We start from the raw sequence: 114,939 nt of genomic DNA on the forward strand, positions 1-114,939 counted from the left end.
TTTGTTCGCAAAACTATACTACTTATCTTGAAGTAAAAATTAAAACTTCAAATGCTACAAATCCCAGTTTTGAGCTATATGATACTTTAGGATGTCGCATAAAATATGTGCAGAGTCATATCATAGAGTATTGCCTCAAACAGAAGGCTATCAAGCAGATAAAATCCAAACTTAGTTGCAAACAATGTACTAAGATTTTAGAAAATGATTTAGAATTTAGTTGTAACAAACAACCAGTTTGAAGAAAAAGTCATTTAAAAAAATGCAAATATTTTTGGAAAAAATGGACACAAAAAAAAATTGGTAAATCCAAAAAGCCTAAAAAAGTCAAATTTTTTGTTAAAAAAAATATATCAATATCTAGATTAGATTTTTTTGATACTTTTCTTTTACCTCTATCCTCAATTGAGAAATAAGGTTTGTTGGTTCTGAATCTGGTTTATTTGCAGAACTAAAAAAAATTTTCTATTGTGATTTCATCATAGAATTCTTGTTTATTCTTTACTATTGGGTTAGTAGCAAGAATTTCAAAATTATCATCTACTATATCATTATTTGCTTCTTCATTACTAACACTGGTTGTATCATAGTTAAGCATATAATGATAATTATATTTTTGCAAAAGTCTTTTATGTTCTTCATAAAAGTTTTCTATAACTTGAAGATACTCAATCTGTTGTTTCGAATCATCTATTTTTTTCATTTTTATCTTAAAATTTTCAATTAAATATTTATAGGAGTTAAAGTCAAGTTTGTCTTGCTACTTCTTTGTTGAAAAAGATTAGGGTTTGTCATTAGCCATCATAATATTACCATAGTAAAGAGATCCAAAGTCTGTAGATGTATTTGGAGGAACATATCTCTAATTTATCTTTTTTGATAATAGGTCCACTTTATCTTCAATAGTATCTAGTTTCATAAATAACTTAAAAAAGAAAGAAGATGATAAATCAAACAAACCATTTATAGCTCTACTAATAGATATATTACTAGATTCAAACTTAGGATCTACATGCAAATTATGATTATAATCTTGATCTTTATAAATACAATTATCTTCTAGAGTCGATTCTATGTTTAAGGTGCTTAAAATCGGTTGTAATTCTAATCAGGTTACCTTAAGCTAGTTAACAAAGGCATACACAAGCCACAAATACTAGCAAATAACCATAGATTCACGATATGAGCTTTAAAACATGAAATAACAATAAAAGACAAAGGTAATTATAAAGACTTAGTTTATAAAATAAAATTACAAGATAGGTCAAAAAGTTTAAATACAAGTAATACAAACATATTATACAAACATAGAGTTCTGATACCATTTACAAAAAGAAGTGTGAAAAGGATCAAATAAAAGATTTGATATTTTTACAAGAGAAGGTAAAAAGAGAAATAGATGATAAGTTTTTCCTTAGAGAGTGTCTGGGAGAAAGCCTCCTTGTGCAACAGTTCATTTGTTTAACGAATCTATTATAAGGACTTCAGCTTTTACCTAGTTTGTTTGACCAGTTTTAGAAGTTTGTTTAATCTTATCTTTTTTTAGATGAGGTTTATGCTGTGCTAAAATTTTTGGATATTGAAAATAATCAGGAAAACAAAAAAATCATTAATATCTTGATTAGATATTTCTGATACTTTTTTTTTACTTATACTATTTACCCTTTGAAGATTTCCCGCAGTAGTTGTACTATGAAATCCTAAAAAAGAAAACTTTTGTGAGGAGTATAAAAAGATTGACTACTGGATATACTCTCAATATCATCATCTTTTTTATATTCAAAGATATTAGAATGAGGTAAAATTAGATTTGGGTTAAAACTAGTTGAAGCATAAAGATTTTTAAAATAAAGATTTTTTCCTGAAAAGAACAATTCTAAATTAGGTACCGTTTGTTTTTCATAAATATGTTTTAAAATATCTTCGAAACACCATCCTTATGGGATAGATAAATCCTCAAGTTTTACCAATTTTGGACAAAAGTATACTCTAATATTATTAAACAAATAAAATCAGAGCTAACCCATATTCTTAAAGTTTATTTACGTAATAGGGTGATCTTTTAATTTTGGAGACAGATGTCAGTGATGAACATTGAGGATGTGTCCTAAAAGTCAAAAATCTACATCAAAAGGATGAATTTATTTGTGGCTACAATTCTGATAAGTTTAAATCAAATGAAATAAAATATATTATTTTCGAAAAAAGAATTATTAGCTATAAAAAATGGTGTTAAAATATTTCATATATATTTAGCACCAGAAACCTTTGTTATCAAAACAAATAATCAAGCAGTAATAGACTTCCTTAAGAATAGAAAGCTCTCTGATAATCCTAGAAGAATTCATTGCTATAATTTTCTTTGCCAATATAGTTTTCATATTGAATTTATCAATCTGATAAAATATTTTGGCTAATTTTCTCTGTAGACCAAATGGATCGAGGCAAACAACTTCTAAATCCAAGAGAATGGAAAATAGTTAAAAAGAAACAACCTAAAAAAGGTTCATCTTTTTCTTCTACACCCAGATCTCTAGCTCCAAATTTTTTTTCAAATCCTAATCAAGGATTTATCAATTGTCTTAACTCAGGATTATTTTCTATCAACCAAATAGACCTCGTGGTTATACACTTGAAACACTACATGTTAAACCACCATACATGACTCAAAGAATTCCACTAGAATTCTTACAATTTGCTCAGGATCCTAACCAATTGACTCTAATGAGTTATTCTCAGAGAGTTTCTTCAGTAAAACAATTGCTAGCAAAAACCAGAGTCTCTAAACCAAAGATTAAAGATTTTTACAATCTTGAACTTGAACCACAAGTCTATGATATGTTAAATTATTTTTGGAAATCCTATCTTTCCCAAAACAAAACACATTTTAGGAACGGGATAACCAAGTTAGCTAAATTTCTAGCTAAACAAGCTCAAAAAATTCAAGAATTTAAAGAAGCAGCTCTCCAAAGTCTTTTGTCTATTAACTTGCTAAAATAACAAGATATAGATTTCTTTGCTTTGAAAGAAAATGCATATTCTCTTTAAAAAATAAATAATAAGTACATATAAATGGTTGCGATTTTTTTTTCTTTGAATCCCTATTATGTGTAACAATAAAATAGAAAATAAGTTTTTGATTTACTTTCCTCCTTCAATCACCTGCCAAATAATTTAAGGAAAAAGTTTTTGTGCTTTCCATTTTTTCACCTCAATAATCATTTGAACGAGGAAATAAATTATATTTTTATTTCTTTTTCCTTTTATTCACTCAATACTCTACTTCTTTTCCTTCTTCAATTTTGAGCAAACATCAAATATGCATAAATTTTTTTTTAAAATAATAAAAAAAAACTTACAAATTTTATAATTTTATTTAGATAAATTTTTATATTTTTATTGTATTTAAATAAATTTTTAATTTTTAATTTACACTCAAATGAATTCTTAACTTTTTATTTGTAACTAAACAAATTTAAAATTTTAATTTATATATAAATAAACCCTTATAATTTTTATTTTATATCTAAATAAAAATTTAATGACTTATTTAAATTAATTCAAAGACTTTTAGGTCAAATTAAAAATTCATTTAAATGCAATATAATATAATATAAATTATATTATATTACATTATATAAGATTATATGGTAAAAATTATTTATATGGATGTTTAGGTGGATAGTCTCTTTTAATTACACAAAAGATAATGCTTATATTATTTTATTTATCAAATAAGTTTTTTTAATAAATTATATAAATTTAATATTTTGGATAATTATTTAAATTCAAATCAAAATTTATCTAAAATTAAAAATTTTACTTAAATTTTGAATTCAAATATATTAAATCATAATTTATCTTTTCTTTTTAAATTTAACTACAATTCCAAATATATATACTCAATAAAATTTTATTTTCTATCAAATAATTCTATTTAATAAATTATATAAATTTAATATTTTTAGATAACTATTTAAATTCAAATAAAAATTTATCAATGATTGAAAATTTAGCACAAATTTTAAATTCAAATATATTAAATTTCAATTTATCATATTTTTAATTTAATCATGGTTCCAAATATATATACATATATATATATATATATATGTGTATATGTGTGTGCATAATAAGTTACCATCTACTAAAATTAAAATTTGAGAACTAAAATAAAGAGCGGAAGAGAGATATCATATTCAAGCCAAGATTATTTTATTTATTATTCAATTCAAAACTAAACGTTTTAATTTATATTATAAAAATTAAACGTCATCGATTTATAACAATTAAAAATTTTTTTTAACGAAAACTATGTAATGAATGATACGCATCATTAAATTTAAAAATCATTATAGATAATTATGACATGAAATTAAATTTCTCACGTGGAATGACAAATGAAAAGTATTTTGACTTTTGTTTAAGCCTATTTCATTTCAATTCTCTTTTTCTTTATCTTTTTCTGTTGGAGTTTCAAAGAAGTTATGTTTTATGAGCTGCAAGTTTACAACCACACTCCACAATCTTTACTTTGTATAACATCAAATTTTCAATTGCTATCTAGATTTAAAAAGAAAAAAAAAAAACCACAAACCCACAAAAATTATAATATCCACAATATAAAAAAACCCAGAACTAAATTACATAATTTTTTCATTATCATCCTACCATTTTAAATTAAAACTTATAATAAAAATTTCAACTCATCAAATTTCCAGTTTCCTTATACTTGGGTAAAAAATGAAATACATAGATAGATTAAAATAGTAGAACTTACGTTATGAATAGAATTGTTATAAAGAAAGAAGAAAGAGTAATAAAAAATGGATCAATTAACACATTAGTGGGTCAAAAGTTATAATTAGAGAGAAAATATATATAAAATGGGAGAGCTAAATCGAGAAAAGAAAAAAAAATTGGAAAAAAAAGGAAGTTGAGCCCACCTTCACAAATTTTGTTAGTGACGAAAGGTGAAAAGAAAAGGCCTCCACAATTGAAGGAAACTAGCATTGAGGTTGAGAAAATCTAAGACTTTGAATAAAGATTCTGGAAATTACAAGAGAAAAAAGTTAGAAAACGTTTCTTGTTCTTTTGAAAATTATTTTTCTATTATTATTTTGACTTTTTTCTTTAGTTTTTGTGAGTATGTTATACATAACATATCAATTAAATATTTAACAGATTAATATCATTTATTAATATCACTTAATTAAATTATACGTGTAATATATAAATAAATTTTTATCAAAATATTTTTTTAATTATAAACTTTCAAATATGTTTGATCTAAATTAACACAATTCAAACGTTTAATTTTTAAATGAGTAATTCATTTAAGATTTAATCTTAAATTAAGTATTCAACCGTTACAAATATATATTGATGCATCTATATTCAATTTATTTATAATTCTGTTGTTAATATATATAAGAAAAAAAATTTTGTGCATTCTGAGCATGGTCTATGACTCTATGTAACATCTTGAATTGATAGTCGTTGCCTGGCAGAAAACCATCTGGAAATAACACAGGGCGTTCGGGCCCACATCTACAGTCAAATGTCAAAGCACCTTCGGTCCAAGATTCCAATTATATCAACAATTTTGTCGTGCTGTAAGAGGTTATCCCACATCACCATCCTAAATTAATGCTACCTCACGCTAACTGCTAGCTGTAATCCTTCTCCTTGAGGCACCATTTATAGGTTGTAAATAGAAATTTTAGAAAATTAGAATTTGTTCAATCCTTTGGTTGGAAACTAGAATTCGTTTATCAACAATTTTGTTGTGGTGTAAGAGTTTTCACAATATAGATCCTGCCATAAAGCACCCTAGCCAAGGTTTACAATTTAGGTGTGATAACGTCGCTGTCCGATGGTCAATCACATCACAGATTTTTATTTCTAAAACTTTAATATTAATTCGAAAATATTTTAATTCTTACTTGTTAATTTATTTTATTTTTCATTATATAATAAATTAATAAATAAATTTCTTATTATATAAAAACTAATAAATAAATTTTATTTTAATTTTTCATTAATTTATTAACAAAACTATTATTTAAAATAATTTAATAATTACTTATTAATTTTATAAACATTAAATCATTTAAAATTTTTATTGCATATAATTTTTACTCTAACAATATTTTTAATAGTCATTTTTATTCTCGTTACAATATATCTCATAATTACTAATGTTTTTATATTTAAATACATATTTTATTATTAATTTTAATTTTACTTAAAGATAGTAATAGGTAGTAAGTAAATAGATATTTATCATTATTCGATCTATTTATGTTAAATTTAGATAATTATAAATAAATAATTAATGGATTCATATAAAAAAATTTAGTATTCATAAAAGAATCATAGTGTATACAAATAGTATTTTTTTAGATATTTAATATTAGAATCCATTTAAATTTAAGTTAAATGGTGCCAGGCATCGATTTTCAACTGATTTTTTTGCTAATGGGTTTAATTAAAAGAGTTTACAAATGTATTCAAATAGTTGGAATTAGGGATGGCAGCGGGGCGGGACGGGTTAGATTTTTGCTTTCCCCGCCTTCGACCCGAAACCTTAGTGCTTCTACCCGATACCCGATCCGTCCCCGTTCGGAGGTTTTAGTGAAAAATCCGACTCCGACCCGTTACAAATATTATTTACACTGTAGGGATTTTTCAAATTCTTTTTGTTCTTAAAGAAAAAGAAACCCGAAAAGATTCCTCGAAAACCTACAATCGTAGCTAAGGTTTTCCGATTCTGCAGGGCATTACTTTGTTCTTGAAAAGTTACAAAACCAATTTTTAAAACATAGCCTTTTTCAACTCCCTCAGAGACGTAAAAAGTTTATCCAAAACCCCTCCCATGGTTTGCAAGCACATGGTTTGCAACAGAACATGGTTTCGAACAGCACATGGTTTGCAACAGAACATGGTTTCGAAAACAGCACATGATTTGTAACAAAACATGGTTTGCAAGTTGCAACAGAACATGAACCAGAACAGCCGGTTAGCAGAGTTTCAGCTTTGTCTGAAATCGAAATTGAAACTATCCAGGTCTCTGTAAAAACTCAACATGCTTGACATAACATTAACAGTAGAGGGTAAGGAGATGATTTTGGCTTACCTCAAAACTGTTGTTTGCTGGTATCCTGGCATTGTGGAGATTACAAATGGTTGCGACTCGTCTGTCTTTCTGTCCTGTTAACTTTACTCTTTCTAGCTTGATGGCTTTTTTTGTTGAAATAGAGGAAAGATTCGAAGGAAGAAAGCTAAATAGATGGAAGTTAAATGGATGAACACAGGTGGGATGGCTGGAATTGGATAGGTGGATGAAAAATTTTGAACAAATCGAAAGAGATGAGAAGGATAGGACGGATGAAAAACAAAAACATTGAAAGCAATCGAAACTCAGAAACCCTAAAAAAAAATTACATATATATATTAAGGGTATTTTAGTAAATATCTCGAGTCGGGTCGGTTCGGGTTTCATATAAACCCGACCCCGACCCGAAACCGACATTTCAAAAATTAAATCCGACCCGACCCGATCCAAAACCCGTTTTTTAAGAAAAAAACCCGATCCTAAATTATCGGGTCGGGTCGGAACCCGACGGATTCGGGTAAATTTGCCGACTCTAGTTGGAATGCAAAATACTAGTAAATCTTTGTTGTTAAAATTATTGATTTTTTTTTCCCTTTCAATCAATTAAATAATTAGTACATATAAATGGTTGCGATTTTTTTTTTCTTTGAATCCCTATTCTGTGTAACAATAAAATAGAAAATAAGTTTTTGATTTACTTTCCTCCTTCAATCACCTGCCAAATAATTTAAGGAAAAAGTTTTTGTGCTTTCCATTTTTTCACCTCAACAATCATCTGAACGAGGAAACAAATTATATTTTTATTTCTTTTTCCTTTTATTCACTCAATACTCTACTTCTTTTCCTTCTTCGATTCTGAGCAAACATCAAATATGCATAAATTTTTTGTTAAAATAATAAAAAAAAAACTTACAGATTTTATAATTTTATTTAGATAAATTTTTATATTTTTATTGTATTTAAATAAATTTTTAATTTTTAATTTACACTCAAATGAATTCTTAACTTTTTATTTGTAACTAAACAAATTTAAAATTTTAGTTTATATATAAATAAACCCTTATAAATTTTATTTTATATCTAAATAAAAATTTAATGACTCATTTAAATATAATTCAAAGACTTTTAGGTGCAAATTAAAAATTAAAAATTCATTTAAATGCAATATAATATAATATATATTATATTATATTACAATGTATAAGATTATATGATAAAAATTATTTATATGGATGTTTAGGTGAATAGTCTCTTTTAATTACACAAAAGATAATGCTTATATTATTTTATTTATCAAATAAGTTTTTTTAATAAATTATATAATTTAATAGTTTGGATAATTATTTAAATTCAAATCAAAATTTATCTAAAATTAAAAATTTTACATAAATTTTGAATTCAAATATATTAAATCATAATTTATCTTTTCTTTTTAAATTTAACTACAATTCCAAATATATACTTAAAAAAATTTTATTTTCTATCAAATTATTCTATTTAATGGATTATATAAATTTAATATTTTTGGATAACTATTTAAATTCAAATAAAAATTTATCAATGATTGAAAATTTAGCACAAATTTTAAATTCAAATATATTAAATTTCAATTTATCATACTTTTAATTTAATCATGGTTCCAAATATATATACATATATATATATGTATGTGCATAATAAATTATCATCTACTAAAATTAAAATTTAAAAACTAAAATAAAGAGCGTAAGAGAGACTATCACATTCAAGCTAAGATTATTTTATTTGTTATTATTAGGATTAGAAATTGAAAAAAATAAAATTTTTTATTTGATGATTATGATTTATTGGTTATGACAGGAATTAATCAAAACTAGAAAGAAGTGGAAGTCAAGTTATACTTATAAACAAGTTATAAGTGCATTTTCTACCTTTATTACTTTTCAAAATATGATTTCTATTGAAATTAATAATTAAGCACAAGAAAATAAATTGAAATTTGAATTAGCCAGGTATTATGATTTATTTAGAACTTATATGATAGTTGACTCAAAATTAATGAATTATTTACTGGAAAGTGTGTACTACTAAAGTAATAAGAGCTTGCATCATCGTATGAAGAGATGATAAATTTGAATGTTGCTAAAGAAGTTAAATGAAAGTATGTTTTGTTTTTGGGAACAAATATAATGTTTTATTTATGTTTTAATTCAAATATTTTTATATTATATATTTGATTAATTTATTTGTTTCTTTTTAGTCTATAAATTTTTTTAATTTCGTTTAGATTGATTATAATTAACTTTTTGTATTATTTATTTCTTTAATGTTTTTATTCATTGTTAATTCATTAACATATTTATTCTTATTATGATATATTTTTAATTTCGACAAATTAATATGTAAGTTTATATTCATTATTTTCTTTTGCAACATTTTTTTATTATTAATTTTCTTTGTCTACAATTGAATGATAATCACTATCATATTTAACCAAACTAAAATACTCTATCAATTATATTAAAAATGATTAAAAATAAATAATATTTCAAAAAATATGTAATATTTTTAAGCATAACATTAAAATTCATTGTTTCCCTTTTATTTAAAAAAAAATATTTTGTTGACATAGAAATAATTGTTAAGCCAATATATTTGTGTAATAATTACTTGAAGTATGTCATAAATAAAAACTAATAAAAAGCAAATGGTTATAATCAAATTAATAATTATGATTTATTGTTCAATCAAATATATATATATATATAAGAAATTATAAAATATTATGATTCAATAGTTTAGGAATATTTTACTAATATAAAATGTCTTTCATAATTTAATCAAATGATATATATATATTAACATTATCATAAAAATAATTATTAATCTTAATTATTTAAATATTGATTTTTGTTTATCAAATAAGAAAGAAGCGGTAGTAAAATTTTTAGTGTTTAGTAAATGAATTGAAGAAAAAAAAATTTTTATGAAAAGGAAATAATTTTTATAATTCTTGAAAATTTACAAAAGCTTAAACTTCTTCCAGATAAACAATATCATTTTTAATATGTTATGTGTAGATTATTATTTAATTGTAGCTTAACATTTATGAATGTATGATTATATATTAGATCAATAAGAATTTACCTTTTTTTATTAAGATAATATAAAATTTTAAGTTAATTAAAAATAATTTAAAATGATGAAAATTTTAATAAAAAAAATCTCATGATTTGTACAGATTAAAAAAGTTAGTAAAAATATAAAAACTTATCTAAGTTATAAAGTTCAAAAATTTTATTATTATTTTAATTCAAAATATAAAAATTTATTTAAATAAATAAAAATATAAAACCTTATTTAAAAAAATAAAATAGTTCATAGGCTTTTTTTTTTCTTGAAAAAAAGGATCTAGAGATTTCTTTAGTATTTTAGCATAAATATTTCGTTAAAGAGACAAAAATAAAGCCAAAAGAATTAGTTTTTCTTTTTGAGATAAGTGATAATTTGAGGTACACCACTCTGTTTTATTCCTAATCTTTAATTAGCAGGGACTTGGACCGACGCCGTTGGGATGGTTCTTTTCCCGGACAGGTCTCTCATCGCACGCATGTTTTTAGGTATAAAAAATGAATAGCCGCGTAATATAACTCTGCCTCTGCTGCAATTACATCCTCATTTAACATCATAATCAAGGTTTTTTTTTATTTTTTTTTTCATTTTCTTTTGGTTCGCTGACATTGTTAAGACCCATAGAAACATCTTACTTTCGTTGATAAAACTCTACCAAATTATGTCTAAATTACAAGAACCTCGGTGAAAAAAATTGTTAAGAACATTGTTTCACCGTAACAAATTATATGAAAAAAATTACAAGAACCTTGGTGATAGGATCTTCAGTCAAAACTTTTTATTACCAGAGAAAATCAGGTATCTGCAAAGAAATTTGCTATCCGTGATAGAATTTTCATGCTAATTGTTATGTTTTTGACATTACAAACCTTCTAATTCTTGGTAAGAATTACATCCTTAGAGTTGAGTATCACAGCTATTCAATTTGTTTGATATTATAATTGGGTTCTTCATAACAGGTATTGTAAATATCTGTGGAACCGTGGAAGGATCAATTGATAATATCATTTTTTACAGGTTCTCTGTTCACCCAATGCTAGCATAGGAACTAAATCTATCAGGTTGAAAGAAATGAGAAACTTTCAATGGGGACTAATTTTTGGTACCAGCATTGGAGTAATTATTGGTGTGGTTTTGGCCATGACTATTATGTACTGCATTAGGTATAGAAGGAAGCATTCTGACCCTTTTGACAAAGAGGAAAATGTTTCTCCGAGAGCAGAAAGAATCCCCATCCGTGTTCATGGGGCAGATTCTAGCACAATATTGTCAGATTCTAACATTAGTCAAGATTCCCCTAGAACATCTGAATGGAGTAACATGCCCCAATGGTTGGAAGGGCTTAAGAGGAAGAGCGTGGCATCTGCATGTGGCATACCAAAGTACTCTTACAAGTAAGTTTATAGCAATTTGCAACAACCAATGTTCTAGTGCTGTTGTTTTTTGTTGCATTTCCATTTCCTTGCTTCTCCTGGAAAGGATTTTCTTGATTTGAGACTCCTAAGACTCTTCCTTTTCATTTATTTTCTTCTCTTCTGTCCAAAGTGATTTCTGGATGAATTGTTTTTCAGAGAGCTGCAGAAAGCGACTAGTGATTTTACAACAAATATAGGCGAAGGGGCATTTGGTCCTGTCTACAAAGCTCAGATGGCAACTGGTCAGACAGTTGCTGTTAAAGTGCTTGCTATTGATTCCAAGCAAGGTGCAATGGAGTTCCTTTCAGAGGTATTAATATATTATACTGCTAGATTGCAACTTTTTGTATGTTAAAGTACATATATTAGAATGTTTGGTTTCAAAACCTATGGGGTCAATGGATTGGTCCATTGATGCATATTTCATGAATACACATGACAATTGACAAATGTTAGGTTGACAAGTATAGGCCACTATTTTTAACCATGTCTGCCAAAATTAAAAAATATATATATTTTCCATGAATGATAACAGCAACTATGGTGATGAAGAGTACAAAAATTATTAATTTTTTCTCTGGATTACTGCAAAAAGAAAACTCATTTGCAACAGACTCTACAGCAGGCGAAGGCCTGCAAATACAGACAAGAACACTACAACTAGAGTTCTTAAGTTTTAAGCAGCTATCGGAAAACAAACACCAACACAACTAGAGAAGATTAATCCCCCTCTCAAGTGAATGGTTTTATTACATTAGCACCCAATTTGAAGCCACAAGTGACAATTCCAAAGTCAAGACCACTGAGCACTGACCACTAGCATTGGACTTAAGATTTGTGTCTCTTCTTTCTTTTGGGTCTTCCTAGGGGAACAGGGTTTGGGTTGGATAAGTACTTTGTTTTGCATGCTATTTGTTAATATTTTAGTCCTTAGTTGCAAAATAAATTTGTTGGAAACAGAAATAATCGTTTTCTCAGATAGCTAGCTGTATTTATCTTGTAGAAAATTAAACAGAAATTTTGGAATTTTAGTAGCTGTACTGTTGTAGAATGTCTAAAACCAAATTTCTTTCTAAACCTGCTACTTCTTGTGTTTTAAGGCTATGCTTTGTTCTCCTTACGTTTCTACTTCATCTTCAATATCCTTTCGCTATCCCTCAAAGGGGAAGAAGTTGAATCCAAGATGACTTTGCAACATGTCCATGTTTTTGTTGCTTTATTCCCAGGTTCTGTTGCTTGGAAGATTACACCACAGGAATCTGGTGAACTTGGTGGGATATAGTGCGGAAAGAGGACAGCATATGCTTGTTTATGTTTACATGACCAATGGAAGTCTTGCATCCCATTTATACAGTAAGAAAGAGTATTAACTTCGTGCAAGCAACATCTATTATAAATAAGCAGTCAAGCATACTTTATCTTGAAATCCAAATACAGAAGGAATTGGACTTTTGCAGTTATTTTTATCCAAAAATGTTTCTTGATTGATCTCACATTTCCACATAATTTTATAAGCTGGATAAATAGTTTACTGATGTGTAATTATCCTGCAAGTTCAATGGTTTCGATTGACCATAAGCATTTTCATTGTGCAAGAAACAGATTTGATTATCATGTTTGAATTGCAGATGAAAAGCATGAGCCTTTGTGCTGGAATTTAAGGGTTCAGATAGCTCTGGATGTGGCAAGAGGTTTGGAGTATCTTCATTATGGGGTAAGTTTCAGTCTCAGTCACTGAACCAGTAGGATCAGCTGGTAAAAATTTTGGAAAGAGGTGTATTCACCTTCGTTCATTTTATAACAGGCTTTTCCTACTGTTGTGCACCGCGACATCAAATCTGCAAATATATTGTTGGACCACTTCATGAAAGGAAGAGTAAGTGTTCAGTTTTCAGTAGCTAGTTCATTTCCCCCACCTATCCTTGCTTTGAAGCTCAAATATGTGTAACTACTATCGTCAAACTGCGCAGGTTGCAGATTTTGGACTTTCAAGACAGGAGAAAAATAATTTGCATTCATCTAATGTCAAAGGAACTTTTGGATATGTTGATCCTGAGTATATGTCTACGAGGATCTTTACTAAGAAAAGTGATGTTTATAGTTTTGGGGTGCTACTATTTGAAATAATGAGTGGCAAGAACCCACAACAGGGTCTCATGCAGTATGTGGAGATTGTAAGATCTCTTTCTTCAAGCCCTTTTGCTCTAATTCACCCGATTTGAGTGCCTATGCATCCGCATGTTATGTGCATGCAAAAACTATTAACTTTTAATTGAAGCTATTATTTGAATTTGATTAATTCTGGATTAGGAAAGTCCTGCATGATTCATTGACATTTTCATTTCTGTGATCATGAATAGGTGGCTATTAATGTGGAAGACAACATAGGGTGGGAAGAGATTGCAGATTCTCGACTTCAAGGAAAATTTGATGTTCAACAACTGAATTATATGGCTGCCCTTGCTTATAATTGTATAAATCCATTCTCCAGTAAAAGGCCATCAATGAGAGAAATTGTGCTGGCACTGTCTGAGATCTGTAAGCCAAGGAACTCAAGGGTGCATCAGGGGCAAAACCACCCCGCTAAAGCAGAAGAAACTACTTCCGAACTGGACCTACAAGGGATTGTTGATCCTTTAACTAAACGTTGAAAGAGATGCGCAAATGGTAGCATTGGACCAAGAAACAAAGTATCATAGTCATTGTTTTGTACACAAGAATCTTTTTCATAATTCAGTTTGTGATTTGAGCTTTGGTCTTCTAAAACTAATTAGGATAATTTGGTTTTTCTTTTTCTTCTGAGATTGAATTTTTGTGCTATGATCAATCAATGTAGAGTTCATGTTTTATATAAGCCTAGCTAATTATAATAAAAAGTTGAGATCATGTTTGGTGTATAAAGGTACTAATCCATTTGCTGAAGAAAAAGCAAACAATAGAGTAGTAATGGCTTTCATAATCAAAGCTGATGATTTTCATCATATGATTTTTGCTTAATTTGTAGAACATGAAGTTATTAGGATATTACCACAAAACCCAGCATAGATCTTAAGCAACCAAACACCACGATCATGAGGGAAAAAGTTGAGGACTCTTCACTTTAGCAGCCCCTTAGCCTTTACGTATTCCATAGTTTGGTCGTAGATTTCTTCAATCCCAAACTTAAATCTGAATCCTTCACTAATAAGCTTCTCTGAGGAAATGATCAACTTGGCTTTGGAGGGGAAATCTCCAAAACTGCAATTATTAAAAGTAAAAAAACTATGTTAACCACAAGTCTCCCAGAAAAGAAAAGAAGTTTAGCTGTGATATTGAATGCAGATCTTGAAAACGCATATTGGCTTACTCAGTAGGGACTTTGAACTCAGGATATCTTTTGTTGAGGAACTTAGCAAGCTCAGGCACACTGGAATTGACAGCACAGCATATATATCGACCAGATGCGGATTCTTTTTCAGCCAGAAAAATATGGGCCCGACATACGTCCTCGACGTGTGTGATTGAGATAACCTGACAGCATTTGCATGCCTTTCAAAGCATTTATGAGGAATTCGTTGCCTGCAAAATGTTAAAATTCCATCAGTTATAGTTTATGGTGCTCCAGTGTACTTCTTTGTTTAAGCAGTTTTACTTCTAGATATTAGCAGAACAATGAACCAAAGCCAGAACACTAGGTTCTAAATTCTAATTTAATACCTGAAATCAAAGATGTGGCAAGGCCTATGCTGCTGGGCACATCTGGGGTGAGAGAAGGACCCGTCATGAGAGAAGGAATAACCGTAATGAGATCAATGTTGTTTTCTTGAGCAAATTTCCAAGCTGCCTTTTCAGCCAATGTCTTGGATGCAGGGTATCCCTGCATATATGGATAAAGCTTCAGATTTTGCCGACCTAAATTCGATCTAAGAGAGATATTGCATTAGCATCATATTATTACCCAAGTTGGTGGCTTTGCTGATGATAAGAACTCAACATCGGTCCAGTCTTTCTCCGTCATGATCAGACCTCGCCCATTAAGTCTGATGATTGACACAGCTGCGGCTGTTGATGTCAAAAGAACTCGTTTAACTGTTTTTGCTTTGGCAGAAGCTTTCAAAACGTTCAGCACTCCTTGAGTTGCTGGTTTGATCACGTCATTCTACAACCAAAAAATTTGGAGAGAAATAAAGCAACCTCGCCGTTTCCAAAACCAGAAATAACTTGATTATCAATGGGTAATCGGTTAAATATATGGTGTAATAATACCTCTGGGTCTTCAGAAGCAAAATTGACGGGTGTTGCAACATGGAAGACAATGTCACAACCAGATATAGGGGCATGAAAACTCCCTTCATCAGTTAAATCTGCTTGAAAGATTTTCAAGTCTCCCAACTTTTGTAGTATTACCAGGTGGGGGGAATCCTCTTTTGGTTGTCTGCATAAAATATGTACTAGCTAAGTATTAACCCCATTCCTATTTACTCATCACACTTTTGATTAATTTGGCAAGGAAACTCTTCAAATCAACCAAAAGCTTAAAAAAGGATACAGTGAGCAAATGCAAAAACTATCCAAAGAAGAAAAAGAACGTTACATTAGAATGGCCCACCAAACCAAAGCGGTAGAAACTACTCCCCCCTTGTAAGAAGAACAGAACAACATTTCTCCCAAGTAAATATTGGTAAGTGGTGAAATTTCAACCATTGAACTCAATATTGGTAAGTGGTGAAATTTCAACCATTGAACTCTTCCCTTCCACCCTTATTAATGTCTTAATAACGGAGTTAAATGCTGTTTTTAATTATGTAATTATTGCATTTAATACTTATCTAATAACAGAACACATTTTCAACTACAACCGGATAGGCGGGTTCATTGCCAGCATTTGCTTACTGGGAGAAATATTGTTCCGGTGCAGTAACTGGTTCGGTTATTAAATCATTGGATGTAGCTATTAGAATTTCTGAGACCAAGCAACAAGATCAAAAGCTGAAAGAAAAAACAAAGCAAGAAGAAGAAGATCAACCTGGGTCCCTCACTGTAGTGTTAACAGCGCAACCCTTCTCTAGCAACAGCTTGACCAACAAAGATGCAACGAACCCGGTGCCACCTACGACACAAGCCGTCTTTTTCCCTACGATCTGGCTGGCCATGCTTCTATGTCTTATTTTGTGTTTTCTTTACTGGGTTTCTACTTTTTTTTCTTTTTGCTTGTTTTGATTTCTTGAAGAAATTGTTGCTCTTGACTTGCTCTGACGAAGAACCATTAGTGGGAATAAGCTTTGTTTTTTATAGACATGAAGTAGAAGCTGAGCACGTGACCTTGTGCAAAGCAACGGCTTAAAAAGCCTTCAGCTTGATGTCCAACTCCAAACATCCTTAAAATGTTTTTTCCTTCCTTTTTTTTTTTTTCCGAAGATACAGGTGTCATGTTTGTAGTATGGTACCTGTACAATGACCATCTAAAACGAATTTCATTTTTTTGGGTACGTTTGAAATGAGTAGTTTATTTTAGCGAAAATAGTAGGAATAGTTTATTTTGATTAGGTTATTCATCGGACTGGCAACCTCACTTGATTTACATCAGGTTTCAAAAAAGATTTTTAGACTTGAATTTGGTTTAAGATATCATTTAATTAATAAAAATTATTTTATCTTATTTAATTTTAATTTTAAAATTTATTTTAAATATTAATATAAAATAATTTGTTAAATAGTTTCTAACCTACTTCAATCCACAATTAGGTTAGATCTAAGAGGCCTTAAATGAAGGATTTAAGGTACGTTCAATTCAACTCAAGCCATAAACATTTTTAATAAATGTTTAATTGTTGCTCATGTTTTTTTGATAGCATTTGATGTTATTTTTAAAATTATTATTATAATTTAATTATTAAGATAATTTTATTATTAAGGTGATTTTATTATTTATGATATGAAATTATTTTATTTAGTTAAAATTATTAATTCTTAATAACTAAAAATTATTATGTTTGATATTATTAAAAATTAAATATTATTTTATTTAACTATTAAATTAATAATGTATATTATAATAGTCATATAATGATTTCAATATTATTTAAAAATAATAATTTGTATATAAAATATTAGTAATATTGTATTTGCTTTATAATAAATATAATTAAATTATTAAATCAAAAATAATTTATTGATAGTAAACTAGTTTTTATAATATAAATTATGTAAAAAATATTTGAATTAGAAAATAAAATTAATGTATAAAAATCAAAAGATTATATTATATAAATTTTATAAAATTTTAAAAATAAATCACACAAAATATTTTTAAACTTATTACAATGAATAGTAGTGTGAAAATATAATAATTATAATATAAAATAATTATAATAAATTTTAAGAAAATATAAATTTTTAATTCATATATTAAATGGATAATATTGACAATTATTAATTTATATATCATTTTACTCGATAATAAAAATTTTTCACATTTTTGAATGTGAATTAAATCACCCTCTAAAACAATAATCTAATAAATTTCAATAATTTAAAATCAATGTTACATTGGATTACTATATGATTACCAAACACAGTAATTTAATCATTATATATAAATTATTATGATTTGTTTTAAATGATCATCAATACCAAATATTACTTTAAAAAAAAATTTATAAAGAAGTGTTCTATGAGAAAACATTAAACATAATTAATTTACAGAGAATTGTTTTTGGATTAAGTTATTCATTCGACATGCAGCCTCACTTGATTAAATCATGTTTTGAATAAGATGTTTAGATTTGAATTTGATTTGAGATATTATTTAAGTAATAAAAATTATTTTGTTTATTTTTATTTGTTTTTAATTTAAAATATAATTTAAAATATCAATATAGAATAATTTGTTGTATAGTTTCAAACCTACTTTGATCAAATTAGATTAGTTCGAATCAGGCTTTACATAAGGGATCTAACGTATTAACCGAGCCTCGTCCAATTCAACTAAAGCCATAAACACTTTTAACAAAATGTTTAATTGTTGCTCGTGTTTTTCTTGTAAAAGAAAAACAATTAATTTATGGAAAAGTGTTATGTGAGAAAACATTAAATATTATAACATGTTGAATATATCAATTAATTTAGATTATATATGCTTCTATTTTTATTTTTAATTTATTTTTATAAATTTATAATAACTTTAAATAACAAAAACGTTAAAAAATCTACAAAACGAAACCTTAATTATTAACATAATTCTTTGGTCAAATAAAGATTTATGACTAAGTTCAACAAAATCTAATTGCAAAGATATTTTATCGAAAAAAGAAAAACGATAGCAAATTGTTCATTTTTAACTTTTTTTTTTTTGGGTATTTGAAGGTGTAAAGATTTGAATATTGAATTTGATCAGTTCTCTACCAACATAATAGTAAATTGTTCGAACAGATGTAGTGGTTTACTTAATTAATTACACCTCCTCTATCTGCTTTGAAATTCTTATTGCAATTGCTTGCACATAGGCATTAAATCATGCAAAGAGTAGGTTCTTGTTCCAGCTTTTCTCTGTTAAGAATGTATGGATTTGTCCAACAATGGTATAGATAAGACGCAAAAGCATTTAACTGAAGTTTGGAGTAGTAAAGGATTTTCAATGGTCCCAAATCAATATCATTACAATTCTAGCATAAATTGTTGTGTCTAAGAAAGGATTGGGAAATTGTTTCTGTAAATTTTTCTTTATTAATTCAAAACATCATATGATCATGTGATATAAAAATTATAAGAAATATATATAAAAATGATATAATTTAAAATTTTAATAAATAAATATATATCAATTTATTAAAAAAATATTTTTTATTTTTTATATTGATATGAATTATAACATATAATTTTTGTATAAAATATAATATAAATATATAAATTATTAATATTTTACATGATACATATATATAAAAATAAATAAAAGTTATCTCCTGTTATCTACAGTACAATTATTCAGAAATTTGAACTTCAATTTTGAGATAGATGAGATAGGAGATTAATTTTGATTTGAAGATTAATTGTGAAAGTAAATTTTATATTTGGGTTTAATAATATCATTATAATTAACATTTGTTTAGTGAGAAGTAGCTTTTTGATAGTGAAGTGCTCAGTTTGTGCTTCTCATTTTCTTTTTTGTTTGTATTCAGTTTTTGTTTTCTTTCTTTCCTTTTCGGCTTGTATCTCTGGAATTGTTATTTCTTTGTTTTTCCAGGTTTTTTTTTTTTTTTTTTTTGTCTTTGTTTTGTTTTTACTTGTTTTTCTATGACAATTTTTTTTTTTTTTTGAGATGATAGAGCAATGCTCTGATGAGATGAGAAAGGAGCTGAGGATAAAGAAAAGATAGGTGGATGGATCAGGGATTGGGTCGTGGGAGATGTTTACGAGGAGAGAGAAGGAAGGAGAAAGAGATCGATAAGTGAAAGTGAGGCTGGAGAAAGCATGGTAGTGGCGCCTTAATGGTGGTTACCTTGCATGTGGTATTGTTTGAATAAAAAAGAGATGGAAGGAAAGTGTAAGGCGAAGAAAAAGAGTAAGGAGAGAGAAAAAAAAAAGGAAACAAGAAATTTAGAAAATGATGACGTGGTTTTTTTTTTTTTTTTTTCACTTAAGAGATTAACTAGGTAAGCTATTATTAATGAATTGGGTAGTGCAATTGAGATACGTACAGAGGAATTAGGATAATGGTTATTGAATTGAGTTAGCGTATGCTTTATCAACTCAATAAGGTTCAGTTTAGTACATAGAAATTGAAACTATAAGTCACATTGGATCATGATTTGTCAAGTAATCAATGCTTGGTAGGTGGATTTTAAATGCCGGCAACCAAGAGTTCTTTTTTTTTAAAATTATACGATTATAAAATTGTTTTCTCAAATTCTCCATTCCATTCAACAAACTTGCCATTAATATACTATCATTTCTGGAGTCATGATATTAGAGAATGATGTGTGTGCTTATACTCTGCCTAGGTTTGTAGATCTCTGTTTATTTAAATGTGGTTAGTAGTGGATAATTCTGGTTTGGAATAATCAGATCTTTTGCACTTCACCTTGACCAGATTTTTTTTACCGACTTTCATTCACCATGCTGGTCTTGCAAACAGTTGTAAAGTTGGTATGAAATCTTCCTGAAGTTATGAGAGTAGCATATGCATTTATGGCAATTATGCTTTTATGGATAGGCATATAATATTTCAGAATAGCTGGCGTTGTAGCTTCAAGCTGGGGTGACCTTGGATGCTGGTGGCTTCTTGTGGTGAGTTGGCAAGTTTTGCTTTTTTTGGCCAAACTTTCGACTTGTAAAACTTTTTTTTAAATAAATAGGTTTTCAAAAATAAAAAAAGTCATTTGGTGATAAGCGACATTGTTGTATGAACAGATGAAGAAGAAGAATATATGATAGAAAATTGGGTATTTGACAAAAAAAGTAATTGTTGTTCAAACTTTCACTTTTTCTTCACTTGGATTTTTTTTATCTTTTTTGTTTTATCTATTTTCTTACTTTACTTTTTTATTTAGTTTATCTTTTAGGATCAAAATTTGTTTGTAGTAGTTTTTTTAGCGTAATTAAATCGAGCCGAACCGATACACTGAAATACTTGAGCTTGAGTTTGACTCAAAAATTAAAAATCGAAATTCAGTTCGAACTCGATCGAATTCAATTTTTCAAGTTTAAACTCAACTTGAAGTAAAACTCAAACCGAGCGTAAGCTCACTCGACTCGAGAAAAAACTCAAGTCAGCAGCCAAGCTTGAGCTTGTTCAGCTTGAATCATAATAGAAAATTTGTGATTTTTGGATACCTAATCCTTTGTTTTCTTCACTTTGACGAAATTGGACGCTAGAGGCCTTTCTCCCTTGAAGCCGAAAGATGATGTACACAGACCAGGGCGAGGCGAATATTTCACCCAAGCACTTAAGGAACCTGTAGTATTTTAGAAGCTGAAGAATGCACCATTTTATTATCATACCTCAAGAGGAAGTAGCGGATCAACATCGTCTTGTCTGTAAGTTAGCTGAGTAGAACTTTCATCCTACATTTGGATTAGATTAGGACTCCCTGAAAAACAAACTTCCTGAAACTTCCATTAACCTAAAAGTAGATTCCAAACTGCTGTATATAATTCCTTTTGCATTTTCAAAATCATAGTAAGGTTTTCGGAATCAGACAATCACATAAAATATAGATGGAGATACAATATCAACAAGCCTAGATGAGATTCATAATCAACAAATCTAGAACACCATTCTAACTCCTTGGACTCATCAATGTCAGAAATCCTTCAATCCCTTCCCCTGTTCATTGTCCCCTCTAGAACTGCTTTCAGACTCATTATCAGATTCCAAACATATCAATCTGCTTATTCCTGTTAGGAAAATGATAAGCAAAAGGGCGAATAACCCATTAGCGCTTATTTTTAACTAACAAAGGACTTCGAACAAAATCAAATACAAAATCAGATTATCACTCAAAATATGCCAAAATTACCAACATTATATAATTTTGATTTCAAATTAAAATTAAAATGAATAATAAAATCCAAATTAGAACCCTGACATTAAATCAAACTTCAACAAAAAACAAGTGAAATTAAAGGGGAAAGAAACAGACCAAAGAGCTTGTGATATTCAAGTTGAGGATCCAAAACCCTAACGGCAGGGCCAGCATTGGAGACCCTGATGACCGAAGGCTCGGAGACTTTTGCAGCAAGATTTGGAGGAGCATTGGAGCGAGATAGTGTTGGAAGACCTCACTTTGATTTTACTGAAACAAAGAAAAGTGTGGGATCAATTGGATGAAATTGAACGAGAAAAAATGCACCAAAAAAAAAAAAGACAGGGAATTGGATTAGGTGAGTCTAAGTGTCCACGTGAACACTCTTGGAAAAGACCCTCATCCCTATTCCAGTTCGCCATTATTCCTTTCAAAAAGAGAATAACATATGCTTACCTTGGGATGTCTCGGAAAGCACGGATATTGGAACAAAGTCTTTTGTCATGTCCATGGAATAGCACCTCAGAGAGGGGGAGAGGAAAGTCACGAAATTGAGAGAGAAGAGGAGTGTAGCGAGATTGAAAGAGATAGGATAGCGCCACTGGGGGAAGAGGAGAGTCGGAAGATTGAAAGAGGTAGGTTTTTAGTTTTAGGGATTTATATTTAAAAGATAAAATTGTAATTTACAATTAAAATAAAATATATATTAAAATAATAAAACTCGATAAACTCGCGAACAATTTGAATTAAATATTAAAATGCTTAAATTTAATTTATTCAATAAGTAAAATTACTTGAGTTCGAACTCAACTCGATAATAATCGAATCAAATTCAAATTTTTTTTCGAATTGAAATTGAATAACTTACAAATATAAATATATGATTTACATCTTTAATTATCATTGTACTTGATGCATGCATGTACATTCATGTTAATAGGAGTAATTTTGCTTCACTTTTTTGTATTTGTCATTATTTTGTTTCATTTTTAACAAATAATGTGGATAAATAGGTACGATGTCTTTGACAAATTTATATAACATATTATACAAAATTATTTTATGTTTTAAAATTGCATATATATATATAAGTAATTAATCTATATGCACCAATGTATTTTTTTTTTTTTTTCATTTTTATGGTATGATGCTAAGCACAAGTAGCAAATTTGGGTAGATTTTAGCATTGCTGTTGGACTATCAATACCTTTTTAGATAATTTCTTAGTCCATGCAACGATATTTTTACGTACACTTAAAAGGTCTATTGCATACACAAACTCAAATATGATATATTTACAAATCAACAAACTCATATTTCTATTCCTTTTGGCCATTTAGTATTATTTTATTTATTCAAGCTTTTCATCTCATTTTTTTTTAATAAATTTGATCACAGATAACCTGGTCAACAATTGTCTTATACATACCTAATAGTATCTTGCTAGGGACAATAGCTTTTGGTTTAGCTGTAGTAGTTGTAACCAAGTAAGATCTCTATATTGCTTATTGCTTATGATATTGTTACATTGTTAAATTTATATTGATTTAGTTGAACTTTTATCATTTATCATGAATGATTGATAAGCGATTAGACGCATTTTTTATTTATTTAATTTTAAAATATAAAACATATTTACAAAGTTACTACTTTCTTTTGAGTTAATTTTTTTTCTTAAAATTATTATTTAAATGATGAAATTCTTAAAATATATTAAAAAGTTAATAATGAATGAAATGTATTAGAATTAGTTAATGGATTTTTTTTTTTTCAGGAGAGGGTATAGCCCTTGTAAAGGAGAAAGGGGAGGAGATCCTGGCTTAAAATTAAAATTTCTATGTTCTTATAAAACCTCCTTAGCCACTAGACAAAGAGACGGAGGACTAGTTAATGGTCCGTAAGTTGTATCAATTTGTCATTTGCTATTAATATGTCTTTCAAATTTTGATCTTTAAATGCCTAGAGTTTTGATTGCATCTTTTTCATATCTAGAATTTTTAACATTGAAAATTTTCATGATTTGCACAATTACAAAGTTATTTTATCTATTTAACAAGGTTTGTCAATCTTGAATAAACTTTTAGTATGTTCATCACAAATCTACCATATACTTAAGATGCCATGGAGATCATGTAGGCTTGTAGCTACTAAATATACTATTAAGTCTTTTAGGTAGTATTAACTTTATCCTCAAATATTATAAAAAGAACTCTTCATCTCTATATGTCTACTTTTTTGTTTTTTAAATATCTATATGTCTACTAAATATATTCTATTTAATTGCAAGATTGTATTAATAAATATCTAAATTTATTGAATCTTCATACTGATAAAATTTGTTACATTTTAGGTTTATTTAGGACTTTCTCTTAGAGTAGAGAATTAATGATTTTTTTCTCATGTGAATTTCTAGACTTATACTTAAAAGCTTATAGCATATATGAACCAAATAAAACAAGTTTATAGCCATTTGTTATCATCTTTAATATTTGATACCTTATCCATCTATTCTAACAATCTAAATTTTTTAATTTATATTTTACAAAATTTTCTTAAAATATTTATGAACAGATTTTTCACAAAATTTATTCAAGGAAAAATTAAAAGTGCGGACTTCTTCGTCTAGTTATAATAGAACTATAGGAGTAATTGAAGTTGCTAAAATGTGGAAATTAACGTATATGTATTTTTTTTTTTTGTGTGAATTCTGAAAATGCAAAGCAGAGGGTACCAAAAGGGGGTAGCTGGCCACCTAAAGCCTGGCATGGACCTAAACTATGCATCATGTCGGCCTCTGCTCTCTGGCTGGGTGGTTTACTGCTTTTAATCACAAAAAGATCAGGTTAGGCAAGCAGAAGAGAACAGTAGCCAGGAGAGTTTTTAGTTTGATTTATTTTTTAAGTAGTACCTTTTTAAGGTAAAATCGGTTTTGAAACTAAAGTTAATTTGTTTAATGGGATAAAAAATGTTAATCACATGACTTAAACTGAAATATAAGTTTAATTTGTGATAAAAAATTAAAATTTTAATTTCAGTAATTAAAATTCAATTTTGACAAACTCATAAAAAAAAAAAAAAACCGTGTTTGATCAATCAAGTTATAATTTTTGCTTTTTGCTTTGATGGTTTTCTTTCTTTCTTTCTTTTTTTCATGAAACTAAAATCTTTTGAGTTTAGAGTGCGGGAAAGTGCTTCGACAAATTAACAAGTTTCAATTTCGTTAATAGATAAAGATTCCCTTTCGGATAGCATGGAAATGAAAGTGTATCCACAAACGATGAACAAGGCTTACATCAAAATACAACAATTCTCTTAGCCAAGCTTGGCAAGAACGTCGTTCAGAGTAGATACGGTCTGAGCATAATACTTCTCTGCTTCAGGGGTGCTCTTGATTTTGGCTGCATGGTCCAGCTGTAAGAAAAAAAAATCCTTATCAGAAAGACAGAGACTCGTGATATTAACCATGTATCGTTAAATAATAGTAATCTGTGGCAATTATGCAGCAAAAAAACCAAAGCAGACTTCAATACGTACATCGTTTATGGTATCAAAGAGCTTTTTGGTGAGTTCATTGAGAGACTTCTTCTCATCTTTGGGCTTGGCAGAAATGACTGTCTTAAGGTCATAGCGGAGATACTCAGCCTTGAGACGGAGATCATTCTTGACATAGGGCCAGGCCTTCTTGTCAATCAAACTCTTGACACCAAGAATATCCTTGGCTGACTCCTTTGCTCTCTGAGCTGCCTGAGCTGGGGTAAGTGGTTGGAGGAAGAACCTGTCTTTGTATGCAAGATCAAGGTCTCTTGGCTCATCAGAATTCAGAGTTCCAGCTGCCAACATGCCGATTTCGCAACCAAATTACTCAATTATATCACATATTTAACAATTTCCATGTTCATGTTCTTTATGGACCATGGCCTACAAAGCAATGTTGATTAAACTTGGGAAACTACATTGGCGGTCAATCCACTTTGCAATTTATCAGGGATTGTTTATGAATGACTAGTAGAAACCATGAACAAGTCTCCCATGCAAAATCATTTGCCTTTCATTATTCTTGCAAACGAAACCCAATTGACAACCATCCGATAGCTGATGATAAAAATCTTGTCAATTTCATCCTAATTTTATGTAGCTCTTTTTTACCATCTCGAATCAAAGTACCGTGCTGATTTATACATTTAAACAAACTACCATTCCAAACAGAACTGATTGCAGGGAAGAAAAATAAAATCTGTATAAATTGAAAAGAATTGATGACTTACGCAATCCACCAGAGGGTGGGGGAGGTGGGCCAACCTTGATGCTTCTTGCATCGGCAAGCACAGCTTGAACAAGGGAGCCTGTGGCCAAACCAGCAGCAACAAGACCCAGCACCGCTCTGCGTCCAGTTTCAGGCCCGGATGGTGTCTGTTGGGCTCTGACAGTGAAACCAGGCCTAGCCACAGCCACTTTATTGTTGCTAGCAATATTCAAGCGGGTTTGGCCACTGAGTTGCAGGCTGCCTTCCAGGACAGCCTGTGAGGAGCCACGTAAGCCAGCCATCGATGCCATTGCTTGTGCCATCTCTGCAACCAAGTGATCTCAATGTGACTGAGCCAAGAGAATAAATGTGGAATTATATTTTTGTTTTGGGGTAAGTATGAACTGTTGGACTACTGATGTTTTTCAGGTTTGTTCCCATTTTTTCTGTGATGTAGATTGGTTTTGGGCAGACACCTTATCTGCCATTTTCTACTCTGGATAAGTTGGATATAGTTTCAACCAATTGTTCTTAGACATGCGGCGGCCGGTGATTTTGGCATTTGACATGTTGGATTGGGTTTCATGGTGACCTGGTTTGTATTTTGACACGTGGATTCAGCAAAGATTTTTATACAGACTATCAGACTTCAACATATGGCACCAAAATAGGCAAAAAATTTTTGACGTCGATTCAAATCAAAGGCCCAATATTTGATTCATTGAAGTCCAGTCAAGATGGATTTATCAGTCACACCTGGGTTGAGTGGGTAATATTAATGGGCTAAACAACTAGACCCAATTGGCCCAAAAAAAGTTAACGTTAATATTTTTTCATAGGAGAGGCCGCCAGATCTAATTTCAAATCAATTCAAAACATTCCCGAGGCTCTCCTCCAATTTCACAACGCTCGCCCTTTCCTTTTCCTAACCCCTAACGTTCCAATTTCTTCCCCTAAATCCAAAAATCAAACTCCAGTTCTTCAACTCCATTTTCTCCCATATCAACGGCCCAGATCCAACCCTGCTCCAATTCCCTCGCTACTAAATACTATCAAACAACCCTAACTCACAGCTTCGACTGAGTTTCAAATATGGCTTCCCGCAACCAGAATCGACCGCCTCGCAGCCCCTCCACCGTAAGCGTTTTTCCTTTTTTAAAAAATGTTTGCAGTCTGTTTGTTTTAATTATTATTACTTCTCTTTGTTATTAATTTCAGAAAAAGGAGCTGGGAGATGAAAATCCATTAGACAAACGGAGAAGGCTTGGAGCGATAGGAAGAGGAGCGGGACCCACAGGAACCGGACGAACCCGACAAGCCTTCGCCGTTGTTAACAACCGTCAAGACGTTACAACAGCCGCTAACGCCGAGGAATGTCCTAATCATGAATTCACCAAAGAAGAAGTCGAAGCGATATTAAACGAGAAGCCGAAAGCAAAAAAGTTCGATCTCAAGGTAAAACATTTATCATAATTAGTTCTTTTTTTAATTATTTATAAAATATTATTTTTGTAATTTATTTGTTTTTGTTGTTGTTGGTCATTATTTGGTTTAGGCTAAATATGAGCACGCGGTGGAACATAATAAAAGGCTTAAGCTTTGTGTGAAATGGCTTCAACAATGTGATGAGAATCATGTACTTGATAAAGAGAAGCTTAAGAATTCATTGGAATCCGCTGAGAAAAAAAGCATTGATATAGGTAATGTTACTTCTTCCAATAAGTTAATTTTAATTACTGCTTGATTTTCTTAGTTAACTTTTGATTCTACAGAGTTAGACAAGAAAAACAAGGAGGAAGAACTGAATGCTGTTATTTCAGAGTTAAGGGACAATAATGCGTCTTTACAGGTGAAGCTTTCCAAGGAAGTGTCTGAAAAGCTGGTATGATCTTAATCTTAAAAATCTGTCATGCATATCTGTTTTTCTTTAATGTTTCACTCATATGTTTGTTTGGTTTCAATAACTAGGATGTTGTTGACCGCCATAGAAGTGAAAATAAAGCTAGGGTTACTGCAGAAAAGTCAGTTGCTTCTCTAACAGAAGAGCTTGAAAAAGCTCAGCAGGATATAGCAGCTGCTAATGAGAGGGTAATGTATATATAAAAAAATCTTTATTTTTTTGGATAATTGATGCTATTATTAAAAGTGTTTACTTTGGGGGCTGAATTTTTGTTGAATTTTGCAGGCCGCCTCGCTTGACAATACACACAAGCGATTACAAGAGTACATCCTGAGTCTTCAACAGTACAATTCCAAATTAATAACTGACCTTGAAACAGTCCGTGAGTCACTCAAACGAGTAGAAAAGGAGAAGCTAACAATAGTGGAGAATCTTAGCACTTTAAGGGGTCACTGTAGTTCATTGCAAGAACAATTAACCTTGTCAAGAGTAAGTTTTATATCAGCCTGTTCTATAATTTTTCTTTGTTAGTTTATTTGGTTATTTCTTAATAATTAAATGGAGTTTGGAGAACTTCAATTGGGGTCGTTGTATTTTGTCTTTTACAATCTTATGGTTGAGACAGAATTTTCATGATGATTAATTCTGAACTCACAAAAATTTTATCGGGGTCTTTTGTGCACATTTTCTGTTTTTCTTCTCAAGTGATGCGACCCTGGGTTTATTTAATAACTGATTTGCCTTAAACATGTGTTCACACTTCCCGCTTGTTCATTGCATTCTGTAGCACTTAGGTTTGCATGGAGACAAACAAATACCATATTCAGTAGGTTTTGAATCTTTTGGATCTTATTATTCTCAGGCTTCACAAGATGATGCTGTTAATCAAAAGGAAACATTAGTGAATGAAGTCAAATGCTTACGAGGCGAACTACAACAAGTGAGGGATGATCGTGAGCGCCAAGCGTCACAAGTGCAGGCCTTATCTACTGAAATTGTGAAGTACAAAGAAAGAACTGGAAAATCATTTGCAGAATTAGATATCTTGACAACAAAATCCAAGTCCTTGGAGGTTGGTTGGTTTTATTTCTTGCAAGTCATAAAATCCTTTTTGGCAAGCTTTCCTACATGCTAGGTTTCTTTTGCAGGAGACATGCTCTTCTCAGAGGGAGCAAATAAGAATACTGGAGCTTCAAGTTGCAGCTGCAAATGAGACACTAAAGGTATCAACGATGTTGCTTAAAATTTATACAGATTTTATTGTATTTTATCTTGTTTCGAAAAAATATCATCAACCTAGTTCTTGATATCATAGTTTGTTCTTTCTTTTCCTATCTGTAGATGACCAATTTATCAGCTTCGGAAACAAGGATGGAATATTTAGAACAAAAAAGAATCATACAAGAACTACAAGATCGGTTGGCTGATATGGAACACAAACTTATTGAAGGAGAGAATTTGAGGAAAAAGCTGCACAACACTATTCTGGTACTTGTGCTTCATTGCCCTATATTTGTTGCTCGGAATTCTGTAATGATACTAAGTCATCTTTAATTGCAGGAACTAAAAGGGAACATTCGAGTATTTTGTCGGGTACGTCCTCTTTTACCAGATGACGGTGGAGCAGAAGGTGCAGTCATCTCTTATCCTACATCAGTGGAATCTCTTGGCTGTGGCATTGACTTGATACAAACTGGTATGAACATTTGCGTCCTCTTTTGTTATTCAATTCTGTTTAGTATCAAAGGCAACAATCTTAATCATTCTTATCTTACTGTCTTCAGGGCAAAAGTATCCTTTTACATTTGACAAGGTTTTCAATCATGAGGCTTCACAGCAAGATGTTTTTGTGGAGATATCCCAGTTGGTACAGAGTGCCCTTGATGGATATAAGGTAATTAGCTACTTTATGCTCTTGTTTTTACAAATTTAAGCAAATCTTTTTCCAGCACTAGAAATATGATATATGGTGACTGGTCGGTAAGGATTCTTTTGTTCCAAAATCGAGGAAGATTTAAGTTTAAAACTAGTTGATTTATTTTGCACATGGCTTTTCTTCTTTGAAACTGAATTCTACAATGTCTAGTATTGCTATCTGATCTGCATCATTTGCCCTTCGATGCAAAGGAAATATGCATTCATGGATTGTTGGTGGTTTGTTTGGTTTCACAGGTTTGTATATTTGCCTATGGACAGACAGGTTCAGGTAAGACCTACACCATGATGGGAAGGCCAGAAACCCCAGAGCAAAAAGGGTTGATACCGCGTTCATTGGAGCAGATATTCCAAAGTAGTCAGTCACTGCAAGCACAGGGATGGAAATACAAGATGCAGGTAATTTAATCTGATCCTGATTTCCACTTATTACGTTGGCTAATCATGGTTTTAACCTTCTCTTTCTAAAACTTTAGGCTTCAATGTTGGAAATATACAATGAAGCCATCCGCGATTTGTTGTCAACCAATCGATCAGTTGGCTCAGATCCAACACGCCCAGAAAGTGCAGTTTCTGGAAAGCAGTACACAATTAAACATGATGCAAATGGTAATACATATGTCAGTGACCTGACCATTGTTGATGTTAGTAGCATAACAGAGATTTCCTCGCTTTTAAGGCAGGCTGCTCAAAGCAGGTAAAATTGCTTAGAGTCTTGGTGATTATTAACATAATATTGTGTAGATTATGTCTTGCATCATGCATCTACCCTAGTTTGAATATGTTTCTACAATGTTATGTTGGCATTATAGTTGTGCAAGAAATTATTTCCCAATTCAATGATTTTTTATGGAAAGAATTAGTTCCTTTTAAGTTACTTAATGTTATAAACTATCAAATATTTATGAATGATGGCACCGTTGAGTAGCAATATAACAAAATTTAAAGCAAAAACAGCAAAAGTTTGTCTCTGATGTATAACATATAATGCCTCATATGAGTTTTGTTCTCAATGACCATGTAGTACAATACTTTTCTGCTTTGCAGGTCTGTGGGCAGGACGCAGATGAATGAGCAATCGTCAAGAAGTCACATGGTTTTCACATTGAGGATATCGGGCATAAACGAGGTAATACCCTTCCTTTGATTGCTTTTTTTTTAAATATATTGAATCTCTTGATAACCTTCTTTCCTCTGTATACTGACATTTGTTTTCTTTGTTGTGTTAGGGCACTGAGCAACAAGTGCAGGGTGTCTTGAACCTTATTGATCTTGCAGGAAGTGAGCGGCTGTCAAGGAGTGGTGCGACTGGAGATAGGTTAAAGGAGACTCAGGTGTTTAATGTACCACCGGATTTGTCTGTTCCATAAATTGTTCTTTTAATGTTATTTTGCTGACCTCTTTCCATGCAACCAGGCCATTAACAAGAGCTTATCGTGTTTGAGTGATGTCATATTTGCTCTGGCAAAGAAGGAGGATCATGTGCCTTTTAGGAATTCCAAGTTGACATATCTTCTCCAGGTAAAGTGCGCTTGAAGAGCTCATTATCATCTTTGACTGATGCATTATTTGATGCTAAGTCTGTTTTCTGAAACCATCCATTCCTTCTGAATGTAGCATCATTTTCAAATAGACATCTCTTTTGTGAAGAAATGGGGGCCAAAATTTTATATCCTAGAATCATTTTGTTTTTAATGAATCACTGGATTTCCTTATAAATTTATTTCCATCAATAAACAGCCTTGTCTTGGTGGAGATTCGAAAACTCTTATGTTTGTGAATGTATCGCCGGATCCGACTTCGGTGGGTGAGTCGCTATGCTCTCTCCGCTTTGCTGCTAGAGTGAATGCATGCGAAATTGGAGTTCCCCGCCGTCAGATGACTTTGCGGCCAGCTGATTCTCGGTTGAGCTGTGGCTGAAGTTATGTTCATCAAATTCTTTTATAACAGAAGTAACTTTTTAGAAATTGAATAAGATCATGCTTTGTAATGAGTGTAACGACATGCCTTCGGTTTGTATCATCATCTGTAGAGGTTCTAATTGAGTTATTAGTACTAATCTGTATTTTTAGATTTATGCTGTTTCAGATGGTTATTGACTTTTGGCAGAAAGTAACTCTTTCATTGTTGTATGATAAATTTCATCTTTTGATGAACACAGAAACAAATGAATTCCGTGATTTATCAGAGTACAGATGTTCTGAGTTTTTAATATCCATGATGTTATTGAGAAACAGCTGATGTTCCTAAACAGAAGAAAAAGTGGGGATATTTTTGTAAATGAAGTGATAAACCTTGGCTGCCATCCATTGTTTTCAATCATTGATGACCTATTAAGAGGTTGAAGACAAAAACAAAACCAATTATCAGAAATATAATAAGTTTGGAAGGAAGGAAGAAGAAGACGAAATTCGTTTTTTTATTGGGAAGGGGGTAAGTTGGGAAGATATTTGTTGGGGATAGGGATAGGAGGGCTAGAACATTGACGCATCTCCAAGTTCGAAACAATAACAATAAAAATGTAAAATAATAATACAGAATAGGAATGATAGATGATACCAAAATTCAATAAATCTACATGAGCACCCTTTACAAAATTTCAGAGGGCTGCTTTTGTCTTTTCGTTCTACGTTCTAGCAAGTTTGATCGAGATACTGTGGGAAGAGGTGGGCCTAGCTTTTCATGTTTTGTCTTAGTCTAGAAGACATTTCTCTTTTGCGGGCAAAGCAACAAAGCATTAAGGAGGACTACCCAAGGAGGTGAAAGACAAGGAAGAAAGAGATGGAGGCACAAGAGCAGCAGAACAAGTCTAGAGTTGGGAAGGTTGACTCTGTTGAATCTTGGGAGTTCTCTGTTAATCAAGCTTTAAACCAAGGCTGCTCAGTAAGCTTTTCAATTCTTCACTTTTCATGTTAAAATTTCTCTAGCAGTAATATTTTGGTTTTGCCCCCGTCCCTTGTCATTGTTCTTGAAAACAATCCCAATTCCACAACTATCTTGTTAATATCTTTTCTTATAGGGTTTTTAGTTACCATCTGCCCCCTTCAGTGCTCCTTTAATGGGAGTCCAATAATCCCGATTCATGTCTTTTCATACATAGTCTGTTGATCTCAAAGTAAGGACTTCGTTTGGTTAATTTTCTTCATACCCTAATTTCTGTTTCGATGGGCGTGTTGTAGATTGTTGTACACTTCACTGCTTCATGGTGTATGCCTTCAGTGGGCATGAACCCCTTTGTTTGAAGAACTGGCCTCAGCTTTCCAAGATGTTCTGTTTCTCACTGTTGATGTTGACAATGTTAAGGCAAGAATCTTATGATCTCATGATATTGTGTTGAGACGTGAGTTTTGAAAAATGGGTTAGTGTCGTAACGTTTAGATATGAAAATTTATCGATTGACATTTATTTTTAAAAGTTGGTATTAATTTTTTTTGTTTAAGTACAATTGATCATTTAAGGATATAAACACTTAAGTTTAAGTGTTTTTAAAAAAATAAGTTTGGATCTATTAATCAGAATAAGATTCGAGAATTCGATTATGAGTGAAAAAAATTATAACATCTTCACAACGTCCATCGAAAGATGGTATCAACTTAATTCATGTTATTCGATAAGCCTTAAAAATTTTATTAAGTAATTAATTATTAAAAATTATTTTTAATTAACTTCAAATTTTTTTGACCAAAAATTAGAAAAAAATTTTCATCTCAAGAGTATACAAAAAAATTATTGTTTCACTTGCAGAAGTTTCATCATCGAATTATTTAACATTTTAAAAAAATTCAAAAAATAAAAATAAAATAAAAAAGAATAATAATTTAACTTTTGATATAAATTTTTTCTTTTCATTTAAGAAAAATTGATTGTTTTTGTATAAAAAAATTGATACTGTTAATTTTTTTTTAAAGTATTTAAGAGTTTTTATTTTAAGAAAAATTGATGCTTTAAATTTTTTTTTAAAAGGTTTTTTTTTTGAAATTTTGATTTGAAAAAAAAATTGATACTTTTAATTTTTTTTTTAAAAAATATTTTTTATTTTAAATTTTGTTGTAAAAAAAATTGATACTTTTAATTTTTTTTCAAAAATTATTATTTTTTTAAAATTTATCTTTAAAGAAAATTGATACTTTTTATTTTTCTTCGAAAATATTTTTTAAAAATTTTATTTTAAAAAAAATTGATAATTTCAACTTTTTTTAAAAAATATTTTTTTAAAATTTTATTTTCAAAAAAAATTTATATTTTTAATTTTTTTAAAAAATATTTTTTAAATTTTTTTTAATTTATTCATGCAAAAATACTCTACAAATAAATAAATACATAAATACAAAAAAAAAGGAAAATACAAAAAAAAAGGCTTGGCTAGAGAGTTGGCGTGGCATCGTTCGGCTTCAAACAAAAAAAATGGTTTGAAGGCTTGGGTTGAGGTAATCGGTTCGGCTCAATTTCACTCTAATAATCAGTTGGTAAACGGGTTAAAAGCGGGTTGGCGCTATGGGTGGGTCGTTCAGCGATAAAATGCTCAGATCCTAGGCTGAATTAAGACGTCAAAACAATGTCGTTTTGAAACTACTATAAAAGGTAAAGTTCAAGCTTTCTGCCTCAGACTTTCTTTTCTTTTCTTTCCTCTCTCTCTAGAAATCAGATGAATTCCGGTTGAATCTCCGTCAAATTCTGAAAAATGTTGTTGGAATCTGGATTAGTTCGCAGGAGATTTGTTAAAAAATTCAACTGGAGTTGGAATCTGAGTCGGATTTTGGGAAACCTGTAGGAAAATTCAATCAGCGTTGGAAAACTCATCGAAAAATTTCACCGATGCTAAAAAATTTTGTCGGAATCTAAAAATTTTTCAGAAAATTTTTTTTCTCTTTAACAGAACTTCAAATTTTTTCTTCTTTTTGATTGCTGTGTTTTTGATCTATCAATTTTCTTTTCTACTTCTAATTTTTTGCTCTCTTCTTTCTGTTTTTGATTTTCTCTCTTTGTTTCCACGTTTCTTTTTTTTGTTCCCCTATCCTTCCTGCGTGTGCCAACGTTTATTTATAGGGTTTGATCAATCCTAATTTTTTATTGTGATTGAAATTCAATCTTTGAATCTAGGTTAAACTCTACCAGTCCAATTTTATATAAACTCAAACATTTTTTTTTTAATTATTTTTTAATTTATCAAAATTGATCTTGTAAACCTCCAGACATAATAGGATGCCTACAGTTAGCATTTAAAATGATGCTCCACGCATACAAGGATTGATCATCCTCTTCCTTCTTGACATTATTTTGCAACTGTAGCTTGATGTGGTGAAGATGTGCTAGAATTCACGTCATATTCATTGAATATAATTTTGTGACTGCAATTTGATACGGTGAAGATGTACTAGGATCCTCTCTAGAAAGATATGGTATGACTTGTAGCTTTTAATATATATGCTAGTTAGATAACAACATGTGAAGCGGAGGATAAGCATCGTCCTTTTGCGATAAAGTTTAATTTTCTTATTATTGTGTACAATAACTAGTAAATAATCCTCTCCTCTGCGGACTCCCTGGTTCGAGGTGTTTCAATATTTTTCTTTCTTTTTTTGATTGATTGAGAAAGGGCAGAGTATTTTCTGGTTCAGTCCGTATTAGGTTTCTGGCTGGGTCAAGCTGTTTTGCGCAGATACCCTATCACTCTGTTCCATTGCTATTTTAGTGTGTGGATTGGTTGTTATGATAAAGAAAGGACCCAAAATTGATATCAGATATTTGCCATTTACTTGTTTGATATTTATTATGAAGGTGACTTGAATATTTCTTTGTGAGTGGAATCATTACGAGGTAGCAACGAGGATGGAGATCAAGGCCATGCCAACGTTTTAACTGATGAGGGAAAGTACTGTAGTTGACAAGTTAGTCGGTGCAAATCCTGAAGAGATAAGGAAAAGGATTGATGGTTTTGTGCAATCCATTCGTGTATATGTTGCATAGTATCAATGCTTGTGACTTTATACATATTTGAACATGTAAAATATGTGGTTGTCATGTTCATCCGAGAAAATAAAGTGTTCATCTTGGTGATTCATTGAAGCACATCTGTTGTTTTGGTAATTATGTATTGTATTGTAATTGTGATTTCAATCTTTGAAAATGTAATTAGGAGCTGTTTTACTTTGATTTATAGGTAAAATATTATATTTTTAGTTTCAATGATTAAGTTCAAATTTTTACAATTGTAAAAAAGGAAAAAAAAGTTGTTGGGGAAAGTCGAAGGAAGCAGAATTGAACAATAGCTTCAATTTCATCTTGTAACTCTGGAATATGCTATACTTAATCAAAACTTCTAAATCCAATTAGATTTCTAGCTAGTACAAGATGTAAAAGAATAAATATATATAAGAATTAGCTATTACATGCACCAGGCCAACAAGAACTAGCCGAGTTTAGTTAACTAGGTTTTTATTAAGCATACTACAAAAAAAAGTTGCTCCATGGTCCCAAAAGCAAGAGTCACATCAAGGGAGATTATCAACTAGGTTGTTGCTTGCTTCCCAAGCCTGGCCTTCTGAACTCAAAACGGTTTGAATTTGGTGAAATATCATGCTCCAAGTCATCAATCGATGAGGATTAGGAAAAGCAAATCCTATAATTGGTAAGAAATCTTGCCCTACCAAGGATTAATGCAACGTTCACTTTTCCTGGGCTACAAGTTTATTGGTGACGACAATCACCACTAGTTTGGAAGCCCATTTTCTTGAGTAAATGAAGCCCAATAGCAAACATAAAACCCAATTCTTGACAGTACTGTTTATGTGCCACTCTTGCCTGGCCGAACCGAAAGAAAGTGGCCCTGGTGTCTAGTCTTTTTGGCATCCGGTGGAAATGGCAATGAAAAAGAAAATACTTTAGAAAAAAAAATGTGGACTTTCTCTCAAATCACTTTCAATTCCCAAAACCAAATCCAAAGAAATAATTCCCCACCATCACAATCTTCTCACTAAAAATCTCCAAACCAACATAATTCACTCGTTCCATATCTCTCTCTCTCTTCTTTTCTTTTCTTTAGTTTTTATTTTTCTGCACTTCTGTATCTTCCGCCTTTGTGTCATAACTGAATTCTTGCCGGGCATATGATCTCTCGGCGACCAAAGGGAGGACCTGGTCTCCTCGGAAAATCCCAACACGTGGATTTTCGATGGTTATGGTTTGTTAGAAGACATTCCTCTCCCTGGTGGTGATCTGCTCTCAGTTGACCCTTCAACCCCAATCTGGTCATCTCACTCCCTTACTTGCTCTACTCCTCTTAGGTTCCTCTCTTCTCCCTTTGTCTTATTGCTTTTGAATTTTCCAACATTGTGGTACTCAAAGCAATTGTTTTTGACTTTTATACTTCTGTTTCCAAGTTGTCTGTTGCTTTAGCTTTGCTTAGTTTAGCATTATGTTTACTTATGGAATTGGGGAATAAGCTTAGTGGCTGGCAAGCTGTCGTGGCCCGGGTGCTCCCTCAAGCTAAGCTATGTTAACTTCTCACTGTACTTTAAACATGCTCCTGAGTCTTTCTTGATTTTTCTGCAGTGTTGAATTTAATGAATCGTTTGGGAATTCAGACAATCTTGATGAAACGGGCACGCGAAAACGGTATACTGCTACTCAATGGTTAATGTTTTATTGTATTTTCTTACTCTATTTCTGTAATGCAGTTTCTGCTCTGGCTTCTGCACCATTGCATTTTATTGCTTTAAGTATCTGTTAGTTTTAGTGTTGTTGTGCTTGGATTTGTTGCTTGGTTTCATACCAGGTCTCCTGTTTTAATCTTTTCACTATTCTATCACAGGGTGAGGTCTGGAACATGCAGTGCCTCTGGGTCCAAAGCTTGCAGAGAAAAGATGCGAAGGGATACGTTAAATGATAGGCATGTTTTGTTATCCCAATGTCTCTCCCTTCAACCCATTTTGCCTTCTCTGATGTTTACATTTTCAATATCTCAAGGTTCCTGGAATTGGGTTCTATCCTAGATCGTGGAAGGCCTCCCAAAGTGGACAAGGCTGTTACACTGGTTGATGCTGTTCGGATGGTTACTCTGTTACGGGATGAAGCCCAGAAACTTAGGGAGTCAAATGAGAGTCTGCAGGAGAAGATTAATGAGCAAAAGGTGAGCCTGGATTTTGATGTTCATTTATTCTACTTTTTATTGCAAAAATTTTATTTGATGCATCAGTTTCCTGGAGAATTAGGTGGCTTGAGTGTAACTCGTCTTGGTTGTGCTGAGTAGAGTTTCATTTTGTAGGCTGAAAAGAATGAACTCCGTGATGAGAAACAGAGGCTAAAGACTGAGAAAGAGAATCTTGAGCTGCAAGTCAGGGCCTTGGGTTCTCAGCCAGGATTCCTACCTCATCATCCTGCTATTCCAACTTCATTTTCTACCCCAGGCCAAGTTGGTGGCAAGCTGGTGCCTTTTGTTGGTTATCCTGGACTTTCCGTGTGGCAGTTCTTGCCTCCTGCTGCTGTTGATACATCACAGGATCATATTTTCCGCCCTCCAGTTGCATAAGCTGGCAGGCTGTTTTTTTTTTACTGCCTGATCATAATTTTATTTGTCATTGGTCTTGGTGGTTTTCTTTTAGTTTATACTCTGTACTTTTTACTCCCCACCTTTGGAAGAGTATGAGAATTGAAAGCCAAGTTGTGCGAAGCTTGAACTCTGCTTATCTATTACTCGGATAACTTTAATTTTGTTTAACTAAATTTGGTGAATTATGTTGCCAAACCTTTCGAGCTAGTATGCTAAACGTTGGAAACCGTTGATTACAGAGGTGGATTATCGGATCATGTAGTTACACAATTTGTGTAATTCCTACTTAAGTAAAACCAGCGTATTTATTGAAATTTGTTTCGTTTGCTGTGATCCTTGTGATATTTCACGAAAAGATGGTCCTAAATGGGAATGAAGTACAAAGAACTATTTAAAGCTGGCCCCTGTTTTAGGCCTTGGAAGAAAATTGGGCGGACGAGACAAATTTTGTCGTACAAGACTTTCACTTTGCAAGAAAAGTGCAAGCCTTCTAAAATTTGATGAACCCAATGACAGTTCCAAATGTGACTGTTTAGTTAATACCCTAAGCACAAGAAGTTATTTAATTCCTCCTGCTTTCAGTAAGCTACCTCTTCATTCCAAAGCACAAATAAAAACGTAGTTAGCTATTATATAGAAAAATATTTAATGTAATTCCTAACATCTTTAATAGAAATTAGTGATCTGATCGTCAATCAAAGAAATTCGACATCCTATATCTTATATATAAATTCTACTAATGTCATTTATCACGTGTCAGTCAATTTATTTCTTTAAATTTTATTTTATTTTACTTTGTATTTAATTTTTTTCTTTGATTTATATTGAATAAATTTTTATATTTATTTTTTTTGTTTGGGCCCATATATTGATTTATTTTTAATTTTCTTTTTATATTATATATTTTTTAATATTTTAAAATTTTTGTGTGAAACTTATTTGATATTATTAATTTTTTTGCTTTTTTTAATTTAATAAATTTTTAAGAAAATAATATTAATGGAAATGTTGACATGACATTTAAATTTTTTTAAAAAAAAATTGATCATTTCTTTTTTCTTTGTCATTTTATTGTTTTTTTTTTATTTTTTGTTTTTTTAAATCAATGATATAAATTTTACAATAAAAACTCATCGTTATCAATATCACATGACAACTCAACTTTTTTTTCATTTCTTTTTCTTTTTGTTAGTTTCTTTTTTTAATTCGATATTTAAACAAATTTGATGTGTACACGTGGTATCTTACTTAATTTTTTCTTTTTTTTACCTTTTGCTTTTTTTTTTTGTTTTTTACTTTTTAACTAGATAAATTTTGAGACAAAAGAAACTGATAATAAATTTTTTAAGAAAAGTGTCAATGAAAGTATAGATGATAAAACAATCTAATGGTTTTAATTTGTCCAAATTCAATAGGTGGGTTTTTTAATTTAAGATTGGATTGAATTTTTATTTTTTTTAAATTAGAGTTAGATTAGATAAAAGTTTAAAGTGTTTCACCCCACTCGATATAATCAATACATATTTTATTATTTATTTAAATTTAAATTTATAAATATGTATTATATTAATAAATTTATTATTTAATATTTTAATTTAATAAATTTACATGATATCTCATTTAACTTCATTTTCTTATTATTGTCTTTTAAAAGTTTTTTATTTTTTAATTAGATAAATTTTGTAAAAAATGATGAATGAAGAGATAACAAAACAAATTATATCCTATGAGTTTTTATTTGCCCCAATCTAATAAGTGTGGGTTTTAAAAAGATTCATGATTGTGTTAATATTTTTCTTTTTTTAAAATCGGAATCGAGTTGAGTTGAGGGCAGATTGAGAATGTTCCATCTTGTTTCATTTATATATAATTATATTTTTAATTATTCATTTAATTTGATACATATATATTATATTAATAAAGTTATTATTTAGTATTTTAATTTAATAAAAATATTATATTTATACATTATTAAGATGTAATCTATCTATCAATTATATAAATTTTACTTATTTTGGTTTTTATTTGACTGTCATTTAAAGTGTTAATATGACACCTTGTTTTTTTTTCCTTTTTTTCCTTTCTTTTGTTTCTTTACCAACTTTTTGGTTTTTAATTCAAATAAAAAAAATCAAATGGAGATGTTCATGTGACACCATAATTTGTTTTTCTTTGCCTATTTTTTTTTAATTATATAAATTTTACAACAAAAGAAGTTGATGGATAGAGATGGTAAAACAATTGGTATCCAATAGGTTTTGATTTGACTCAATCAGATAAGGGATTATCTATTTATTTATTTATTTATTTTTTAGTTAGATAAATTTTATAAGAAAATAATGTTAATGGATGTGTCCATGTAACACCCAATTTGTTTTTTTTTTTTTTGTATTTTTTGTTTTTCTATTTTTTAATTGAAAAAATTTTATAACAAAATAAGCCAGTCGATAAGAATATCAAAACAATTAGTATTCGATGATTTCGATCTATCTTGATTCGATATGGATATTTTTGTAAAAAATTGATATCGAGTCAAGTCGGTCAATTTTTTTTAAGGAAAATAATGATAGATTAAAAGCAAATGTAGGGTGTACTACCCTAAACCACATCATGGTATAAATAAAAGTACATTTATTATTCATTTAATTATATATATGTATTATATTTGTCGTAATGTATTGGTCTAGGGACTCAATTGCTAGACGTGAAAAGTTAGGAGTCATCATCAAATTTTTTTGTTAAGGTGCATTTGGCCACCAAGTTAAAATTATCTCTTTTAAAGAAATTTTAAGTTCAATTAGGACTTTATAAAAAGAATAAGTTTTTGTTTACATTGCAGAACTAAGTTCGAAAGTACAATTACGTATGGAGAATGATTAGTATCCCTACAATGTTTATCTGAAAATGAAACTAAAAAAGCTTTGTGTTTCACTAACTTGGTTTTTAATTAAATGGTCTTTTGTTTTGTTTTTTAATTTAATTATTTAAATATAAAAAAAATTTCGTAAGACTTTTTTATCATTTTGTTAAAATCTCTAGAAAATTTTTTTCACCTTAAGAATATTAAAAAAATCTATTTGTTTCTTTGAAAATGCTCCGTTGTCAAATTGATAAAAATTTTATAATTTTATTTAAAAACTTTTTATACTTTTATTAAAAATTTTCTATTCTAAATTTTTCATCATTCTAGTAAAATTTAGAATTATCTTATCCTTAAAAAAAATTCTTCTAAGGATCACTTATTCGTAACCTTTAGAATTTCATTAAGATTTTTTATTATATTTAAAAATGATTTAAATCATAAATTATCTATCATTCTGGAATAATTTAGATCGAAATATTTTTATTTTATTATTTTTTAGAAAATTACTTGTTTGTAATTTTTTTTAAAATCCTACTATTGTTCTTATTTTTTTGATTTATTGAAGTTTTATAACATTTGTTATTGTTATTGTTGTTATTATTATTATTATTATTTATGAATGAATGCAAATCATCAGCATAAAAATTTTCTTCAAATTTTTCAACATTTTGATAAAATTTGGATAAATTTTCAAACATAAGAACCACAAAAATCACTCTTTCTTGATTTTTTGCAATTCCATGATTTAGACAATATTTATTATTTCCTAAATCTAATTTTTTTTGTGATCTTTGTTGTTTTTTTTTTTTTTTCTAAAATTTTCATCATTTTGGTAGAATTTAGAAATAATCTTTTGTAGAAAATTACTCGTTCGTAAATTTCTAGATTTTTATTGTTAGATTTGTCCTATTTTTTATTTAATTTTATTAATTTTTTTATTATTTTTTCAAAATAAATATTTTTAGAATTTTCTTTTAAATTTACCATCATTTTAGAAAAATTTTAAAAAATATTTTATAAGTTGTATGTTAACAACTGTTTGAAAATTTATTGTTATTATTTGTTTTTTAATTTTTTTAAAATTTACTTCTATTTTATTTATTCCTTTTATTATATTTTTAAATTTTCTTAAAGTTTGTTAAATCTTTGGGTAAAATGATGTAAATAAATTTTAATTAAATATTTTTTATTTTATAAATATTTTATATTATAACAAATTCAAAATTTAAACATGCATTTTATCTAAATAATTTATAAAACATAAATTAAATTTAAAATTTAAAATTTTAAAAAATACCAAAACGGGCCGGTCAACAGCTAGTTAATGGTTTGCCACGGTTTGGATCGATTTAATAGTTTTCTTGCAGTTTTTTGCGGTCCAAGGCCGTTCAGCTGTTTTCGAGTAATTTACAACCGATTTAGTTAAACCAATCAATGGCTAAAGAAGGCATGGGTAGGGACGGCAATCAACCCCATCCCCGATGGGTTCCGACCCGACTCGACCCTATAGGGTCGAGTTTTTTTTTTTGAATTTAAGTTTTCGAGTCGAGTATAATTAAAGAATAATCGAGGTCAGGTCGGGGTTGGGTATGCCTAAAACTCTACCCGACCCGACATTATATAAAAAATTATTTTTAATTAATTATGTATTTATATAATGATATTTTTAAATATTTATATTTAAAAAATAATATTTTATTAATTTTGGATCGGATTGGGTACAGTTTACATAATATCGGGTTGGATAGGGTCGGGTTCGGGTATACTAAAGCATAAAGTCGGGTCGAGTTCGGGGCGAGCTTTCCCGACCCGATGTCATCCCTAGGCATGGGTCATGGGTTAGGTTGTGCAGACCCTAGGTCGAATCTGGGTCCATGAACAGATCCTCTAAGTTCTAAACATAATTGTTTTGTAGTTTTTTTTTTTTTTTTGCACTATAAAAGGCTAAAATAAATTTTTTTTCATTTCATTTTTTTATTTTTCTTTCTCTAAGAGAGAGCTTCTCTCTCTACTTTTCAAAAGAAACTAAAATTCAACAGCTTCTTACTGTCATTGGTATCGTTGCTGGTCATCACTAAGGATGGTCAAAAAATTTTCAAAAAATCACTTATTGATCTTTCTAACCCCTTAAACCTAGATAGTGGCTTTATTTTGCCAAAAAAATCTCAATCATTGTAGATCAACCTTCAAAATTTTTGATCAAAACTCTTTTTTTTTATTTTTTACTATTTTTTTTATTGATGCTTTTTTAGTTTCTGGCATTATTGATCCTTATTCTCAAAGGTTGTTTATTTGTGATTGGTTGTGGTTTTCTAATAGGCTAATTTTTTTTTTTTGGTTTTTTGGGTTTCTACTAGAGGTTTGGTTTTTGGCAAAGCTTTCTTTTGATTTTTTTTTTGTAGGGTTTTTTTTTTATTTTTTGGTTTTTTTTAATTCTCTTTGGGTTTTCTCTGAATTTTCTTTGGGTTTCTATTTGTAGGAAAATAACTTTATTTATAGAGTTTATGGGATTCAAATCTCAAATTTTTTAATATTTACTTGTAGAAAAATTGGAAATTTGGCCAATGACTTTATGTTGCCAAGTTAGTAGGTGTTTGCTGGTGGCTAGCGGTCAATGAAAACTTTTGGACTTTCAAACGAGATGGTACATGTGCATTTAATGCATGGTAATTTTTTTTTTTAAGAAAAGATTAAAAAAAAGGGAGAAAATAAAAAAATAAGACTATAAAAATAATTAAAATTATATTTAGGATAAAACTGGACAAAATGAGTATTTACAATATTAACAAAATTATTATTTTATACCTTAATTTAAGATATTAATATTTTAAACTCAATTGAATATCTACATGGCACTTCAACAATCTTTTTTTTTTCATTTTTTTTATTTTTTCTAATTTTTTATTAATAAATTTATTATTTGATACCTTAATTTAAAATATTAACATTTTAAGCATAATTGGGACGATTACATAATACCTTAATGAGCTTTTTTTTTTTTAGATTTTAGATTATTTTATTTTATTTTTATACATTTTTTATTAAATTAATTTTGTGAAAAAATAGGTCAATGGTGTCTATGTGCCTATTAGGTTTTTTTTTTTTTTTTCTTTTTTCATCTTTTTTTTATATTTTTTTATTAGATAAATTTTATAATAAAATGTGCCAATTTATAAAGATACCAAGATAATCCGTATATGATGGATTCAATCCATCCCAATTTAGTAAGAGGCTTTTTTTAAATTGCTTGATCAAGTTGGATGGGTTAAGTTATTTTAAAGAAATGAAATCAAGATGAAAGTGTGTTTAAAATATTCTATCTCAACTTATTTCGAGGTATATAAAGTATATATTTTATTATTAATTTAATTTTATATTTATATATATTATATTAATAAAATTATTATTTTTCCCTTAATTTAATAAATTAATATTTTAAGTTCAACAACAGTATCCATATAACATTCTTTATGAGCTCTTTTTTTACTTTTATTTTGTTCTTTGTTTTCCTTTTTTCCTTTTTTGTTCTTTTCCATATTTTCAATTTTTTGGTTTATTTTTTTAGATAAATTTTGAGAGAAAAAGAAATAAATTCAAATATTCATGTGTATTTTTCATTTGTATTTTTTACCCTTTGCATTTTTTTAATAAGATAAAAATTTCACAAAAAATGATGGATAGGGATGATAAAATAAAAAAATTTTAACTCATGACATTGCATGACAACGTAAGAAAATTTTAACTCATGGCAACACGTGGGTATCTATCTAATCTTATAAATAAATAATGCATATGTATGCTCCAAGTGTTGTGTCTTTTTTCTTTTTTTTTTTTTTTTACTCTTGAAAAAATATTTAATAATTTTTTTTGAAATTATAAAAATACATATTTGAAAATTTTTATTTTTTGTGCGTGGGATCTATTATATCAAACTTTCATTTTTTTGCCTTCCCATTTTTTACCTTTTTTTGAAAAATATTTAATAAAATTTTTTTAGATTGTATTTTTTATGTATGACCTACTTGATACCACAATTATGTCACTTTTTTTTAATTTTTTTTCTTTTATTTTTTTATATATTTAATAAATAATTTTTATAGTTTAATTTTTTATGAGACCCATTGGATTTTAAAGATATGTCACATATCAAGTCATTTGATTTTTTTTTTTTTACTTTTTTTTCTTATTTTCTTCTTCATTTTTTCCTTATTTAAATATCTAATAAATATTTTTAAAAATTTTAATAATATATATTTAATATCTTTTTATTAAATTAATTTTATTAAAAAACGACACCAATAGAAATGTTCATGTAACACTTCCATTTAACTTTTCTTTTCTCTTGTCTTTTATGTGTTTTTTTAATGAGAAAAATTTTGCAACAAAAAAATATTGATTGATGAAATATCAAAATAATTCATATTCGATAGGTTTTGATCTATCATAATCCGATAGAGGTAATTTTTTTAAATCAAAATTGAGTTTAAGTTTTTTATAAGATATGAGATCGGAGTAAAAACATATTTAAGGTGTTTTGTCTCAAATCATTTCAAGATATATATATATATATTATTATTAATTTAATTTTGTATTTATATATATGTATTATATTAATAAAGTTTTTATTGATACTTTAATTTAAAAATTAATATTTTAAAACCCATTAGGGTCTCCATATGGCACACTTTACGAGTTTGTATTTTATTTTTTGTTCTTTTTTAAAAATTTTTTGTTTTATATTTTATTTTTTATTAGATATATTTTATGATAATAGAAAGTCAATTTAAATATTCATGTGCCATCCTGTTTTGTGTTTTTACTTTTTGTTTTTTCTATTAGATAAATCTTAAAAAAAATTTTAATAAATAAGGGTGAAAATACAAAAAATTTTGACCCGTAATAATACAGGTATCCACCAAATATATATATATATATGTATGTATGTATTGTGCATTTGGATAACGCATCTATTACGAACAATGATGTGATTATACCGTGTTATAATTTTTTAAAGAAAAATAATTTTTTTTTTTCTTTTTGTCTCTCTCCTTTCCTTCTCCCTTTATTCCTCCAGCCCTCTTCGTATTGAGCTAGATCCAACCATTTTCAACCTAGTCTTGCCAAAAGCGGCTGGACCCGACGTTGGGTTGGCCTGGCCTCTTCAATGGGCGTCTGACCATTTCGACATTGGATCCGACCTCTTTAGCATGTAGCCATGTACAGTATTTCAATAAAATTTTCATTGATTGATTGTTGCATTACATTTTTCAAACGTGTTAGAGATTGAAGTCGCTTGATAAACTAATTGCAACTTTAAATACCTAATTAAACTTTTTTAATTTAGTTGTCATGCTGGATATTTTACAATAATTTAGATAGATATTATCCCTTTACAAAATTGATTTCAACAAGGTAGTTTGAATCCCATATAACTCCCTGACGAGTAGTCCACCCAAACATCGAGAGCACCAAAGCTAGTCATCAAAATGGCACTCATAGCCATCACTATACCAACTGAGAACACGATTAAGGATGCCCTTCCGAACTCTTTTATGGCTTTCTGCACTACCACCAATCCCAGAAGCGACGCGACGAAACAAATGAGAGAAAATGTAAGGGCAGTGCCAGTGTGCTCCATGCCCAACAATAAGTACTGGAATGCAGACATTGTAGATGAGAAGAAAACCATGAAAGAGCAAGTAGCTGCTGTTACCTGCATCAAATGATTAAGTCATACGTTTGGCTAGCATAGATAAAATCTCGAACTTTATAATGGTTCAATAAGGGAGAAGTGACAGTATTTACCTCCGGAGCTATCCGAACATGAAGCAGAAGTGGGCTTATAAGCATTCCACCTCCAATTCCAAAAACTCCACCCAAGCCCCCCGCCAATAGCGCCATTAAGGGGAAAATAAGCTTGTTAACCCCCTTCACAAATAAAGAAAAAAAAAAGGTTTTTAGATAATTTTGTTTCTCAATTTAAATTGTCTGGTAGGTAGCTAATTTTGTCAATAAATTTGTTAAGCACCTGCTCATTTGGACCTTGGCATGTAATGGCCTCTGTTCTACGAAGGATCCATGCAGTAAAAGCTATGGCAAGAGGAATTTGAAACAATGAGAGAGTCCAATATACTATTCCACAAGGCTTCATTGGTATGATACCCTGCATGTTTCTTCAATAGTCATAAATATTGAGCATGCCATGAATTACACATGGATTGAAGATCATCCCCATCATTCCATGCAGTTCTAATTTTTAAAATAAAAGCGAAAACATATAAAAACAAAGTGATAAAAGTCTGTTTCTTTTAAAAGATTGAAGCAAAGAAGGTTCCAAAGAAAATTCAATATATAATTTGATTTGATTGGATGTATACTTTTTCAGTGTAATAATTGAGATTAACATTAATAAAAAAAGTGGGTGCATAATCTCATAGCTAGTGCTCTTCCAAAATGGAACACTTAGACCATGCATAATTGGTATAGTTTATTCCTTATTTTCATAGTCTGAGTAAGTCCAAAGTGAGGTAGCTTTCATCTTCCTCTCCTCTCCGATTGTGGGTTTGGTGTAAAGAAAGAGACATTGCCTAACATTGTCGTTTAGATTAACATCTGGTTAATTAGAGTACATACGACGTATACATTATGTTCTATTTTTATATACATATATATACTATCTTCATTAAAAAAATGATTAGAAAAAACATGAAATATAAATATATATATTTATACTATCTAATAAGACTAATTATATCTCTACCATAAGGTGAAGGAAAGAAGGAATGAAACGGAGATATATACCAAGGGACCAAGAACTTTGTAGAAATTCCTGTAGGGAGAAAAAGTTTTTTCTTTTGGAAAGATTGAAATCTCAAAAAACATTATCATATATATAAATTCAATTGATTAGATGACATATCATCGTAATTTGTATTACTAAAAAAAAATTGAAAAAAGCAAGCAAAATTATAAAAGAAAAGTCATGACATGAGACAAAGGGAGGTACCTGTCCATAGCGATTGCCACGAAGGAGATAGATGATACAGAAGGAAAACCAGACCATAACTAAGACCACCAATTTCTTCCATGGAAAACTTGTTTTTTCCTTTCCTTCCATACCCACCAAAGGTTCTTCTAGACTCTTAATCTCTCCACTTTCACCACAAGTTCCATTTTTAATCACCCCATTTTCCAGTTTTTCATACCCATTTCTAGTTTCCTGATGTTGATCTGATTCCATTTTCCAATATCCGACCCCATTTCTACAAGTCTTAAAGGTAGACCAAATAAGGAAAATGGCAAAAAAGATGGTGATCAACCATTCTGGTAAGACAAGGTTGCAAACTACTCCAACACTTACTCCTAACAACATGCAGGGCTCTGACAAAAGCGCTATATCATAGTCAATCAAAGTCTTACCCCCAAACTCGGCACTTTTGGTGCGCAAGTTGTACATAACATTTGCAACTGACCCTCCTGTAACCATGAAAGCTGAAAAACTTGAGGCAGTTTTAAGGTCTAGACCTGCCACAATTGTCAGAATGGGAATAAACAACCCTCCCCCACCAATACCTCCTGCACTGGATATGGAGGAAGCTACGAAGCAGAACACTCCTGCTAGCGCAGTAGGGGTTGATAGATTCAGTTTGTTTCCATGGAATTTTCTCAGATGACTTCTCCATTGGAGAGTTTTGTTGATGAAGCTGTCAATTGTGAGATTATCTAAAATGGGTTGCGTTTGCGTTGCATGGAATTGGCTTTGGCTGATGAGGATGATGAAAATGGGAAGGGTGAGAGAAATCCATCTAAGCAAATTCTGAGTCTTCATTTTGCTGGCAGTTGTTTGGTGGCGGTGGTGGTGGTGGTGTGTGTGTGTCTCGGCGAGAGTTGTGTCGAAACAAGATTGCTATGAAATATTCTAATAGGAGGATGAGTTTCTTGAATTACCTGCCAGTTGTCGACAAAAAAACAAAAAGACGAATCAACTTCGAAGTGTTTGAGTTAAATAACAATATTATATACACTCTAGATTTGCTTTATTGATGGTTAAGCTCCATCTCAAACATCCTTTTTCATTATTTTAATTGGGCAATTTAATTTCATATGCTTAACATGACGGATAAAAAAAACTTTTTGATTACTGAATTGGATAGGAAAAAGTGATGTGTATTCTTATCCTGACATGTAAATCTGTCTGTCTGTTAATTTTGAAGAATGAAATCAATAATGCTTTAATTAGTATAAATTAAAAAGAAAGCACGTGACATGTAAACCAGGAGGGACCAGGGCCTAGGGGGTCATTAATTCATTTGTATTCATTCCGTGTTCTGAACATGGTAAGTTCGACGCAGGTTACATGAGAAGAAGGGAAACCCACAGGAAGTTCCCTTCCAATTACAAGTGGGACAGATCTCATGCACATGCAATGTAAAGGCAGAAAACTCCAACAAACTATCAACTGAAAGAATACAAATAAACGAAAAGCGAGCTGCAAGGGCAGGTATTACTCTCTTATTGTCTAATTTATGAAGGATGTTCCTAGTTCCATTATTAGGTCAGAATATTGTGCTAATAATTAAGATCCACCCATCCAACGGTGGAATTGGGCCCCAATTGGCTCTGGAAAAAGTCAATGCACGAATTTTAATAAAGAAGAAAAGTTTATGGGTTGGTTTAGGATACTGATGGCCACGTTTGGAAATGGGGATGTGTGTGTGGCATGTGCTGATGGGAAAGACAGCTAAACCTTGCAGTTGCTTCCAACAAGGTGACCAGGATCGAAATGGATAATGACTTGGAGATTTTAATCATTTCTATAACAGCAAATCTATCAAGAGATTTTGAATTTTTGGGTTTAATATCTACCGCAATTGCAACTAGGTAATGTATTAATTAGTCTTTTTTTTTTTTTTATAAAACAAAGTTCCTGTTTGTGTCTTCTTGCATGGAATATCTGCTTTCATGAGTTTAAAATTTCTATTTCTTGTTCTATCTGAACAATGACTTTTTCCCCTTACCTAGAATGTAACTAGGTAGCTTACACTCAGCCATGTGTTTTATAAAACACCTCCTGATCTTAGGCGAAAAGGCGAACAAAAATGGTATGAGAACTGATGGCATTTCATTCCTGAACAAGAGGACTTAGCCCCGTATCCTCTCGACTGGAATTGGCCTAATCCCCCCCTTGACAGGCCCATGAACAGCCTAATTCTCAGCAAAGGATGGAAAAATTCAAGCTAAATAGCTAACTATATGTTGATCTTCCAAGGGGAAGTCACTAAGCTAGGAAAATATCAGGCCTGACTGCCCTTATAATGCGTATGTACAGGGTTTGGATTGCTAAAGATTGCTGTTAAAGTTCAAGGTAATATTATAAAGATTTAAATGAAGTTTTTTATATAAAATTCGTGAAATTTTTTTTAGAAATAATTAAATTAAATTAAATTTTAAAATCAAATTTGATAGATTAAAAAATTTTGATACATAAATTATATAAAATTTTTAAAAAATTTGATATATTTTTTAATAGATATTTTTAATAAAAATATTAATAACAATTTTATTATTAAATAAATATTAATTAAATTTAAATTATAAATAATTTTTATTTTTTTATATATTATTAATATTTATATTAAAATTTATCAATTTATTGATTTAAATTTTATTAACTTATTTAAAAATTTCATATAAATTTTAGCTACTGTTATGTTCTTCTACAAATTAGATGATATCAAAAACCAGGCGACTATAGCCCCTTTTTAACTTGATACTAAAATAATATTAATATGTAAATTGTCGCAAGCGGAACAACTTTTTGGCGTGGATATGAATGACAAGAAACCAAAAAAAATGTCACTCTCATTTATGCTCATCAGGGCATAGATTGGTGGTGTTAAATCGATTTCTTAATGTCAAGTTGATGTTGATGCTAACCTATATTTTTTGTAATGCAAAAACAAATCAGTCTATGTCAGTGGCTGGGCAACTCAAAGACATTCACTTTTTATCTTGACTTTGTATGGCCTCCTTTAAATTCTAGCACTGTAAAAGATGTTTGATCGGTACTTGAATTATTATTGAATTTTTCTGTTAAAAATATAAAATTTAAAGTGTAAATTCGATAATTATACTTATAAGTAATTAATTTAACCGATTAAAATTATTTTTTTATGAAAAAATTTTAAATTTAAATTTTATAGATAATTATTTATTAAAATCATTTAAAATATATTATTTATAATAATTTATTTTAAATTATCAATGATATATTTTATTTTAACTTAAAAAATTAAAAAATTTATCTATTTTTAAATTTTTTTGAGATAAAAAATTCGATTATTATTGATGCGTTAGGCTGGATTAGATGGCAGACGTTTATACGAGGATTGTTTTTCCATTAGCTTTTGAGGCAAAGTAAGTGGAAAACTGTTTTACTCGTCATTTTTTAAGCAGAATTTAACATCGGAACATGTCTAAATAATTACAATAGTTCACACTTGTGTCGGGAATAAATATAGTTGTTAGACTTTCACACCAATGATGAGTACTCTTTTTTTGTTTTTTTTTAATAATGACTCGTTTCACATTTTCATTAGCATTTTGTTTGAAGAAAAATGCCCATAATTTAATTAATTCACCTTGAATTACAGGGTTTATAAAAATATATATTATTCTATTAACCTAAATTTTATTATTAAAAAAATATATAATTTTTTTAAAAAATAATCTGATCAATTTTAACTTCTAATTAAGTTCAATCTTTTGATTTGAACATCTACATAAAATTAAGAACAAAACTCAGTTGTTTTTCTGTTTAATTGTTTTAGACAGTGTTTGGATTTTAAAATTCAAAAAAAAAAAAATTTAAGAGTGAGGTAAGAAAAGATTGATTGTAAGGCCAAAAATATTAAAATTTAATTTTTTATTAATGAAATTTGATAAATCAATAAAAATCAAATAATTGGCTTATAAAATATAAAATTTTTACTGTTACCAAATCTAATATAAATCTTTGTTGAAATGAGATATTTTATTTATTTATTTTTATTTTAAAAGAAAAAGAAAAAATTTTTTTTGGCTCATTTGATCATTATATCCTGAAACATTGAAATCCACCGTACTTAAGGACTAAAGCTGATGGATTAGTAGACGGTAGATATCCTTGCTTCTTTTTTATTTTCCATTACCGGGCCACGCTTTAATGATATAAATCAAACCCATCTTTCTTGCTTTCACCTAAAAGCTAACTTATTTACGAAATGCTTAAAATACATGCTGACTAAGTAAGTATGTAATGAAAACATTCATAAAATAATGATGTGATTTTTAAATTATTAATTTAAAGTGTTAACTTCCTTTATTTTATTATTTCATGTTTTATCTTATAATATCATAATTTTTATTTTCATTTATTTTATAATTTAAAAAAAATCAATTCATGCATGGAAATAATTTGAGATCTTTCTAATACTTTTATTGGGACTTCAAAAATTATTCATGACCTAGGACATTTAGAAAATTATTACTTACAATTTACTAAAAGCCTATAATTATTTTTGAGTGAATTTTTAAATATATAACTATGTTTTTAATTTATTTATTTTTCTTTTTAATTATTCAATTAACAAATATAAAAATTACTAATTTTAATTAACAACATGATGAGAAGTAAAGTAAACTAATTTAAAAATGAAAAAAGATTGAGAAATAAAAAAATTAGCATTTTTATGACAAAAAAACAATTAGAATATTTTTAAACTTGTCTTTGATCTTTCAGTTTCATCAAATCAATACTCAACGAGTGAAAAAAAAAAAAAAAAAATCTGGACCGAATTGGTTTCCAACCATCTCTTTCTATTTTCTTTTCCTTATTTCTTTTTTATTTTGACTTTTTTCCTTTGTCAAACGACATAGTATTAACCTATCTAAAAAACCATAAATCCCTCATTTTTTTTCCCTTCTTTTTCTTTCTTTACCACTGCTCACCCTTTTCCTCTCTTTCTCGTTTCCCTTGTATATTTTTGGATACATATAAATAAAAAAAAAAGAAAAAAAAAGTTTCTGAAAGGAAAATGAATGGTACATGTACTCAATATTTGAATAGTAAAAATTAATAAAAGATAAAAAAAAATTTAACAACTATTATTTAGATAAATACTAAAAAAGAAAAGAAATAATTCATTATAATAATTTTTAATTATAGTATTTTTTTTTATAAAATAACATATAACATATAAATATTTTTATACTATTTAACTTGTATAAATAAATCTTTTTAAACAAAATTAAGTATGTTTAATAAGATAATATGTATTAATTAGTTATTTATTTACTCTTAATTTTATATTTAATTTAACCTTTTAATTTATTATGATAATAATTTGACTTGTTTTATTGTTAAAACTTAAAAAATCATAAAATATTTATAAACTGTAATGTTATATAAAATACTCATAAAAAAATTATTTTTGTAAAAAATATCAGTTATATAATTAAATCTAATATTATAATAAAAATATAGATATAATAGTTTTTTTTATAAAAATAAAATTTTTTATACTTTTTTTCCTTAACTTTTCTCCTAAATTAAGGTTTAAAAAAGTGATAATTAAAAAAAAATCAAAGGTTATTGAATTTTTATTTATTTTTTCTTTTAAATTAAAAATTTATCCAAACAAAAATTTTTTTTATTTTAATTACTTATTTTATTTTATTTTTATTTCCTTTCCTTCTCCTCAGTTTAAACATAGTGCTACTGTCTCTTGCCATTTTTTCAAGTTGTGAAGGTTCTGTACGTTTCAGAACCTTTTGATTTGTTTTTTTTGCTCATGATCAATTTTTTTGAAGATTTTTAATTAAATATCATAAAAAAATGAATAAAGACAGCACAAGACAAAAAAAAAAAACATGAAAACAATAACCGGTGTAAGCATTCAAATGATAAAGGAAAGGAGTTAAATTGGGTTCCTAATTTCCTATCCTCTCTCTTTCTTCTTCCTTCTCCCCTTCAATGATCTCTTCTTGTCTTCCTTTCTTCTCTTTTTCATTCCAAAACCTTTTCTATTTTAATTTTTTAAAATTGTACTCATTGTCCATAAAATTTCACAAACATCTTTAACAAATCATGTAATTCCTTTTCTCTCTCCTTCCACCCCTTCGATCTCCATTCTCTCTCCTTTTCCTCTTTATTTTTAATAATGAAAATTTAAAAATTTCCTCAACAAAATGAAAAATTTCCTTGATGTCCTAAAGTGGACAAGTGTTGGACGAAGAGTCTATGAATCCAAAAAATATATATATATATATATGATAATAAGATAATTAATATAATTAAAAATAATAAAAGTACGAAAAGGTAAACATGAGAAAATGCCAAATTTAATAAGGCTAGTCCTTATGAATGGTCTAATACATGTATATTCATTATTATAATTTTTTTTTGGAGCATATCACCTATAATTTATAATTATATGAAATCAATCAAAATATTATATATAATCAATACTTATAAATGATGAATCATTTTATAATATTTTATTATAATTAGACAATTATAAAATTATAATAAATAAAATTACAAGTGATATGTTCTTTCACATAAGATTATAAATAATCTGGGTATCAATCAAAAGCTTAAAGACTATGATTATTACTTACTTATTTAGCTAAATTGACAACTCGGAAAGTAATACATTTTTTTCATATCATGAATATTAATATATGGTAATTAATATACATTGTAGGTATCATATAAATAATAAATTATGATATTTTTTGGGTGAATTAAATTATGATATTTATTATTAAAAATTAAGTTACTTTTTTAATAAAATAATTATATTTTTAAGATTACAATTTAATTAATAATTTTATTTCATAATTATATTGTTATCATTAAAAGAAATTGACAAAATAAAAATTCACATATGTTTTGACATCATGAATATTGATGGTACAATAAAATATAAATATTTTTAAAAAATAAAATGATACAAATTACACCTGTAAATACATTTATATTATGTAATTTATGAGTAATTACTTTCAATATATTTAATTTTTATAGTTAAGAAAAATGTGAGTATATTTATATTAACATGCATTAAGTTATACAAAAAATAAAAAAAAGAATTAAATAAACATAAACAAGAAAATTATATTTTTTTTTTGCAAAATGTTCACTTAAACATGGAAAATTATCTGGGCCTAAACAGTAACGGGAAGTATATGTTGGTGATTGGCAAGTGATGAAGCTAATAAGCCCAAATATTGTGATCAAGAATAAAGGCAAGGTTTTGTATTTGCAAAGGGAGAGTCATTGTGTTTTTTTTTTTTTTTTTTTGTTTTTAATAATGTTTCTAATGGAAAAATGGGTTGATCAAGAATCCAGGATATGCTTTTAGTCTTTTATAGCTAGAGAATTTGTTTTAAGAAAATTTACGTTTCAAAATTTAGCTCCGGATTTGGTAAGAACAAGTCTCTTTTCAAAATTTAGCGCACAGAATCTTGCTGGAAACGCGAAACTGTTTTGATGGTTAACTAAGGCTTGGATCATTAAACAATTAAAATATATTAGTTTATCATCTGAATTCACAATTAAGCTTGCTTCATTGGGCTTGGACTTGGAAAACTAGCGTGGGTTTCATTTTGACACTAAGCTCTGCCTCGACCTCACCCACCACCACGAGTAAAATTTTAATCTCACCACAAGGACAAAGATAAGTACAATTTTGGAAATTGCAAGGCATCATTCACGTTGGTCAAATTTTAATATATTTTATTAAGTTTTATAATTTAAAACAAATAAATTTTAAAAATTTCTGTTTTAATATTTTTTAAAAAAAATTTATAATATAAAATTTTAAAATTAAAATTAAAAAAATTATATATATCTATATCAATTTTCACAATATGCCACATATCATGCAGTTATGTTAACTAATCTTTAAAATCAACTCAAAATTGTATTGGACTTAAAATGTAGGTGCTAAAAGTGCCATTTACTCTTGCTTTTTGAAATTGATTAGTATTACTTATTTACTTTGATTTAATAATGTTGTTTAGCAGTAATTCAATTTGCATCTACAAGTAGATTTGAGGTTCTTATTATAGGAACTAGTAATTGGGGCCAGTTTCGCCCGGTTTTTGGATTGATTTTTGGTATTGTAATGAATTAATATTTGATCGAAGGATTGTAATGTTAAGTAAAAAATGCTAATTGTTGAACAGAAAATATTATATAACTTTTAGCTAGTCAATACTTTAAATTTAAGGATTTTGTAAAAATTATGAACAAAATAAACAAAAAAATTTAAAATTTCTAACGTTATTATAATTATCGATGCATGTAGTGCAATCATTAAAATAAAAATAGCATAAAATTTTATCAAAATTTAAAAAAAAAAAAAAACCAACAACTTCAATATCATCATAACATTATATTATAACTATCCCTAAGGATTCTTGTGCTAACACCTATTTAAAGCATAAAATGACTATTTTAGCCTTGAATCTAAATAAGAAACAAATACAATTAAAACAATTCTAAGGCTTATGAAAATTATCTAATAAATTTAGTCTCCTAATTATCATTAACAGCTTAAGTATCACATTAAACTCAAGCAAAATCAATACAATTAAAAAAAAAAAACCAAATTGTTACAAATAAGAAACAAACACCAGTAAAATCAAATGTGCCCAAAATTGAAAAGAAGTTCTAGATTTTTTTTAAACTAAAATTTCACATTTTTTATGTCTCAACCTATCACAAATAAGTTTTTTAGGAATTGCTTTAAATACTTGCAATTAAAAAAATTCTGATAATTTAAGAGAAAGTTAATATTGTTAATTGCTAATTTTAAAACAGTTGGGCAGTAACATGACCCTATTAGAAAGCTATAACATAATATTATTGTAAGCCAAGAAAACCATTCCTCTATCCGTGGAAAAAGGAAGTATGCTATATTATCAAATCTCTAGATAATACTAAATACAAAGCCTGAAAATTTCCAAATGATATGTAAATAGGGTCCTTCAATTTTGTTTGCCACCAAGGGAATGAGAAATGGTCGAAGAAAAAATTACCTGGTACTTGAGAGACATTAGAAGCCGCATTTGATCTTCCATCCAACTTAATTTATGGTTTTTCAACCCTAGGATATGCAAATTGAATACAAATCCCTTCCTAGATGGCTAATTGGCAGTCCAGTGGACATTGTAGGCATTTTTCCTTCACTGAAGGGTAATTGATGCTGTAAAAGAGTTGAACTTGTTGCTATAACATGAGTAAGGGGTGAAGAAACTAGGAAGCTTTTAGAAGATATAGTTGCATGAATTGGTTGATCTGACGGTAAAATGTGAATTGCATGTGATGCTCCATGATTTTCAACTGATCAACCAATATTTGTTTGCAATGACTTGGATGTATATGTAGCAGGTGCATTAAATTTCTTGGGTTCTTCCATTTGGAAAAACATTAAGGTAATCAAACACTCAATTGTTGATGTAATCCTAAGTAACTTAAAGACCACGAACTTTTATATTATAATGCCTAACAAACATGTTCTTTTAATAAAATCAAGTTGAGTATAGAGTGAGATGTCTTTGCATGTTGCGATCTATTCTACATTTAACTATTTGCTTTGTACTTATTAATTTGTGAGAAAATAACCATTTCATGTATCAAATACTAACCTGTTACTCATAATTAGTTCAATAAACAATTATGGATTGAATGAGCCTAATACCAAATCTATATGTCTCTGTTAGTTCTATGAACATAACAACTTTCCTAAGCCATGTTCAACTTGCTGAAGTCTATTCTTTGGTCATGAATATGTTTTTTCTTTAATACATATAAATCACATTAAAAATAGGACAATAAACTCAAGTTTTCAAGTACACTTACAATGGTCCACAAAATCACATCACCAAAACTGGTTTTCCTTTCCATCACATTTAACTTAAAATCACGTGAAACTCACATTCAAAATCAAGGCTTTTAAATAGTACATATCAAACCTATACACTTCTTGGTAAAACTCTGAAACAACTCATAATATAATCAAAATCCAATAGTCAATTTCTTTGTTGTTTAAATTCATACAAAAGTATCCAAAGTAAAAAAATAAAGCTAATGAAAACAACCAAAATTCATTTTCATCCAAGATCATAACACGCAAAGATAAAATCTTCTAAAACAACACATTCACAATAACATGCAAACCTCTAAACCACAAACTCAAAACCTATTCAACAATTAAAGCCTATTAAAAAAAGTTACAATCTGTAACAACAAAATGATGACAATGAAACCCAAAAGAAAACAAAAACCCACTTTTAACAAAACAATAAAAAAAAACAAAAATTTGTACCTAAAAATAGCTAAAAAAATAATAACCAAAGAAAAATGAAAGGAAGAACTCATATAGAAAAGAAACCTTTCTTGAACACCATAATAGCTCATTTTCAAATGCAAACAGAAATAATAAAAAAAAGTTTCAAAAATAGAGAGGACCTACACCTATCAAATATAGAAGCATAAAAAAAAAGTTGTCAAAGAAACTTTTTCATCCTCTGGGTCAAACATAAAACAGCAAAAAAACTAAAGAAAATTACCATCAAGTAAAAACACATTTAGTATAAAAGGAGAAAAAAAGAAGATATGTGTTATATCTAGATCCCTTTAGGGATCTTTTTTACATTGGGTTATATAGATGTCTTGTTTATAAGCTATAACCCAAAGGAAAAAAACTAAATAAAAATTGTAATGTTTAAATGATAACAACTATTTTAAAAAAAGGCAATTGATTTGTAGTTTTAAGAAAATTAATTCTTTAGGGGAATGCTAGGGGCAGCTACATTGAGTATTATCTCTTAACACTCGATGTCTTAAGAAGCCACGTAATTTTATTTTTTTAAGTTTAAAACTGGTCATTAAATGTTTAAGTGCTTTTATTTTTTTATTGTACAGTGAAAGTAAAAGAGAGTTGGCTTTGGGAAGTTCTATATATACTCCTTTATTTTCACTATATGCCCAATCACTAAATACATTTAAAATTATAAATAAAAATTTCATTTTCACTCATTACACCCTAATTTAATATTTTAAAATTTTAATCATACCTTTTTACTCGTTCTTTCTTTCTTTCTGTTATTCATTCATTTTCTCCATTACACCCCAACTCAATCTTTAAATTATAAATCCACATTTAATTCAACCAAAAATCAGGTAGTCAACCTTTAAATCACTAGTTTAAGAACGATTTAATAGATCATTTAAATGTTTATTTAATTTGTATATTCAGTTGTTTATATGATTGTTCAAAATTTTTTTATTGAAATCAAGCACTTTCAGAACTTACGGATATTATTATCTGTAAGACTTAAAGGGATTATAAAAATTCAACCTCTTAAGTCTTATAGATAGTTATATCCGTAAGCTTTAAAAGACTTATGAAAATGAATTTCTATAAGTCTTTCAAATCTTATGTAGTTGGGATATCCATAAGACTTAAAAGGCTTATGGATAAAAATATTTGTAAGCTTATTCACTGTTTTTTTATTGGTTGATTAAAAATCATCTTTTATGACTATCTCACATCATTTATGACTTGCACGAGAGGTGGAGACATATGAACGAAAGGAAAGACATTAGCAGAGGAGATAGACATATCACAGTAAATCTTGATCCAAGTCAGAGGCATCCAACTACCTCTGAGAAGAGATATTGAGTCTAAGTAGATCACAGTGAGTCAGTTGAGGATTGTATAGGAAATGATATTCTACAGCCTCGACCTTTCACTCATGATGAGGAAACTATCACCTATAAGTATTATGATAGTATTGGAAATGATACGATGGAGAAAGTTTCTTAATCTTTTTTTTAAAGTTTAATCGATATGTCTATCCTTAAAAGTTTCAAATCTCATGTTGCAGTGTAAATATAAAATAGTCAAGTAATAAATTGAATCATATAATTTGTCCTTGTTAGTTTATTTTTGTAAAGTGAATAAGTTGATTGTTGTTTTTATTGTAGATGATGTTGATAATGATGCTATTGGTGATGTTATTGGTGATGTTGTTATAGGAGCGATATCTGTTAAATTGATCAATTATGGACTTAAATTACAGTAGTGGTATTTATATGCATCACATTCATTTATTCAAGCCCATGTACTTAAGTCAAAGTTGGATTTACTTATCGTTGCACCTATCATTTGATGAATAATATGATAATGTTAGCTTTGGTTAAAAGGTGGCAATCTGAGATGAATACCTTTCATTTAACTTTTAGAGAAATAACCACCACCTTGGATGATGTGTTCATGATTCTACATATTTCGATCATGGGAATCATGATTTCAATTAATTATTTGACAATTAATAAGGTGATCACTTTGTTGGTTAGGTTACTTGGGAGTTTCTGCATCTAAAGTTATGGCAAAAACTAATAGGGCTCGTGGACTCGCTATGAGGCTACAGTGGTTGTGAGATATTTTTAAAAATATAACAAATATATCAAATAATCAAGCAATAAAGTATGCATCCAAGGCTTTTTTACACCATTTGCTATGGTGTACCTTTTTAATTGATAAGAGTGAGACGAAAGTATTGGTAGCGTATTTAATCTTACCAAGTGATTTTAATGCTATTAGTAGATATGCTTTGGGAAACAACTTGCCTAACATATTTGTACAAACAATTTGGTATTGTGAGCAAAGCAAATGTGCATCAGATTGTTGGTTATCTGTCACTTTTATAAGTACGTATTTATAATTAGTCATAATATATGTTATAATTATTTGATTTATTTATTATTAAACAATGATGTGATTAATGATTACTCATGTATTTTATGTAGGTGTGAATTTACGAGCATTTTTCATCATTAAGTCCAGTAGCTATATTAACATACACAGATGATCAATCATGTGTTCAATGATGGAAAGCTTGTACTTGTGCTGATATATTACAAGCCTTAAGGAGTGATTAAATGTCCTAATGGTAGATGATGTGTGTTGGGAACCATATGTTGATCAATAAAAGGAACACTTATTACATGATATTGTATTTTTTATGAGATGTATCAAGTATGAGGTTATCGCAGAGCTATATTATCTAGAGAGGGTTTTAAACAATTTAGATTTATACAAACCATTCTTTTCACTCCTTTAGCCTTATCCTAAGCTAAACAAGGTTCATCATCCAACACGTATGATGTTGCATATAACTTTTTGAACTAGTACTAGAAGATATAGGATTTACATGTTGTCGAGGCCAAAAATATCAGAAATAGGATGAGTGTTTATTGGATTATAATGTTTGGTTTATGTCAATTTCTTATAATCAAATTCAAAATCCCAAATGTATATTTAAATTGTAGTCTCAACCGATAGATAGGGTGCTTATTAGTGATATTGTAAGTTATAACTTTATAAGCTTATGGTTATTGATGACTTTGTTAATTTTAATTATATATTATCGATATTGATTACTTTATTAATATTTTATGGTAGTGTTTAATCGCTTTGTCTTTGCTTGAGCATGTTTTGTTTAATGGATTAAAATAAGGTGTCAATGTATGAAAAAACACAATTATTAGAATACATGTTATATTGTTTGGGTCATCAACTGCAATAGCTAGTAGCAGTAGTCTAAACTGACAATATTTACTCAAACATCGACTCTACCACTATTATTGACACATGGTCCATCCAGACCACTTATGCCTATTTTCACCTACCACCAGTATCTATACATGCACTAGTCAGACTGTCAATGCTCGTTCTTAGCCCATTGCCCAGACCCCCAACATCAATGACAGCATCTGTTTTGACTTAAAGCTTACCATCCACTACATCGACTAGCTTTCCTTATTACATCAGTGATAGTATCGATTATGCTTAATAGCAACCTATTGCAATGATGATAGCACACCCCGTTTGTCCTTCACGTATATATCTTTAACTCAAGGGGCTGCGAGAGAGAGAGAGAGAGAGAGAGAGAGAGAGAGAGAGAGAGAGAGAGAGAGAGAGAGAGAGAGAGAGAGAGTAAGATATTATTATATTTATACCTCAAACATATGATGTTATTTTGTAAATTTGTATAACACATCCATTATATAACACATGTAATATAACACAATCCAAACTAACTAATCAATGTGTATTGTTTCATGAGTTGCCACATTAGAGATTTTACAAAAAATAACTTGAAATCCTTAATATGAGGTGCATATAGAACCTCTCATCCTCGAGTACAAGTATAATGAATCTTACGCCAGTTTTATGCAATTTGAGGAATTGATGAGAATGACTTCATTAATACCTATGCAAAATATAAATGATAAGTATAATATGTTTATCAATAATATAAACAGTAAGTATCAAATCAAATTACCAATAACTACACAAAATGACAATGATTAACAAATCCAATTGTAATGACTTTGTACTCTAATAGTGTCGGTGGTATAGATCTAATAAAGAGATAAGTCAAGCATTGTTTTAAATTCATGTGGACTAGCATGACGTTATACCATGACACAATCAAATAACCCATATCAGGCAAGGTCACCCATTTGTCGTATGGGGCACAGATGTCAAAATATGATAATATTTCTAACAATTCTTTTGTATGCTTTATGGATTCATACAAAGTCACATATTCACCTCAATATCAATCAAGCTTATTAATTAAATCTTGTCACATCTGTACCCAATCATCTAATCTCAATAAAAACAACTTAGTAATAGAATGAAAACTATAATGTCCATCTATCTCAACATCAATAATACCCTGTATATATATCTAAATATCGCATTTTCAGTTTACCATTAGGACGTTGAACATGATGTTTAATGATTTGTGTTGTCATTTTCACTGAGTTTGTAGTGGTTGATAATGATGTACTATCCCGAGTTGATAACATAATCTCTTGATGTGATGGATCACGTCGTATAGAGGTATCTGCTTTCACAACTTTGTGACTTTTTATCTAAGCCATCTTTAATGGTGGAATTAAGATAGTTGTTGATGGGCCGCCAAGTTCTCACAACTTTATTTTCATGGCTAATTTACAAATTTATCACATTTGTTGAACCGTTTTATGATGCGGTCAACCTTGCACACTATGGTTAACTTTTTAGAGACATCATTAACTTGGCATTAGATTAAATCCAACTTCTTCCAATGAAGATGCATTTTAGATAAAAAAAATTAGACTTTTCACCTTTATATGTTTTACAATTTCGTGAGTACAAAGTAATCTATGCGTGCCTTTAATAATGCAACCACAAGCTTGCTTGTCAATCCCAACATGATTTGCTTGCTTGGCCTCCGTCAATATCATATTTATTGTGTTCCTAGATACTAATTGTTATAACTAGGAAAAGAAGAAGAGAAGGAGAAAAAGATAAAAAAAAAACTTAAAAGGGTGTAACATGGTTAAATTTGTCATATACTAAAGGATAAATATGTCATTTCACTTAAAGATATTTTTGTAAACAAAATATAAGGTGTATAAAGCATATTTTGGGATGCATTTAGAACACTCCGTTGGCTTTTACTCAAAAGTTTTTTGAGACAAAAATACCCTTATGCTGTTTTGGTCTTCTAATCAAAATAACTTTCTTTGCCATAAAAAAATAAAATTATATATTCCTTTGCCAATTTTATCTTTACCCATTTTTAAAATTCTTTTTATTGCATAAAGTAGAAATAGAAAATTGATCACTTTTTAGTTATTTTTTTTCAATTGCTCAAAAATTTGTTTATTCAAGTCCAACTTTTCAATATGAATTTTTTCTTAAATTATTTAATCCTAAATAACTATTTTTATATATTATTTTGTATAATTACACCTTGATAATAATTTTTGTGACAATAAATTAAACACAAGGTTATGATATTTTAAAAATACCAACCAAAACCTTTAATTGGTATTTTTTTTAATCTTAAAATCATTATTACATTTTACCTCTTTTATGAGAAGCTATTAAATACATTTATAATAGAGTTTTTAAACTTTACAAACAAGATTAATAGAGTGATACATATCTCTTATGGTGTTATTAAAAAAAAAAGTAAAAATCATTAAAAATAGATATATGTTAATTTTTTTATTCACTTGTGAAATTAAAAAACTTCACTAATAATATATTAAATTATTACTCTACTTTTATTTAGTCATATTATGAATAAACATGTAATCGCTTTATTTATAATTATTTATATCATTAAAAGTACCACAATTTCAAATATATATAAAATTTTAAAGTGTTATATTATAGGTAAAGACGTACACATCTACTAAAATTTAGCATACTCATAATATGGTGGGAGTCATTTAAAAAAAAAAGGTTTTGATAAGTGAAGTTAGTATTTAAAAAAAAAGTTACCTATAATTTTTTTACAGGTAAAAGTGGTAGCTTTTGTAATTTTTGAATAAAAAATATGTTTAAAATGCAAAAAGATATAAATATTTCTTATTTTATGTTTATTATAATATTTTTAGATAATTTCTTCAAGTGAATTGATATCACGATGTAACACTTTAATAACACTAAGAATATAAATAAATAGTTAGATATAATTTATGTTCAAAATAAAAAATATATGAACATAAAATAAAAGTAAAGGTTTAAAGTTTGATAAATTGTTATATTTATTATTTATTTATTTTACTTTTTAAAAAATCACTTCAAAGTTAAAGAAGAATATAAAGTAAAATTATAACTAATTAAAATGTAACATTTATTTATAAAGTAAGTAATTAGTAAAAGTCAAATCAAAATAAAATTTTAAGCTAAATAAATTTCATATTTTATTTATAAATCTTAAAAAATATAGATTTTGTTATTTAAAAAAAAAACTAAAGGTAGGCGGAGGTGATAGTAATTCGGATTGATTTAAATTCGATTCAATTTTTTTTGAATAATATGTAAAATTATAAAAATTTAAAATTCAATTCAAATCTGAATTAAAATTTCATGTGTTTCAATCCGAATATAATTTTATCAGTTTGGTTTATTAATTTTTAAATTTAATTTTTTTGTTATTATATATTATTTTAATATGATGTTTAATATATTTAAATAAATTTAGATATTTCATAATTATTTTTATTTTATAAAAATTTAAAAAATATAAAAAATAATAAAAATATATAACTCGATTATTTTTTTTGTTTTTATTCTTAGATCCGAAATTCAATCCAAACCTAATGTGTACATTTAATATTCAAATTTAATTCAAATTGAATAATAAAAAAATCCAAACCAAACTAAAACTATAATTCCAAATTAATTTTTAGTTTTTTTTAAGTTTTTTCTTACATTAAATGTTGGAAAAACAAGACATATCATCAAAGCCTAAAAAATGAAATAAAAAATAGTATTATTTTCTTGAAATTTGGGCTTTGAAAGGTGAAAAACATGTTCTTTTCCTATTAAATTATCCGTGGAAGTCAACTTATTATCATAAGTTACCGGTTTACAACTTAGAAAATGAAATTACGTGACTTTTCATGGCCTTGAGTATTTAGAAGGTATATTTGTTATTGTTGCTCTAGCATTTTCCATTTCTTTATGTATAATTATTTTAGTGTGTATATATATATATATATATATATATATATACACACACACACACATGTCTTCTAAAATTGGTCGTTATTCCAAAAATGCTTGTATTATACAAAAATTTGAAATTTAATTCTTATTGTAATTTATAAAAATTTAATCTTACTATTTTGATTTAATAATATAATCCTATTATAAATGGAGCCAATTTATTACCATTAAAATCGATAACATGAATTTTGATTCACTAATGTGTATATTGGTCGGGCGTACTGACTGGATAACTAGTTAAAAGGGTTTATAATGCTAACATATAAAAAATAATGCCATGTAACAAAAAAGAATCAAACTAAGATTCTTTCATAATTTCTAAAAACAAAAAATAAAAATTTTTCTTCTTAATTAACTTCAAAAAACCTTTAAAATTGTAAACCACAATTTGAAAAAAAACCAAAATCCTTAACCTCATTTCCTAACTGATTGAAGATCAAATCCTTAACCCTATAACACTCTCAAACCTTAAGTTGAAATTTTAAAAGTTATCAATTGTAAATGAGGAAGCTTTTGATAGCATTGATTGAAATGAGTAAGGTTTCAAAAGTTGGAGATTATTTGAATGAATGTTGTCTTTTGTACTTAGGATTAGGTTTAGCTCATCTAAAACATCTATAAAGGTTAGATGGTTTTATTTCTTTAACATAGTCAATCAAATTTGGTTTAACTTGTTTACGATTGTGATTGAATTTGGAAAGTAAATATTTTTCTTTGATGGATATGTTTAGATAATTGATTAAAGGGAGTAAAATTGATGAAAAACTACAACAAGTCCAAGAAATTTATTTTTTAGTATTGTGTTATTTTTTAAAAAATTATAATATTATTTATTTTCCTGAAAATTTTCATAACTTGAAGAATGTGAAACCTTAAATTAGCAAAAATTCACATTTACTTTAATATGTTTGATGTTCAGATTGAATGTTAAATTAAAGTGACTTCAATTTAACCTGTGTTATAGTAATTTATGATTATAGAGGTGACTTAGTGTACTGTTATGGCAAATTGAATACTTTTTTAGTCATCTCGATAAGTGACGATAATCCTAGAAGGCGTTTATTTGACTGCAACAACTATCAGGTATACATGAAATAAATATGCATTTTTGTATATTGAAATTGTTTGTAAAGTTGGTTGTGATGTTTAAAGCCTTTTAGTTATAAGATTATGCTTGCTATGATAATATAATGTATAAATTAAAAGGTCGATATAGGTAAGGAAATTGGTGTCAATTTTTTTGCTTGACATAATAGACCAATTGTTGATGAACATATGGCAGTGTGGATTTTTTATTTAAGTGATGCTAATATAGGTTTGAAGAGGAAGAAATCAATATTAAAAAAATGAAAATAAAACATTGAAAAGAATGAATACTGAGTTAAATAATGAAAATGCTTGTAAAAGAATAGCCATTAACATTGATGAGTTACTTGACAAGGTTATCATGTTGAACACTAAGAATGAGCTATTACAAAAGAAATTGAAGAATGTTATGGTAGATGCAAGAATAGAAAAAAAGGCAAAAAAGATGTATAAAATTGCTTTGATGTTTACATTGTTAATGTTGTATTTTACATTTTGAGTTGGTAAAGATAATATGAATAGGAATGATGTATTGGCTTTACCATGTCTAAATAAGGGTGAATGATGTATTGTCTTTGCCATAACTAATTATGTATGAATGATGTAATGTTTAGTGCTATCATCATCTTTCATTCAAGTGATATCTATGGTGCAAATTTTTATTGCATTTGATTGTGGCTCTATTGTAAGGAAAAATAGAAACTCTTTGTTATGGTTTGATCATAAGATCGCATCATGATGTTTTAACACTAATCTGAGTGAATTTGATAATGTGCAACAAAATTGGATGACATCTGTTAGCATCAAGGTATATATGATCATTTATAATAAATAAATAGAAGATGAGTAAACAATAAAACTATATCTTTCCATTTTAATTTCAAACCATGAATCATAATATATGTAATTAAACATTGTTGTTTGCATATACAACAAAAAATGACTATGATATTTGGTACATAACTCTAGACCAGTAGTTGTTATGAATGCTATTGCATACAATTTATAATTCAAGCTTGGTACAAAAAAATGCTAAACTTGTACCAAAAACTTAAAAAGTAATATCCCACAAAAGCTATGCAAAAAGATTTGTATTCCGTATTTAGAGTAAAATAAGGTTTGTTGTGCAAATTGTCATTACAAAAATGGTGAATCCTCATCCTTAAGTTTTTTCTTTTCTTTTAGTTGGATTTGGTGCAAGATTTTCTTTTGTTGAGAGTGCATCAATTTCTTGTTTTTTTTCACTTGTTTTAACATGTTTTTTAGAACATAGTTCTTTTTTTTTCCTAAAAACAAAAATAGAATATGATTAATGGTAGAATAACCTTTTTCTTTTAATAATAGCCATGTTCTTCATCTCAAGGTTTAGGTGACTACTAGAAGTTGGTTTTAGTGATGTATTGACCAGACTTACCTTTCTTATAATCAAGTTACTAGGTCTTTCAAACTACTTTATTGAAATGCAATATATTAATGGTTCAAATCCTATCTTATAAAATACAAACAAGTTAGTATTAACTTACATTGAATATTGATATCCCACTGTTGAATATTGATATCCCACTACTTAGGTCTTAGTATAACACAATACCTTCACCAGGGTGGTAAAAATTATCTTTTTTTCATTTTTTCTTTCTTGTCTATGAACTTTTAGAAATGATCTGCAAATGCCAAGAAAAGTATGTGTAGAAATTGAAATATCGCAATAAGATAAAAAATTTAGATATGGTAACACATTTACATTTGTCTTAACAAAAATAGATGAGCTGTTTTGGCACTTGTAATGGTTGATTTTTGTTTGGATCTCCATAAATGTCTTACACAAACCATTTAGCAATAAGATAAAAACAAATTAAAAAAGGTTGTTTTGAATGCTCAGCATTAACAACTATAGTACACCATGGATTGATTAGCAAAAATAAAAAAGGTTATTTTGTCTTTTTGCTTTTGGTATTTTTTTTCTTTTAATGATGAGCAAACATCATCTTTTCAATTAAGTGTAATCTTTATATGCCAAATTTTACAAGTAAAGTTATGAATATAGCCCTTTGGATGATTGTTAAAAAAAATCTAAAGGTTTGCATTAATTACAGCACATTCCCTTAACTGTATATGGAGCTCTTCCACCATGTAACGTAAAATTATAAATTTACCCTTCTTCGAACAACTTAGGTATTTTCGCATTTTTCTTTTGATGTTTCTATTCCATATCTTTTGACTTTATTTTATTGAAAAATGATAATGATGGTCTTTAAACCTAAATTCTAGCCCACACCTAAAATTCGACCTTGTTTTTATCAAATTTACAAAAATGCCATCAAATCTTGTTTTTAGACTTTTGTGTTGTTTTTGGAGTCAAACATCAATTTTTAAGATCCTAATTAATATTTTTATTAATTCTAAGCCTTAATAGTCCTAATCAATACAAAAAGTTTCACACATTGTGTTATCAATGACATCACATACGATGTTATTAAAGAAAGTTTGGCACCAATATTTGACAAGCTATTTCTCTAGTAACTTTTCTTTTGCTCTAGACCCTCCATTAAAACCTTCAATAATATCTAAGTACTTATTTAACTCAGGTTGGTTTAGAAACCTAGTACATATCCAAAATTGTAATTATGGGTAATTTCTTTTATGACTCTTCTCACACCTAGCATAGATGTACCTAACATACATCTTCTGTTTCACATGTGACAATATTTCTTTAATAGATTTTATCAAATTCTAATATAGTAAAAAATAAAAAATAATTAAACTTATTAGAATACAACAATTATACCAATTAAATACATAATTCAAAAGACGTACATAATTTAATTAAATATTAAAGTATAAAATTTTTTTAAAAAAAGTACAAGTGTCATACCTTTTGCATGTCATTTATAATAGTGCATCCTAGTCCATTCTAGTCTATCTGTAATATTTAAATCATCATAAAATTATTGTATAAACCATGATCAGTTCGTAATATTCTCATTCATTGTCTATGCTATTAAAAACATTTGATTGTTTTCATTCATTCTGACGGATACAAGCAATTTACCCTTAACCGGCCTTTCAAGAAAATACCTATCAAATTCAATAATGTATTTGCATCTCTAAAAATCCTTGCTTCAATGCCCTAAAACATATATATATATATATATAGTTTGTTAAATGAAAGCATTGAATCAAAGGTGGGCTTTTTAGATGTAAAAAAGATAGTGCTCTATAGTTTGGTTGAATTCAGCTTTTCAACATAATCATTCGAAAATGTAAATTACTTTTTACACTTCTTTTCCATCCCTTAATAATAAACCTTTCAGCTATTCTATAAACATCATAGGTAACACTAACCTTTAAATCCTTCCTAGCAAGTGCCCTTGAATGCTTAGCTTTAATGAATGGCGTTGCATTAATATGTTCACCAAACCTTCTGACAATAATAAAGGTTATCACCTTTCTATTTTTTGAAGTGGGTAGGCATGAATGTTCAGACAAATGTTTTTATAATATATGTCATATTAATATTGCATCACGAGCAAAGAACAATTCAATTGTAGCATTTAGCACTAAATATAGCTCTAACTCTAATTTTTTCATTTTTTTTTACCTTGAGTTCAAATCCTTTTCTTATTAAAAAATCAAAAAGGGTTTCTTTAAACAATTTTAGATTGTCAAATTTAAGTCTAAGCATAAAATTTTTCAATGGAACTCTGTGATTATAATAAGTGTTCCTAGACTAAATTTTTTATGTATCATTTTCTTCAAATCTATCATTAGTGTCAGTGAAATGGTTAGGGTTTGATGAATCAATGTAGTCACTCTTATACCCATTAAGCTTATCAGTTTTAAAGTCTACCATTAAATATTCAACTATATCTTGTACTTTTTCACCATCAGGGCTAGCATCATCATTATTTAACTCATTATCACTTAAGCCATGCTTTTTCTTAGCATAAACCCGTAAATTTTGCCTAGCTTCCTTCAATCATCATCAGCATTAGGTTCATCATGACAAACCAAATTTATATCCAACAATCTCTTATCATCATCTTGATTTACATTTTTATCCTTATCATTAACACCACCTATATTCAATCCCTTCACATTCACTTCCTCTACAAATTACATAGGTATTAATCATATTTACGATGGCAACATTCGTTCCAGCATTCATTTTAGCCACATGGCATTTTTCAATAGTAACTTCATTAACTTCATTGTAGATATTAACTTCATTAATAGACTCAACTAGCTTTTCTCCATTTGAACCACTATTAAAGTCGGCTACTATAGGTGTAGAAAGTTTAGGTTGATTGTTTGGCTTATTATTACCAATCACAACCTCATCTTTATTGTCATTTGAACTATCACCGATTTTAATAGTTTTAAGCAGAGCATCTAAAATGTCATTATCAAATCTATCATTCAATTGTTTTACATAAATATCTATTGGCCTACCCATATTTAATTAGTTAGCCAAGTCTATTATATTGGTATCATATTTTGTTAACAACTTAAATATTTTTTTTTAATGTTTTACTAGACTCCACAAAGTAAATTTTCACTTTATTCTCTAAATCATAAACTAAAATCTTCATAGTCCTTAGTGTTTTCTGATAACAAATTCGATTTGGATTCTTATCAAATTTATTTACGAAGTCATTCATATATCTAATTAAAATACTAATTCTTTTGAATTATCCCTTATGGTGGTACTTTACTTGGCATGGATCCCAAGTCATACCAACATGTGATAATTAACATAAAAATAAATGAATAAATAAATGTCTATGTCACCATTATACAAAAATGAATAAACAAATACATATGCAACAAATGGTACACATACATGATTCAAGAGACAAATCATATAGTATAAACCAGACAAGTTATTTATTGTACAAAAACTAATGTTGCAAGAATGTTTAATGTGCATTATTAACTAATATAAATAAATAATTAATAAATAAACATTGCAGGAATTGTAGCCATTATAACAATACAATAGGCTATTGAACATGACAAATAACAACATGAAGTTATAGGACCACATAGCATTATTGATAGACAGATAGGACCACCATTCAACTTTTCAGTCAAACATGTTTAAAAGCATTTTTAAAAAATCAAACATAGTATGAAAGAGTGTAATCCTAACTTGTAAACCAACTTTCTCTATTTAATGTAGCAATCATGTTTTAGGATATTCAAAAAATCGCTTTCTTCAGTTCTATTAAAATATCATTAATAAAAAAAAGAGATTGTAGTCATTTGTATGAAATTATTCAATGATAAATAGATAAGAAAAATAGAATCATTGAACCTGAGTTTGAAACCTTAACGGAGCACGCTACCCTTGGACAAAAGCATATGGTTTCGCACTTCAAAATTGTAATGAGGAAAATGGGATCAATGGTTTCACACAAATGGTAATACTTGATTCCAATTGATGATTTTTGGTTTGTGATTTCTAGTATCTAGCTCTTAAGATTTCAAATTAGTGTGTATACTATTAGGGATTTAGGATCTTCAACTGGTTAGAAAATAGGGTTAGGAATTTGAGGTTTGTTTTTCAAAATTTGGTTTATGATTTCTGAGTTTTTTTTTTTTTTTTTTTTTTTAAGTTAAATAAGAAGAAAAAGTTGTATTTTTTGTTAAGGAAAATTATGGTGGTTTATGAAAAATAAAAGAAACAAGATTTGAAATGTGATTTGGAATTTTTTTGCCACATGGCATTATTTTTTCTATGTTAACATTATAAACTTTTTTAATTTGTCATTTACATAAATTTAGTCAACACATATGTGAGTAGGTCAAAATTCATGTTATCAATTTTAATGATGATAAATTAATACTATTTATGATAGGATTAGGATTGTTAAATTAAAATAATAAAAAAATAAACTTTTATGAATTACAATAGAATGAATAAATTTTAAAATTTTGTATAATACAAAATTTTCTAATATAAGTTTTATTAACCTCTGAACTTTTATACAGTTGGGTTATAAATACAAACAAACTTCAAAGAAAGTGAGAACAAAGGAAAACTTATCCCAATTGCCATGAACATACGTGTTTGCTTTACGTACTGAATGGTTTAGTATAGGAAGTTATATATAAGGAAAAAATTGCATGGCTTTAATTTTTTTGGTCAATCAAGTGCGTGACTTTAATTGCGCAAGTCTTTTTTCCAACTCAAGTCGAGAAAATAACAGGTCTTTTCAATAACGCATTTCAATTCTCTCAAATTTGAGGCCCATTTCAAACCTTTTGGCTTTCCGTACTGAATGGTTTTGGTATAGGAAAACCAAACTCATTGTAAGTTGGAAATCTGACAAAAGCACCCAATTTCACCTGACTGGTTCTGCTTCTGCAGTAAATCCTTCCCCCTTCGCAATCAATTGTTTGGTTTGGTATAGGAAGACTTTGACTTTGACAAATAAAAAAAAAAGCGCAAAGCCCAAATCCGCTGGTGTCATTGTGAAAAATCGAACGGCTCAAGAAGCAATCTGAAACGGAAAGTATCACCCTATAATTATTAAAATATAATTAAACAATTAGAATTTAATTTTTTATAGGATTAAAAAAATATATAAAATTTACACTTTTAATAATTTTTTATTATAATTAATTAATTATATAATTATAATAAAATATAAGCGAAAGGCACTCGAAATAACTCAAAATGACGGTCTCATTGTTGCGGGTTTGCCATGCGACATCACCAGGCTGGATTTTCAACTCACTAGACATCTCTCTCTCAGGCAAGTGACGATAAGATGTAATTACTGGGATTTGAGAATTTCACACGTTTTCGAAGACTAAATTAATTTCTTTTTGGCCAATCAATTGCGTGACTTTAATTGTGTAAGTCCTTTTTCCAACTCAAGTCGAGAAACCAGAAAGTAACAACTCCCATCTCCTTTTTTTGGCAACAAGGATTTCAATTCTATCAGATTTGAGGCAAATTTTTTTTTTTTTTTTAAACTGGCATAGTTAAGAAATGTGGGTTAAAGCTGTGTTTCAATTCTCTTCCATCTTCTTATAGGCATCAGTCTTGGCACTGCTCGAAAATGCTATGACACTGGTAATTTCACAACTAATAGTACATATGGCAAAAACCGGGACCTTATTCTCGCTTCTCTCCCAGGCAATGTCTCTGCAAAAGGGGGTTTCTTTACTGCCACTTTTGGCCAAGACTCCGACCAAGTTTACGCTGTTGGGCTTTGCAGAGGAGACTCTTCTTCAGATGTTTGTTTTAGCTGTGTCAATTCCTCAATTCATGATCTCACAGCTCAGTGCCCCAACCAGCAAGAAGCCATTTCATGGGGAGGGGATCCCCCATGTATTGTACGCTATGCAGATCGCCGGTTTTTTGGAATCCTGGAGCTAGAGTCTAGTGAGACTGGCTATAACGTGAACGATATCAAATCGACTTTAACACAATTTGATACGGTTTGGGAGAGTTTGATGGATAGTGTCGCGAGAAAGGCTTCCATGGGCTCTTTCAGGCTTAAGTATGCAACTGGGGAAGCAGTTCTTACAGCATTTCAAAAGATATATGCACTAATGCAGTGCACCCCTGATTTATGTCAGAAGGATTGTAATTCCTGCCTAAGGGAATCCGTGAGTACCTATGAAGGATGTTGCCAGGGGAAGCAAGGAGGTTATGTTCAGAAGCCTAACTGTTGGTTCCGGTGGGATTTGTATTCCTTCTATGCATCTAATGCTGCTAGTACCGCTCCATCCTTATCTCCTCCACCCCCACCTGGTAGTACTCCTCCGCCGCCAGTGAACTCCACAATCGCAAAAGGTAATTACGGTTCTGCTTGATGGCATGCAAGTTTCATGAAGAAATTGATGTGGATGAAAATTTTAATACATATCTTGTCAAAAAATTACATACAAATATTCTGCTTTTGCAGAGTTTGGAGGCAGTTCATCCCAAACTCTAGTCATTATAGTTGTTCCAATTGTCATCTTCGTGGCAGTTGTCATACTTGCAGTAGCTGTTCTCACCAAGGGGAGGAAGAAAACAAAGTAAGGATGATAAACGTAAGTTATTTTATTTTTTATTTTTGTTATATTCTAGCTTCACTAATTCACAAAATCAACCTCTTTGCAATGTTTAAGCAGGTTAATTTTGGTTTTATACTTCTTTAGAAATTAAATTTGAGTAACTTCATTGAACAAAAACAAAAGGCTGTAGTTAGCTTGAAGTAGCTATGAAGTTAGAGCCACCATTTAGTGAAAAATTTGCAAGTTCTTTCCTCTCCTTTTCATTTGTTATAACTTAATTGCTTCTTTTGTTAATCTGCAGATGACAAGAGTCTTGTGGAATCGTTGCAATTTGACTTCAATGTCGTAAGAGTTGCAGCAGAAAATTTCTCGGATGCAAACATGCTTGGACAAGGTGGATTTGGTTCTGTTTATAAGGTAATTTAAGATTTGGTGTATGAAAATTTTCAGTATTGCACGGAAGAAAAAGATAAAGAATTATTGAATATATGAAAGTGAAGCCTCTAATTTGATGGCTTCCCCTGCCATGGTACTGCCGTCTTGTATGCCACTCTGCCTAACAAGGCATCCATAACCAAAGAGACCCTTATATTAATAGGTCAAGACTTAGCAACAAAGTCTGGAAGGAATGGAGTACCTTGCGGTCTCTTTTTTCTGCTTAACACTATTAATGGTGTCTTGTTCACTCAACTTTCAAAATTTCCATTCATAACAAAATCTCAAAATTTCTATCAAAAGGTGCTAAATCTAGTATTTCAATCTGTGCCAGAAATAAAAAGAAAAGGAAAAGAAAAAAAAAAAAACTTGCTAGCATAACTACTCCCCTGAAAACAAATACTAGGAATTGGAAATTAGTCTTTTCGATCATTGTTTTTTGTTACATATTCTATCAGGGTAAGCTTCAAAATGGACAAGACATAGCCATTAAGAGGCTGTCTGGAAATTCTGGACAAGGAGAACAAGAATTGAAGAATGAAGTCCAGTTATTGGCAAAGCTTCAACACAGGAATTTGGTTTGGCTTCTTGGTTTTAGCTTGGAACGAAAAGAAAGGATTCTCATCTATGAGTTTTTGCCTAACTCAAGCCTTGACTGCTTTATATTCGGTATGGTTGCAATTCTTTTGAGTATACCAATTGAATTTTCTATTGATTTTATTTAGGTTGCTTGTCTTGGCAGAATGCAGTTGAAGACAATGTTTCATTGCGAATCTCTAGTTATTGTATTCTGTTCATGACTAATCTTGAGTACAAACTTTTTGAATGCATTTTAGTCTTAGAATTTTGTGAATTTTGTAGATCCAATCAAACGAGTACTACTAAATTGGGTGAAGAGATACAAAATTATAGAGGGAATAGTGAAGATATTTCTTTATCTTCATGAAGATTCTCAATATTGAATCATCCATCGTGATTTAAAAGCAGCCAATATATTGTTAGATGCAGAGATGAATCCTTAAATTTCAGATTTTGGTATGGCAAAACTGTTTGCAGTCGATCAAAGTCAAGCTGATAGCAGAAGAATCGTTGGGACCTTGTAAGTATAACCAGAATGAGCAGATTTTGTTGTTACACTCCTCAAATTGTGAGTCTAGAACACAAGATCCTTGCTTAGCAAACCATTCAAATTCATTTATTAATTTATTTATGGATTGATTTGTTGTCTTCAGTGGGTATATGGCTCCAGAGTATGCAAAGTATGGACAATTTTCAGTTAAGTCTGGTGTTTATGGCTTTGGTGTGTTGGTCTTGGAAATCATTAGTGGTAAAAAAAATCAATAACTTCTCCAAACAAGAAGTAGGAAAGTCTCTTCTAACCCATGTAAGCTGCCCCTCGCTGTTGTCTATGATATAACTGGATTAGAATTGGTAAAAAGGATAGTGTAGGTTTTACGGTTACCTCTGTGCTAAGTTCATATTCCCAAATCTTTTGCAGGCATGGGAAAACTGGACTGAAGGGGCTGCTTTGGAATTTATAGATCCAATACCGAGGGATGGTTCAAGAAGTGAAATAATGAGATGTATCCATCTCGGATTGCTATGTGTTCAAGAAAATATTGCTCATAATCCAAATATGGCCACTGCTGTCATTATGCTTAGCAGCTACTCCATCTCTCTCCCAGTAACAGCGAGACCTGCATTTTCTATGCATTCCGAGACAGAAATGAAGTCAAAGTCATCCATATCTGATCAATCTAAGTCTCGGTCAATGAGGCATCAGTTTCAGAGCTAGATCCTCGATAAAAGTTTGAACAAGGTACTTACATATTTTCTATCTTTGTCTACAAAATTCAGTGCTTCTTTGATATGGAACGTTACACAAGTTTTGCGTCTTTTGATTGATGAGGACTTGAACTGTGGCGTATTTGTTAAAGAATCTTTTATTTATTTAAAAGAAATAAGAAAAAATTAGAAAAAAAAAAGATCGAGAATTTTTAGAAATAAAATAGATTGGCTTTTGTATAAATTCCAAAATATTTCATGAAAATCATGTATCTCTTAAAAAAGAAAAAGAAAAAGAAAAAGAAAACAGATCTAGAACGGGTCAGTTTCCCCTTGCAGTCAGATTTAAAAGCCCAAGGGGTGGCCTTGATAGTATCCTCACGAACCCATGGGCCATTTTAAAGAGCCTTTTTCCTGGGCTAGATTTACACCAAAAATTGGTCCTAAGTCCAATGTGAAGGGGTGGACAACGAGCTGTAGGCCTTTGGGCTAGAGTTTTTCAGCCGATTAATGGCTAGTGCTTTAGTTAATCCAAAAGAAGAGAGAATTGTGAAGCCCAAAATTGATAGAGAGGAGTCCATTGAAAACAAATCTTTTGCTATGCCTAATGGCATCTTCAGTCTGTAGACGGTCTGGTTCCACTCTAATGACAAAACGCTGTTTATAAATCATACTTTCTTCACCAAAATGATTTGCCTTGTTGTTCGCCTTGCCTCTCATCATGCATTCTTATGGCCAATCATACGTTGTTTGTAAGCTGATATTTACCATATTTTGTTGATAAATATATCCTCTGTTAAAATCACAGATAGACACTCTAAAGTCACGTGGGCGGCCCTCATGATTAAATCAAAATATTATTAGTTTGAGAATTTAAGAAAATAAATATATTATAGATGGACTAATTAGCTGACGGATCGAAATTTGGTAACCATGAGCAGCCCACTTGTTACCAGTAATTTTCTATTTGGATTTTGGGGGGACAATCCACCATTGCTCTTTTGGTTTTCAACCATGGCAGGCATTGCTAATGCTCTTTTTCCGTCTTGAATAAATCTATTGCAAAAGTTTCCAAAGTGTCCGCTCCATTTGCGTTTTACGTACACATTAAAACTTTTAATAGAAGAAAAAATAATAATCAAGCTAGATTGAAGATCTCAGCTTTCTCTTTATTAATAATATTATTGTTGTTGTGATACATTATGCTAAAAAAAGAAAAAGAAAATACTAATTTAATATTCAATTCTGTTTGTACTTTTATTTTTATGTGTTAATTGACGTTATTGTTAAACTACGGACAACGATGACGGTTTGGAATCATTGCAACTTCACTTCAAATCAGTCAAAGAGGCAACAGACAATTTCTCCGAGGTAACATGCTTGGGCAGGGTGGATATGGTGCTGTTTATAAGGTACGTACGTAATTAGAGATTGACATGGCAGGCAAGTGATGCCTTCAATTTAGGGGTTTCGCCAATCATCGTTTTCAGTTTAAGGATATTGAAACATTAATTGTATTTAAAGTTTCTAATTTTTTTTTTTCATTTTTGTTAAAATTATTTCAGGTAGGCCTCATGACGGCCAAGAGATAGCTGTAAAGAGGCTGTTTTATGATTCTGGACAAGGAGGAGTGGAATTTAAAAATAAAGTTTTATTAATGGCAAGGCTATTAAGAAAATGGGGTCAAGCTTAATGTAATTGGTTTTGGACTAAGTAAAGGTTATAGGTCTTGATTTTTCGTTTTATACAAAGCTCTAACTACTTAAAAAGGAAGTAGGATTGTTTTAAGGGGTGTGTCGTAAACCAAGAAGAGAAAGAAGAAAAGCTAAGAAAAGCATAGAGAAAAAAGAGAAGGGAGAGTTAGTTGAACGGAAGTCGATTCGTGGTCCGATTGAGTTGAAATTTTGTCAGCAGGTTTATGATTCAGAGTTCTACATTCTAAACGGTAAAGATTGAGTTTAAAGCTCTCTAGAAAAAAATTCAGTATGTATTTATTGAGACATATTTTTGGTGAGATTTCTCTAATTGTCTCTCTAGTTGTTGATTAGCTCTAGTTTTAGCTAGAGAAGAATTTTGTATATCATTTATTTGATAGTGTAGATTTTTTTGGTGATCCATGATTTTTTTCTCTACACTGGAGGATTTTTTACGTAAATCTTGGTATGCTTTATTTTTTCTGCATTTTTGATTATTGATTGTTGTCTATTGCTGTGGGTTTATTGCGATATATTACTTTTGTATTATTGTGATTATTGCTTTAGGCGCAACAAATGATATCAGAGCAAGAGTTATTTTGAGACATCGATACAGAAGTAATCCAAGACAGAAGTAAATTCTGTTTGAGATCATGTAAGATGATACAGGTTTCATGATAAAATTGACAGCATCAAATTATTCAATTTGAAAGCCCATGATGGAGGATCATCTATACTGCAAAGATTTATATGAGTTAGTATTAGGTGATTCGATTAAACCAACAGATATGAAAGATGAAAGCTGAAAGAAGCTAGGTAGAAAGACGCTGGCTACAATTAAAAAATAAATTGATATCAGCGTGTTCTATCATGTAGAGCAGGAGTCAGATGCTCACATTGTTTGAAAAAAATTGACAGTATTGTATGAGAAAAAAACAGGTATGAATAAAGTTATGCTTGTTAAAAAGCTTGTAACTTTACAGTACAAGGATGGATGATATGTTACAGAGTACTTGAGTGATTTTCAAGATATATTTAATCGGATGACTATTATGGAGCTTAAGATGGATAATGAAATGAAAGCGTTGTTTCTTTTGGGTTCATTGTGAGACAGTTGAAATACTCTAGTTGTGACTATTCTTAATTCAGCTCCTAATTACAAGGTAATATTAGAGATGGTAAAAGACAGTATGTTTAATGAAGAAGCAAGGCGAAAAGATGTAGATCCTGAGAATTAAGCTCTGGTCACAGAGAACAGGGACAAAAATATCGACAGAGGTCAAAACTCAAAAGATCGTAGCAAGTCTAAACATAGATCCGAGTCTAAAGATAAAGTGAAGTATTTTCATTATGGTAAGGCATGTCATATAAAATGACATTGTAAAATCTTGATGCAAGAGTGAAAAGATAAGAAAAGTAAGAGTTTAGATGATGACAATGTTGCAGTAGTGAATTCAGATAGTGATTCAGTTACTTTGATTTATACACATGGTGATTATAATCATGTTGGTGATCCCAGCATTGAGTGGATAGTTGATACAAGAGTGACATATTATTGTGTTCCTAAAAGAGAGTTGTTTACAACTTACAAAGCATGAGACTTTGGTTGTACTAAGATAAAAAATAAGAGTGTGTCACAGATTATTGAGATTGATGATATTGTTGTACAAACTAGTACAGGTTGCATGTTGACTTTGAGGGGTGTCAGACATATTTCAGATATGAGAATGAACTTACTTGTTATTAATGTCTTTGATAAGGAGGGATATGAAAGTCGATAAAAGAATGGGGAATGAAAGCTTATCAAAAGATCTATGGTAATTACAAGTAAAAAACTATGCTGCACAATGTATAAGACATAGTTGTAATTGAATGGTAATCAAGTAAGTACCATTGAGGATGATGCTTCAGTAAACTTGTGACACAAGAGGTTGACACACATGAGTGAGAAAGGGTTACAGGTTTTGGTAAGACAATCTCTCATTTCTTTGACCAAATGTATGTCTCTTAATTCATGTGATTATTATTTGTTTGGTAAGCATCATAGGGTTTCTTTTCGTAAGAGGTCTCAGAGAAAAGAAAATAAATTAGAATTAATTTATTCTGAAGTATGTAGTCTCATTGAAATTAAGTCATTAGGTGATAACAGATATTTTATTACTTTTATTGATGATACTTCACGTAAGACTTAGATGTATATGTTGAAAAACAAAAGCCAGGTATTACAGTATTTTTAAAAATTTTATACCATGATTGAAAGGATGACAGGGTACCCTTGAAGTGTATTCGGACTGATAGTGATGGGGAATACATATCCAAAGACTTTGAAGAGTATTGTTCAAAGTATGAGATCAGGCATGAGATAACAAAATCTGAAACACCATAGCATAATGATGTAGTTGAAAGAATGAATCACACCATTGTGAAAAAAGTCAGATATATATTGAGGATGATAAAATTACTAAAGCCATTCTAGGGTGAAATAGTCAACACAACTTATTATTTGCTTAACAGGTCACTATCAGTTCCTTTAGGTTTTGACATTTCAGAAAGAGTGTGGACAGAAAAAGATACTTCATACTCTCACTTGAAAGTTTTTGGGTGTAAAGCATTCATGCATGTACCGAAAGAGTAGAGGTCAAAGCTTGACAGTAAAGCTACACAGTGTATGTTTGTAGGATATGGTAATGAGAAATTTGGCTACAGGGTATAAGATCTAGTGAAGAGAAAGATAGTCGGAAGCAAAGTGTGGTCTTTCATAAAATAGAAACCATAACAGATCTTGAGAAAAATAAAAAAACTATATGGATTACTGTTGAATGTGATGTTTCAACATCGATAGGGGTTTCACAGAAAAGAGTCACATATGGTGAAAATGAACAAGAAATAGAACCTGAAGATATGAATGAGCCAGCCATGATTAATGATGGGCCAAATACAATTAGTTTTGAGTAGGGAGAGCAATCTTCTTTACCTAAGAGTGTTGAGCATGAAGAGCTACCTTTGACATCAAGTGATGTAGAGTCTCAGCTTAGGCGATCTATTAGAGAGCGTAAGTCATCTATCAGGTATCCAAGTTTAAATTTTATTTTAATTACTAGTGAAGGAGAGCCAGAAAGCTTCTAAGATGTGCAGACTACTATGGATAGAGAGCACTGGTTAAAAGTAATAAAAAAAAAAGGTGGAGTCATTACAAAAAAATGATATTTATGATCTTGTTAAACTTTCAAAAGGGAATAGGTCGTTAAAGAATAAATGAGTGTTCAAGTTGAAAAAGGATCATGATAAACTAGTAAGGTACAAAGTTCGATAGATAGTAAAAAGTTTTTCTCAGAAATCAGGCATCGATTTTGATGAGATCTTTACTCTAGTTGTAAAGATGAGTTCTATTCGAGTGGTATTGGGATTAACAGCTAGTTTGAATCTTGAGCTTGAGCAACTTAATGTTAAAACTGCATTCTTATATGGTGACTTGCAGGAGGACATTTATATGAACCAGCTTGTGGGTTTTAAAGTGAAAAAGAAAGAGTATTTAGTTTGCAAATTGAAGAAAAGCTTGAATGACTTGAAATAAGCTCCATGAAAGTGGTACAAGAAGTTTGATTCTTTTATGGTGAGTCATAACTATAAAACAATGACAGCGGATTCTTGTATGTATGTTAAAAAATTTCTTGATGTAACTTCATTATTCTCTTATTATATATTGATGATATGTTGATTGTGGGATAAGATACTAGTATGATTTGCAGGTTGAAAGAACAATTATTTAAGTCTTTTGATATAAAAGATTTAGGTCCAACAAAGTAGATTCTCGATTTGAACATTATCTGAGATAGGAGAGTTGAAAAGCTATGGTTGTCACAGGAAAAGTATGTTGAATGAGTGCTTAGTATATTCAACATGCAACATGCTAAATCAGTTAGCAGTCCACTTTCTAACCATTTTCATCTAAGTAAGAAATCTTGTCCAGTGTCTAAGGAAAAATAACTAATTATATCTAGTATTCCTTATTCTTCTGCAGTCAGTTCTTTAATGTATCTTATGGTTTATACACAGCCTGACATTGCTCATACAATTGGTATAGTAAGTAAATTTCTTTCTAATCCGGGAAAGGTTCACTGGGAAGCAGTGAAATTTATTTTTAGATATTTGAGAGGCATTTAAAAAATGTGATTGACTTATGGAGTTTCACAACCAGTTCTAGAAGGATTTACTGATGCTGACATGACAGGCGAACTTGATGGTAAAAAATCTACTTTAGGGTATTTGTTCACTTTTACAGGAAGAGCTGTGTTTTGGTAGTCTAAGTTACAGAAGTGTATTGTTTTGTCAACTACAGATGCTGAGTATATTGCAGCAACCGAAGTAGGTAAAGAAATGCTTTGGATGAAACATTTTATTCTTGAATTGAGGTTGAATTAGAAAGAGTATGTGATATTTTGTGATAACCAGAGTGCTTTAGATTTGAGTAAGAATACCATGTACCATGCTAGAACAAAGCACATTGATATTAGATATCATTGGTTACGTTCAGTGATTGAAAAACAGCAGATGCTATTGGAGAAAGTCCATATTGATGAGAATGTAACATATATGTTGACTAAAATACTTCCTAGGGAAAAGCTTGAGCTTTGTAGTAACTTAGTCGGTATGAGTTCCCTAGCTAAGGTAAGCTCAAAATGAAACTGTTATGGTGATGAATCTCCTCCTAATGGGGCTGGAAGGGGAGATTGTTAGGAAAATGGGATCTAGTCCCATGTAATTGGTTTTGGACTAAGTAAAGGCTGTGGGCTTTGATCTTTCCTTTTACACAGAGCCCTAGCTACTTAATAAAAAAGTGGTGGGATTGTTTTAAGGGGTGTATGCAAACCAAGAAGAGAAATAAGAAAAGCTAGGAAAAGCATAGAGAAAAAAGAGAAGGGAGAGTTAGTTGAACGGAAGTCGATCCGTGATCTGATTGAGTTGAAATTTTATCAGCAGGTTTATGTTCAAAGTTCTACATTCTGAACGGGAAAGATCGGGTTTGAAGTTCTCTAAGAACAAATTCAAGGTATATTTGTTGAGTCACTTATTTGGTGAGATTTCTCTAATTGTCTCTCTAGTTATTGATTAGCTCTAGTTTTAGCTAGAGAAAAACTTTGTATATCCATTATTTGATAGTGGAGATTTTTCTGGTGGTCCGTGATTTTTTCTTCTACACTGGAGAGTTTTTCACGTAAATCTTGGTGTGTTTTATTTTTTCTGCTTTTTTGATTATTGATTGTTTTCTATTGCTGTGGGTTTATTGCGATACATTGCTTCTGTATTGTTGTGATTATTGCTTCATGTGCAACAAAGGCTTCATCATAGGAATTTGGTTAGGCTTCAAGGGTTTTGCTTGGAGAAAAAAAAAAGGCTTATTCTATTTGAGTTTGTATCTAACTCAAGCCTGGATCAGTTCCTATTAGGTATTTCTGCAATTCATTTCAGTTTAAGAATTAAAATCCGATTGATTTTTTGCGTAGATCTTGAAGAGTTAAAATTGTCAAACCTCTTATAATCATTAATAATATCTTATTTTTGTCATAAGATTTCATTAATTTGTAGATCCAGTCAAACATCCACAGCTAGATTGGGATAGAAGATACAAAATCATAACAAGAATAGCTCGAGGCTTACTTTACCTTCATGAAAATTCTTGGTATCGAATTAATATTTGTGGTCTAAAGGCTGCAAACATTCTATTAGATGCAGAATGAATCTTAAAATTTCTGATTTTGGAATGGCAAGATTGTTTGGAGTTGATCTAACTAGCGATAACACTAGAAGAATTGCAGGAACATTCGAAGTACATGACTAACTTGAGAAAGCATTTACTTGTAGCCTAGTACTCGTTATTTTTGCTTGTGAGTGTGAAAAAAAAAAGAATTTTAGACAATTTGACATTCATTGAGAGCTTAGTCAATTCGAATTCAGTTTTCTATTTATTGCATTCAGTGGATATATGGCTCCCGAATACATAAAGCATGCGAAAATTTCACTTAAGTCCGATGTTTATAGCTTTGGTGTGTTGATTTTGGAAATCAATAGTGGTGACAAAATCAGTCACTTCGGTAACGACGGGGTGGATCTTCTAACCTATGTAAGTGGTATTTCCCTTGTGCTTTTCTGCATTGGCCTGCTAACTCTACGACTTTGAACACCAAAAACAATGTTTCTCACTACTTAATTGTTGAAAATTTGCAGGCCCGGAGAAATTAGAGAGAAGGAACAGCTCTAAATCTAGTAGATTGTTTGTTGAGTGGTGGTTCTGGTTCAAGAAGTGAAATGACAAGAGGCATCCGTGTTGGGTTGCTATGTGTCTAAGAAAACGATGCTCATAAACCAACCATGAACTCTGTTGTTCTAATGCTTAGTGATACTTCTGTATCCATGCCAATACCCTCGACACCAAGTAGCAGGCCTATAGATCTATGGTGGGTTAAACACAATTTTTTTTAAGTATTAGTTTTTAGTACATGCATACACGTGCAATTCCTTTTCTAAAAATTTAATTTAATAAATATTTTTTGGATAATAATAATAATAAAAACTGACAGTTTGATTTTGATTTTGGTATATAAAAGTAAAATGTGATAATTTTTTATATAATTGTGATTTTGATAGTTTTTGATATGTTTTGCTAACCTTCGTTAATAGTTTCATAATTTTTGATAAAATTTTAATAATTTTGATAAATTTTGATAACATTTGATATTAGTTTGGTAATTTATAATATAATTTTTTTAATTATTGATACAATTTTGGTAAATTTTTTATAAAGTTTTGGTAACCTTTCATTTAATTTGATAATTTAATATATATTTTTGGGAATTAGTGATAAAATTATTGCATCATATATTTAATAATAGATTTTCAAACCAAAGCATGAGTTCTATTCTAGTATAAGATAATATTGTTTTTACATAATAACATTATTACTTCATTCAAATTTATGATTTTTTTAAAATTTTTTATTGAATAAATTTACGATAAGTTTATCTTAGCCTCTTAAGATGAAAGTTCTAATTTTGATTTTGCTCGTACTAAAGTTCAATTCTTATAATTTTAAATATATATAAAAAAATTATTAATAATTGACAATTAAATTATTATAGATTTACTATTACGTTATCAGTGATTTACTATTAAATTAATATTGATTTACTACTAAATTTATAAATAATTTACTACTAAATTATTGATTATTTACTACTAAATTACTAATGATTTATTATAAAGTTATAATTTATTTACTAGTAATTTATTAATGATTTACTTCAAAGTTATTAATGATTAACTAATATAATTATTACTAAATTATCATTAATTTACAATTAAGTTATTAGTGATACTACTACTAAGTTATCAATAATTTACTACTAAATTATCAATAATTTACTTATATGTTATTATACATTTACTATTATGTTATTATTTATTTACTACTTAGTTTTTGATTATTTACAATAAAATTATCAAAGATTTATATTAAATTATTTATAATTCACTATTAATTTATCAGTTATTGATATTAAATTATTTATAATTTACTACTAAAATATCAATACTTTATTAATAAATTATCTATAATTTACTATTAATTTATGAATGATTTATCATTAAGTTATAAATGATTTATAATTAAATTATCGATGATTTACTATTAAATTATTTATGATTTTATAAAGTTAACTGATTTACTATTAGTTTATTGATGATCTATTTCAAAGTTATTAATGATTAACTAATTTACTACTAGATTATCACAATATACAATTAAGTTATTAGTGATTTCTTACATTAAGTTATCAATAATTTACTATTAAATTATCAACAGTTTACTAATATATTATTATGCATTTAATACTATGTTATCATTTATTTACTATTTAATTTTTTATTATTTACTATAAAATTATTATCGATCATTACTAAATTATTTATAATTTACTATAAAGTTATCACTAATTAACTATTCTTTATTGATATACTTTTAAAATTTTAATAATTAACTGCTAAATTATCACTTATTTACTAATAATTTATCATTCATTACCACTAAATTATTTATGATTTACTACTATCAATTAATTACTATTAAACGAAACTAATTTACTATCAAATTATTACTGATTTACTAATAAGTTACTATTCATTTATTACTAAGCTATCAATAATTAATTATTAAGTTATCACTTTTTTTAAAATAAATTATCATTTATTTATTATTATGTTGTTATGCATTCACAACTATATTATAACTGATTTATTACTAAATTCTTATACAATTATCATATGTCATTATTGATTTAGTACTAAATTATAATTATTGACTATCAAATTATCATTTATTTACTGTTAAGTTATCCTGATTTACTATTAAGTTATTATTAATTAATTATTAAATTATTGATGATTGCTACTTAGTTATACTGATTACTATTAAGTTTTTAATGATTAATTAATAGGTTATCAATTATCTATTATTATATCGTTGTAGATATGTATATCTAGAAAGAAAGTAACCACAATATATGCTAGATGATATAATTTGTAAAGTGTAGAAAGAAAGTAAATAAAAAAAAAGTTTAAGTGTAGATGACTTGAAAAACAATGAGTAAATGCTCTCAATTTATAATTCATAATTTAATACGTAATTATAAGTTAAAATTATAGCTTATTATGCTAATGCAAATATTAAAACTAAATTAAAAAAATATATACAATATATATATTAAGTCAAATTTTCTAAGATATTCTTTAAATTTTTTAGTTTATTGTAAAATTTGTACATATTAAGATAAGTTTTATTAATGATTTGATTGAAATGATTAGTATATGTATTTTCATATCTATTAGTGAAGTATAATTGCTTATAAAAAATTAAAAAATTTGAAGTGTTCTACCAACAATTAAATTAATAAACTTTGCTTTATGTTTATATTTTTAAGTATATAGTTTTTAGTAAAAATTTTGTTATATATATGATCAAAGTAATAAGAAAAAAATTATTAAGTAAAGTTTATAAAAAAAATTAAATTCACTATAATTACCTTCACATTCTCCTTAAAAAAAATTCCTTCTACTAAATAAAAAGATGGTATATTTTCATTTATTGCTTCATTCTCATTATCATTATTTAAAATGACTTTCTTAACGTTTTGATGCCACCCAAATTTTTCATATGAAAAGAATAAAAAATATTGTTAAGGGTTATAACAATTCAAATAATGTTTAACTTTATATTGTATTCTTGAATGAGTATGTTTTATAATCTCTTGTAAATAAGATATTTAAGTTGTTTCCTTTAACTCGTATAAGAACTAGTAGATCAACAAATGAACTATTATAAACTAGATCTAAATTAATATTTTTGTAATACGAATCTTAATATTTTTAAAAGAAGATATATTTTTTAATCTTTGTAAGACTTAGGTATAAAGATTTTTTTTTTCTAGAATTATCATTAGTATTTCCATAATATTTGCATTTAAATTTTATTATATTTTGTTCTCATTTCATTTTAAAGTTTATTACTAGTGTCATAAAAGTATAGCTAAAAATAACATGATTAATCAATTGAAATTTGAAACATTTTGAAATTCAAATTGAGTATATGTAAATTTTCAATCATTTTAAAATTTAATTAAATTAAAAATTAATATAATATACAAAATTATAAAAATGATCTAACTTGACTTGATTTCAATTAATTTTAAAAGTCAATAACCTAATAGTTATTTAAAACCCAAAATTATTGAGCATAAACTACATGCATAATTGTTTTTACAATAATAAAAACCAAATTCCATATAATTGTCTTATGGCTATGCCTATTAATAAATTTTGATCCCATTCCATTTTTATTTTTATTTTTATTTAATATAAAAAATCATATTTTGTGTCTTAATACGAATCTAATTAAAAAAATTCATTTAAATTAAAATTTATAAAAAAAATACTAATACTAATTTAGTCAATTACTTTTAACATTTTTGGATTTAAAAATTTTTTTAAAAGTATTTTAATCAATCTTTTTTAGTTGATGGCCAAAAAAATCACTTTTGGTATTTTTAGCTTAATTATAAAAAGAGTCTAAGAATAAGAAAAAAAATTCATTTAAATTCAATTTTATAAAAAATTTACTATAGATATTTTAGTTAATAACTTTTTACAGTTTTGGAATTAAAATTTTAAAATTTAAATCGATTAATTTCACATACACTTTATTTTTAATTTCAGTTGATTTAAATTAAATTTAAATAAATTAATAAATGTTATATATTTAAAGATAATTTTATTAATTTAAAAATTCATTAAAATATTTAGATCAATAACTTTTAAGACATTTGAAGTTCACACTTTTAAATATTAAGAAATAATTATATTTTCCTATATTGAAAGGAACAACAAATTCATTATCAATATCATTAATTGGCTTTGATCCTAACGGCAAATGTTAGTTAGAATTATATTACCATATGATTAAAAAGTGTTGTATGACAGATATGTTATTTATATATATGTGTGTATCTTAAAATTTAGTGATACAATTTAATAAAGAATTTAGTTAACTTTTGATGTGTTTTTTTAAGTTCAAATTAAACAAATTTAATTATATATAAAAAAATTATAAAGTAGGAACAAATAATAAAAAAAGTATTTATTTAAAGGTAAATTTTTCATCAAAACTCTATTTCAATTGTAGGATACACGTTTATTTTTTTTTAAATTCGAACAAATTTAATATAAAATAAAAATTAATAATGCAATTATTAAATAATAATAAAAAATAAAATGTACGGGCATATTCAATTACTTCCAATACATAATAATGAATTATTATGAAATTATAAAAAAAATAAAAGAGCGTCAGGTTTGATCACACATTAATGTTTATACGAGTGTTTTGTTTGCTTTTAAAAATCAAACCGATCGAAAGGATGGCTAAAATTTTACATTTTAATTTCAAATCAAGTTTTTCAGTCAAATTAAATTTTGTGCTGTTCTTACTAATACATTAATTATTTATAGTAATGAAGAAGGAAACAACAAAAACATGAGAGAAATGCTATTGAATGATGGCTAATTAATTAATCCAGATAGAATTGAAAAATCAATTATGATTAATCAATATTTTATTTTATATAAAAGAATTTAATAATAATAAAAAATTTAATAATAAAAATTATTTAAATTAAAATTTATTAAACATTTAATAAATAAGAATTTAATAATAAAAAAGCTAATAATAAAAATTATTTAAATTAGACTTTATTAAAAATTTTAATAAGGATATTTCAATCACTCATTTTTAATATTTTGGGAATTAAAATTTTATTAAAGATATTTTAATCAATCATTTTTAATATTTTTAGAATTCACACTTTTATAGATAGATAAATATATGATATTTTTTTACTTTAAAATATGTTATGAGAAATATAAAAGGCAAACTTATCATAGGTTTTGAGTGAACTTTGATACATCAATTAAAACTTTGAAATTTCAACTTTTTCGGATTTTGGAATATTATACAGAAAAGATAACACAAAAGCTACCTCGGGTATGTTTCGGAAATGGAGACCTTATTTATGGACGATGGCATAGAGGGGAAGCGAGATTGATTAAACTCCAATTCGTTTCTTGGAATACTGGATTCGTTTCTATAGCGAAAGTAAGACGCCGGGCGTTGAGGTACCACTGAAGTAAGAACATTGCAACTGTTGAGCATAGGCACTATTGTAGTCATGGAGGGTCTCTTGGCCGGATCTTCCTGAACGCATAACAAGCCAATGTGGATGCACCTAATAACTTCATCTTCTAAACAAGAATCTCCCAATGTTGGATCCAACAGTTCCAAGGGTTCTCCCTGACTCCAGAGTTCCCAGCTCTACATGCAACACAACTTATTCATGTTCATAGATTTTGCAATTTTCCTTTTGAAATTCAATTTGATGAATTTTGCATTTATACTCACATAGCTTAAGAGGTCTTCAAAGCCATCTTCCTGATGAAAGCTGCTGTTCTTCTTGCCACTGATAATCTCAAGAACTGAGACTCCGAAACTATACACATCAGATTTCACAGAAAATTGTCCATGCATTGCATATTCTGGAGACATGTAACCACTACAAACCAACAATATTAATTAAGATAGTTGATTTAGCAAAAAGACATAATAAATGTTTTAAAATGTTAATTAAGGACTACTAATGTAACTTAATCTCTGATCCTTGACCAACTTTTGCATATGTCGATTTGTTAAAAAGTGTACAGGCTTTTGTGTGATCAACAGCAGTGGAGAGCTTTGGTGACATAAGAAAGTTGAGGGGATTCAAAAAGAATTCATGAAGTGTTTGGTTTTGATAAACGATATTGTGCTATCAATGGTTTATTTACAAAGATTAGTGGGCAGATGAATTAATGTAGCGGTGCAGATGCAAATGCGTTTATAAAAGATTTCATGACTTACTATGTCCCAACTATTCTACTAGTGTTGCCTTGATTTTCATCAACTCCGAAAATTCTTGCCATACCAAAATCTGAAATTTTTGGATTCATCTCTCTGTCCAACAATACATTGCTAGCTTTAAGATCACGATGGATAATTCTGAGTTGAGAATCTTCATGAAGATAAAGAATCCCTCTTACTATTCCTTTGATAATCTTGTAGCGAGTTGACCAATCCAATTCTCTTCCTTTTTTGGAGTCTGGCATACACCAAATTCATAAACTCCAGTAAATCAAACTATTTAATGACACGTAGAATACATAGCATTAATTTCTTTTTTTAATGGATGAAATAAAATCTCATTAATTCTAATTTGATATAGGAACTGAAGGGAAACTACCCAGCAAGAAAGAAGAAAAAAGTTTGGATGTGCCATTACCAAATAGAAAACAGTCTAGGCTCCTGTTTTGAACAAATTCGTAAATAAGCAACTTTTCCTCTCCTTCCAAGCAAAATCCCAATAGCCTCACAAGATTTCTATGCTGAAGCTTGGCTACTACCTCAACCTCGTTCTTAAATTCCCTTTCACCCTGCCCAGATCTTCTTGATAGCCTTTTTACAGCGATTTCTTGTCCACAAGGAAGTATGCCCTGGTAATTTAAAATTTTCTATTTGTTAAAATCTGTAATCCTGAATATCTAGTCACTCCAAGATTCTGAATGGGTGATTTCTGCCATATGATCATGATTCATGAGGATTTATGGGGAAGGAAAGTTTGGTTTGGACCTAGGATTTTGTCTATAAAAATGATTGGCTACCACTAAGCTGAATTGATTATTCCTACCGGCAAACAGATATGGATGGTTCATGAAAACTTGGTGTTATTTAGTAATTTCCCACCTTGTAAACCCGACCAAATCCACCTTCCCCCAACTTGTTATCATCAGAGAAATTGTTTGTGGCTGCTGCAATTGTCTCTAAATCAAATTGCGAAGACACTGTGGTAGTAATATCATTTGCAGCTGAGCAATGAAAAAGAGTATTAGTCTTTTTGTCACGATTGAGAACATTGAAATAGGTAATGTTTCAAGATTTTTTTCTGCAAAAATGAACACTCATATTTTTTTGTTTTTTATTTCTCTGATGATTTACCTCTTTGTTCTTCTATTGTATTCAATTTGTTTTTTCTTTTCCAACTTAGGATGCAGAAGGCAACGATTAAAAGCAGCACAAAGGCCACAGTCGCAGCAACAATATTGCTGATTATTTTTCCAGAGGATAGGTTCCTTTTCCCTGCATAACAAACAGTTAAACAAACCTCTAATAATGACGTGCTGGACAGTTTTGCTTTTTCTGGATCTTCAACTGGGCAGACACGCAATCATAATTAAATTCAGATGCGATCAGTGATGAAAGTCCCACGGTTGGCCAGATTCCCCCACCCCCAATCAAAAGTTTTCTTTAAAAATTGATAAAATAATCGATCAAACATACTGGATTCAACTTTACCTTTGGAGCCGGGTTCAGGCGATGATGGTGCCCCTGCCACAAGGTAAAATGGGTACAATTCATACCTAAACATACAGCTCGGAAATATAACTCTACCCCCTTGCCTTACTCCGCAGCAACCAGGAAGAAAATAAGCAAATGTTGCTTCAAGACACTTGTTACAATCTGAAACAGATAAATCTTGCGTGCATTGACCAAGTGCGTATATCGTTTCATTTCTTGTGAAGGGCAATTCTACAGTAACAAACCTTCTACCAGACCAATCATTTGCAATCCTTGCAGTTAAATTACGCATCGTCCATTCTAGCAATTCAAGGAATTGATCTTGTTGCGAAATATTCAGGGAGTTCACCAGTTGCAAGGCAGGTTTCAGTTCCAATTTGCTGAAGAAATTCTGACTCGAGTAACGTAACATGCAATCCTCATAGGTAATTACGGCTGCTTTATCCATGGGGCAACTTTGAACTATGTCCTTGCCAGCTGCGTCTACGCATTCTCCACAGAGGTCTTTGGTGGCATCACCTCGGCAGAGAAAGAGACCATAAACAATGTCTTCAGGGCCGCTGCCAACTGTGAGGTTGTAGAATCTGTTGTCACGGCTTGCATTAGAGGAAAGAGATGAGAGAAGAAAATTGAGATTTCGCTGAAAAGTGCCATTAGGACTGAAAGTTGTTGTGTTAGTACAGTCATATAAGAAAATAGGCTTAGCTTCACAGGTGTTTAGCATAAACAAGCTTGGCAAGAAGTAAATCACAAGGGTCTTGGAGATGTTAAAGGAAAACAACGCGATAATCAGCTTTTTCCTTGGCATCTGGGAAGGGTTTAAATGAATTTGATTCTAGTTATCTTGCGAGATTTTCAAATGAATTGAGTTGATCAGTAGAGAAAGGAAGACCCAGGGCGTTGTTGAGATATATATGTGTGTAATAAAAGCTAATTTCCCTTTCACTGATTGAGAAATGTGGTTGAAAAGATGTAGGAAACCATCAATTTTCAGGCAAACAAGGGACAATTGCCCATGCGTTGTACAAGTCGCTGGAGTGTGGACAAATTGCCATTCAATTTCCAGGCAAACAACGTTAGCATTGAAAGGTATAGCAAACAGTAGTGGAGTGTGGTAGATAATTAAAAGGAGGGGGATTAATCACAATATTCCTTCAAGACCCGCAGGTACGTAAGTCAAGCCGCCCAGCACCCGATTGACTCGTCAACAAATTGTAGCTTCTTTCATATCATAAGTTCGCTCTATCCCTTGTAATAAGAATTTTGGTCAGTCTAATTTGGTTTAAACTATTATCTTCAGATAATTGTGTTCTTTTCTGTTATTGGTAAATAGAAATTTTCATGAAAAAGTTACAAATATGAAGGCCCAGCGCTGTTAATTCGACAGTTGGGAAAATCATTGGGACCTTATAAAACGGTTGCAACCGGTTAGCATTTGTGCAGAAATTGAATTGATATATTTACCAATAGGAGAAATTACAGTGGGCAAGTTTAACGGTTTAAGAATTGAAAATAAAATTTCAAGTACAAATTTTTATTTTGCTAAATAAAATAATTTTATTTTAAATTTTCAGTCTTTTTTACAATAAAAATTTCTCCTTAAAATCTTTCCTCAAGAAATGTGAATTAATGTGCATAAATCCCATATCTTGTTTATAAAAACTGATCTTGGACATAAATAACGAATGTAGAGTAGACAGGGGTTGATTGAACTGACTTAGATAAAAAAAAAAAAAAGAATTTTTGGACCGAACTGAGTAATTTTTACTTCATTGACATATTAAATACGGTTGTTAATAATTAATATTATAAATTTACGTGTTAAAAAATATAAATTATTTCTTTTTAATAGAAAAAATATAAGATCTTTGTAGTAATATTTTTCAGAATAACTAGACGAATTTGAAAACAAAAATAAAAAGTCGTGACTAATTTTTTTTGGTTAGGTATAATTGATCATTTATTAAAACTTATATTTTTAATAAAATCTTAAAATTTATTAAAATTTATTAAAAAAATTTTAGGTCTATAAAAACAATTTGGATTTAGGACTCAGATACGCGTTAAAGGATTAGCATCCCGTAGCGCTCGTTTAAAATAATACCAATTAATTATGTGTTATCTTTTAATTTAGACAAAATGTTTTAATTTTGGTATTTTTAAAAAAATTAATTTTCTTAAATTTTTATTATGGAAAAAACATACTTTATTTTATTTTATTTATTTATTTTATCTTGGTTTGAAAAAATAAATAAGAACTTTATTTATTGAAAATTTTTGGAAAATATTTAAATACTTTGGTAATATTAGAATGAACTTTCTCACTTAAAGATTTTTTAAGAATTACAATTCGAAATTATCAAAAATCCTATCATCGGTGATTCATATTTATTTTCAAAATTTATATTTAATAAGCATATTATAAAATATGATATTTGTAATTCAAAAATCTAATAATATTTTTTATTTTTATACTAAAACGAAAAATCGTTATCGAAAATTATTCTAAACATTCCAATACATTGGTGACATTTTAGATAGATATTATTACCTAGAGATTCCTAAAGAATTATTACTTGAATTTCTTTAGGATCTCATTCTTTGAGATTTCATTTATATTTATTATTATTTTTTAGTATCTTTTTTAGTATGATACACATAGATTAATTTGTGATACTATTACATTGTATGAATGTTCGTTTTTAGAGGTGAAAAGTAACCAAAAATTTTTTCTATTGAGAATCATTCTAAATATTCTAATTCTTTGACAATTTTTAGACAAATTCTCTCACATAAAAAATTCTTAAGAATCACTACTCAGACTTCTTGGAGTCTTATGATCAGAAATTTATCATCATTATTTTTTATTATTAATTTTCTAAAAGTTATGTAATAATATAATTATCTAAAGATAAATTTATTTCCTAAAAAATGCATACTCTTATAAATATTTTATATTTTTATCACTTTTTAAGAAAATTAGTCAAATTAAAAAAAAAGAAAAATAAGTAAATAAATAAAATCTTTGAATTGAAAAGAGTTTCTAAATAGTTCAATATTTTGATAATTTTAAAAAATATTTTCTTACTTAAATAATTCTCGAAAATCACTACTCAGATATTATGGAGTCTTATCATCAAATATTTTCATTTAATTTTAATTTTATTACATTTATGTGGTGAAATAAATATAACTACACAAAAAAAAATCAACAACTTAAAATAATTAAACATATATATATATATTGTAGACACCCTACTTGGTCTAGGCTCAGCTCAAGAGGGCCCAGGTTATTCGCTCAATTGGCCATTCTTTTACTTTTATTTATTTTATTATTTTATGACTTTATTAGGCTAATTATTATTCTTCGCTTTTTTTTATTGATTTTTCTATTTTTTTGTTAGATTTATTATTAGTTTTTTTTTGTGAAAAAAAAAAAAAAGGTTCTACCATGAATTGGACTAGTGGCAAAATCATGGTTGAATTAGATTTCTATAGGATAAGGCCAAATTATTGTCAAAATGGGAGTTATAGAGTTAATCAAAAAATTCTTCTGATTAAACCCTATAAATATCCACTAATCACAGGCCAAAGGGGATCGCACACAGAGAAAATAACAAACGAAAAATCATAGAATCACATCAATCAGAAAGGTTTTTGAAGATTTTTGGGTTTAAGGGAAAAAAAAGATTTTTTGGGAAAAATATGAAAAATTCCTAGATTCTGACGAAATTTTCAATTTTCGATGAATTTTTCAGCGCTGGTTGAATTTTTTGGTGACTTTTTCCACACCGTTTGAATTTTTCAATGAGGAATTCCAGAATCCAGTGAAGATTTCGGTGAAAGTTAAATTTTTTGATGACTGTTCGGTGACCAACCCAGATTCCGACGATATTTCTTAGAATCCGGTTGAAGTTCAATCGGAGTTAATCCGATTAGAGAGAGAGGGAGATAAAAGATTAAGGAATAGAGAGAAGGGGAAGGGAAGATCTGAAGCAAAAAAGCTGAGATTTGGCCTTATATAAGGCCCTAAAACGACATTGTTTTGGCGTTAAGTAACTTCCTAGGATCTGTGCGTTTTGCTGCTGGGCGACCTGACCCGCTCCAACCCGTATCCCTGCCTTTGATTCCAGCGGAGCCGAGCCACAAATCTAGCCACCTTTTATTTTTGAAGCCAAGCCGTTCTGCAATCATAAGTTGAACCTTTTTTGGTATTTTCTATAGGTTTATTTTTTTTATTTTTATGTGTTTATTTTTTAGTATTTTTGCAAGATTAAATTCAAAAAAAAAAAGAGAAGAAAAATAAAAACAGGTAAAAAAATAAAATAAAATTTGAGAATAAATATTAATTATCCAATGATGGAATTTATAAAAATTTTAAATGGTGAATTTCTATAAAATTTCTAGGTGAGAAATTCAATCTAAATTTATCCCAAATGGTGAAATAATTTAGATAAAGTTTTAATAATAATAATTAATATTTATTTTCAAACAAAAAAATAAAAAAATAAAAAATTAGGTTGAAAATATTTGATAATTATCCAAGGATGAGATTTTTAGAAATTTCAAATGGTAAATTTTAAAGAAATCTCTAGGTGAGAAATTTTCTTTAAATTTGTCCCAAATGGTAGAATAATTTAAATGAAATTTCAATAAAAATAATTATCGTATTATTTTATTTCAAAAAAAAATAAAAAAAATTTCTAAATAGGCCTAAATGGTGAAAAATTTAGAAATTTTGAAAAAGAAAATATTTCTAAATTGACCTAAATGGTGAAAAATTTAGAAATAAAAGAAAAAAAATTTTAAATAAGCCCAAATGGTGGAGAATTTAGAAATTTAAAACAAGAAAATATTTCTAATTTATCCCAAATGGTGGAATAATTAGATATATTTTTGACAAAAAAATAATTAAACTTTTTTTCGACGACAGAGCCTCTTTAAGGAATTAAATAGAATTCTTGAATACTCTTGAGGTGAGGAAGTATTTTTTTAAGAGTTCTACCAGATTGATGGAGAGTCTTAAAAAATAATTCTAATATTTAACATAAAATTTGAAACCATTAGACTCAAGACCTTATGATAAATTTGAAATAATATGGTACCATCCTTCGGATGGGCATGTGGGGGTTCTATAACCTTCCCCACATGTAACTGAACTTTTGAATCCTGTTATGGTTTGTAGACTCGAACCTATTCTTTTAGGGACCCTTTGTCAAACTTAGGAGCTTCTTAAGAGGATAGATTCCTCAAGTGACCAATCATACCTAGATAAAAAAGATTGGTGGTGACTCCATTCATTTGTTAAATCTAGCTATAGATTTTTGAATCTATATGTTATAACAGTTTGGCAACTTCGTTGGGGATGCTATAGAAAGTCAAGCCATAATTTTTGAATTTATCCTATCCTTTGGTCTAATGGTTTTACATTGTAGTTATTTGTTTACTAACATTTTTCCTTTTTTGTCTTGTATTTTATTTTTGGGGCAAGAAACCTATATGTTCCTTCATACACACTATCACATGCATTTGCATTACATAAGCTCTATACCTAAGCTTCGTACCTTTCAAAAGAGAGTAAAGTACCTACACTTTTGTGAGATGATAATCTTCGCAATGGCTAACAAAATACTCCCACTCAAATTGAATCATTTCCGTTAGTAGCCTGTGATGGGTGAAGATTGGAATGCTTTGCTAGTTTGTGATGAACAATGATGTAAGGAATAATTTGAGAACTTTCAGTAGTCAAAGTCACCTAACCCTACATATAGTTTACACTTAAGAGGCCAGCCTTAGGATAGAGCCATTCCTACCCAATGATAGATATAACTTGAAGATATGACACAAAAAAGAATGGTTTATGATCTAACTATTTTATTTGTTTGACAATATGCATTTGCATTACCATATCATACATCATTTTCATTGTCATATGTAACATTCTAGATTTGTATCATTTTCATTTCATCCATAAAATTGTATATTTCATTCATACATCAACATATTATGCATAAAGCATAACATTTCTGATCATAATTATGGTGTTCAAGGTTCAAAGATAGCTCCACCAAGCAACCTTACTCACCAATACAACACAAGGATTTGAGCTAGATAGATGGAACAAGAAAATTTTAATCATCTTGAGAAGATAGAGAAAGCCCAAAAGAAGCTAGAATTGGAGTTAAATAAGATTTTGAAGGCTTTGAATAAATTAAACAAAGAAAAGGGTATAGAAGAAAGCTAACAAGACCCTCTCTCACAAGAGGTGGATGACCTACTGTACCCACTTAGTTTTAAGCCACATTAAGCCCAATCAACATAAGATCCACCATCACAGTAGTTCACCTATCCTGTAAGGCACACATACCCTGGAATGCTATCAACGTCAAACCTTAGTCAATATCAAAATTATGAAAATCCTATCTTTATAGAAAAGATAGTAGAATCAGTTTAGGTCCCTGATTTAGATGATCCAAAGGAAAATGAAAAGTTAAAATCAAAAGGGAGTGAGTCATTGAGGGACTCAAAAGCTGACCAGAAGATTAATATGTTGGAAAAAAAGCTGTGAGTAGTGGAAGAAGTTAGTTTTTATAGTTTTGTGGATGCTGCTAGGCTTTGTTTAGTCCCATATGTAGTTATTCATCCAAAATTTAAGGTTTTCGAGTTTGAAAAGTATGATGGTACAAAATGTCCAAAGTTTCACATTACCATGTATTGTCGAAAGATGGCAACCCATGTTAATAATGAGAAGCTATTGATGTATGTATTCTAAGATAACCTTACAAGCTCTGCTGCTAGATGGTATATCTAGCTGGATATGACCCATATTTATTTTTGGAGTGATATGGTCCATGCCTTCATTAATCAATATATGTATATTATAGACATAACCTCTAATCATCTTTCTTTACAAAATATGAAAAAAAAAAGTGATTGAATTATTCAAGAAATATGCCCAAAGATGAGGGACATAGCCTCTTAAATGTAGCTTTCGTTAACTGAGAAAGAAACCATGGTATTGTTTGTCAGTATTTTGAAATCTCTATATTATGAAAAGATGCTTGGGATTGCCACAAAGAATTTCGTTGACATGGTAATCTTAGGCGAAATCATTAAGAATGCCATTAAATATGACAAGTTGAAAGGAGGAAAAATCAAGAAAGTGTTAGAGAAGAAAGAGACTGAAACTCAAGTCGCGAGCCTTGATAAATAGTTTAGGAGATTTCAACCCTATTCACTACAAAGTTATGCCCTATACTATCTTACTGTGAATAATATCTCACCTTACCCTTACCAACCATATCTACAACCAGCTTACTTACCAACTTACCAATCAGCCTTACAAGTACCTGCATATGATTCTAGTCATATCGCTACATTAGTTTCAAAGCCTAACAACCAAGTGAATGGTTCAAAGAGATCTCAAGATAACTAAGAAAGGGCACATATTGACCTTATCCCTATGACCTATACTGAGTTATTCTCAAAACTGATCAAGAATAACTAGGTATCTCTAGTTATTCTAGAATCATTAAAGCCACCCTATCCAAAGTGGTATGATGTTAATACGATGTGCGATTATCATAATGGAAACATGGGTCATTTATTGAAACCTACCTTACTTTCAAACATAAAGTGCAAAGTCTGATCCAAAAATGCTTAGTGAGCTTCAATGAATCAGGGGGTAAGATGTCAATAAAAATTTTTCACCTAATTGCACAGGGGTATAATTTTGAGAATGATGTTAAGGCTAGTTGGAAGTTACTTGTCATTCTAGATTTCTTTCATAGTAATGTTAGGAATTCTTTTATATAATAGGATTTCAGTTGTTATCATTTTAATAAAAGGCAAGGATAATGCATTTCATTACATTTTTTCTTTCATTCAATCGTTGTTTCATGCTTTGTCACCTTTCATAACTTTTCCTTCCTATTCTCAAATTTCAAATGATAAATGTTTAGACAATGATAACAATAATTTTGGGATCTAATTTTGAGAACTCATTCATATTGATCTAAGAAGATTATTTGAGCAAAAAAAGCAAGTTGATGTGAAATAAATATGTCTTGAAAATGTGCAGTTTATTATATAGATCCATGAGCTTATTTTTTTTCAATAACTGAATTTTGAGGAAAGCATTCACGTTTGAGAGGAAAAATGGCCATATTTTTTTTACCATTTGAAAAATCATTCATTGCTACCCTTTTAAGCTTATTATAATTTTTTTTCTAAAGAACCCTGACCAAGAATCACCTTCCACACTGAGGGGACAATTTTTGAAAAATAAAAAAGGTAAAAGATCACAAAAGGTCTCAAAGATGGAAAAAAAAAGAAAAGCAAAAGAAAAAAGAGGAAAAAAAAAAGAAATGAATGCCACACATGATTTGGAGCAAAGTAAAGGGAATCTTTTTGTGAAGAATGAGATCGATGAAAAAGAAAAAAGTAGCGAAATAATGTGAAATGGGGTAAAATGCCAAGTTACATCAAAAAATAAATGATCCTTTAGTTTTGAATCTTTTAAACACATGTTTTGAGCCTATTTTATCTATTTCTTTCATGACCCCTCACCATGGCCTACATTACAATCTTGAAAAAGCTCATTTGGATCAAGTGTGAATGCTCGAATTGAATGATTATATTGCTCTAAAAATTGATGTGTGAGAGATATCGACAATGGATGAAAGATGAGAAAAAGTGAAAGAGGAAAAAAAGAGATAAAGAATGAAAAAAATGAAGAATGAAGAATGAAGAATGAAAGAAAGAAAAAACAAAAAAACAAAAAAAAGAAAAAGATTGGAAAATGAAAGAGTAAAAAAGATGAAAAGGAGAGAAAAAAAACTCAAATTGAAAACTCGAAAGGGTGATTTGGGTAAAAAATCTCTGAATTGAGAGTTAGAACATGGATGGAAGGTCAAAGACATCTGAAGATCACTTAAAGCTAGGACAAAGTTTAATGAGCTCAAAGATGATCTCAAAAGTCAATGGAATGAGTTTTTAAAAAAGAATTCTGGATTAATGTTAAGAATTGTTTAGGTATTCATTGTTTGGATATTATTACTCCATTTGTTCAATACCATTCCGAAGGTCATTATTTGAATTTACTCTTTTGTGAAGTATTTTTATACCAAACTCACTATTCATTGATTACCTTTCCCGTAATTCAGATTGTGCTCCATTATTATTGCATCTCCAGAATGAATCGAGAAAATGTATGATTGCATTATGTTTGTTAAGAATTGAAATGGTGATGAATGAATGATAATGTTCATGAAAGAGTTTTGCATTTATTTGAAAAAAAATCCAAGATGATAAAAAAAAATGAAGAGATGGTAGAAACCTAAAAAAAAGATTTGAGATGACACATGATGTGATAAAATGATGAATATAGAGATGGGTTGGTCAACAAATGAAGAGAGTGCAAAAACCTAAAAAGGTGATATGACCAAGTGATGATTATAGGGATGAATTGGTCGACATAACCTGTGAATGATGATCAAGTGATGAACGCAATATGGATCAATTGACATTCATTCTTGAATGGCTAGTGCTGCAAAGCCTGTGAATTATGATAAAAATAGTACGAACAAAATTTGTTCTGAAATTACTAGTGCTAAAAGGCTTGTGAATTACAATCAAGTATCAATTGACGAAACTTATTTTAAATGATTAGTCCTGAGAAGTTGAAAAAGAAATATGAGAGATGGTGGAGTCTTGAGAACCATATCATCACAATTATTTAGAATTTCATGACATTTGTATTCCATGCATTATGTTAGCATTGTTGTTTGAATAGTATATTCACATAATTTGATGAATTAAAACTTTGTTTGGACATGCATCAGCCAACAAGTGTTTGAATTATGACTTAAAATAAGGTATTATGAGAATCTAGATTATTACATTTGCATAATTCAGAAAGCATTTGCATCATTGATCATGACATTCAGTATATACAAAATTTTGACTTTGGTTTGAAGCTCATTTGGAAAAATTTTTTTTAAATATTTTGATGAAGTCCTGAATTTTCAAATGGGAATCTTTGAATTTTCAATCTTTGAGTTTTAAATGAAAATCTTTAAGACATTTTCAAATAAGAATTTTTGAGTCTTATATGAGAATCTTTAAGAAATCCTCAAATAAGAATTTTTGAGTCTTAAATGAGAATTTTTAAGAAATCCTTAAATGAGAACCTTTAGGTTTTCAATATTTGAGTCTTAAATGATAATCTTTAAGAAATCTTCAAATGAGAATCTTTGAGTTTTTAATTTTTGAGTCTTCAAATGAGAATCTTTAAGTCTTAAATGAGAATCTTTGAGTCTTAAATGAGAATCTTTAAGAAATTTTTAAATGAGAATCTTTGAGTTTCAAATGAGAATCTTTGAGATGTGAAACCTTAAAGTTCATCAAATGTGAATCTTCAAACTAGAATGAAAAGTTTTAAACTTTTTGGATGTGAATCTCCAAAATTCAAATGAAAAGCTTTGAACTCAACTTTTTGGATGTGAATCTTTAAATTTTTGAGTGAGAACCTTTGAACTTAGATGTGAACCTCTAATATTTCTTAAATGTGAACCTTTGAACTTGAATGAAAAGCTTTGAACTTTTGGATGTGAATCTTCAAAATTTGAATAGAAATCTTTAAATGTCGGATGCGAGTCTTATAATTTGCAATGTGAATCTTGAGATCTTACAAATTTGAATTCTTATGAAATTGAAATTTTACGAACCAAACTTTAGTGAATTCTTACGAAGATGAAAGGTTTTTGCGAATCTGAACCTTTGAATTTCGAACTCAAATTGTGAATCTTTGAGTTTTCATTAGACATGATCTATGACTCTTCTGGACATGATTGTTGATGAGCATTTATTTTTCAAAGTTGTGGTGCCTTTGTTTAGAGGAGAATTTATTTTCCAAAGTTGTGGTGCCTCTATTTAGAGGAGCAATTTATTTTTTCCAAAGTTATGATGTCTCTGTTTAGAGGAGCTTTATTATTTTTTTTTTAAAAAGAGAAGTGTCAAGTTGTGTCTTAATTGGGTGTCTACATCTTTGCATAATTTTTGTTTCATAAAAAATGTACAAAGAGAGGCAGTTGTAGACACCCTACTTGGTCCGGGCTTAACCCATTGGTCTCAACTTAATAGGGCCTAGGTTATTAGGCCAAATTGGCCATTCTTTTACTTTTTATTTATTTTATTATTTTATAGTTTTATTGGGCTGGTTATTAATCTTTTGTTTTTTTTATTGATTTATCTATTTTTTTTAATTTATTATTAGTTTTTTTTAGGTGAAAAAAAAAGAAAAGAAGGTTTTGCCATGAATTGGATGGACTAGTGGCAGAATCATGGTTGAATTAGATTTCTATGGGATAAGGCTGAAGTATTGTCAAAGTGGGAGTTATAGAGTTAATAAAAAATTCTTCTGATTAAACCCTATAAATACCCACTGATCACAAGCCAAAGGGGATCACACACAGAGAAAATAAAAAATGAAAAATCACAAAATCACATCAATTAGAAAGTTTTTTGAAGATTTTTGGGTTTAGGGGAAAAAAGAGATTTTTTTTGAAAAAATACAAAAAATTCCCAGATTTTGACGAAAATTTTAAGTTTTCGATGAATTTTCCAACGTTGATTGAATTTTTTTGTGATTTTTCTGGCATCATTTGAATTTTTTGACGAGGAATTTCAGAATTCGATAAAGATTCTAGTGAAAGTTGAATTTTTAGATGACTGTCCGATGACCTAACCTAAATTCTGACAATATTGCCCAAATCCGGTTGAAGTTCAACAAGAGTTCATCGAGTTAGAGAGAGAGGGAAAGAAAAAAAAAGAAGAAGAGAGAGAAGAGTAATGGAAGATCTGAAGCAAAAAAATTGAGATTTGGCCTTATATAGGTCCTTGAAATGACATCATTTTGGCGTTAAGTAACTTTTCAGGATCTGCATGTTTTACCGTTGGGCAACCTAACCCGAGTGCTTGACTTGCTTCAATCTGCGTCTTTGTGTCATAGACCTAAGGAGGAGTCCTGAATCTCACATCGAACGTGACAAAAGGGTAACTAGGGTATAAAAGGGTTCACACCACCTCTACCTTGTGAGACGCCTTTTGTAGGATAAAATCGTGAGGTCAAGGGGACAAGAGCGGACAATATCTCATAAGGGTGTGAACCATGACAGGTAAGTTGATTTAGGACATCGAATGAGTGGATGCTTGGGTCTTAGAGTCGCATGAGCCTGGAGCTTAAGTCTCAACTCGTGACAAGTGGTATCAAAGCCAGCCCTAATTCATTCGATCCACGCCAAGTGCCTCGAAGGAGGTAGGTAGGGTGGTCAGTCTCCGTGACGAGAGCGTCACGAGGTTGGGTAGAGGAGAATGTTATGGACCTAAAGAGGAGTCTTGAATCTCACATCGAACATAAAAAAAGGGTCACTAGGGTATAAAAGGGTTCACACCACCTCTGTCTTATGAGGCACCTTTTGTTGGATAAAATCGTGAGGCTAATAGGGCCAGAGCAAACAATACCTCACAAGGGTGTGAATCATGACAGATAAGCTGATTTGGGACGTCAGATGAGTGGATACTTGAATATTGGAGCCGTATGAGCCTGGAGCTTAAGTCTCATCCCATGACACCTACCTTCAGCTCTTGCCGAGTCGAGCCGCAAACTGAGCCGCCAAGCCATACCTTCAATCCACATTTTATTTCTAAAGCCGAGCCATTCTGCAACCATAAGTCGAGCCATTTTTGGTATTTTCTATGGGTTTTTTTATTTATTTTTATGTGTTTATTTTTTAGTATTTTTGCATGATTAAATTCAGAAGAAAGAGGAGAAAAACAAAAAAAGGTAAAAAAATAAAATAAAATTTGAGAATAAATATTAATTATCCAATGATAGAATTTATAGAAATTTTAAATGGTAAAATTTTATAAAATTCTTATGTGGGAAATTCAATCTAAATTTGTCCCAAATGATGGAATCATTTAGATAAAGTTTCAATAATAATAATTAATTTTTTTTAAACAAAAAAATAAAAAAAGAAAAAAAAAATTGGGTTAAAAATATTTGATAATTATTCAAGGATGAGATTCTTAAAAATTTACCATTTGAAATTTCAAATGATAAATTTCTAAGAAATCTCTAAGTGAGAAATTTTCTTTAAATTTGTCCCAAATGGTGGAATAATTTAAATGAAATTTCAATAAAAATAATTGTCATATTATTTTCTTTAAAAAAAAGAAATAAAAAAAATTTTTAAATAGGCCCAAATGATGAAAAATTTAGAAATTTCGAAAAAGAAAATATTTTTAAATTGACCCAAATGGTGAAAAATTTAGAAATAAAAGATAAAGGAAAAATTTTTTTTTTCTAAATAGGCCAAAATGGTTGAGAATTTAGACATTCAAAACAAGAAAATATTTTTAATTTGTCCCAAATTATGGAATAATTAGATATATTTTCAACAAAAAAATAATTAAAACTTTTTCTGACGAAAGAGCCTCTTCAAGGACTCAAATGAGATTCTTGAATACTTTTGAGGTGAGGAATTATTTTTTTAAGAGTTCTACCAGATTGATGGAGAATCTTAAAAATTATTATTTTGAGGTGAGGAATTATTTTTTTAAGAGTTCTACCAGATTGATGGAGAATCTTAAAAATTATTTTCAATATTTAACATAAACTTTAAAACCATTAGACTTAAGACCTTAGGATAAATTTGAAATAATATAGTACCATCCTTCGGATGGGCATGTGGGGATGCTATAACCTTTCCCATATGTAACCGAACTTTCGAACCCTATTCTAGTTTGTAGACCCGAACCTATTCTTTTAGGGATCCTTCGTCAAGCTTAAGAGCTCTTTAAGAGGATAGATTCTTTAGGTGACCAATCAAACATAGATAAAAAAGATTGGTGGTGACTCTATTCATTTGTTAAATCTAGCTATAAATTTTTGGATCTATATGTTATGACATATATTATAGAAAAGGCATGTAAAAGCAAACATGTAAGTAATTGGATTAAAGAAAATTAACCACAATTTGAGTCTAAACTCAATTCAATGGAAGAGCCCAAAGTAAGTGGGTTGAAGCTTGGGCCTTATTTGTAGCCTGGTTCAAAGATAGTCCAGTTAATTGGGCTTAGGTCATGGGTCATCGGGTGATAATAGATTGGGCTTGACCCGATTAACTCTTTTTTTCTTTTTTTATTATTCCACTATAAAAGCTCTTTTTTTTTTTAAAAAAAAATCATTTTCCCTTTGGATTTAAAAAAAATTCTTATTTTTTAAAAACCCTAACAACCTTTTGTTCAAAATCTAAAAAATAGATGGAATGTTATTGCTGTTCACCAGCATTGGTCGCTACTATCGACATTTCTTTTTAGCTCATATCTTCACCAAATGTCCTCATTGATGTGTAGTTCATTGATCTAAACTCATATTTCCACCAAAATGCCCATAAACCATTAAATTTGAGGTTGCAACCCAAACTTTCAAGTGGTAAAAAAAAGTTATCTTGCTATCTGATTTAGCCTAGACTGAAGTATGTTGCTTATCTCTAGTTGATCTTTCTTTTCATCATTCTTGATCTCCCAAAAAAGAAATCACTATTGTGAATCAACCCAACTCATCGTTTCTACCTTTTTTTTATGTTTTATTTTATTTTTTTTTGTTTTTCATCAGTGCTGAGGTTCCTTTCCTCAAAGAGGACTATGTTTTTTTTTGTTTATTTTTTGGTTTTTTTTTTATTTTGGCACTAGGCTATGAGATTTTGATAGAAGATGGGGTTGATGTTGGTGGTTTGTCGGGTTTTTGGCTTTTGGTTGGTAAAGAGATGGTAATAATGATGGTAAGGGCAATAATGGCTGAAACAGGCTTCTCAATTGTTTGGTGTCATGTGGTGTTTGGTTCGTGGCTATGATGTGTAGCTGTGGGGAATTTTTGCTGTGATGGAGGTGGTCTATGGGTTGGCTAAGAGGTCGAGAAAAAGGGAATAGGACTGTTTTCAATTGGGTTTATGGTTGATCTTTGTATGTTTCAGGAAAAGTCAAGCATGGGGTTTGTGGATGCCTCGGATTGTTGATGGTAGTGAAAGGTTGCAATGGTGCTTGGTGTTTGTGATTGAAGTTGAGTTTGGATTTCTTGATGGGTGCTTGGTTTTGGTGCAGGTTGGATTTGGGTTCTCAAAGGATTTGTGGAAGATTGTGCTTTGAAGGTTGTAGGTGAGGGTATGGTGGTTGATGAAGGTTGTGATGAAGGTTTAGGTGTCTGTACAGGAATAGGCAAGGACTGGGAAAAGCTAGTGCTCAAGGGTGATGCTGGTAGTGGTCTATGTTGGGTGTAAGGGCTGGCTTGGCACTGTGGATAAGGGTTGTACAGGGCTCATGAAGAGCTTGGTGTTTGCAGGGAAAATGGATGTTGCCACCCCCTAGTGTATTTTCATCTTTGGTTTTTATCTGGTCATTTCTAATAATAGTCCAAAATTTTCAGTATGGTAAAGTAGTGGAGCTTCAGCTGAAGCTTTTCAAAATTTCAAAATTTTAGCCTGTTATGGTAGCAAATTATCGGCCACTTCCCATTGTTTGGCGTTTTTATTTTTTTGTTTTTTTTTGTTTGTTGTTTAATTTTTTGTCATTTTTCATTTTTAATTAATTCAATAAATAAAATAATAATAATAATAACAATAACAATAAAATAAAAAATGACTAATCCAAACAAGTTCGAATAAATTCAATTCAATTTAATACTTAAACTAGCTCAAATAAGAACATGCAAATTAAGCATAAAAATCAAACAAGTTTGAATTGGCATGGACAAAGTTGGGTGTTTACAATTCTCATTAATAAAATCACTTATAAAGTACAACACTCTTAAATAATATATAGTTATTGTTAAAACAACTTCTGTGTTTTTTGGTTTTGTTAAACCTAAATATGGTTATTGTTAAAATTTTGTCACCTTAATATTTTTTATTCGTATTATATTCGTGTCATATCACCATGTCGTATTTTAAATTGCTAAGTCTACTCTATCTTAATGTGTTCAAATTAGATCCTTATTCATTAATCAATTATCAAATTTAGAGTTTGACGCAAGATAAATTCAAAAAATCCTATTCAATACAAATGGGTCAGATTGTAATCGAATTAGATAAATTTTGAACTTAATTGTGGTATTTTTTTACATTTAAATAAAATTTTTTGGTCATTTAAATTTTTAATTAGATTTTAATTTGATAACTTAGATTTTAATCTCAAATTAGATTTTAAGTCCAACATTACTCGGATTATTTATTCAATTTTTTTTATCCTTCTTTTATTTATTTCTTTTGATTTTCATTTCTTTTAATTTTTATTTTCAATATTTTTAAAATCTGAAAAATATAAAATGTAAAAAAGATAAAAGACAACAAAACAAAAATGTAAAAGAAAAACTTAGAAAAAAAGTTAAAAACACAGAAGCTAGATAAAAAACCCCGAATCAACAGACTAAGTAAACCATATGCACAATCAATAACAAAAGTAATCAACAAGAAAACACAATAGTGTCGCAGATTGGCTTCTAGGTATTGGTGGCTTTTGGGTTTTTTAGATAAATTTTCTAGTGGTTATTGAAATTTTCAATTATCGGATTTTGGAAGTCTTATTGGAATTGGGTATGTTAAATTTTTCAATGAGATTTGTAACGAGAAAAGAGAGAGAAATGGAGAAAAAAAGATGAAAAATAAAAAATATTTTTTTTATTTTTACGGTGTCATTTTGGAAGGTGGGACTGGTGCATTCTATGCTGATTTGGTTACAACCTGAACCATATGCACAAAATTTTTTGTGTGCTTATCTTAGGTCAACACTAAGTCTTTTCTTTTTTGCATTAGTTATAAACGAGTTCACTAGACATACCCAAGATAAGGCACCATGGTGTATGTTATTTGCAGGCAAAATAGTCTTACATGTGAAAACTTGTAATGCCCTTAATGTGAAATTAGAATTATGGAGGAGTACATTGGAGTCTCGAGGTTTTAAATTGAGTAGATCTAAAACTGAACATATGAAATGTAAGTTTAGTAATCATAAGGAAGTGGGTACTAGTGTGATTAAGTTAGATAGTGAGGGAGTACTAAAGAGTAGTCAGTTTCAATATTTGGGATCAATTATTCAAAGTGATATAGAAGCAAATATCAAACATAGGATTTAAGTAGGATGGATGAGGTGGCAAAGTGCGTCAGGTATATTATGTGATCGTAATATGCGTTTAAAGTTGAAATGAAGTTTTATAAAATAATTCTAAGGCCTACATTACTATATGGAACTAAATGTTGAGTTGTTAAGAAACAACATGAGAAGAAAATGAATGTAGCAGAGATGAGGATGCTTAGATGAATATGTGATAAAACTAAAAGAGATAAAATTAGAAATGAAAAAATTCGAGAAAAATAGAGGTAATTTAAATTAAAGAGAATATGAAAGAAAGCCATTTACGATAGTATGAACACGTGAAACATAGGTCTAGCTATGCACCGATTAAGAAAATTGAGTCTTTAGATTTAGGAGAGATCAAAATATCTAGAAATAGATCATGAAAAATATGGATGTAAGTAATAAAAAATGATATGATGATTGAAAAATTAGATGCAAAGGTCATTTTGATAAAAATGAGTGACGTAAGAGCATTCAAACTACAACCTAATTTGATTATCTTATTTGGTTTTTCATATAGCCCAACCATAGAATATGAGATATAAGGCTAAGTGTGTTGTTGTTTATCTTAGGTCAAACTTAAAACTGGTAATTTATTAATGTAAGAGGATTCAATTTGAGCACATTAAGATAAAATGATTAATTTCACATTTTGATGAAAGTATAGAGACGGACTATACAATTTGAAAAAATTAGCTTGTCAAAAATGCTGATGAGGCAATAGGACGATACAATTTAGACTAATTTTGCTATGTCATCATTAAAATATTGATATGTTAACAAAGTCAACAACTATATAAAAAAAATATCACGTCAAAAAAGTAAAATATCACATCATTAATTTTAATAAAAAAATTTAAACAGTTAACAATTAATTTGATTAAGATAAAAAGACTAATTATAACATTTGACTAAAATAGAGGAATAAGCAGCAAAATTTGACCAACTAAATAAAGTTACCTCTCCCATGATCCTCATGTCTCCTCAATTTTCTTCATTTAAGTTTAATATTTAGTGATTATTCCTTTCTAGAAAGAGTTGAAATATTTTTTGGGGCGTCTTCGTATTCACGTTCTTTGTTTTCAATAATAGGTTCTTAAGTTTTTATTAGTCTTCGCCTGGCAACCCAATGTATGGAAACGGAAGCAATAAACAAATTGAATTACAAAGTGAGAAAGCTTCTATGGCAGGGAATTTCTCCACACTCGTTCATGGTTCAAATCACATGGAAGTCTAGTTACATTGTGGGCCAGCTCGTTGGCTTCCGTGGAAATATGAGAAAAAGAATAAAAGTCACATTGAGCAGGTAAGAAAACTGTTCTTTCAAAACTTTAAAAATGACTTGTTGGAAGTCTCTTCCAAGTTCAACGACAATTGAATTAAACCATTCCTTACGGTAGACAGTCTGCCAACTATAACGAAGCGCGTGATGAATTTCAGCACGAATTTCCCTTTGTAATACCATTTGACTAGAAATGGCACCAAGCAAAAGATCGGCTTGTGGGTTTCTGATAACTCCTCCCATGGAAAGTGGAAACTCTGCATCAACATTTACCTTGACTTTGCAGTACTGTTGATTGAACTTAAGCCTAACTTTTTGAGCTTAGATGGTTCATCCAACTTCGGAAGCATTGAGATGAGGAATGTGATTGGACTACAAGTCTGACTTTGGGCTGTTATTTAAAAATGTTGTAAGCCTGACTCGGGGCTATTATTTAAAAATGTTGTACTTAATAGACTAAACATGGTTAAAATCACAATGGGTCCACCTCGGGAAAGTTTAAATCAGCACAAAATGAGGCAGAAATTGCTTTGGAATGTCCCCATCTCCAAATATTGCCAATCCAAGCTAAATTATTGTTCTTTTCATTTAATATTTCTATTATTTCAAATCTTGAACTAATTATTCACATTTTCAAACTTTCTGATATGAAAAGAATAGTAAAATCTGGTATTGAAACTTTCTTAAAGAAATTAACTTAGAATTTTATTTTATTTTTGAAAAATACATATATTAGATATTTAAATTAAAACTGTAATACCTTAATTCAAATGATAATTGATTTAGATTATTACCAAAACCCATTTGTTTAATCAAGAGATTAACTATTAAAAGAAAATGGACCTGAGATATTTTATGAAAGAAAACCTAACTATTTTGTTCAATGAAGAACAGATAAAAAAAAAGAGAGTTATTCTTCCTTATCTTCTTTAGGGTTAGGGAGCTTGAAAAACTAAATTGAGGATCCAAAATTAGAGGTTACAATCAAATTAATATCTTAAAAGTGAGTATATAATATCGTTTTATTTAAGAAAAAACCATGTTGATTTTTATTATTTGGAATTGAAGTTTTGAAAGAAAAATAAAAAAAAATTATGAAATCTTTCATTAATCTTTATAATCTATTTAGGAAAACTACTGGCTTTGTTTTCATAATGCTATTAAGATTTAATGATAGTTATTAAGTGAATTTGAAAGGTAAAAATGAGAATTTGGGTTTTTAAAGATTGAAGGAGAAATTTTATTTTTGAATGCATGAGATGTTATTATCTACAATAATGGATTAAAACAAAATTCTGTATTAAGGGATACAATATTACTATCAGTATTATATACAATTGGAAAGCTTGAATCTACATGTCAACAAGACAAACAAAAGTTGATTATGAGTTTTTATAATGTTAAGTTGTTTAATTTTTATTAAGTATATGCAAATTGCTTGGTAGTAGCAACAAGGATTAATTACAAAAATTCTCTTAATTTATATACAATGAATTATGGATTGAGCTATATATTTTTGAAAAGCTTATTTAAGTCTACTTTTCAAAAAAAAAAAAAAGCAGAACTGAATTTTAAGTCTTTTATTAATAAATGTTTAATTTTTTACTAAAAAGTATATATGCTATTTGGCAACAGCATATGACGTGGATTGTAAAAATTATTACAATTAATCTACAAGAAATTATAAGGTGAGCCATATTTAGTTAGAGAGCTTATTGAATCTAGTTTCTAACGTACTAAAAGATCTTGAAACTGAGTTGTATATATTGAGATATGATCGTTTTAGGAAAAAGAGTGCAATATGCAAGTATTAGTTAATTGAGTTAACTTTTGTATAATTTAGTTGTCTTAGTATAAATTGTTTTAAAAAGGGTTGATTAGTTTTTGATATGTTGAAATAACCTTGAATAGGTCGTTAATTATTTTGGAAAAAAAATTAATTGGTGGAATAAAAAAGAGAGAAATAGAATCTTACACATTTTATTTGTTTTTGAACTTATGTATATATGTTTGTTTCCAAATTGTCTAAGGTTTTATTTCTTTATGTTTGATAAATAAAAGTAGGATTGAGCATTTGATTATTTAGTTTTGGGTTATATAAATGATGAATCATAGTTATGAATGAAATGAGAAATTGATTTATGTTTAAAGAAGGATTTTATGATAGTTACTAATGAATCCTTGGGAAGTGAGATTATCGATACCAGAACTAGTTTACGACCCTAATAACGAGTTATAATAGTTAGCATAGTCATGATAATACAGTTTTGACTAATAAGTTATAGATAATCGATACAAGAACTATTATTATGACCCTAACTAATGTGTTATAATAGTTAGCATTTATAAAGTCCTGGCTAAAGAGTTATAATAGTTAACAATAATCATGAAAATGAAATTGTTGATATGACCATTATCACAGGTTACAGTAGTGACCATAACTAATGGTGAACTAATAATAATGATGATTTGTGATGATGAATTTATGATTTCAAAGATTGATCCATGATTTATATAAAATATGTATTTGACCATGATTTATGATTTATAATTGATGAAATAATATCTTTTGATATGAAATTAATTTTTTGATTTATGATTTATAATTGATGAAATAATATCTTTTGATATGAAATTAATTCTTTGAATGCTTACATAAATGTTTTGGAAGCATAATGTGAATGATGTTTCTGAATGACTTATATATATGTATAAAAATGATATTTGATTTGATAAAGTGTATGAGCTTATTCTTACTAAACTGTGTTTGTTTAATCCCCTTTTACTTTGTCTTTGCAGATGAATAAGTAGTAAGTGTGCCTAGTCCTGTGAAAAACTAGAAGTTCAAATGGAAAAGATGATTTAGTTGTCACAGACATTATTGGCCAATGAGATGTTATGAAATGTTTGTATTTTTATTAGTTTGCATTGGTATATATAGAGATTTATCATTAGTTTATTGATAAATTGTAGAATAATTAAGAAAGAAAACTTGATATTACTTTGGGGTTTCACTTTAAAGTAATATAACCGTATTAGATCTTGATTTTGGACATGACATGAAGTGCTATCATAGTCAGATTGCGATCTTTTGAGAATTTCTAAGAATCAAATTATGATGTTTAGGTTATGATGTGATTTTTTTTAAAAAATAGGCTATGATCTTTAAATAGATAGAACTCGAATTACAATTTT

General features: G+C 29.2%; 6 protein-coding genes, 2 long non-coding RNA genes and 3 pseudogenes across 13 annotated transcripts; 6 read left to right on the forward strand and 5 right to left on the reverse strand.

Moving 5' to 3' along the window:
• Positions 1-10,741: 10,741 nt before the first annotated feature.
• On the forward strand, positions 10,742-14,497 carry LOC111275142 (calcium/calmodulin-regulated receptor-like kinase 1; the record flags this gene model as incomplete). The annotated part of the gene is made up of 9 exons (XM_089755153.1): positions 10,742-10,792; positions 11,246-11,289; positions 11,392-11,622; positions 11,800-11,953; positions 12,870-12,996; positions 13,272-13,357; positions 13,448-13,519; positions 13,614-13,817; positions 14,004-14,497. Coding segments are annotated over 9 exons (1,260 nt in total), but the record flags the coding sequence as incomplete, so codon positions are not given.
• A 90-nt stretch (positions 14,498-14,587) lies between these two features.
• On the reverse strand, positions 14,588-17,045 carry LOC111275144 (anthocyanidin reductase ((2S)-flavan-3-ol-forming)-like; annotated as a pseudogene). Its single transcript, XR_016334116.1, has 6 exons — positions 16,649-17,045; positions 15,889-16,057; positions 15,581-15,781; positions 15,340-15,499; positions 14,990-15,201; positions 14,588-14,880 (listed from the first exon to the last, which is right to left on the reverse strand). The product of XR_016334116.1 is annotated as an anthocyanidin reductase ((2S)-flavan-3-ol-forming)-like (transcript).
• Positions 17,046-21,765: 4,720 nt separating this feature from the next.
• Positions 21,766-22,788, reverse strand: LOC111318788 (uncharacterized). The gene is made up of 3 exons (XR_002693667.2): positions 22,602-22,788; positions 22,263-22,415; positions 21,766-22,017 (listed from the first exon to the last, which is right to left on the reverse strand). It is a non-coding gene; the product is annotated as an uncharacterized LOC111318788 (long non-coding RNA).
• Positions 22,789-25,337: 2,549 nt separating this feature from the next.
• On the reverse strand, positions 25,338-26,843 carry LOC111275146 (oxygen-evolving enhancer protein 3, chloroplastic-like). Its single transcript, XM_022860312.2, has 3 exons — positions 26,411-26,843; positions 25,680-25,975; positions 25,338-25,556 (listed from the first exon to the last, which is right to left on the reverse strand). The coding sequence occupies exons 1-3, from the start codon at positions 26,709-26,711 to the stop codon at positions 25,458-25,460; spliced, it is 696 nt and encodes a 231-aa protein (XP_022716047.1). The 5' UTR covers positions 26,712-26,843; the 3' UTR covers positions 25,338-25,457.
• A 3-nt stretch (positions 26,844-26,846) lies between these two features.
• LOC111275145 (kinesin-like protein KIN-14C) lies at positions 26,847-32,435 on the forward strand. The gene is made up of 17 exons (XM_022860311.2): positions 26,847-27,525; positions 27,607-27,843; positions 27,944-28,088; positions 28,161-28,270; positions 28,357-28,476; positions 28,574-28,777; positions 29,151-29,360; positions 29,437-29,511; positions 29,630-29,776; positions 29,849-29,984; positions 30,073-30,182; positions 30,461-30,622; positions 30,700-30,920; positions 31,271-31,352; positions 31,453-31,557; positions 31,640-31,744; positions 31,964-32,435. Exons 1-17 carry the CDS (start codon positions 27,481-27,483, stop codon positions 32,141-32,143), a joined length of 2,394 nt encoding a protein of 797 aa, XP_022716046.1. The 5' UTR covers positions 26,847-27,480; the 3' UTR covers positions 32,144-32,435.
• A 443-nt stretch (positions 32,436-32,878) lies between these two features.
• Positions 32,879-36,289, forward strand: LOC111318789 (thioredoxin-like protein CXXS1; annotated as a pseudogene). Its single transcript, XR_016334414.1, has 3 exons — positions 32,879-33,106; positions 33,403-33,553; positions 36,041-36,289. The product of XR_016334414.1 is annotated as a thioredoxin-like protein CXXS1 (transcript).
• Positions 36,290-37,186: 897 nt separating this feature from the next.
• On the forward strand, positions 37,187-38,891 carry LOC111274260 (transcription factor ILR3-like). 3 transcript variants are annotated; one of them, XM_022858866.2, is made up of 5 exons: positions 37,187-37,506; positions 37,775-37,837; positions 38,034-38,111; positions 38,189-38,351; positions 38,487-38,891. In XM_022858866.2, the coding sequence occupies exons 3-5, from the start codon at positions 38,086-38,088 to the stop codon at positions 38,748-38,750; spliced, it is 453 nt and encodes a 150-aa protein (XP_022714601.2). In that variant the 5' UTR covers positions 37,187-37,506; positions 37,775-37,837; positions 38,034-38,085; the 3' UTR covers positions 38,751-38,891. The 3 variants fall into 3 exon arrangements, with proteins under 3 accessions (XP_022714601.2, XP_089612120.1, XP_089612119.1); XM_089755994.1 differs by lacking the exon at positions 37,187-37,506 and adding an exon at positions 37,554-37,695; XM_089755993.1 differs by lacking the exon at positions 37,187-37,506 and having other exon boundaries at positions 38,034-38,351.
• Positions 38,892-46,862: 7,971 nt separating this feature from the next.
• On the reverse strand, positions 46,863-49,708 carry LOC111318790 (sulfite exporter TauE/SafE family protein 5-like). Its single transcript, XM_022921655.2, has 4 exons — positions 48,641-49,708; positions 47,663-47,797; positions 47,440-47,562; positions 46,863-47,347 (listed from the first exon to the last, which is right to left on the reverse strand). Exons 1-4 carry the CDS (start codon positions 49,460-49,462, stop codon positions 47,039-47,041), a joined length of 1,389 nt encoding a protein of 462 aa, XP_022777390.1. The 5' UTR covers positions 49,463-49,708; the 3' UTR covers positions 46,863-47,038.
• Positions 49,709-74,124: 24,416 nt separating this feature from the next.
• Positions 74,125-79,705, forward strand: LOC111275149 (cysteine-rich receptor-like protein kinase 34; annotated as a pseudogene). The gene is made up of 8 exons (XR_016333962.1): positions 74,125-75,162; positions 75,275-75,404; positions 75,670-75,785; positions 76,262-76,472; positions 76,665-76,902; positions 77,036-77,187; positions 77,302-79,000; positions 79,154-79,705. The product of XR_016333962.1 is annotated as a cysteine-rich receptor-like protein kinase 34 (transcript).
• A 5,246-nt stretch (positions 79,706-84,951) lies between these two features.
• LOC149511343 (uncharacterized) lies at positions 84,952-85,737 on the forward strand. Its single transcript, XR_016333963.1, has 2 exons — positions 84,952-85,403; positions 85,508-85,737. It is a non-coding gene; the product is annotated as an uncharacterized LOC149511343 (long non-coding RNA).
• Positions 85,738-90,746: 5,009 nt separating this feature from the next.
• Positions 90,747-94,529, reverse strand: LOC111275147 (cysteine-rich receptor-like protein kinase 25). Its single transcript, XM_089755154.1, has 7 exons — positions 93,159-94,529; positions 92,910-93,050; positions 92,658-92,827; positions 92,197-92,407; positions 91,779-92,016; positions 91,284-91,434; positions 90,747-91,196 (listed from the first exon to the last, which is right to left on the reverse strand). The coding sequence occupies exons 1-7, from the start codon at positions 94,075-94,077 to the stop codon at positions 90,861-90,863; spliced, it is 2,166 nt and encodes a 721-aa protein (XP_089611280.1). The 5' UTR covers positions 94,078-94,529; the 3' UTR covers positions 90,747-90,860.
• Between the last annotated feature and the right edge of the window lie 20,410 nt (positions 94,530-114,939).

The sequence above is a fragment of the Durio zibethinus genome, chromosome 26, assembly GCF_047325235.1.
Source record: "Durio zibethinus cultivar Kanyao isolate XHJ-2024 chromosome 26, ASM4732523v1, whole genome shotgun sequence".
NCBI classification, from domain to species: domain Eukaryota; kingdom Viridiplantae; phylum Streptophyta; class Magnoliopsida; order Malvales; family Malvaceae; genus Durio; species Durio zibethinus.

Excerpts from the sequence above, each read along its gene's own strand:
- LOC111275146 (XM_022860312.2), bottom strand. The coding sequence starts at position 26,711 with ATGGCACAAGCAATGGCATCGATGGCTGGCTTACGTGGCTCCTCACAG. Across the intron at positions 25,976-26,410 it reads CCCACCCTCTGGTGGATTGC|CTGGAACTCTGAATTCTGAT; the intron begins GTAAGTCATCAA and ends GCATGTTGGCAG. Across the intron at positions 25,557-25,679 it reads TCTTTGATACCATAAACGAT|CTGGACCATGCAGCCAAAAT; the intron begins GTACGTATTGAA and ends TTTTTCTTACAG.
- LOC111275145 (XM_022860311.2), top strand. The coding sequence starts at position 27,481 with ATGGCTTCCCGCAACCAGAATCGACCGCCTCGCAGCCCCTCCACC. Across the intron at positions 29,512-29,629 it reads CTGCAAATGAGACACTAAAG|ATGACCAATTTATCAGCTTC; the intron begins GTATCAACGATG and ends TCCTATCTGTAG. Across the intron at positions 30,921-31,270 it reads AGGCAGGCTGCTCAAAGCAG|GTCTGTGGGCAGGACGCAGA; the intron begins GTAAAATTGCTT and ends TCTGCTTTGCAG.
- LOC111274260 (XM_089755993.1), top strand. The coding sequence starts at position 38,130 with ATGTCTCTCCCTTCAACCCATTTTGCCTTCTCTGATGTTTACATTTTC. Across the intron at positions 38,352-38,486 it reads AGAAGATTAATGAGCAAAAG|GCTGAAAAGAATGAACTCCG; the intron begins GTGAGCCTGGAT and ends TTCATTTTGTAG.
- LOC111318790 (XM_022921655.2), bottom strand. The coding sequence starts at position 49,462 with ATGAAGACTCAGAATTTGCTTAGATGGATTTCTCTCACCCTTCCCATT. Across the intron at positions 47,798-48,640 it reads GTGGCAATCGCTATGGACAG|GGTATCATACCAATGAAGCC; the intron begins GTACCTCCCTTT and ends AGAAACATGCAG. Across the intron at positions 47,563-47,662 it reads GCCAAGGTCCAAATGAGCAG|GGGGTTAACAAGCTTATTTT; the intron begins GTGCTTAACAAA and ends TTATTTGTGAAG.
- LOC111275147 (XM_089755154.1), bottom strand. The coding sequence starts at position 94,077 with ATGCCAAGGAAAAAGCTGATTATCGCGTTGTTTTCCTTTAACATCTCC. Across the intron at positions 92,017-92,196 it reads CCTAGACTGTTTTCTATTTG|ACTCCAAAAAAGGAAGAGAA; the intron begins GTAATGGCACAT and ends GGTGTATGCCAG. Across the intron at positions 91,197-91,283 it reads TTGAAGACCTCTTAAGCTAT|AGCTGGGAACTCTGGAGTCA; the intron begins GTGAGTATAAAT and ends TGTTGCATGTAG.